The sequence below is a fragment of the Channa argus genome, chromosome 9 (genome assembly GCF_033026475.1).
Source record: "Channa argus isolate prfri chromosome 9, Channa argus male v1.0, whole genome shotgun sequence".
Lineage (NCBI taxonomy): Eukaryota > Metazoa > Chordata > Actinopteri > Anabantiformes > Channidae > Channa > Channa argus.
In genome coordinates, this window is record NC_090205.1 from 23,805,990 (window position 1) to 23,946,097 (window position 140,108).

At 38.7% G+C, this 140,108-nt stretch overlaps 2 protein-coding genes across 11 annotated transcripts; one reads left to right on the top strand and one right to left on the bottom strand.

Moving 5' to 3' along the window:
* Nucleotides 1–1,587: 1,587 nt before the first annotated feature.
* Nucleotides 1,588–80,246, top strand: gulp1a (GULP PTB domain containing engulfment adaptor 1a). 9 transcript variants are annotated; one of them, XM_067514791.1, is made up of 14 exons: nt 1,588–1,808; nt 39,104–39,189; nt 59,143–59,219; nt 59,557–59,628; nt 67,190–67,251; nt 71,946–72,017; nt 74,004–74,102; nt 74,256–74,393; nt 74,606–74,722; nt 75,534–75,620; nt 76,715–76,945; nt 77,135–77,273; nt 77,435–77,529; nt 79,986–80,246. In XM_067514791.1, the coding sequence occupies exons 5-14, from the start codon at nt 67,201–67,203 to the stop codon at nt 80,055–80,057; spliced, it is 1,101 nt and encodes a 366-aa protein (XP_067370892.1). In that variant the 5' UTR covers nt 1,588–1,808; nt 39,104–39,189; nt 59,143–59,219; nt 59,557–59,628; nt 67,190–67,200; the 3' UTR covers nt 80,058–80,246. The 9 variants fall into 9 exon arrangements, with proteins under 9 accessions (XP_067370892.1, XP_067370893.1, XP_067370889.1 ...); XM_067514788.1 differs by lacking the exon at nt 59,557–59,628 and having other exon boundaries at nt 1,589–1,808; XM_067514792.1 differs by lacking the exons at nt 59,143–59,219; nt 59,557–59,628.
* A 1,636-nt stretch (nt 80,247–81,882) lies between these two features.
* Nucleotides 81,883–118,560, bottom strand: col5a2a (collagen, type V, alpha 2a). 2 transcript variants are annotated; one of them, XM_067514781.1, is made up of 54 exons: nt 118,311–118,560; nt 101,548–101,769; nt 99,933–100,000; nt 99,806–99,838; nt 99,683–99,715; nt 99,356–99,409; nt 98,402–98,494; nt 97,801–97,869; nt 95,575–95,619; nt 95,426–95,479; nt 95,152–95,205; nt 94,492–94,545; nt 94,322–94,375; nt 94,144–94,197; nt 93,933–93,977; nt 93,598–93,651; nt 93,346–93,390; nt 92,960–93,013; nt 92,618–92,716; nt 92,390–92,434; nt 92,205–92,303; nt 92,076–92,129; nt 91,854–91,961; nt 91,294–91,347; nt 91,053–91,151; nt 90,885–90,938; nt 90,687–90,785; nt 90,547–90,600; nt 90,286–90,339; nt 90,151–90,204; nt 89,980–90,033; nt 89,804–89,848; nt 89,621–89,719; nt 89,428–89,535; nt 89,261–89,314; nt 89,086–89,139; nt 88,747–88,800; nt 88,600–88,653; nt 88,360–88,467; nt 88,080–88,133; nt 87,847–87,900; nt 87,300–87,461; nt 86,853–86,960; nt 86,630–86,737; nt 86,488–86,541; nt 86,300–86,407; nt 86,069–86,122; nt 85,758–85,865; nt 84,825–84,878; nt 84,607–84,714; nt 84,087–84,396; nt 83,719–83,900; nt 83,371–83,613; nt 81,883–82,820 (listed from the first exon to the last, which is right to left on the bottom strand). In XM_067514781.1, the coding sequence occupies exons 1-54, from the start codon at nt 118,402–118,404 to the stop codon at nt 82,674–82,676; spliced, it is 4,536 nt and encodes a 1,511-aa protein (XP_067370882.1). In that variant the 5' UTR covers nt 118,405–118,560; the 3' UTR covers nt 81,883–82,673. The 2 variants fall into 2 exon arrangements, with proteins under 2 accessions (XP_067370882.1, XP_067370883.1); XM_067514782.1 differs by having other exon boundaries at nt 99,933–99,952; nt 118,311–118,559.
* Nucleotides 118,561–140,108: the final 21,548 nt, after the last annotated feature.

Below are 140,108 nucleotides of genomic sequence, written 5' to 3' on the forward strand. Positions count from 1 at the left end.
ACTGTGAAAAGCCCATCTCTCTGTCATCATAGATACAGCAACTGGCCTATTTGGATTTTGTTTCGGGAAGCATTCCATTTTGAATTGTTACGAAACGGATTTATATTTTTATGTTAATGCTATGAGTCACTGATCCTTGTAGAGAGCTGTGTTTTTCCTTTTCCTAACCAGTCAAAAAGCCGATGCCTCAGAGTATACAAACCGTACGTCCACAAAAAAACTGTTCATTACCCATTTAAGCGCTGCGTGTTTTTTGAGACTATCACGTTCAATTGTGCAGAATAAAGATATTCTCATGTAAATCATACATTTTTTCTGCTTTCTTCTATCCCTAAGGCTGACACCTATCTTACCCACAATGCAATTCAGTTTGGTGAGAACATCAGCCTGGAGCCACTTGCCTCAAGCAGAGATGAGGATAATCCAACAGAGCTCTGTTAAGAGAGATCCAAGCAGTCTCCCCCTGTGGTAGTACTTCCCAGGACCTTGTAAAGTTTCATAAAATACACTGGAACGTGTTGGAACAGTTTCATGCTAGGGTGATTTAAAAAACAGGAGCGACTTTTTTATAAGTTTGAAATAAAACACAGCATCACAAAGGGCAGACAGGACACAATGTGGAGCCTTTTTCTGTGAGCTTCTTAAAAATGAAGCAATAGGCTGAGTCACAAAGGGTTACAGCAATATATTGCTGCATCCGTTTTTTGGGTAACTGCTAGAAACCACAACTATATAGCACAATTAACAACCAAATGAATGAATAGTGGTCTCTTGATTAATGCTGCTCATAACATTCCAATAGCAGACACTAGTTCTGTAGTAAACATACTTTATGGTTGTCAGGGCTGTGTTTAACCACTGCCTAGTGCTGTACTTCAGTGCAAAAATGGATATGATATGTATATGTCAGTTTAGTCAAAATTAATCATAAGCATGATGATGATTATGACGATGAGGATGAATATATAACTTTCTAGCTAGCACAGTGCTAGCTAACATTATTGCACCAATGATCAACTGACGGAATTGCTTTAATCCATGACAAGCCTTAAAGACTTGTTCGCTAATGGTAAAAAAACATTTAATTTGAATCAGAAACGCTCAAAACCCAAACGTCGTAGTGTGAAATTGCATTCATATATTTACTAAGTACCCCAATATCTAAAATGATCAAGCAGAAGGTTTAGCTGACAGATCTCTTTCTTCTTCCCTTTAGCAGAGAGGCTAAATGCTAAGCTAGGCCTGCTAGTCTTGGTGAATCTAGAGCAGATAACTTCCCAATACAGTGAGTTTAAATTTCCTTTTATTTCCTTTAATGTTAGTTTGAGAGTTTTTCCAAAGTACTGGCTGTTTTTTTTTTTTTTTTGAGAGCCTCACAGTTTTTTTTATGTTAGTATTCTAGGCTTTTTCACAGCTTTAAATGAGATGCATCTGATGTGTATTTACATTTTTACAGCAGAGTATAGTTCTTTTTCTTTCTTCTGTAAGAAACCATTGTTTTACAGGGCTGTATAACGCACCTCCCCGTGTCTTTCCGGTGGCGTCCCTCCTCCTTTTCCATGTATTATTCACGCAGCGACCACAGAGCTTTGCCGGTCCGCGCCGACGGCTTGGTGACGTCAGCGAGCTGATCCAGCAGCTGTAGCGGGAGCCGGGGCGCAGAGCAGAGGTAGAGAAGCTGCTGGATGTGGAGCTCGGACTGTGCAGCGCCGGGGACCGCGGGCTTTTGTTTTGTTTTTGTTTTTTTGTTGTCTTTTTTTTAAATTTTTTTAATCCACGGGATTGTATGGACTTCTCCGCGTTCCAGAGTAAGTAAAGTCGCTCTTCTGGTTGGAGTTATCTGTCGAGTTCCTCGACCACTGGGAAAAATCTGGTGTTTATTTGTGCACGCGTTCGCTTCTGTGACATGTTGTCTGCCATTAAAAGTCGAAGTTGACATTGTGCCCGTGGATAACTTTGTATTCTGCTCGTGGTTTGTTAGGAAATGTGCTACATTTGTTTTGGGGGGAATCAATTTCACTCTTGATCTAACGGTAAACTTTGTTGCGCAAGTCCGTGTAAGGTGGACTGAGCTAACATGTTGAGTTTGGCTCTTTCGAGCTCGAAAACCGTTCACCTCTTTCCAGTCGACGTTTGTATCAAAAAAAAAAAAAAAAAAAAAAAAGAAAGAAAAAAAAGACGGGGGATATCTGAGTTTCTGTTCCTCATTTTGAGCCTATTATTGACACTGGTCGCTTTTCGGGACTGTGACCGATAGTTAATGGTGGAGGAAACAGATTTTGGGTGTTTAGTAACACGTGAAATCTAAAGGAAAAAGCTGCCCTTTAACTGTGCTGTGTTCTGTGAGCAAATATGTAAAATCACGTAAGTCATTATTTCATAGTTTTGCTCATAGTCCATATGCTGAGTACAGCCTATGCATTTAGATGTTGGGAAGTTCAGAGCATGGCTTTTGCAATTTCTCCAGACAGGAGAGGCATCTTGAACTGAGTGACACTCAACCTTGAAAATGAACAAAGACCCATTTGCTGGCATTTATCTTTCATCTTATCAGATATTATTCCTGTTAGAATAGAACTTACGATGATAATAGCTGTGTAAATTTTCTGCCATTGTGTGCTGTCAGGTAATTACAGCCTAAATATTCGATACATGCAGTGCTTTTGGGGAGTGGATTAGCATATGTGTATAGTATTTTCCTGGTTCCCATTTCATTGCTGAGGAGTTGCCATTTGCCATATTTATTTTGCCATTTTTCCATACTCTCCCTTTGAACAGTCTCCTGGTATAACATCTACTACAGAAGTGCTGGAGTTTGTGTTTTTTTTTTTTTTTTTTTCAACCATTGGTGGCGGTAATGGAATAGCAGCCCTTCAAGTGGCTCAGATTGTATGCTGTGAAAATCAGCATGAATAAGCTTCGAGGATGCTAGAAATTGCAGTTCAGGAGAGCAGTTTTTGCTTTGCAAGGTGCGCCCCTTATCCCCCAGGAGTGACATGGATTTGAACCAATGATCCTGTCCTCTACCAACTGAGCTACAGCCCACCCTACTTTAATTACGAGGTCTTTATTCAGCTTAATCAACTGAGGTTGTGACATACTGGCTGCCTTGAATGAGCTTTTGCTCCGCAGAAAGTATTAAAGATTTTGGTTGAAATATATCTGCAGTATGATATTGTGTTTTGTAAGCCAGTTTGCTGTCACTTGTGTCCATATGCTAATGATTCATGTGCAAATAGTGACCAAAATCTAAAATTGCGAGATTCTGATGCTGTTGTACAGTTGCAAATGAAGAGATTAGAGGAGCAATTAAAGTGACAAAACCTACCAGTGAGTACACATAAATGAAAAAAGGACATAATTTTAGTCCATCTTTGGCCCGTCCAGTAGTCCCACTTTTCTCTTCATTTCAGGCTATGGGCAAGTTACCACATGTCTTGGCTTGGAATGTCAGATGTTGTTTTTAGACAACAGTCCCTTTTAGATACTTACACATTTCCATTAATCTGACCGCATCTGAACACATCAGCTTCATGTCTGAATAAGCATCCTGGTTGCTTTTCTGTAGCAGTTGTGATGACAGTGTTATTGAGAGTAAAATGTATGTATCACTTTCAACAAGGCACAAATCTGAACAACATGCAGTGACAATAACGTATGGGCATGCACAACATTATACTGTACTTACACTCGTTGCTGGCATTGATGATAGCTGTCAAGATATGGTAAATGGATGAACGTTTTGATGTGACATGCCATTTTATGCCCTATATTTTGTGTTAGAGCTGTATATAGGTACTGACCTCCCAATTAGTTTGATTCAGAAATCCCAGTTAATGATTTTTTTATTTCCTCCAACCCCATTTTATTTTAACTTTCTTTGGCATCATGCTTTGATGAAGAAAATGCCTGAAAATGTTATGATCTAGAGTCTGAAATTCTATTAATCATATTTGTTGTCATTTCTAATCACATTTATGTCCTCAGTGGGCATCATAGCTGGGACTAAAAAGAAAAAGGGAGTCACTAATGATTCCAGTAGAATGGGTGTGATATTTATGTGGTGACTTGTTCAGAAATATATTCAGTAAGACAGAGGGTGTAGGTTGTAGTGCAGATACAATGCAGTGGGTTCAAAGGATTAAATTGTATAATGCATTTAACACTGTAAACCGTGTAGACTGTGGCTTTTGCAGCAGAATTTCCACAAAGACAATGAGTGATGGAGTTGGTGAGCAAAGCCAGTTTCCTGCTGAGATATATCAGACATGTCTTGTTATCAATTTAGGTGCTAAATGACAGTTTTAGAGCAGCACGGTGGTGGAGTGTTTAGCGCTGCTGCCTCAAAACTAGGAGGTCCCCGGTTCAAATCTACTTGGCGCCTGTGCGGTTTGCATGTTTCTGTGTGGAGTTTGCGTGTACTCTTTGTACTTGCATTTGTTTCATCCCACAGTCCAAAGACATGCATGTTAAGTTAAACTGTCACTCAAAATTGCCTGTAGGTAGGAATAGTCTGTCTGTTGATGTCTCTCTCTCTATTGGCCCTAAGATAGACTGGCAGTGTGTCCAGGGTGTACCCCCCTCGGGATAGACTCTAGCCCCCCGCAAACCTGAACAAGACACAGCGGTCAAAGATAATAGATGGATGACAGTTTCAACTAGTTGATTGTCAAGTTTCTGCTACATAAAATAAAGAAATGCTTTTTTTGTGTTATTTGTGATTTTAACAAAATATCTTTTGGTTTTGGGCACTGCCCTTTTCAAACTTCGTTTAATATTTTACTGTCCTATTGGTTTTCCTTTTGAAGTTACAGTGTGCAACATTTTTTAACTATTTTCTTAAGAGAAATATGCTCCATATCTAATCTTAATGTGGAAAGGTGCAGTGGAACCCTCCCGTGACACAGACTCACTGAACAGAACTGGTAGTGGTGCAGAGATATTCTATTCATTTCTATAAGGTTTTTCAGGGAGTCAGCTTTCTAAACAATCTGAGAGAGCAACCATTTTTTTTTTTAATTTCTAACTTTTTTCACATTCTTATTCATTGAAATTTATAACGACTACCTGAAGGGCTGTGGAGAGTGTGGTGGAGTGTAAAGAGCGAAGCAAAGCCTTACCAGAGCAGGGAGAGGGAGAGCTGAGCAGAGCAGAGAGGAATCATGTAGAGTCCACGGTAGCAGAAGTTAAGGTTGTACAGTGTATTTTTAATTAAAAATAGAAAGAAAAAAACAACAGAAGAAACTACAATAAAATCAGTAGCTGCTTAACTAATATTGAAAGTTCTCTGCACTCTATACTTCAGGCAGGGCTGTGCCCCTCCATTATAACATGCTAAAGGAATTTCCATGTAGGTCATACACTGAGGGCAGGGGGATCTGGCCGAAAGAAAATTAGTCTTGATTATCCACCAAATTGCAAAGTGAGTGGTTTGATTCACTGCTTATCCTCTCAAATGTTTAAGTGTCCTCGAGGAAGACCATAATTTAGTGGTTCCTGGTGGATCAGACCAGCTGCAGTGCTTCCAGAACACAGGTGAACTTCCCTCTGTACTGTCCTCGAATGCCTCCAAAAACAGTAGCTGTTGCTAATAGGTGGCTAATGCTATGACTTCAATGTTGACGCAATGTTACTCTCTTAATGTAAAGCTTTCTTAGGTTTAATTTCATCGTCTTTAGCTGCTGTGGCCACCAGTACTTTAGCTTGTTGACTGGTAAAGCTCACACGTGCGGGCGTCTCCATAGAAACTTTTTCTTCTTCTTCCTTTTTACATAATTCAAAAAGAAGAACTTGAAATTGGACGAGACAAGTGTTTTTTTAATAAAAAAAAAAAGTATGACAAACTTAACAAAAAGTACCCAGCTGTTCACCCAGATATAGTTGGAATCAACTCTAGCTACCTACATACCTTTTGTTTTGCTAAAAAGTTGTTCACTACTTATTAAAAAGATTATGAAAAAGGAAAGAGAGTGGAAGGACAAGATAAGGTTTAAAGCAAAGTAAATAGACTCTACATGGGTAAATTAAATCCACGTGCCAAGCAATGCTATTTTGATAATTAACGACAATGAATTAGTTAGACCTATATGACTCGCAGCACAGGTGTGTATTAGTTGGCCTGGCTGAATACCTCCAAGTGTTTGAAAGCTTTACATCTCATGAAGCCCATTAACAGTTTTGCTGCGGCTGGAATGCAAGACCTGCACATTCACAAGCTGGGATGCTGTCAAACTGAGACCGCAGTAATCTTTGCAAAGGTAAATTGGTTCTGCTCTTAAACTAAACAAGAAACAAAAGTAAAATAATTAGAGTATCTGCAGCAAATCTCTTCAACATTTCTCATGCTTTTTAACGTAACGTTAGTCATCTCCAGGGGTCTCGCACAGGCTACCAAAACATGTGTCCTAATTCCAGTGCCTGCTGATAAACCAGCCTCCAAACTCACCTCCTCACCCTTTGACTCTATCCACTTTGTCAGAAACACTAGGATTTAACCCTTGATATAATCCACTGCAAGTTGGTTTGGCTCCTTCAAAAGCACATTTGTTACCGGTGACAGGAATTCAGCTCCAGCTTGTAATGCTTTGGTCCTTTATGCTGCACAAACACGTTGCTGTCCATCCTCAGAGTCTTGGGGACTATAAAATGTGAGTGGACCAGAAAATAGATAAAACATCTGATTAGATTGAATTCATCCAGCAAACATAAACGATCTTTAAAAACAACCCCATATTGTTTCTGAACCTGGTAATGTGTACACAAGCCCCTCTTCCATGTCAAACATTAAAAAAAAAGTTGCTGAGTTCATGTACATTTGTAAGATATAAATGTTAATTTCATAGCTGTAGCATTAGTATTAGTAGTAGCTGTAATATTAATAGTTTCAGTGAATGAGTTCGTGTAGGGAACGGCCCACTGCGCACATACAAGAACAGCGTTCGCAAACTCTTCCGAGTCCAGAATTTCCCAATTCAGCCTGCTATGCTAGTGGAGAGGACTACACTAACATCACTGACTTGAAGTAGACACGTTTCAGCACTCATCGGTAAGTATTTTGGATTTCGTGTTTGTGTGGTAGTATTTACGTTGCTGTGAAATAACCGGCATTTTCAAAATTGACACCAAGGCACGGTTATAATAAAGGTGGAGTTAGCGGGTTCATTTGGTAGTTAGTTTACGTTAGCCTCTCCTCCCGCTGTGCTTCACCATGCTGTCCGGAGGACTCGGCTTTATGCAGGAGTCTTCATACAAATTATTCCTGTACAGGTGGTCAAATAATTACTTTGCAACTACTTTTTCAAAGATTTTAAAAAATAAAGGGGAGATTGGATATTGGTCTGTTATTGGTTAAAACATCTGGGTCAAGACGTTTTTTTTATGTAGTGTGGTTTAATTACAGCTCCCTTATAGGTCTGTGGTACATAGCCTGTTTCTAAAGATAGATTGATGATATCTAATACAAATGTAACTATTAAGGGTAAAGCTTCCTTGAGCACCTTAGTTGGAATAGGGTCTAGCAGACAGGTTGTTAGTTTAGATGAGGGAATAGTTGAAGTTAGCTCGGAGAGATCTATGGGTAAAAAGCGGTCTAACAGGGATTGGGGCCTTATTGATGATTCTAGCACTGTTGCACGTGAAGATCTATCTGTAATATTTGGGGGAGGAGCTGGTGAAATTTTTACCTAATGCTTACAATTTTATTCATAAAGAAAGTCATGAAGTCATTGCTGCTTAGAGTTAAGCTCAACAGAACTATGGCTCTTAGTCTGGCTACAGTGCTGAACAGAAACTGGGGGTTGTTCTTGTTTTCTTCTATTAATGATAAATAATATGCTGTTCTGGCATCACTGAGAGCTTTTTTGTACATTTTTAAACTATTTTTCCAGGCTAAATGAGATTCCCTTCCTTTCTAACTTTCGTGTTGCCTGTTTTAAGTTGCATGTTTGTTTATACCATGGAGATCAACCTCTTCTGGTTTACTGCCTTCTTTTTCAGAGGGGCAACACTATCAAGTATTTTATGTAGTGAGGCTGCAAAATTTTCAACAAGATAATGAACTTGTGCAGGAGTAACATTAAGGTGGCTACTTTTCATTGTGTTGGCATATGGTGAAGCGAATGATGAAAGAATCATTTCTTGAGATTTGTTTATAGCTTTTTTACTTAAGCATCTGCTATAGTGGAATTTTTCCCTAACTGCTGTATACTCCGTTATTGTAAATTCAAATGTTATTAAAAAATGGTGAGACAGAACAGAGCTGTGAGGAAATATTGTTAAATCATCCGTTTCAATTCCATACGTAATTACAAGGTCTAATGTGTGACTAAAACAGTGAGTGGGTTTATTTGCAGTTTGGGAAAAAACGAATTGAATCTAATAATGAAGAAAACCCAGTGTTGAGGCTGTTACTGTCAGCATCTACATGAATGTTATAGTCACCCATTATAATGACCTTATCTGTACTAAGCACTAAATCAGATAGAAAATCAGAAAATTCGATTAAAAACTCTGAATAAAGTCCCTTATTCAGAGTTTTTAATCGACTTATAGCATATATAGCATATAGCATCAGGGATGAGATTTATCCTGATTTTTAGGACTTTTATACAACTCCTTTTTTTTTTCTTTGTACAATGAGATAGATACTTGAAGCTTTTTTGATAAATTCAGTGTGTTCTTCTCCTCAATGCCTGTCTGAACTGAATAAATACCTGAACCGTTTTCCAGTGGCTCTGTGAAAGTGCTCACAAAGGTGAGCCAGCACTCCTCTACTGACCTTTGGCAGCAGCACTAACAAACTGTGATTACGCTTTATGGCATCATGGCAGAAAGTCAGAACACAGACTCCAACTCACCAATAGAAACACGATGATGTCAACGTTCTCCACGACTTAACACTGCGTGATACCAACTTCACATTCGTTGTTGTTTTACGGTTTGTGCTGTTAAGCATTTTAATCAGTGCAAGTGTTTTGTGACTACATTTTTCTTCGGGCCTCTGCCGCTGATGCAGAGAGGGACATGACAACAGTCATGGTAATCTACACAATCTGACGAGAGTGGTGAGGAGCCAGAGGAGGAGGGAATTGTGATCGAACGCATTAAAGTCCTGAGCCGTGCAGGTGGTGTCATCGTGGAGTTCATCATGTTTGGGCTCATTTAAGCCTTTGATCTAAGCTTTCCAGAAAACCTCAAGTACACCTTTGAGTTTTTCCAGAGGGTCATAGTGAATTTGGATGGGCACAGGCTGTAGACTAAGATACGGCAGCTAAAAATCGAGTTGTTTGCATACCAGGTGAATACCCAGCGACAAAGTAAATTGTCAAGCTTCCTTATCAGATTATTTGGAGCTTTTTTTTTTTTGCTTATTTAACAACCAATAGCCATTACCGATGTCATGGAGGTTTTCCTTGTTCTGATTATTTCTAAAGAATTCACAAAGTTCACATAGGCAGGTCATGGGTGTTATTCGCTGAACTTGTACATTGTACAAGCTGTTTAGCAGTTATGATGAGCATACAACATAAAACCATGGGAAGTGGAGTGAGTGTGCTCCTCCCTGACGATCTAATGGTTGATGGGAATTTAAGTTGGGCATTCCATGGGCTTCACATCATGTTTTCCCGCTTCAACTTCCCAACTAATGTGACTCTACCCTTCAACTATTTCCAGCTGCCATAGAGCTCATGGTGGTGTCAGTCCTAGCATCCACTTTTATTTCAATCACCCTCAACTGATCGTATGACACTCAACTCAAGTTGAAATGGATCTAAACACTTTTCAAGAAAACTTAAATTCCCTTTGATTTGACGTTTAAATTGTACCTCAGTTAGTATTAACAGTTTAATCAAAGTTGTTTTGCATTATTGATGATGTTTGTTATATCAAAGCTCTCCATCTTATTTAGCATTTGTTTTTTTGTGGCTCAGGGATTTGGAATGGTTGGGAATTTATTTATCACCAGTTATAAAGCTGTTACAGAAGTACTATGGCAGGAAACTACTCCTGAATCCTCCTTTTTTGCAGTTTGGTTTCAAGAATAAATTTAATATTTTGGTGTGTGAAGTATTGAGGATTACTGCTATAAATCTTGTCAGTGATTTCAATGTGTTCTAACACTGAAAAGCTGCACTGTACACTGTAAATCCTGTTGGAGGATTTACTGGTCAACAATAAAAACATCTCAATGGATATTTGTTTGTCTTAATTAATTAATCAAATGGAGAAAATCATTCATTTCCTATTGATCGTATTAGAATGAGTTGGCCAAATAAATACTTCTTACTTGGTTATTGCAATTATTTTATTTTAACTGCATTTGATATCAATTAATTTAATGAACTCAGTTAAATTATAGTGCATGCATATACTTAATTTGAGTTGGGGCTACATATATTTATTGGATGGAAATCCTGCCTAAAATGTCATTGAGTTCATCCAATGAGGTATTTTTTTGAGTGTAACTAGTAATAATATTACCAAACAAATGAGCTAATGCTTTGGCATGGTGGTGGAGTGGTTAGAGCTGCTCCCTTACAGCTAGAATGAACATAACCTGTTACACAATATGGGGCATAAACAAAACGGCAACGACTGTTACCAGTGGCATGATGACAACTTTACATTGGTCAGTATGTGTTATACTAAACCTGGCCTGTGAAGTATTATTTTCTGTTGAATGTAATGACTCTGGTTGTGTAGTAGAGCATTATTTTCACATATAGATTTATCACGTATGAAATGATATAATTGCTGCATTTTAGGTAGTTCATTAAGAAAGTATTGACATGGTAATTTAGACCATTCACTTCCTTTCTCAAGAAGGTTCACGAGATACTTCATTTATCTGTGCAAGATCACCCAGTGACTGATAACATCATTATTATCAGCCCCGGCTCCCCATTTCTCATTGTCACCAAAAACTCTATTACGACAAGTTCATTTTTCTACCTAGGGCGGTTGGTTGTCAGATCACTGGAAAGCATGGTGTAACTTGAGCCCTTGTACACAGTCGAGACTTCAAACAGCTTTTTATACACTAGGACTATCACAGCTGTTGCCTTTGGAATCAAATTCAGCAGGATGGTTTGTCATCTCTGTGATTATTAGACATCTCAATTAATCATGGGCTTTTGAAAATGAGACAGCCGAGGGAGCCTTGTGTCATGCTACTGCCCTTTCCACACTCTTGTCCTTCTTTTGTGTCACTTTCTTTCTTGGATGAGACAGGTATTGTTTTGTTAAATAGACTCTGCTTTTCAGTATTAATGGGTCATCTTTGTTGTTTATGTCATGTGTCATTTTGGGAGCATGTTAAAACCCACAAAGAGAGAAGAAAAATCCAAAGTCCCAGGTGCCTGAAAAGGTATATTTTACATTTAGGACTTTGCTGTTTGAGCTGAAAATAACAGTTTGGGTTTTGTTTGCTACTTTTTGCACTATTAATCTTTTTAAGAGACACACATAGCTAACCAAAAATGCAGCGTAGTTATGTATGATGGTGGAAAAATGTAAAAAGAAATGCAGAGTAATTCTATATTGAACATGTAGTTTTTTAAGATATTTGTTTATTGATCGCAAATTAGGTTTGAATACTTTTAATGCATCACTAATGTAGACAGACACGAGACATACATTTTATACGCAAAACTGTTTTTTATTACGAGGGATAGATTGAGCCACCAATTGGCAGCTTGCAGCCCACCATGATTGAATGAATGTTTATGCTGAACCGTAAGTGATAGCAAAAACACATAATTGAAAAGCATAAATTATTGTCATGGAGAGACTAAAAGGTAATAATTTATAATGAAAAAGAAAAGGTTTCCAGTAACCACATGGTTTAAACAGTGCAGGTCACTACAGAACCGCTCAGTTCACTCTGGTTGTTCACAGGTGCCTCTTCGCCCTAATATACTCTCTTTGATTTACACACGAGTGTGTTGAAGACTTTTTCTTCATATTTAACTGACTTGTTTGTAAAAGTAGTTAACAAAGTTCAAATGCTTCTATAACAAAGAAGAAGATGTCTTCAGATCGCAGATCACCCTTGATTTAATATGAAGTTGTAGTTATGTATTGTGTAAATACGGCACATTCACAGATGATCAGACGCCCCTATCACCCTTAAAGGTTTTTTGCAGAAATGCATAATTCACGTGGGCGACTGATTTGGATAAAGAAACTTAAAGTTGACAAGTTCAGTTTTTAAACTCATCAGTAGTTACAGCCCTAAAAATTGTAATAACTACACAATCCACATGAAATAAACTGATGGTTAACTGGTTAGCATCATTAAGGGAGGCAGGATGGAAAAAGAGAGAAAATGTAAAGAAAAAAGTAGAGGGCCGGCTAGCAGACAAGATTTGAAGACATAAACCCACCTTGGCTGTTTTTTTTTTTCTCCCGCTTCATTACGCAGTTAAGTGTAGAAATGTGTTGATGTTAGGATAATGTAATCCACTTTCCACTTCTGGTTTTATTCTACATCTGTAGTCAGTTGTGGTTTATCAAATGCAACACTTCCTCCCTGTTGACATATCACATGTATTGTGTGAATATAACAGAAACACCTATGTGTCGATTCTCCAAATGTATACTGCATATATTATATAGAAGCCATATTCAAACATCTTATATAACATCTTCATTTACATGCTGCACACAAAAGCAGAATTTTGCTTTAAATGTCTTCTTATTCATCCAGTTTATGGTTGTCCCAAACTGTTTTTTGCTACTGGACTCATTTAAGGTAAAATGTCTTCAAGAACCTTAAACAAGACCAGTTGTCACTAACTATCAGCTTTTAGATATTGTATCTAAAAATAGTCGGGTCTAAATCCATGCCACCATCGGTTAACTCAAAAAGCAATAAGCAGAGATTGAGGTAAGAGATTAATGTCTAATAACATAAAACAGAACTACATAAACCTTACTTAAAACCAAAAACAAACTATTATTGTGGATGTCTGTACAGGGTGTTCACAGCAGTTGGACCTTTTTCCTTGAAAGCAAAATGAGTCAACAGTAAATAAATTTGACAAAAAAAGTGAAGGACACGAGGTGCTAGTCCTAATGAAAACTTTCAGTGTGATAAATGAACCAACTTATTGCTGGCTCCTCGGATGCCACATCACAGATTAGAATGGAAATGGCTTTTCTCAAAAATACTTGCTACAGTTGTGTCTAAAGGGGCCTTTGTAAGATTTAACATTCAGTGAAGTCGGACCACTTTCAATGCAATTCTCCTGTCCTCTTCCCTAGGTTGTGATATGTTTGTAGTGTTATGCTCTGATGAAGTTTGAAAAAACAAAGGATGAGTACATTGATTTCTTCACACAATCTGTTTATGCAACACAGAGCTTAAGTCTCATTGGTGTGGCTTTGAAAGGTCAGTTGCAAATATAGTCTGAGGTGAAATATGCTGGATGGTAAACTGAATTGCCAAGGGTAGAGCTGACTTTGACGAAGGCTGCAGAAATGTGCTAGGAAAAACAATAGCTCAGTCAGTCAGCCATTTACTAACTGCAAGCTTTCACCTAGATTTGTTTAACAATATTGTGTGTGTACTTAATATGTAGTGACTTATTTGTTAGCGTTGCTTTTCATAAAGCTGTTAATTATGCAAACCAATTTGCCCGAGTGCTCTTCAAATCACAGACCAACGCACAAGTTTTAGTAATTTGAGTTAAAAACACAATACATGTTTCGACCTTCCAGTACTATAGTTTTAAGTAATGCATAGATCTCTGTGAAGCTACAAACTAATTTCTTTCATAAGATGTGTAAATATGGTTTCTACATAAGCTTGGATTGTTGCCAAACCCTTGGGATTTTACTGTATTTCCCAGGGATGTAGTAGAGCTTTTATGAACTATGCACAGTGAAACAATAAATATAGATTGTTTTGTTGTTGCCTGCCAGTGGAAGAACATGGATGGTAATCGAATCCGGTCTCCCAAGAATAGCCAAAAAACAATCGTCATGTAATGTCATAAACACCATAATTTGGAACGTACATGTTACATCAATTTCATAAGGGATAAACCTCATTGAGTTCTGAGGACCGTTAGTTTGCCCTTTGTTTCAACCATAGTTTTATTTGGTATGTCAATCATGCACTTTTGCATACAGCCTGAATACCACTTATTACATGTGTGCTAATATTGTTTAGGAACTGGCCAATAAATCGCATTAAAGTGATAAAATGAATTTTTACAGATGAAAAAAGAATATTGCGATAGAATGAATCACAAAGAGTTCAATTATTTCTAATCATGCTGGTGAACTAATCAATCATTTCTAATTACAACATTATTAAGAAGGAGAGTTGAATATCATTTGCAGCAATATTTGAGTTAAATACTGGTTTATTAAAAGTACTACATGTAATCCCAAAAATAGCTCTTTAAACCTGAATTGTTAAAAGTACATACACAAGCTTTCATATTCTTAACCATCTATTGCACTTTGACATTTGGAGAAAATATCTTTGACTGTCTCCTAGATAGGTCAGATTGATCTTGTAAGTAAATCACAAATGAGATAAGTGATGCCAATGACAGAGAAAAATGAGCAGGCAAGCTGATGCGTAGAAAGCTCCCATCAGCCTCATTACGTTATTGCTTTCACACTGTGACTTAAGACTTCTTCTGACTCGAGGCAAATCACAGCCATGGGTCTATGTTTGGCTCTCTGTGCAGCTCTGCGTGCTGTCTGCTGTTTTTTTTCCCTCTCTCTGTTACACAACCCCAATTCAAAAAGTTGCGACGATGTGCAAAATGTAAAAACAAACGGAATGCAATGATTTGCAAATCTCATTAGCCCATATTTAATTCAAAATAGAGCATAACATATTACTGTGGTCCCCACTTTGTTTGAACTTGTGTCATACCTTACTGCACTTCTTGTCTGAATGTGGTGGCATTTTTAAAGTTAACTTACCTAACAGACTGGAATCAGTCAGAGGTGAAGTTGTTATCGGTTTTATTTTTTCAGTGCATTATTATAGTGTTTACTCTTAAGACTGGATACCTGTGTTAACCTTTAGTGTGTTAAACTTTGTAATGTTCAGGAATAGATAAGTTTATACATTTAGGTTTACATTTTGATCAAAAGCCTTTGTAATGTCATTTTCTGATGAATGTGTTTTTGCCTCTAAGAGATCAACTAATGGGATGAAAAAGATGGTTTCTCACAATTAGTGCTCATAGCTATCAAAATTTGATAGAGATGTTAACTATAAATAGACACAGGCGACATGTGGACTGAATGCTAAATCAGTTTTGCATCATTGCTTACACCTTTCTGCTCATAACAAGGGCATGCTCCTAGACATATTCACAGCAGATGACCTTTAATTTGCTGGAGAATTCAAAGCTGTTAGACTCTCCCTCATTCGCCTGTTGGTCAGAAATATTTCAGAAAGCCACATCCACAGGGTGATGTGCATCGTTTCTTTAGGGGTACATTTGTATTCCTACAGCGCTGTGCATGACTAAGAACCTGTGTGAGCTAATTTGACTCATGGCTTACCCATACAGACATGTTCACTTCACTTATAGATTCAATGAAAACACTTACTGGCTAACAAAAGACACTCTGCCAACCAAGTTACTGAATCCACTTGAAATCAAACAGCAACACAAAGGACATCTATGAGAAGTCCTCTGAAAGCTAAAGAGAAGCAAATGGTGTTTTTACATTTTACATGTCAGTCACTGGTACACAACTGCAGTTGGTAGTATTTAGTGTATCCTGATCAGTTGACTTGCATAAATGTATTAAGAGGGTGACAACAAGAACAGTACTAGGATAACCAACACACATAAATGTAATGTAGGATGTAGGAGTTTGGCACACATCAAAGTATAAGTCAACACTTTTTGCTCAATAAACAATGTAAAATTTGCAGTATGTCCCCATAATACAACAAAAGGATGTGATCAATTGGTTTTTTAAAGGGGAATTAGGGATATAAACCAGATGAAACCAGGTTTTGAAATTTCACCCTGCATGAATGAGGGAAGTGTAGCAACACAAACAAATATGGGGGCAGTGGATGGAATGGGCTAACGTGACTATGACCACCCAAATCCAAATGGGGATCTTTTATCTTAAGTACAGCAATTTGTTTAAACATTTTTAGGAGTGCAAATTTGGACTAGAAAACCATATTTTCCAATTTTAACAACAGACTGGTGGCTAAACCAACTCAAATCTCTCTAACCTTTTTACCACCACCTCAAAAATCATGTCGAACAGACCCCAGAGTCAGACTTTGCTTGAGACACATTTTTGGATGCTTAAAGTAAAAGTTTGCACAAAGGTTCTAAAAATAAGTAGAACAATAATCAGATAATCATTTGTTGATATTTAATCCAAAATGTAATAAAACATCTATAAGACAAATATTCTTCATATGCATTAGGCTGATTTTCTAATTACCTGATAAATCAGGAAATCAACCTAATGACATTAAATCACATAGAGGTGTATGTATTTAAGCATCATGTGAAATACATCCATAATCACACATTTGATTATTCTGCAAAGTAAGTAATAAACAAAAAAATAGACTCATCATTGATAATTCCTAAAGTCTTAGAAATTAAAAATCACATCTAAGAGGTGAGTAGTCAAATATAAACAAAGCATATACAGAGATATTGGATTTGTACCAAAATAACGAGACTCCATTGGTATCAGTTTATGGTTTTATGTCTCTGTTTTCCATCGGGGTAGGTGGTGTAGAGAGAGAGTGTTTATCATTCATGTCAGAATGTCATGGTTCAACCTGATTTGGATCCTGAAAAGGAATCACTGTGTGTTCCTTTGGTAGAGGAGTGCTGATTAATTATACTTATACAGTCAGGGGTCTTGTGTCTGTGCCATTTACATGTCACAAGAAAACAGGGAATTTGAATTAAGACATGTTTTTCGAGCGAAAGGGCTTCAGGCTCTCTCCTCTAGGAGACAATTTAAAGGTCAGTTTGTTACCTTGGGCAGGATGGTATCTCTGCAGCCATGTCTGTGCTACACGTTTTTTTTTTCTTTCTCTCCTATCTTTGCATGTTTGGGTCTTTATATAGGATTGTGGGTTATACTATTGTCACAAGATGTTAAAAAATAAAAGTAAGAAGGTATTTAGATATATCTCTAAAATGTTCAAAGCAAGCAGGAAGAGAGTTTAATAGTAATACACAATATGATATCAACTCATAAATTTAACTCCAGGTGAGTTGTAACAGTGAGCTGATGTTTACCCTAACGGTGTTTGCAGCCCATAACAAGATGCAGAACGGACATTCCAGGCTGATGGTCCTTGATTGCGAAGGGGCTCGAAGGTTCAAAGAAGGATCCGTGCTGTCCTTAAGTGGCTGTGTGCAAGATTATGTTGAGTCTCCGTGTTTGCAGATCAGTCTGAATCAAGACATTTTGCTTTGGTGTCTGAATCTGTTTTTGGCCAGCATCCCTTGGGCATTTGAGGGGAAGTGCTGTTCTGTTGATGTGAAACATGAGGGGACCCTCCCTTGTATAGTCCAGTTTTAGTGGGTGAGTGGGTCCTGTTTAAAATAAACAGGAAATGTATATACCACAAGTAACAGAGTATGTATGTAACTAATAACTGATGGATTAAATTTAAGGTAATTATTCTTCCAGTTCGTGCTGTTTTAACTCTTCATTTTTATTAGCATCTCCGGGCTTTAAAAACTTTTTTAGGCCTTTCCAGCCATCAAGCACTAGGGTTCTTTATTCTTTTAACTCCTCTAATGAATTCTAGATGACACACCTTAGTCTTGAGGGGAAGCTTCAGTGTTCTTAAGTTTTTCAAGTGGGACTTGAGAGGAATTGTAAGTCGAGTCATTAAGTTTGATCAACCGATAATTAGTAATCACGTCTATTAAAATCTTTTTTTTTTTGTCAACCTGTGTGTTTGACTTCGGCCCTTTATAAATCTTCAGAGGCTAATGTTTTGTCCCAGTTGGTTGATAAATGCCTATGTGAAGCCCTTTTACCCACTTTGCATTCTCTGCAGCAATTGATGGCCTTTGCTGTGGCTCACTGTCTCTTTTCTTGGAACTGTGCTTTTCCCTGTGGCTTAATGCAGGTGGTGCTCTCAATTATTTATTCTCCTTTAAAAAAAAGTCTATTTGTATCTACTTCTTTATGGCAATTTGGCTCATTGGCTAGGTTATCTTGTTGCCAAAATGTGAATTGGATGAGTTGTCATGGCTGAATGGCGGGCATCTGTTGTTGGATTTGTTCAGCTGTAGGCCGTAGATGGGATAGTTTCTCTGCTTTCAGTCTAATCTACCATTCGAAGCTTCTAACGTAGCAGCCGAGTTGTCATGATCCTATGCTATGCTGTGCTATGTAGTTTGCGTCCACAACAACTTGTGTTAGTCAATGCTGGGATAACATATTTTAGTCTGTGCCCTCGTCATTGCTTGTTGTAAGGATTTAAGTGTGTGTCTGAACCTGAAGCTGAGCCTGAGAAGTGGTGGCTAAACCGACCCGAGCTTATTTCAGAAGGGTTTGTGCACTGAAAACATTAGTATCCCCTTAAGTTGACATGGCATAAAGAATAAAAAGAATTATGTTTTCATCAACATAATATTTAAAATACATGCAGTACAAATTAGCCTTCATAAGACATAACAGAAATGCTAAAGGTGCATATGAAAAGAAATGTATAATATCTTGATGTAAAATCTGGTGTCTGTTACTAAAACTCATCAAGATATTAAAACCTGTTGGGCTTGCATTTTACGCTGTAGCTCAGATGGTAAAGCAGTTGTCCACGGACCACAGGGTCAGTGGTTCAATCCCCTGCTCCCGGCTACAAGTGTCCTTTGGCAAGACACTGAACTAAGTTGCTCCCTGTGGGTCATGTGAGAAACCACTGCCATCAGTGTGAACGGGTGAATGGGAATCAACATTGTAAAGTGCTTTGCATAAAAGTGCTAAAGTGGCCATTTACTTTCAGAAGCAGCTTTCAGAAGACCTCACAAGAAAATTGGCAAACCTTCATAAAGCAGTGAGTGAACATGATTATGAGTCTTGCTAATGTTTTGGAATGTACATCTGCATCAGCCACTAGAGATCTGCATAAAGAAAGGACGGTGAAATTAATGCAGCTCAGTATTGGGAAATTTGGAAGCAAAATCTCCCTCCATCAGCCAACAAGACGGTGATTCAAAGCATGAATCAAAATTAACCCAGCAATGATTCAAAATGACGAGGACAAAAAGAATAAAGTAACTGTCTTACCATGACCTTCCCACTCGTCAGACTTAAATATAATTGAAAACCTCCGTGCAGATCTGAACAAGGCAGTATGTGGCCGACAACCAAGCAATCTGGTAGATCTGGTAGACATTTATTCCATGAAGAATGTGCAAAAATTACACCTGAAAGGATACAATTGCTGCTCTGAGGGTGCTAGAGGTTGGAGAAGGTTATAAAAGCAAAGAGAGGACACACAAAGTATATGAGAACATTTCGTGCAGAGGAATACTAAGTTTGGCACTGTTATAATTTTCATTCAGCTTGTACAAAAGAACATTTGTACTAGCTTAATGTACAAATTTATTCTGTACCAGCTGAATTTGCATTAACTTGTATGTTGATTGAAAAAAAATTGTTTTTACCGATTTTGTCATTTTAGAGGGGATGCGAACCTTTTCACTTACGTGTACTGTAAAAAACAGAGGCAATACAGCCACTTTAGGCTCATGAGATTTTGTTTAATGGCACTTTAATTTAGATTAAAAGAATAAACGTTGACTTGTGTAATGGGATTTAACGTTGTATATATTTACACTTATGCCTATTTGTCCTAACCTAGGTGACCCAAACGTGATTTCTAAATTTCTGTCCAAACACAGCCCAAACCCTTGAGTATGTTCTGTTAGGGTATCTACCAGCTAATGTGTGTACTAGAAACTTCACCCTTTCTTGGAAACAGTCTCTGTCTGTATCCTGTCTCCTGAAAACTTCTAACCAAATCCCTCTGGAGCTCTCCTTCACTTTGGTGGACATAGGAGTGATTCCATAAGCTATAAATGTTGATAAATTGCTCTTTATAGCTTTCCGACCAAAATTGCATCACTCTGAGAATTTTCTTCCATTTAGGAATATTTTCCAGTTTGAGATGCTTGATAAATACAGGCCAGGATTTCTAAAAATGGTTCATTGGCACAGCATTATAAAATATTTAGGCAACCTGTGTCAGTGAAGTTGGGAAAATACAAAAAACCTCTTTTATCATTTCAAAAACTAACATTCTATGAATAACAGAAAGCCAAAGCCTGTGCTTCCAAATGACAGTACTAGCATTCAATCTTGTAAACAACTCTTCTATGGTAATTAGAGCTGCACCTAACGATTTTTTTTTCAATGAATCTATTGATTACGTTCCCATTTATTTTTAATGAAGTTATAATAATATAACATATATAACATCACAATTAATTTAAATTATTCCTCCTCCCAAAAATAGGCCTGTCTTAACTGGTAATCTGTGTTTTACAGACTAATATGAAGTCTCTCCACAATATAACTAAAGCATGAACTTGTTCCATTCAAGTATAAGGAACATGGTGGAATCTACAGTTAGAGCATTAAGTGCAGCACGTACAGCTTTTTTTGACTTGACTTCCACCTTTATGTGGATGTAAGCTGACATGTTTGTAACAGTTAGCGAAAGCTGAAATAAACGTCTGAAATTAACGTTTTCCTGCACGTTTATGATCGTTTAATGAGTATTTTGATCATTTCCTCTTATAGATCGTTAATTTACGGAGCTTTTTATACGCTGGTACTAGAATGAGCGCTGTCGTTGTCTGGTCGTGTTAAGGAGTAACCTTGGCTGAGCTTCGCCCTCGCTCAGACTAAGGGATAAGAAGCTGCTGCACAACTTTATTATCTTATTCGTTAATCTCAGTGGTGTATTTAAGAATTCTTATCCAATTTCACAACCCAAATATTTATATTTTTGTGTTCTAGATAACCTTTAACAACTAAATCCACGTGAAGTGAGGTCACTTCTTTATTGTCTAAAAATTGTCCCAGGTACAGACTGGGTACTCTTTGTGTAACATTAATTTCTAGCCCAACTTTCAATGTGTCGACGCACGTTTCAGAAATCTACATATTTTTGGACTCAATTGCGTTGACGCGTCATCCCAACCTTAGTGGTAATGTATGTTTAAACTCCAGTCATTACTTTTCTGTGACTAAAAATTTAGTTATAAGCCAGTTTTTCAGTCTTTCCAATTTGTTGACCTGTATTTTAAAAATATATACATTTTAATTTTGATGTTGGCACAAAACCGGCCATGTAATTACTGCCATCACCAGTGGGTAATAGACAACGTGTAGCATTATGTGTTTATTTGAAAGCCTTCCTGTTTCAGGCTATACAATATCCATACTTTTTCTAGTCCTTTAGTTTTGTGAATCTACTACAGCTTTCACTGAGGTTAGTGACAAACTGCTGACTACAATATTAAAATAGGTAATCTACAAAAAAAATATGTGTGCATTTTATGCTTTTGCTTTTATCAGGGGACCCTTTTTAAATATTGCATGGTATGAATGCAAATGAAGAAACAGCCTGAGGGAACTGGTTAGATGAAGAATTGCAGGTGACAAGCACATAATTCACTGGTGCTGACAATATACTGGGACATTTCTCTTTGATGGTGGAGCACTTGGGCACATGGCCTGCATCTGCCAACCATGTAAACATGTGGCACAAGAGGTCCCTCCATGTGCTGCTCAGCATTTCCTCTTTAGTAGCTTCACTGAGGCAGTGTAGTGGTTACAAAGGGCTTAGATATCTGCATTTGTGGAGCTGACAACATTTAGAGCTGATAGCTCTGAGCAAATCACAGAAGGAGAGAGAGACATATATTGGTGCCACTTGTGTTCCAATTTGACTGAAGCTTTATAATGAATATTTACTTTATTTAACACCAGCAAAGAAATCACTGGCATCTACTTGTCCAAGGTACCGTCGGTTAATTTAGGAAGTCATCCCATTGTGGGTGAAAACAGATCACTTTGTATGGCTCTTTTATTTCTTAATGAGTAATTTTCCTTTTAAGGGGAAGGCCTTAGTGCTTTGTAGCTGCCATCTTCTTTTATCCACTTGAGACAACATGACTGCATTATCATCCTCCTGGTAATGAATTGGTGGGACTTATGTGTGTTTAATTGGTATTGTTTAGAAGTATAGTTTGGAGGCTGACTTCTCTGCTCTCTCTCTGAGTAGAGTGCATATCTCATCCTCACAGGCATGGATGGCTATTTATGTGTTGGAGGTGTTTTGCCAAGACTGCAGTCTGGGGTAAATACTTAGCCTTCTCAAGTACATTATTTATTTTCTTCTACACTATCAGCCTGGAAGCTTCCTCCACAAAGATCATTCACAATAAAACTAATTAGATTTATCTGGGCTCATTACAATGCCACCTCTCTGTACAAACACAGTCAGGGTTTCGCCGTTGTTCTATTGCTACTGTTTTTTCTTCCAGTTGAGTATAGCACAAGCCTTTATCACTTTACAAATAATTCCACTGTTAAGTAAGTCAGTTTATAACATTCAGAATACTAGCAAAAGTTTAATTATTTGGCTTTTATAATAACTAAATTGTGTAAATTGTTTTCCCCTAAACACAGTGGCAAAACCAATTCTCTCAACAAAACATAATTTTATTTGTAAATTTCCAGTAAACTTTATTAAAAACAGACAAATAAAAAAATATTATATACTAGTCATTCTAACTAGTATTTTTGTGGCCAGGCCCTATATTCCGCATCTACTGTACATTGGCATTGATAAAGACAGATTATTACTTTGGATATTTCTCTGGTAAATGATACATATCATATATAAAAAGCTGCAGAAGTGAAATTGCAGAGGAACATAAACCTTCATTTGAGTTCTGTTTGGATTCATCTATTGTACTAAGTGGCAACTTATAGGGCAACTTACTTCCCTATTTTTCAAAAGGTTTCTCTTCTTCTGACTGAAAAATGCCTCCAGATGACATCACCTGGAGGAGTTTAACATCATTAGGAGTTCAGATAACCTCAACCTTCATAGTGTGAGTAACGAGATGACATCATCAGAACTAAAGGTACTCCAAGTGATGCCATCTGGAGGCATTGTTCATCCAGAAGAAGAGAGATTTTTTTAATATAGGGAAGTTATTGTATATTTACACCCTAAGCTGAAGCCACAGGGAGCAAATTGAAAATTGGTGAAGTTTCCCTTTAATGCTCAGATATCTGATTTAATATAAAATAATTTTTATATAAATACTAAAAAAGATACATTCGAAATAATGTAAATTCTACAGTTAAGTTTTCAGTTTATTATCAGTTTTCTTTGATTTGTCCAGCTCAGTAGCTTTGTTGGTGGCTTCGTGAAAAAGCTTGTCTGCAAGTGTTGCCAAAAATGAGGCCAGTAAGGAAATTCAGTGTGTAATTGCAGCATTAACAGCAGTCCACACTAACTGTTTGTCCAGGAGCTGAGATACAGACCTGAGGCTGACTCCTTAGAGACTGGTGATGCAAGCCTGGTTGGGTACTCACAGTCTCCGTGGACCACTATTACAGCAGCTAGGATGATTCTTTTAGAAGGAAATCTAAAATGAAATTGTTACTTTCCTCGCACTTGTGATTCAAGATATAATTACTTCTCCCCTTTTAGAACCTGTACCTCTCCCATCAATACTCAAATTTAAACTACTTTTCATCAGCCAAAAATATGTGCGACATTGGACACTGTCAGATCAAACCTCTAGACTTTTTAAAATTAAATGCATTATTATTATTTCTATTTATGAAATGTGTTTTTATTATTCTTATTAATTTGTTATATATTTATTAATGTATTATACTGTGTTTGACATGTCAGACAGGAAGAATGGCTGAGTTAAACATTTCAAAATCCAATCTTATCCTTTCTATGACGCAGTGTCCACAAACTGCAGGAATGGTGATTGGATCCCTATGTTTTTGTAACCTGAATGGCAGCCATCAGATCCCCATGGTATCAATAAAGTATTTAATAAATCAAAAACTGAACTGAAAACTGTTTTGTTTTTTTTGTTCCTGCTGTGTGTTCTGCTATGATTCTGAATTGTTAGTCGAGGCAGCTAAAGTACATTTTAACAAGATGCTGTGTAACATCTTATGCTGTTCGCTGTGGTTGACTTTAAAGCTGTCAGCACTTAGAGCAGCCACACAGGAGAGTTGCTCGTACATAATCATGGATTCTAGTCGCTGGTTCCATTTTGGAATTGGTTCCAAGTTATAAAAATACCTAGATTCCTTGAGCTCTGCTGCCAAACAGATCCTTATGAAATATTTCATTTGCATTTTTTTGCTTGGCTTAGTCTCTTTGGCCTCTCTATGTAGCAGAGAGTACACTGTAGAGTTAAATGCTTTGTCTTTTCATGTTGAACTGTAATTTGCCAAACACAGCTCTATCTTTTATCATGTCAAAAATACAAAAGTTTTTCTGTGTCATGAGGGAAACTAGATATATATGTAAAGTCTACAGAGGAATGTGGAGATACAATAACTTTAGCAAGCAAACTTTATGTAGCATTCTAGCTACTGTTTATAACCCTCAATGTTTCCGATTTCAGTGGGAAACATTTTTATTATATTCTCAAGAAACATAAGTATGACTGTTAGTATTTAGATCTTAAGACCTCAGCACAGCAGACTTTCAGTTTTGTCATCAGTTATTTTAAAACAGCTCTAAACCACAAACATTTTTACACCTCCGCTTACCTCCGAAGCTTAACGTAGAATCGGAGGTTTTGTAAGAACACAAGTGCAGGGTCTGGCTTGATGTCCGATACTGATATCAGCATTTCGAGATCCCTTGTCTGTAGACACACCATTCTGACCGTAGGACTGCTACTAGTGTGAGAAAAATCCCACATTCTTTCTTTTTATTCATTCTCTGTCAATTCAAGATGTGTTGTAGCCTGTGTTACCATGTGGGAATGCCCTCCAGACTGATGTAGTATAATAATAGTGTTAATATTCTACTTCTAGTGTGCAGTTCAGAGCCCATGTAGAGCCCTGTGTGCACATCTAGCTCCACTGCCAATGCAATAAGCTCAGCCCAGGCGTTACTCTTCTTATTTCTAACATTATTTTCAACATTAGTACCTGTACTAGTTATAGTTAGTCCAGAGTCCAGACAGATATGAGAGGCATTGCACTTTGTATAAAATATAATGCACAAAAAAAATATGTGAAACGAGAAATGTGTATTTGACTTTTTTGTTTTTTCTGCAACTAAAAGTACATAACAAAACCCTTACATGGAAGAAAGGTTAATCTCCACTGCCCCCTAATCTAGCCTGCCATTCATGTGGTGTAGGAAATGAAACAGTTTCCTCAGCCAGAGGCAGTCAAACATATCAAATATTGATCTTTTGGCAGCCCCAAACCATTTATTTACTTACTGTAGCTAAAAGATCAGGTGCTGGCTATAGTGAGGTCTCTGGATGAAGCTACCTCAAAATAACCACTCTGGTCTCGACAGGCCTGATGTCATTTTTGCTTCAAGAGATGGCTGTGTTATGTTTTTTCTGTGGTTTGTTATTTATGATTTCTAGTATTTCTGGGTGTTTTATTAAATTCGGTTTGCAAAAAGTGTAAGAAATGGCTCCACCCCTCCACAAACTTACTTGGAGCCAAACTTGCTTGTCTGAAACAAAAAATGTAAACCTGTTAAAAGATAAATAAAATAAATTGGGATGTTGACAATAATTATGTTTTATTACAAAAAAATCACCAAGTTGAGTCATCTGTGGCTTAGCTGATAGAAAGGGGCTTCTAATAATATTAGGGGCTGTAATAAAGTGACTGGGACCAAGGGATTTTAGTTTAGTTTATTACTGAATTTGTTTACAGATGTGAGCTTTTGTATTAAAAGTTAAAAATAACTAAATGATTCAATTTTGTATCTGTATTTTTGTTTTTTTTTTAGGTAGAAACACTACAGTGTTTCAGTGAAGCATAACTTCTGATCACAGGTCATGATAAAATTAGTAAATGAGATGAACAGCTGAAAAAACACTTTTATTAAGTATCTATCTGTCACATATGACATCAGTAGTCAGTCAAATAGAAGGTGTAAGGCCTAATTGACCAAAATACTAAAAGGCCTGATTAACAAATATTATGTTTTGCAGTTTCAAACATTGACATGACATCAATGAGAGTATAGGGCCTTTGAATAATGCATGACATACATACAAGCAGGAATGTTATTCCACCATTTTTAATACATAAATGGAGCCTACACTGTGACTTTGTGACTTTAAAGAGACAATTTTATCAGGAAAAGAAAAGACATTTGCTTAAAACTATTTTCTGATGGATTTGCAGATTGTTAGTTGTTACAGACATCAGCAGATAGCAGCAATAGTATCACTTACTTAATGCAACAACAGGTGCAGAGATACCTGCACATAGTACATTTTAAATTATTGTGTATTTTAGATGGTGTGAAAACTTTTTTACTACTCATTAACGTTGCATGGCACAGCTATTTTGCGCTTGTAGGTAGCAGAAAATAACTTATTGAAAAAGTTCAGCTTTTGCTCTTTCAGAGGGTAGAGGTTTAAATACTATATCTGTGTCTTTCAAGGCACCTTTTAGTTAATTTCTAACCAGAAATACAATCGGACAGCACTAAACTATCAGCAAATCGGGAAGCTACAATACTCCACTAATATTTTCTACACTTTGAAACAACACAGATGGTTTGCCACATTCAAACAGGTTGAATGCATCATCTGTAACACGGATCAACATTATTAATGCTTCATAAAGTTAGGATGAAGGGTAGTACAGCGTTGAATGAAAAATAAAATGACCCAGTGTCTGGTTCACCTGAATCCAGAGATTGGACACTTTAACGATCAACATGCTGTGCACACCTCTACAGTGAACACACACACACACACACACACACACACACACACACACACACACACACACACACACACACACAAATACATTTTTTGGAAATGTATTATTTTTAAGTTGCTCGACATATTTCATTTGCCCAATCAGCTCCACAATTTATGGACTAGAGTGTGTATGTGTGTGTGTGTGTGTGTGTGTGTCCGCCCCCCCCAAACACACACACACACTGCCAGTATCCAGCATCCTAGGTCACTCCCCATGTATAGAGTCTGGAAGGGGACCACTACACTATATCTGTAATCTTAAATTAAATAAGTTGCATTTCTAATACTCGTGAAATTTTCTTTACATTCTTGAGTGTTACACTCTAACCATTCTCTGTGAAACCAATGTTTAAATCAGTGTTCCACATAAGCCTTTGTCTTGGATAGCAGCATGTTGTACTGTAATAATTCTATTTTATATACTATATTAATAGCTATGCTTAAACTAAAACTGGGTATTTTACCAACTTGGAACCAAACTGAAAAGTCTTATCTTATCTCTAACTGTGTTGTGGTGGTTTGGAATTCTAAAATCCATTTTCCGTACAGAGCTCCTGACTTCCTTTATCAGGAAACATTTTCACACAATTACATATTGATGAAAATCCCTCACATGGCAGTATTTGAAGGAGAAAATCAGTGCCCTCACATTGATGACTGATTGCTACAGACGCTGAGAAACTTAGTGGAAGTATTGTGGAAAAGATGCTGTCTCTAGTGAAGTCTAGTGAAATTGGATTTGTGATCTTAGTTTTAAGTTCATTCTGTAAATTATTTTTTGACTTATGATGTAATTGATTCTGTTTTAAAAAGTTGATTAATAACTTTTTGTCCATTGACTGACCTATTAACTGACTTACAGTTTCAGTTTTTCACATGTTAACATCGTCTTTAAACAATGTCTATGTTGAGTCACTCAATGTTCCCCCGTCCTCCACTTAACCTTCAGTAGAGCATTGTTTTAGTTGACACTACCATTTTTTGTTGGGTGGGTTTTTCTTACCCTGAAAATTAAACGTCATGCAGCACTGTTAATAAGCACAGCAGTGTTTCTATAAAATGCAACGGTGAAATAAGTTTAACCGTATATTTCTTTTTGTCCTTTCGGCTTATCCTATAAGTTCAGGGTCGCCACAGCGGATCGTTTGTCCACATGTTGGTTCGGCGCAGTTTTTACGCTGAACGCCCTTCCTGACGCAACCGTTCCAAATTTCTATTGGGCTTAGGACCAGCACTGAGCGGCTGGGGATGGGGGTGTGCTGTTGGGGATTCAGACTCTTGTCCATGGACACTTTAACATGCAGTTGGGAGGAGTGGGACACGAACCTCCTGCCCTATGGTCTGTAGGCTGCCACTCTACCAACTTAGCCACTGCTGCCCTTCAAAACCTTCCATATATACACTATACTAATTAACATTAGGTCGCATTAGGTAGATGCTTACATTCGTCCAACAACTCTGAAGTTATGTGAAGTTGACTGACTGACTGGAAGTGAGACATGTTTACCCAAAGCAAAATCACAAAACATCTTTTATGTTATTATGCTAAGGGTGAATATATTTTCCATCTATTCATTTTTAAAACTGTGGCGTTATGAATTAATCTATGGTGGGCCACCACAATTTAAGTAATTGATGGGAAACACTGAGAATAACAATATTAAACTGTAATATATAATATTTTCCAAATGGATTAACAAAAAGGTGTGATATAAAAAAACTGTAACACAAGTTACAGTTTGAATAGATTCTACAGTATGGTGAAGGGAAAACCTTTCTTCTAGGTCCAGATCAAGGTCTACATACAGCATTGATATATCCATGTACTCTGTACAAAGATCTAAGGCTTGTGTGTATGAGATACAATATGTGTGCAAGCAACAACAATTTGTTAGGGCGAGCTTTAATAATTTTCACTTCATTCAGATGCTCTCGTTCAGCCCCATAGGGAGTTTAAGTTTTTTGTAAGAACTCAGGAATCCTGACCTCTGAGTTGAACCACTAAATCAAGATGAGATGGGAGAAGTCTGAAGATGTGTTTCGCTTGCTTAGTTACCCACAAGGCTATTTCCTGTCACATCTACTTTGTCTGGTGACAGAGAAGGATAGCCGCTTGGCAGATTGTTTTGGCCACTGGCCCATAGATGCAATGAACTTTAAAGCTGGCATGTGGTTTGTTATTTTTTGTTTTTTTTGTGCGAGTGGGGTCCAATCCAGTGAAGTTTTGTTCACGGAATTTGTATTTAGGGCTGGACAGAATATTCCAATGATATGAGCACTTTATATAAATACTTTAAATCATGTTTGCTAAATCCAATCTGAAAAATAATTTTATTTGCATCTTGCCTCTTTAATGCTTCTGACCATACAGCAGTGAATCTAACCCAAAGTGAAAACTGTCTCCATCAGTCAGCATGTGCCATTCAAAGTGATGTGGAGTCTCCTTTGTTCCACCTAGCAGTTTAGTGTAATTAACCACTTTCAGTCCAACTGTAATAAAGAAAATCACTTGAATGTTGGAGAAATTACAGCTGGCGGTTGAGATGAGGAATAACGAGTAGAAACACAATGGAAAATTGGTAAACATGACAGTACAGAATGAAGTGAAACGCCAAAAATTAATTGCACAAGTAATTTCCTCCATCACATGATTTACAGCAATGTCATACATTAGAAAATGACTGGGCGAAATTAAAAGCAGAAAAGTGCCTTTTTCAAGCAATGCACCATTTTGCAAGAATTGATGGGTAAAAAAGTCCAAACTTCAAATGTGACAGAGACGAAATTAGATAATTTAAGCCACACGCTACTGAAACGATTTCAAAATAATGTAGTATGCAATGCATTTGATATTTTAGCACACAGGTGTGTGTGAAGGGTTCTTAGTAAACCTGTGCAGCTAAAGGTTGCCCAGAACGAAAATCAGTGATTTTAAGTTTATTCTTCAGTATTTAGAATTAGTGCACTGTAAGGACAAAGTCATACCAAACAGCCCCATTTCTATGCAGTCGTCATTATTTTCTTCTTCTTCTTGTAAAGTATCATCATCATCTGTCTTTGTAGTGGCTTTACTACTGCACTCACTTAAAGCCTAACAAAAACAGATGATGCCCCATCACAGTGGCAGCAATAGACCTCTCATCTAACACATTCCTGTCAAATTTAAAATTAAAACTGAAGTTGGTTGTCAACACTTCACAGCTGCTGTGATCCTTACAAAGGTCAGCAGACAGAAAAGGTCATCTTTCCCAGAATAGACATAGTCAGAGTAAAAAGCACTGCTGAGTTTAACCTTGAGGAGAACCAGTAAGTGTGCATGGAAGTCTTCTGAGTGTATAATGTGTAGGTGTTAAAAATGCAGCTTACCCTCTCTGTGACACTGTGCCGATTCAACTGACTGAAGGCTATTTTTCACTTTCCTAACAAGCTTTGAGCACTGACTAGAGTCATAGGAACTCATTTTTGGTTTCTAGAAGGAAAAATAATTTCCTTCTAGAAAGAAGATGCTGTTCATTTATCATTTGCCATGCTGCACAGATCCACAGATGCTTCACAGATTCTGGTGCATGTTGATCCTTTTCTAATCCACCCATATGATCTTGTTCCACAACTCCACAGGCTTTTTCACATGCTTTTGTGAAGTCTTCTCTTGATTTTTGACTTTGACACAGATGGTCTAGAGATACTGAGCTCACCAGCGCATTATATAATACTACCATTTTTAATATCTCTCATCCTGTTTAGACTTGCTTTTAAAAGCCATTTAGAGCGATTGAATCACCGGTGTACAGCTGAAACATCTCGTGTCCATATACATGCATCTTAATTGAATAGTGTTCAGAGATGAGAGACGGAAAAACCCCGCTCAATTAGATACCCCCCCCGTATAAAATCAGGAGAATGTCAGAATTCCAGTACATGTATGAAAGGGGCTATACACTCAGATCATCAACATGCAGTGGGTGTTCACTCAGACCGTTGAACCAGCTAGGGAATCTGGCGTGCTCTCACCAAAAAAACCTCTATATTTTTTTCCCTTCTGGCTTATCCCATAAGTTCAGGGATGTCAAAGCGCATCATTGGTCCGCATGTTATTTGGCACATTTTTCCTGATGCAACCGTTGCACATTTTACCTGGGCTTGGGACCGGTGCTTGACACTGCATGTCTGGGGATGGGGATGGGCAGTTTCGGTGTCTTTCCCAAGGATGCTTCGACATGTGGTTGGGGAGAGCGGTGTGCGAGCCTCGGACCTGAAGGTCGGAGGCCTTATATTTTGAACTAAAAACAACGATGATGATGTATTTTCCTGCAACACGGACTCATCAGGACCCATTAGCATTTACACTACAAAAACTACGTTGTAAGATGCTTCCCAGATAACGTCTGCATGTGGTTTGAGGGATCGGATCACAACCTGGCTTGGTGGTTGTTTATATGTGCTGTTTAGTGCTGGTCAACTGTGATCCAATTCATGAATTAATTTTCAAAACAAAACGTGAATGGGGTCAGTGTTTTTCAGCCTGATAACATGAAGCATGTTTGACGCACAAAGATGCTTCATTTGCCCTACAGCAAACAGCAAGCACAGTAAAAATGCCCTCAGTAATTGAGTTAAATAATCGTGGTCACAGTATTGACCAAAACAATTGTCATTATGATGTTTGCCACCATCAAGCAGCCCTAGCTTTATTGGCAGCAACAGTTCTTCAGACTGTTATTAATAACATGCTGCATTCCTAATGCAAAATGCCGCCAGTTAAATACATTCAAGATCTTTAACCAATGAGAGAACATCATGCACCTGGTCATGGGACAGCTCAGTTGCCAATTGTCCAATTATCTTGAAACAGCTGACAATAGGGAGGTATATTGAAATGGCTATAAATTCTACACAGGTTCATGCATTAGCTATTTAGTTTTGATTTCTCTGTTCCTTTTTATGTTGTCTTTTTGTCTGGTTACAAAAAAAAAGTATGCTGATGAATTAAAAATGTGGGATTTACATGGTGCTAGCAGCAGAGTTAGAAAGCAGGGATGACCAGAGCAGAGCCCCTGTGGTAGTGAATTGGCAACTGGGGTCCAAAGACATGTGAGGAATATGGAGGGATTCTACTTATTGAAAGACAAACAACAAATACGTAACAGTTTATACGGAATCATGATCAAAACAGACATGAAAAAATATCACTATTTAGTGGTATAGCAAAGAACAGCTTGTGTATTTCCTCTACAAAAAAAACACCTCAACCAAAAAACAAAGTTAGTCAAACATGTCTCATTAGAAGACATCTAATGCCCACAGTGATTGTATGGATATTCTAATCTCGTCTGGCATACCGGCATACCAAAAAGTAGGATGTCGCCAATTTTGATGTTGAACCTTTTGGAAACTCACATCTTTTTGTAGGGGATTTTTAGATCTGCCTCATTTTGATTGGAGTAAACCAGACCATGTAGGGAGTTTTGGACCATACGTCCAATTTTGTAATCAAATTTTAAATTACATGATAGCCACTTCAGTGATCTTCGGCTAATTTGATGTCCACAGGTCTAAAATTTCCTTCTTGTTAAAACTCAAACTATGACATTGTGAATTATGATTGTCTGTGCATCGGAACATTGCAAAAATAATAGACTTTGAGGCTGATTGTACTGGACCCAGCTCACATAATTGATGCAAAGTTTCATTTGTGTGTGCACAGAAAACCTGTCTTAGTACCACTCAAAACTGTTGTCAACCTACATATTTTATTTTTAAATTCATATTTTCATTTTTATACAGAAATGGCCTCACAGCTAGAAGGTCCCCGATTCGATTCCCCAGCCATCTGCTGCTTTTCTGTGTGGAATGTGCATGTTCTCGCTGTGCTTGTGTGCGTTTACTCTGGGTACTTCAGTTTGAGTCCAAAGACGTGCATGCGTGGCTCTAAATTGCCCGTAGGTGTGAATGTGAGTGTTAATGGTTGTCTTTCTGTGTCGTACCTTAGATAGAGAGCTGAGGAGGGAAACCGGATTACGGATAATGGATGTATTATGTAGGATGGGTTCACTGAGAAGACTGAAAGATAGTTAGTCCATTTATTATTAAAAAAAAAAAATAGAATCACGATCAGAATAGAGTTTGCTCAAGAGGTTTATGCTAAAGCAAAGCGTATTACCCTTTACCCCCTGTGTAACCCTGCATTATCTACTCATTCAACTGAAAGGACTCGGATGAAGTAAGCAAATTCATTTACTTATGCCTAATGCATTCCTGTCCCTTGGAAGGCCCCAAACCCATTTTTGGTATCAAAATGATAACATTAGCGTCTCCTTTCTTACACGTGGGCATTCATTGCCACATTACTGTTTACTGTTACATTCATCTTAAACACATATTCAATACTAAGAGATGGAATACACTGTATTTTGCACCCAGAGACAACATCAAATGTTAAAACTTAGATATTTGCTCATTTTGAATTTTATCCCCTTTGAAAAAAGTTGGAACAGGAACTAGAAAAGTAGTTTAATGATTTAAATGTCATTCAGTGCTTTCTGTTTTTATTCAAACTTTACGCAGCGTATTATCATTTTTGCAAACAGGACATTTGCAATAATTGCAAGTGCATTTTCAATGCATTTAAAAAAATACAAATGATTTGACTTTGTTCCTCCAGTTGTCATGTGGAGCTCTATTTTAACTTGTGTCACCTTTTTGAGCCTTCAGCAGTTTGCAGCTGTGCTAAGTCTCATAGTAGCCAAGCAACAATCAGGTTTGCTGGCACACAGAAGCCATTTTTTTTACCAGTAGTGACATTCACATGTAATTCCCACCAGTTAAATCATTTACAGAATGCTGTATAATTTTAGACCGTGACTAATAACTCTGACTTGATCAAGTAGCTTCTTGAGTTAGAGTCAAATAGGGAGAAAAGTTTTTTTCAGTTTTGAGTTTAATGCTCACTTGGGGGCATTTGCTGTCTTTTGAAACCAGTAGAATTCACTTACTTTATTGTGGATGGTTAGTCTGGCTCAGCAGCAGCAGAGCTTCTATCTTTATTCTAAATGAAGGAGGTGTTCTGGTAATGTTTTATCAATAATACAAATCCGCTTGTTGTACTTGCTTGTCAGCCCACTGTCTTGCTTTGTGCACAATTGGGGAAAACCTGATTCATTCTGCTTTGCTCACATGGAATTACAGTTCACCCCAGCTTGACTGAAGTTTACACAGTATCTGTTAGTGTTTTAACTGGGTCAGGTTGCACATTAAAGCTGCTCACAGTCCCTGTTCTTCCAAAGCACTCTTAAAAACACGCAATGGGTTTCCACTTCATTCACATTCTCTGTGTGTGTTGGCGAGCCTTCTTGTCTTCTGATGTAGGCTATGACTTGGTAAAATAAATAAAATAAACATGAATAAAGATCAGGTATTTTACATATTTCTCAGCTTTTCAATACATGAACCTTAGTTTATTTATAAGATATCTGACTCCCGTTAAAGTAAGATGTGAGTAGATAAAGCGTGTCCAATTAATTAACAGTCATGTGATTCATGAAAATTTAAATTATTAATATGTACATTGAAATCTGTATTACAAGATCCATATAAGCTTCACTTGATATATATTTTTAATATTCTGTGCACAGTATTTTCACGCTTTGTAAGTGTAAGAGTGTTTAAAGGCTGGACCATACTGTGTGTAGTTTCTGTGTGTAGGTCAGCACACTGCAGGTTTTAAGATGTTTTCTCCAGATTGTTTCTTCTGTACACAAAGCCTGACGTCTGCCCACTGCACGCACAGTTCTACCCTATAGAATGTATGGTGGACTGGAGCCAGTATAGTGCTATCTGAATGTCCCCTGTCTCTTATCTCTGACTTCCAGCATGTTACATATTAGATCTGTGCTACTGCCTTATATAAAATAGTGTTTTGCCATCAGAAAACTCATAGGCAAGAAAACTCTTTAATTTTTATAACATTGTTAAAAATTAGTAAATAGTATAAATATATTTTAGCATGATGCATAATGGAGGTTGTCAGGGTTGTGGTTAAGGGAGGATCCAAGAGATGAGACAGTGCGAGTGATTGAAAATAACAAAAGGCTTTTATTGACAGAAAACTTAAGGCAAATCCCTCCTAACAGGAAGGTACAAGAAACCGGTTCAACACAAGACTAGACAAACTATCCACAGGATCAGAACACGAGGGGAGTTTACTACATAGAAAACAAAATGACAACAGAACTAATGTGGAAAACAAGAGGGGAACACAATTTACCAAAATGAATTACAACAAAGGCTCAGGGATAAATAAGGCTGGGACCTGAAAGAATAAAACCTAAATGATCACACAGGGGAAAAAGAAACAGACTACTAAACATAAACTACTAAAATCAGGTAAACACACGGGGAAGTCTAAGGAAACTAACAAACAGGAAAACACCAAATAAAAGACACGGATGAGAAGCACGAACTACTAGATCAGAATGAACACGTGGGATACGACAAAGGAAACTAATAAACGGGAACACACCAAACTAAATAGGACACAGGTACGAAACAAATTACTAAAAAACAAAATGAACAAACGCGAGGGCACTAAGAACCTAATAAACGGAAAACACAGCAAACCTCAGAAAAACTGTCAGATACACAAAGTCCCAATTGCAAGAGTCAGGTTTTCAGCAAGCATATAGACTGTGGGTTAGACAACGAGGATCAGTGAAGTGTGGGAAAGATTGGACTTAAATAGTGAGGGGAACAGGTGCAAACAATGAGGGATAACAAACGTAAAGCTAAGGAACAGAACTAGGCACAGGAAGTGGGGACAAGAGGCCACAAAATAAAAGTCCAAAGACAGGAAGTGTGTAGGATCATGACAGAGGTATGATGAAAGGCACTTGTCCCATTGCTTCTGACATAGTACGTGGTACCCCTCTCTGAGGTAGTGGGGGGGGTATTTTGGAGTAGTTTACTGCAGTACACAAAAGGCTACTGTAGAAAAGAAAGCAGGCAAAGAGAAACATAGTTTGTAACAAAAATGCATTTATGTACTGTACATTGTACAGCATGTATGCTAAGCATTACTTTGCTTTTTCTGTTGTTTTAGTCTTTATAAATACATAAGTTATTTTATTACTAATGCACAGGGGATTGAGGCGGAGAAGGAAGTGGTTGGGTTGGACTTCCCTTCAACCAATCAGCCACTCACTGAGAAGGAGGCTCACTGTAGTGTAATGCAGTTCAAATATTGAGAGGTTCCACCGGCCTCCCAATGGCAATAATGATGCAATATTCATATGGATGACTTAACCCATATGCTAGCTACCCATGTGCACTCGCAGAACCCCACCATTACGTAACGGTAGCCAGTCTATGGAGCGATCATGTGCTTCTTGAAATGTGAAACATGACAGATTTTCAGCATGACAACTACAAGCAGTTTTCTTTTGGTTGATAATTAGTAGTAGAAGATTGAACCCAATACATATATTATACAGTAATACACTGAAATGGAAAGCTTAATCCCGTCACATGTGTCCCTCGACTTTTTTCTGTCTGCTGCTCCACCACAGTGTCAGAGCGCAGCTACAATCCCTTTAGTGACAGGAGGTCATTGAATGCAGACACGTTATTGTTGAGTGTGCACACATCTGCAGAGGAGCTTGTACCCCTACTAAGCTGGAGACATTTCTTTTCTTACATTTGGGATGGGGCTTTTTGTTGTCGTGGTCTTTTGAACCTGTAAAACGTTTTGAGTCACATTAAATGGGACATTCAAAAAATCCTTCAAGAAAAACTCCAATCAAGAATTGCTTCTCTGAATTCTTTGACAATGCACTTTCCGCCTGGCTGTCAAAAGTTGCCTAAGAGGATCAATCCACTAGACCTCCCCCCTTCTTTCCATAGTAACTTACCATGTCCTCGGGACTTCAAGCTTCTCATTGCCAGTGTGTCTTAATTATGATTCTTGGGTGATTGACTTCTAATGAGGAGCAAAAGAATACATACATACAATTTCAACTGAATGGTACTGTGAGCTACCATTTTTATTTCAGACATTTTTTCACTGTGCACTCATTACAGATACAGGTAATACAGGATAAGCTAAAGCCTTTCATTGTTGATGCTTCAGTTTTTTAGGTAGTGTAGGGCTGATTGCTGACCCACTAGTTATAGACCAAACTATTCTCTTCCATAACTAATGTAATCAATTTATAATACTAAAATGACAGTTTATTTATTTACTCCATTGCTTACTGTGCTATATACTGTGAGATGCCAAAAGGCACCCACTCGAACACATCAAGCACAGAGACATGCTTAAGAAAACTCATTTTTACATTAAGCCTCAGCTTAAAATAGATCTTGATATTAGAAATAGAAACGATGTCTTGTCAGCTTTGGTTTCACTGATAAAATGGAAGTGCCAATATGGGGGAGGAATGGATTTGGTTTCGATTTAAATCTGAGGAAATTATAAAAGTATGCAAAGCGTTTAGGATTTAGAATTTAAATTCACTTCTTGTTTTCTTTTTCAGGGGCCAGATTTTGGTTGATTTTCTTGCTTTAACAGTGCTGGGGTCCTAGGATGTGCATGGCTAAGCAATCGATATGAACAGAAAGACTTAACGCTATACACTGACCATTTTTTGTGTGTGCTATCATTTGTGCTCATTGTAATATAGTACAACTGTAGTGTGCAGGGGTGATCTCCAGCAGCATTTATCAGAAAAATATTGCATACAGTAGTCACTCATCTTAGATTAATGCAAGACCTTTAACGTTTGTGCACATTGTTTGCCCTTTACATCCATCTCTGAATGTAATTTCTCAGAAATTCCTCAGGCAATTTTATGTAACTATGCATTTCTGTGCAGTAACAGGGAATATAAAACGGTTGCCTAATGTATCAAGTGGACAGATAACCCAGTTTTGTCCTAAAAAGAGTGTCTTTTTAGAAAGCATAATTTGAACAATATATTCAGATATCATTCAAATAGAGGTGAAAATACAGTGACAGTTTTCTAAAATGCTAAAATAAGAATTATGTGGGAAGAATCTTGAAGGAACTGAAGGTCTAATAAAGACCAAATAGATATGGCATTGCAATGAATGGGAGTGGGTGTCTAATGGTTTGTGATTTTAGATTTACCAAAGGACAGTTTTATTGATTTTCTTTTTTCATCAACGTTTTTGAGGGCGGGCGATGAGTATGTTTGTTTGCTTTCTTAAAAACCATTAAATAGACTGACAGCTCACAATTCTACATAGCTGACACTATGTTATAAATTGAATAGCTTACATAAATAAAAATACTTTATAGTACTGGGCAGAAGGAACAGCATGTGGTGCTTGAATAAAGCATTTCTCATGTGCTGCGTAAGCTAAATCAACATCTCAGTCATCAAGCACATACTAATGAAGTAACTATAAGCTAGAACTTAATTGTAAATTGACAGGAGCTGGTGCACATTTTACACACGTGACACAGCAGCTGTAAATTCATGGAATATCTAGATTTCCTGTGTGCAGCAAACTTATTAACCTGTATTTATTTGCACACGAGACAAATATGTCCTGATTAATTATGTGAAAGCATTACATGTAAGTCAGGTGCCCTGACAACAGCAGAGCTGCACACCCAGACATACACCCTGTGGCGTGCACGCCCCTAACATTGAATATCAGTACTTTGCATAGTTGCAGTATTAAAATCTGGTTGTTCTGTTTTGTTTTTTACAAGCCTGTTCGGTCTCCAGTTTGAGTTTTATGACCCATATACTTCTGTACTCTTTAATAGCTTTGACCGAGAATTTGTATTTGTACATTTCTTGTACGTTTAGGCCCAGCAAAGTCATTTTTGTATGACCTGGATGGTGTATACACGGGAGAGAACAACAGCTTTTCATATGTCACAGCCTTTTCATTGAAACTGAAACACACATTTTCTAAAACACATTTTCTAAATAATGCTAATAAAGGGGTTTACATTTTAGCACATTGCTTAATGTAAACATTATAACGGTTAGACCTGCAGCAGTACATGTGTGTCTGTAAAAGCTTGATTCTTAATCGTTTTTCTTGTTTCTCCCTGCTTACAGAAGATGCAGCACTAATGAGCACCCATCAGCCTTTAGATGAATGAGGCGAAACAAGAAAACCTGAACATCAAGAGCCCACAGTAACAGTAAGGCTTCACGTCTGCTATCTTCAGAACATTCTGGAAAGTTATCATTATACATCATTATCATTATATAGTTAGACCCACTATTCATCCTAATGTGCTTATTGTTCTGATCAGTGAACATCACTGGGATTCTGGGAAGAGAAGACAGCAAATGACATATGGAAGCACACACACGGCTCACATACAGCTCTGGCTCATTATTCAGCTGTGTTTATTTTCCTTGGCATTGTGCTATAACAGTGAGTGAGGTGACATTTTGATGACATCCAGTTGGTCCTCTCTGAAAATCTATGCTTTGCAGTGACATTTTGTTTTTAAGAGCAAAATTCAAGTTAAAAAAAAAATCCCAGTTAGACATTTTACACTGTTGTATCCACCACCACAATAAATCCACCCGTTGGTTTGAATATTGTGGTGGACAGGGGTCAACATGTGCACTCCGACAGGTCTGCGGTGATGCACTGATCCTTACACAGAAAGCCGCTGAAAACATGCCCAATGTTGGCTTACATATTCAATTTCAAGGTGGTGGTTGACTCTTTTTTTGTTTCTTTGTTTTGTTTTGTTTGCCAGGTAGAGGCGGCTTCTGTACCTTCACCTGTCCAGAACATGCAGTAAACCAAGTAGTCTTTACTCTCACCTCAGGTTATTCATCTGAGAATGGTTTTAGTGCTGAGGTGATGGGCAGTTTTTTTACACTGAGAAATCTTTCCATTGCTTGCATCATGACTATTTCTAGTTATTGTAAATATGTTAAATTATATATACATTTTTCTAGCTTATAATTAAAACAGTTTTAATATGGTATTTTAAAAATGAATATAAAATAATCAATGCTTGTTAGTGTAGTTTTTAATGAGTTCAAAAGTAAGTCGATGTACACAGTTAATCTACACATTAAAAAAAAAACATATAGGCTAGTGGTGTAAAGATTAAAATCGATGCATGAATCAGAGATACAGCCACATCAGTTTAAAACTACAGATTTTTTGTTCAAAAATCAATATGACTTTACTCATATCATCAGGTGTACTTAAAGTAAGCTAATAAAAGTAAAATACTCTACTATTTTTCCTGTAATAGTCCATTTCAGAATAAATGTAAATGTGGTGCTGATTTATACTACTTTATATACAAACAGTTGATTAATATATAATCACAATAAAGCTATAAAATGATTAAGCATAATCTATTCGCTGATTTGTATTTTGTATGGCAATTTGAAAAAGTAACTAAAGCTGTCAAATACTGTATAGGGAAGTAATAGAAAAATGTTTTCCTGGAAAATACTACAAGTGCTTTAAAAACTCAACTTAAATGTTGGACATGAGTGAGTGCCATAACAGTAAACCATATAATATTTAGTTTTGGTTGATTTTCTTGCTTTAACAGTGTCCACTGTAGACAGAGACTGATCACATGACCTGATTCAGTCTTTTAATGGTCCTTTACCATGGCAACGACAGCGTTGAAACTGCTGAGTCACTCACAAATGCTAAAGACAGGCTGTAAATTGCTCAGACTTTGCCTCACAAAATGTGGAAAAGTAAAGCTGAAAGTCTTGTAATTTGCTGAAAGTTTGAATGGTCTCTCTAGCCTGAAGTATGCCCGACTAGTTAAAGCTGCAGGAGGACAAAGCTGAAGACTCTCTATTCATTTGAAAGAGAACAAATTGCTGAAAAAAACTGAAAATTTTAAAAGGTATAAAACATATTAAAAAGCTGAATGTAAGAGCACATGTCCTCAATAAGCAGAACTTTTTAAAGTTTAAACGATGTTTCTAACTGAAAGTAGGCTGAAACGTACGAAAATCGGAAGAAATAAATAAAATTATAAATATTAGAATATGACACTGAAGCATTGAGATATAGATAAGCTTTAGGGATACCAACTGTAGTGTAGCTTCTAAAAGTCCTTAAAAAGACTAAAAGCCTAAAACCTTGTAGATTAGATATTCCTAATTTGTATCAAAAATCTTCAAGATAATTTTGACAGGCCTTAAAACATATTTGTTACGTTATGGTTACACATATTATTTTGAAGTTTAGTTGATGTTCCCTGTATTAACTTAATTGTGCTTTAATGTGGTTTTTTTTTTCTTGAGAAACATTTACTCTTGACAGAGTACTACCACCTATAATGATGCCTGTTGATGAAAATGTTGACCGCACATGCAAAAATGTGAAGACAAGGATCCCTGTGGGTCGGCCTGTGTTAGTGGCAATGTAGTTCAGCTTTGCCTGTGTTAATAGTTATGTTAGTGATGTTGCATCATCATCCTGTCTTTTTGATAACTTATAGACTTCATGTGTGAATGTGACAAATCGAAGGGTTTTTCTCTTGCTCAAAATAAGATGCAGGTGGTACCATCCTCATCGTGTACACAATGTATGGACGTAACAGTGTAATTTAGGAGTTTCTGGAGACTTAAAAAAAAGAAAGTTTAAATAGATTCACAATCACATTAATGTACGTTTGGTACTGTTTTACAACCTGTAGTGTGTGGAGGCCACAGCACGACCGCTTTTAACAGTAGTGCAGATCAGCTGATTACAGTTTTCAGTCCAGGTCTCATTAAACTTGCATATTGCAACATTAGTTAGATGAAAGAGACAGAAACAACCATTCATGGAAGACATGCTATGTAGATGGTTAAAAATACCAAGCAAAAAAAGTCTGTAGGTTAAGAAGAGAGTTTTAATTAGCCGCCTAATGATGTTTACAACCTGCAGCTACAAGCTGAAAATTAGATCATACTGACCTGAAATTCTGTGCGCCAGAGATCATCAGTGTAAACAGCCTACTGACTTTGGCACATCTTATTTCCAATAGCTTCTTGGTCCAAATACTGAAGATTTATTGAAATCATAACAATAACACTGGGAGATTGAGAATCCCATGTGAGATCAGCTCATGGTTTTTAGTAGTCATATTGCTCTGTTTGAGTTATCGGACAGTTGGGTCCAGATAACCACAGCTGAACGACTGAGAACCTTCACCGACATCTGCTTAAATTAGAACTACAGAACTGCTACACTCTGATTTTCCATCAGTGTTACAGAGTGAAGTCTCTTACCTTATTTATTAGGAATCATATGGTGGATTACAGACAACAGTGTTGCAATGACGTCTGTTTTAAGTGAAGCTTGTGTTAATAGTTAACACACATTTACATTTGGATCAGAAGTAGATGTTAGTTAGACATTGGTGTTTTCCATGAAGAGCTGGAGGGGGCACAAAATTTCCCAGAAGCTGTCTATGCTGGACAAACCGTGGGTGAGAGGCACAAAAAACCCTTTGTAAAATCCAAGCGTACTGTGTCTATGTGTAGTAAACATTTGATGAGTGAGACATCGTCTCTAGTAAAACCATCAGCTGATGTCACATCACTTTCAGAATTTTCCAGTTAAAACCATCTTAGTAAATCAGTGAGATCAACATTTAGTTCAGAACCGGGACATTCAGTATTTGGAGCAAATAAGATGTGACAGTGTTGATACTTTTTTAATCGAACTTTGATATCATTGCTGCTATTTCAGGCCTATAGTATTACTTATTTTTTACTGATCATTGATCCTAACAATTTGGATGAATGTGTGGGTATACACTTTATATATGCTGAGCCTCTTAGGCACAAACATTTAAAGATAAATGAAGTCTGGTCTTTCCCGGTTTTAGCTACAAAGATGAACAGATTGCAACTTAAAACATACTCAATCCTAAGGTTTTACTTATCAGTGTTTTTTTTTTTTTTTTGTTTGTGATTATTATATCCACCTTCTACTGGGACCTGGACCGAAAAAAGTTACAAGACTAATAAATGCAGTGATTGTAAACACCTTAGACTTTTACAATGTGATTTAAAACTGTTTAAAAAACCAAATCCAACATGAATTCTAACAATATTTTTCTGTATCCCTCATATCCCTCATTTCTTTTCTGTGTGAATATGACAGAGGTCTTAATTGTATTCGGAGTGCACTAGAAAGTCTTAAGCTTGACATGGAAACCTGTTTAAACCATTAATTATGCGGTAATGTCTCAATATGTAGCATAAATATTCTGACAGTATCTTCACAAACAATTAATTATGTGTCATTATAAACAAAGAAAAGAGTGGGGAAACTAAAACATTTCCATAGACCTAGACCTAGGATTTCAGAAGATGAAATGCATTTGTCTGATACAAAGTCATACAGTAACTGTATATGGATGTGTCTCTTCCTCAGTTTCATACATTTTTCAGAGGCACAGTCAATACAGTGATCGATACAGAGGCTGAGAACAGGAGAGTGACATGCTGTAAAGGTGGAGCTTTGATGTTTCCTTGCACCGAGAAGTGTTATAAAAAATATGATCAAGGTTTTTTGGCCACTTTAGGACCAACTTGCTTACCATTTAAAAGGACATGGGCAGCAGGTCTTTTATCATGCAAGTCCTATCTGAGCTTCTGTGGAGCACCAAGTCTTCTTTTGCACTTCTTGTACATTTTGAGCGTCAGTGAGAGTAAATATGACCTGGAAAACCTTTTCATACTTATTTTGAAAGTAGTGCTTCCCTGACTCAGGTGTAGTCAGAACATGTAAAACAGTTCCTGACAGTAAAATATTGCCTTGAAAAAGTGACTTTGGCCAGATTTTATGTTGAGGCTGGGGCTGTCTTATCATGCAGAAACAGGGGCGTAGATTAAAAGTAAATTATGGAGGTAGATTTGGGCCATAAATGGGCCATTGTAATCCTCCTTTAAGATTTATGAGTGTGTCACACCACTGCCATTTTTATACGCTGTGAAACATTTCACAATCCAGAGGCAGTTGCAAGTGTAATTGCTGCCTACTATCATTATATCGTATCGTATCTATCGTATTGCACAATTTTTGTTGCTGCCTTCCAGCTCCAGTACCAAGATTTTATCTTTTATTTCTTTCAAAATGACCTTGTTTACAACATGAGATCTCATTTTATACTATTTTAAAGAGGCATTGAGCATCAAAAACACTGTATTACAGGTAGATAAAAGACGCTATGATTTGGTGGTGTCTGTTTAGAGACGGCAGGGGGCACAGGCTACTTGTTGCTGTCACAGATGCAGCGTAAGCCTTCATTTATCATATTAGATGATGGCTCTTGACATATCTGTACAATCTTTACCCAAAGACTTTGGAGGATTGCTGTGCTTGGTCAGCTGTTTCCAGAGCTTGAATCAGAATTTCAATACCTTAGCAGAGCATAAAGACTATAAGCAGAGGGACACATTTAGCTTATGTGTGTCAATACATGACAGCTGATGTCATCTCATATGTACAATGCACTTTTAAAAGCACAATTTTCAAATATTACACAGAGAGGGAAGGAAGTGATAGAGAGCTGTTTGCCACAGTTTATTAAACTTCCAATGGCCTCTCGGATGGAAATAGGTTGTTATATGGATTGTATGCTATCTTGCAGAGTAAGGCATAATTTATGAAGTGCAGTATAATTTTATATCATTTCTGCTTTCCTCCCCCTGGAATTATTATATCTTCAAATGTAGCACAAACATAATTGAACCAAAAATGACAGCGCCCCCCCCACCGAGGACCAAGGAATGATAGAACACATCATATACAGCTTCTCCACACTGTTTACAGTTATAGTTTAACTCTCTTTTTGAGCTATTGATTGTACAGAAAATTCAAATATGCACGTTTGTGAGCATGTGTGAGTATGACAACATGAATACATCTCTGCATATACACTGACTGTTTAATAACAATAACACCACTGGTCTCATCTTAAAAGGGGCACCATGAGGAAATGTCATCATTTGTATGGATTGTAGCTTGTCAAATGTTTGTCTAATTTGGAGGTTTAAACAGTTGTTTTTGGCCTTCAGGATTTTACAGTAATTAGGCTTAAGTGTTAGATACATATAGAGAAAAGGTCGATGTCTTTCTTAAAAGCATCAAGGCTTCACGAAAAAATGATTAAATGGTGGAATGATCTTTACAGCACTGTAAGATTGTCAGAGCAGTCAACCTGTTGCACAGTAAATGTAGCTGCACACAAACAAATAAACTCAGCCAGCAAGCACAAACTGCAGAGGCCTTGAACCATCAGATATGCCTCCACATTTCTGTGCTGTTGACTTAGGTAAAATGTGGAAACAAAGAAGCTGCAGTTCAGGAGACCTCAATGTATCCTGTAGATAAGAACTCCAAGAAAAAAGTACACAACATTGAGGCTTTCTGTGGCAAAAACATGTTTGTATTACTTCTGCTTCAAGGAATATGTGTGATGCATTATTGACACCGACAGCTGGCATGGTCCCTAATGTTAACTGCCTACTTTATCATTAATTAGAGTTCAAAACCCAAGAGTCAAGGTACAGCACAACTTGTAACATCTACAAATGCTTTGGAAAGCAGGAGCCAGGAGGACAGTTAATGGGGGAGATATTATCACCCCATCCAAGCTTAATGCAAGAGCAACTGACCTGAGATTGAAGATCATGACTAAGATGGACACCTGGAACCACCTTGGCTGATTACCAAGACTAAGTGAAGTAACTTCTGAAAGTAAAGAATATGTGAATGCACTTGAGCACTATGATCAACCATCACTGAGTCCAACAAGCTGATGTGACCATATCCGAGGCCTTGTAGAATGCCATGGAAAGACTCACATGTCAAAGTGCCCTTGAGCAAGACACTGAACCCTAACTTAATTGCTCCTGGTGAGTGTTAGCCAGTTGCACAGCAGTTTCCCCAGTGTGAGTGTGTGTGATTGTGAGTGTGAATGGGTGAATAAGAAGCAGTGTAAAGCACTTTGAGTGCCAATAGGTAGAATAACGCTATATTAGTACAGACCATTTACTATTTACTGAGCATGGAGTGTGTACTCTCAAAATGTACTCTCAGTGGCAAGCTAATAGAATGAGAGCAGACCCACCAAGACTGGAGACTGAACAGTACTAGAAAAGCAGGAGAAGCAGGTATCACATAACAACAATGCTCAGTGGCTAGTGAACCCGAGAGCAACCTCCCTGAACAGCCACTGCAACCATTACAGTGATACACAAGGGTATTAAGTACAAAGAACTGGACAGCACCAGGCCCTGACATGATCCACTTTACTGCCCCAGACGACTACTCCCATCATGAGAGCTCCTGTCGGATATCATATTGGTTAGGATGAGCAAACACTTGGTTCAAGACATGAGCAGGGCCAAAAGGAAAATGGGAGGAACATCAGAGGACAAAGCACAAGCTACTGGTAGATAAAGCAGTCACTCAAGACTGTAAGACCAGACATAATGTATCAACCTGTGCACTTCCTAGACTGAGTACAAGGAAGCCTATGACTTGATTCCTCACACATGGATCCCTGGATTGCTTGAAACCGTGCAACATTACCAAAAACTAAGAGCTTTCATCAACAACTCAATGGGGCTGTGAAAAACAACCAACCAAGAGGCCAACATTAAGCCTGTTGCACAAATCACCTTTATAAATGTGGCATTTACCGAGAAGCTCTGTCCGCACTTCTTTTCTGCATATGGCTCAGTCCCTCTTAGTCAGTGTGGTTATGGATACCAATAGTGGTTCAAATACCCATATGTTTCTGCAACTCCAGATATATATGCTTGTACAGTCAGTGTGTGTGTAAATTGTGCTTTATTCTATGAAAATTACTTTGCAACGTTGTTCTCATGGGATCACAGTGAAACATACAACTAACATTCTGGACCAGTTAAATTAAGGTGGTTGTGCCTCTTGCACATTGGCTGTATCTATTAAATGGTCACAGCAGGCTGGAATTGCTGATCTTCTCATTATCCATTACATCTACAGTTAAAGTAGGGTCATTTCTATGGAGGCTGGTGATTAATTATGCTGGATTTACCAAGGTCATTAAGTTAGTGATGGTCATTTTTGCATATATGTCTGCTTGTAAAAACTTTAATTGATCATTTTAAGATTTTTGCGGGGACTAAACAATGGAAGCAGTAATTCCATCTAGATGCAGACAGGCTCCACTGAAAATGTTTTTGCGATCCCTAATACATCATTTCAATTGCTTGAACAAAAAAGTAATAAACTGTACGTTGTGATTATAATTACTATCTTTGGTGAACTCTTAAGACTATTTTTACATCCCATTAACCTATATGGCTCACCTAATTTGTTAATGTCTAAAGCATTGATCGGGGCAGCCTGGGTTTGATGTTCTGTTAAGAGCTTAATATCAGCGTTGATGACATCACCATTCCTTCGGAGAAGTTGGATAGCAAGAGTCTTCTAACCACAATGCCCATACAGGACATTTGTCCTTAGTCTCTCCTACAACCCACACACTGGATGGTGTCTCTTTCAAAGTTCCCCAAATTTCTGCCTGGTGTCCCAGAAGTGCTGTTCAATTGCTACTGGACTGGACCTGTAGTCCCTGAGGATGTCTTACCTCTCATCCACAAATTTCTAGTTTTGATATACTGGCTCACGGAGGCAGGCCTATAAAGTCGTTGATAATTTGAGCGTCACCTGAGGGTTGTTGTCCCACCTTTTGTGTCTGTTGCTGGGGTCACGTGCATTAGGATGTGAGTGCATTTACTCTACATTCACTTAAGTAACCAGGGTATTCAGACAAATCAGATTTCTCGGATAATCAGCAAATACATGCACTTGAGAAATCTGGTTACTGGAAATCTGTGTATACATGCATCAGAAGAGTAATCTGCTTTCTCCTCCACCTCACACTTATTTTGGAAACCTGGCACACAGATTTTAGCTGTATAGTGCTTTCTGACTTTTGTTTTCTGTGTGATGACAGCGCAGGAAAATGAAAAAGGGGAGTAACATAACTGATCTACAATGGTAAGTGTCCAAGTTTTAAAAATCCATGAGGAAAGTGGCTTATTTAGATCTCTAATAGGCACTTCGTGTTAAATTTTCTCAGACTTTAATGCTTTGTTAAAACCATTGTCCTTCCTGACCAGAATGTGGACAGTGCTGCCTTCAAAGGAGTGATCCTTGTCTTTCACATGGAGTCCTGACCTGTGGAGCATTGTGCCTTGTGAATTTGTTGTTTAGTTTTCAAATGTACAAATCTGTACAACTGGACAAATATAGTAGATTGGATAGTGTTAGGTGCAAAGAAATCCAGGTTAGGTTTAGGCACTTCATAAACATGGTGAGGTTTAGCTAAAATACCGTCAGGATTCAAGGCACCATCGAAAAATGCCTTTGAAACCCTGAGGATTGTTAAAAAAACTGCCTCCTAAAACCTAAAGGGTTTCTGAAAATCTTTACAGACTTTTACTGTTCACCAAAACCTCTGTATTATTATTTTTATAATTATTATTATTAATCTGACCCTAATTTGGCTCCTCAATAGCTGGTTTCATTTGTTTAACCTGTAATAACGGTTTCTCTGTAATACCGTGGCGTCTTAAGGCAGTAGTTCTGTCTTTACCCCTGGCTCTCTTGCTCTTTTGATGTAGTAATAATTCCCAGTTTTAAATTCATCTTTGAATCCAGCGATCTCACCAAAGTCCACCTCCTTCATGTGCATGTTTCTTATCCGCTCACTGAACCTTGGCTGGCAGCTCTCAATCCACATGGTAATGTAGTTCTGAAATAAAATCACTGTTTTCATCCTAACTATTGTAACTGTTGCACTCCTTCTCCTCACTCTGGTTGTCAGACTTTGTCACTATCCAAAACAACTTTAGAAGCTTTTCGTGGTCGACACAGAGGAAACTAAACCCTCCTCCACTGCGTTTCTCCTTTTATGGTTGTTTTTTTCTTTTGCGACCAGTACAAACAACCTACAAACTTGTATATTACAAGAAGTGAGTCCCAAAAATGAACATCCAGAATTATATAATTTTTTTTTATTTAGCAGTATGAATGCATGATAGATTCAGATCCAATACTGGTTTCAAGTCTGAAAAGTTATTTTGCCCTTATTTTTTATGTAGTTGCATCAGTAATCCTAAAAATAAATGTACCCTCATACTTATTTATTCTTTGTGCAGTGGTCACTGCTGCATCTGTAACAACTTTGCTTGGTCTCAAACGATAAGGCCAGTTCTTCTGGATATAGTTTTTACTATAAACTAATCATATACAGAGACTAGACTTTATTTACGGGAATGACTCTGAATCTAGAAACTGCTCTAGGTGACATGTTTGTTCCTCACCAAAGATGTGGCTAGTGTTTTTTAAAAGATGGTCGACAGAGCATGTGCATGCACCACTGACTCATTTGTAAATCCACTTCAGACGCTTTAGGCAGTGATGGCCATTCTTACCATTATGAGCTCTTTGAAAAAAAATAATTGGTTCTGTTATATGTTTATGAATATTATACAGTGATTAAATGCAAATATTGTGGGTTTTAGTGTCTACATTGAGTTTTTTAACTATAGACCATGCAAAATTATTGGTTTTTCATTTTAAACGATGTCTCTGTCAGTTGTTTTAATGAGTTTTTAAATGTCAATTCTTTGAAACTCAACACTGAAACATTTAAACTACCCAGTTTTATTAATGTTGTTGTGGTAAGGGGTATAAGCTTTTTGACCAATCTGTGGTTACACAGCATCATCGCCAGCATTCAAATTTACCATGCTTTTTCGCATTCACTACAATGTTTTACCAACAGGTGGTGTTAATGTTGTGATCAGTGTGTGTAAGATTATTGGAGAAATTACTTACTCTATTGATAGGCAGAGATCTGATCCTTTAGGCACAAAATGCGGGCCTAATCTTCAGGGTGGGTAACAGCATAACGTGACAAGCAGATCATAATTTTTTTAGATTTTGTGTTATTGCACCTTACGTTGGATTTTGTATTTTCCAAATTGTGCCTAAAAAGGGACTAAAGGTGAATGAAGAAACCAGTGTTAATTTTTATAACCTAAATGAATTCATGCACATAATTTATTACAGCAGCAGACATAACATGACCTTTTGGAGCTGTCTTGAGTATGTGCTTAGCTCTATAGTGACAAAAGGAACACTAGTAGACCTTCCTGCTATCACCTTGTAGCTCATGATATTGCATACCTTGTCTCTTTTAATTAGGTTCCTGGGATAGAATCAGCAAAAAAAGCCAGTTCATGACCTATTGAGTTTTGCTGTTGTTAAGTTTTGAAGTAAATAAATTTGAGCATGATGTGTTTTTTTTCAATGAACTGCTTGAAACTTTTATGCTTGAAAACATGTGGTGTACAGTTTTAGTGCAGGTCTGTAGAAAATAGTATTTTCTCTTCCAGTGCTCACATTATCTTTATAAACCTAACAGAAACAGCCAAGATGCTATCTACCACATACTATATTAGCTCACAACGTCTATGGGCATCACATATACTTTGCTTTTTATGGCAGAAAAAATTACAGCAAAACAGCATCATTACACAAAAAAAGTTTTTTAGCTTTTAAGCTCTTTAGACAGGGTATGTTACTGAATGACTTTTATATGAAATATGGTTGTGTACTATCAGTGTACTGTGTAGATTTTGAAACTTGATGACATTCTCATGATGTATGCCCCTCCTCCCACTCCAAAGACATGATTAAAATCCATCCAATCTTCCCTTTGATCAAACCCTTATTAAAGGTTGAGCTGAAATAATATCAACTTTCAAAATTTGTCACATTAAGTAAGTACCTTCCAAAGATGCAGCACTTTAGTTCAAAATTCCCTCTTTTTGTTACTTTCCATTTACTGCAACTCAACAGCAAAACACTGTTGAGGGACACACAACGATCCTCAGTATGATTGGCAATAGCTTTGTAGATCTGAGAATTTTTATCTCGCACAATCATCAGGTCAAAATTTAATTTGAGCAAATATCAGCTGAACAAATCACATTCCCATCAGCGTCTGCTGCACATTTGGGTTAGTGCTGACCACCGAATGTTAACATGCTAACAGTAGTACTTTTTGGAAATCATTGTTTATCTATGATGTACTAGCTATGATGTTACTGGCTACTGTATGCAATCAGGTATAAATAGTATAAGGTCATTAAAATGGGCTCCATTTTTTTCAGCAGCAACATTATGAAAAAGTTATAATCATGTAAATGCTTGTCATATAATATATAATATTATATCATTTAGGGAATATGCATCACTCTGCATAAGGATTGCTACTTCTGTTACCCATAAACTTGGAATCATTTTGTTTTCAAACACATTCCTCCTTTTTCCAACGGTTAATTTTGTTTTTGTTGGGGAGACATTAATCGATAAAGTTTTGAGAAGATATACACTTTATCTATGAAGACTAAATCAAATTTTAACAATGATTTCATGAGAAGAGATAAAAATATTTTATTGGGCAACAGTGTATTTTGATTATAACACATTTGTAGTGTACTAAAGTAACATTTTCATTGCAATCATTACATTGGTACTTATAGTTAAGAACGTATTCCGAGTACTTCTACTACTGTAACTTTGGCCATAGTCATCTCAGTTTTCAGTGCAGGGATGTTGACATATCATGTCACACTGCTGGAAGCAGACATTGCTTAATTTGCATTGCTGCTTAGATGGAACACAAATCATGTGGAGACTGCAGATTCAATGAAAATCCATGGAGATGTGTCTCATTGACATGAGCTTTTTCACCCACTCCCCAGTTTAAGACGAGGAATGAAGTAATTAGACTCTAAAATAGTGTAAATCTGTAATCCATAAGAACTATAAACATTAGTGCCGAAGTAGTTGGTAGCAGAATGAAGATGCATAAACTGCTGTGTGTATTTTTTATTTTGTGTAGAAACTTGTCCAGCTTGATTTTTCTCCCTGTGCGTCTTTCTAAGCATGAAATGAAGACAAATATGTTGCTTTAGCCTAGTTACTAAACAAAGTCTGAAAAGATGACTCATTGCTATTGTTTTCAACTGTTGACCTAGATCCACATGAGTTTTTTCTGTTTGCTGTGCTTCTTTGCTGCTGTTTTTTTAATTACTTATCAGAACATTGTCGAGTTAATTTTAAAATGAGCAAAAAGATAAATTGAATAAAAAATGTCAAACATTTTTAGTTAAACTTTTTTCACTTCTGTATAGTAATGTAGAGTGGATTTTATTTTTCTTTTATTCCCACAGTTTATTCCATGTGTGTACCATAAAAGGCCCCAGTTTCCCAGAAAAGGGGTCTGAGCCTTCTTCTTCCCTTACCCCCACAACAGCTGTTCATACAAGACACAAACATAAATTGATACAAGGCAGAGCAAAGAAAAGCCCTAGGAAAATAAAGTGTAATGAGAACAGCCTCAGAATCCGGAGACCCTCCCTGTTTTAAATGCTCACTTATGCAGAAACCAAAGTTCTGCCGGCCAGCAAAAACACACCACCACCCAAGGCCCTCACAGAGCTGAAAATCTAACCAGACACCATTAAAAGTACAAGAAAAACTCTTGCTTGTTTAAAGGACCTTTGTAAATTGGCTGACAAGTGTTTATGACCATTTTTTGGTCTTTTGATTTGACAGATGAAACTCATTATTTCTCATTCTCCAAAGGTGTTTTTTTCCTCTTAAGGCTTACATTGATAAATGTAACACCTAATATAAAATTCATATGAATGAAAAATAAACATGAATTAATCTTGGTCCAAAGTATTGTGCTTGGCTCATTACATTAGGATGAATCTCTTCATTGTTTTGAAACCTGCCAAACCCCAATATTTATGAATTCAGCTGTGCATCTTCATCTTGATTTGCTCTGGTGTCATGTCTCATGTCCTTTCCAGTATTTTGGATGTCTTAAACAGTTCATCTCATTGTAAGCAAAAAGGACAACCAAATGTGAGATTTTAAAGTGGTGAAACTCTCTTTCAGCTGCCAGGCAATACACCTTGAGAACCCTAAATGTTTCTGAAGTGCAGGGGAAAAGTTAGAGGGTATTATTAAGTTGATTCACAGGGAGGCTTTCATGAATTTGTGTGAGGGAGGTTCTGTGACTTATACACTGTAATGTTTTGACCATACTGCCATTTTGATTGATGTCAAGATGTTGACCTGAGGCCGTTGCCGGTACACATAGTGTGATAATGAATCACACAGTGCAGCAAAAGGGTCAGACTGCATCTGGCATGTTGGCTTTTATAGGTCATCTGTGGTATGCTACGGTACATTTCAGTGGAAGAGTTCCTGTCGAAAGGGGTCTCTTTTTTGCACATGCAAAACTCTAAAAGAATCCGTTTTAGACAAACTGTGGGCGGAGGAAGTTGGGTTTGAATGTCAAGTATCATATGTCTGGGCCAAAGCTTCTTGTTGAGTTTGCAAACCCCATCATCTCTCTTCACTGCAGTCCTTAGTGTACCACCATCTGGTCCACAGCTGAAAACTATTAAGACCCGTTGGAACTTCCTCTTCACTATTCTTCCCCACTTTGAAGGCAAGTAAGTAGCTTTTATCTCAGCTCTGTTGTTGTTTCCATGTGTCGTATAAGTTTGTCTTTTTCTAAGGAAAGGTATCCGTGTTTTTCCTTGATTAAGTATGTCAGAGTGTTGTATAGTTAAAGTTCTAGGCTGTGAGAATGCAAGTTTGGCTTTTAGATATGACACCGAGACACTATGTTGCAGTGACCGGAGGAATTCTGTGACTAAATTCATATAGAGATTTTAGTTGTCTAATGTGTTGTGCCTATCCAGAAAGATCCCAGAGCTGCGGTGAGAGCAAAGTGAAGAAAACAAAGGGTCTTTGTTGATTTTCTTTTCTGAGGCATTATGTTGGAACCGCAGTGCATGCACTGCTTCCATCTCATGTGGAAAGCCTGCTGCGTTTTTAGTGCATATGGGTCGAATTAGTGAGTGGCTGAGAGGCATTTGGAAATTGGACCTTAACTTTGTCTTCTTACTTTAGTTGGTGTTGTTTTTTCTTTTTTAGACAAACTTTTGTCAAAATTTAAAACTTGGGTTCTTTTTCATTTTTAGATTATTTTGGCTCTACACTGACTTCACAGTGGCAAAAGAGGTTGTGCTCACTTCCAGAAAGAATCTTTCCTAAACTAAATTCCACATGTTTGAGTCACTGAAGGTAAATTGTGTGACTCTGGATGGAGTTTTTGCCGTGCAGTTTAGAAACACAATTCAGAATATGTATTATTTGCGAACTTAGATCTTTTCAAGATTTTAGATTTTGTTTTTATGGCCAATTCAGATATGTGTGTTTCAATACTTTATAGGTGTTAGTACTGTATAATGTAACTGCATTTTGTGGTTCAAGTCACCATTTATCTGCAGCTGTAGCTAATGATGTTGGAGTATTCAACTGAGTAGACTATGAGCCCAGTATGGACTTGTTGAACTCATTGTTGAGAGACGTAACCGCATTTCATGTGTGCAGTATGTGCATGTGTACGCACATACGTGCTCATACAAACACATTCTTCTTGTGAGGAAATGAGCAGACCTAACCCTGGTGCTCTCATTGCAGCTGGTAGATATCGTAGGGAGACTGAGGAAGTTTGCAGCTCTGTGTTAAATCTTTGTGTGTGTGTGTGTGTATTTGTGTGTCTTGGGGTCGACACTTCTCCCAACGGGGTGCTGTTGAATCACCAGACAGGATGCTATTAAAACAGGCTGAACACTGCAGCTGTCAATCCATGTGCCATTGCACTCAGATGTCAGGTGAGGCATTACATTCAACCACAGTGTGCCACAGACAAAAACATAAGCTAGCCACGCTTCATCTGCTACTAGACTTTTCCACGGTGGCTGCCAAAAATGGAACCCATCATCAAACTTTGCATTGAGAACTCCAAGTTCTTACGGTGACTTTTAGGGTTGTCAGCAAAACTGATGCCTTTTTTTTTTTTAAATATGAAGTCTGGTTAACTTCTTTTGTTAAATGTCTATTACCTGTTTTAATGACTTTTAATGACTTAAACGTAACTCTTGTAATTAAGTATGTTTTAACTGTATTTGTGAAGTATCACGCCACACAATTGAGTGCTGCTGTTGGTTCCAAATACATTTTGGCTGTCCAAATTTCCTTCTGTACTTCCTGCAACAAAAGATCCAAACGCATGCTCTTTTCTCCCTACATTTGATAAAAACACAACATTATGACTACATAAAATACTGGAAACCATTAAAGGGAAGCTAAATTTTGCTAATGCAGTGCTGTTTTTTTTAGCATCCTACCTTCTCTGAGGATAAAGGCAAGGGTGCACTTAAATTCATTTCTAAAATTTAACAACTAAGTAACAAGGCCACTACTGCCAAGGTTTTTACTTTGGCAGTCCAGATAAGTAGTTGGTCCTAAGATGTGCAGTATATACTCTCTCTGTCTTTGGTGACATGTAAACAATAGTGATGTCCTTGTTCATCTGACCTTGCACTGCTTTCAACAGCACAATGTTAGACCTGTAAATAAGAAACACAAGTTGTCTTTTTTTTTTTTTTTTTTTCAGCAGCACAGATATTTTGTTTTGGCAGACTTAGGAATGTCTCAGTCCCCACCCCGAAGCTTGTTCCATTTACAAATTTCTCCAGCCCTTTCCAGTGCCTGTGTAGCAGTAAATATCCCCTTAGAGTGAGAACCCACATATAATGTAGTTGTATCTGCCACTATATTTCTCTCAATTATATGCCGTTCAGCATCGAATGTCTTTATATTATACAGCCCACAGATAAGCAATTTTTGTTTTTTTTCAGATTAAGGAGAAAGTTGCTTATCATTGCTGAATGTTTTAATGCAATTTTGGAAATAATTGGAGCTCTGTCATACATTGTGTGACTTTGAGTGATTTAAAAAAAATTTTTTTATGATAGTTTGTTTGTCCCCAGCCCCTCCCAGTAGTAATAAAGATATTTAACTCAGTAGCATGGCTTTGTCATTTTGTAGCAGCACCTCACTGCTATTTATTCAAAACTAATGACCCATTAACCTTCTGTGTTACAGTGACAGATTTGTTTTCACACTTCAGCTTTTATCTAAATCCTCAGCCTATTTTATTCCTAAGAGTATTGGTTGATGATGCCTTGCACATAAAAGCCCGTTTTTTCTGAATAGCATCCTTTATGTTTGGTTGATAATAGGTGTTCACCCATCATACACGACACAACACAGCATAAACTTCCCCAGCATTTGTTACATTGGCAAGTGATGAGACACAGCAAATTTAATATTTTGAGAAAAAGCATTAACAGAGTGAGAGGAATGCAAAGAGCCTCTTTAGTTATTTAGATCCTTTTATTGCGACTTACAAGTGAAAAGAGCCCCCCCCAGAATAAACTTGGGGTTCAGTGTTTTGCGCAGGGATACATACTGTGAGGATCAGAGGCGGCAGGAATTGAATCCAGACCTTGGAGTTAGTCAATGACTTGATTATTCTCTTGATGCACAGCCTCCACACACATATGGGCTGTTTCTTTGGTTTTTCCCAGTTATGGTTGGTTACCAGTTATATTTTTATTAGCTACCTAAGAACTAAGGTGATGTAAACTATACATAAAGGTAATCCATAGAAGAACCAGGATTCTGACCAAGTACCTGAGATGTGCTAGACCTGACAAGGTCCTTTGCTCTATTATTGTGTTCCCCTATTGTCCTATTGTATCAAGCTTTTTTCACACATGCACTGGAATCCTGAAATTCTCCTGGCTTTGTCCAGAGGACCTGTATGTAAGAAAAATGTCTGAGTGAGAAGCTGCTGTTGTCATCAGTTTATTTTACCAGCTTGTATTCTACCAGTTTACCACTTCAAAGAAGAGTAAAGGTTTGTATTTCAGTATTTTGTCTTTATGTACTCCTGATGTTTTTGTGCCTAACTCAAACCACATAGATTTGGTGCCTAAAGCTTAGAATATTGTAACCTGTGTTCATTTGGAAACACTATGACAAAAATGGTGGGGCGCACTTAAGAACCTGCTGAACCTACTTAGTTGATTAGACGGTTAGGCTTCAGATATACCTGATTTTACGATGTAAATGTCTACTTAAAATGGCCCCCTCAAATAGCTTGAGTTGTCTTGGATTGTCAGTTGTCCACAGTTGTAAAAATGATGCTGTTTGTATGTGAAATGCAATCCCAAAGCAGCTTTATATTACAGCAGGGGAAAACTAAGCTTGTCCGCAGCTATCTGCATCCACATACATGTAATTTCGGACATTGTTGTCATTTTCTCTGGAGTGATTTTGACATAGCGTCATCCAGGGTCATGTATGGCTTCTGTTTGTGTTGTGGAAAAAGGTCATGAGGAAAAAAAATGCTGTTGTCAGTGAGGAATGATTAGGCTTGAGCCTGCCCCCTCGTGGGTAACCTTTTAAATCCTCACACACACACAAATTACACAAGGAAGTCTGTCGGCAATGCTGCAAAGAGCACTGCTGTTGTCCACGCACATGCATCAGTAACCAACTACACCTGGGCCTTTAATTATGTGTTTATTTCTTATTTTTATTTTCTATGGCATTATAACAACCTGCGCAACCTACCAGGAGGTAGAAGGTTGTCTAGTGAGCCATAATTATGAGCTGGTAAGGGCCATTTACAGAATTTGATTCTGGCAGTTGAATTTACTTCTCTATCCTTAATTTTTTATTACGATTGTTGCATTTGAACCCATGAAGACCTCTAGCTGTCATGATAATCCTAGTTTGACTTTGAACCTATAAGTATTTTAACAACTTAACAAACACATTATTTATGTTATGATATATACATTCTTGAGAAAGACTGGCTTTACACAGTCATTTGCCATAAAAAATGTTTTACCAATTATACTGACTACCAAGATTCAGTGGATCTTAAGGAATAAAGAGTTAACAGTTTTCATGATGTTTATAGAATTGTCGGAGTTTGGAGGATACAGCATGTTGGCAGGTTGGTTCTTAGGCATGAGGAGGATCTTTTTTCATTCAGCCAAAATGTAGAAAAGCTCTGGCTTCTCTTGATAAATGGAATACGCCAGAGATGGAAAATTCAATTCATTTGCTGAATTGCCTGAGAACAATTTGTTTGCAAAAGCAAGGATTAAAACTGCCGTAATGCAGTAGGCCTTAGCATATTTTCCTCACAGTAAAAGACCAAAAGAATATTGATTGTGGAGCACGCTGACAGCTACCTAGTACTGGACACTTTGTCCTTGCAGTCCACTAGATTGCTGAGCTCTCATGGGGAATTGATGCGAAAGGCCTGAAAGTAAGGTGACACAAAGTAAAGTGTCATATTTTAGAGATGCTGTGGAGGTAGCTGATTTGCATTTGTAAAAGAAATTGCTCCTTTTTCTGAATTGTAGCACAGTCTCAAGCTACTACTAACTGTTCTGTTTAAGGGCACATCCAGGCTACACTGCTACTTGTAGAATTTGTTACAAAGAAAAAGAAAAATCAGACTTGACTACAACCTTCAACTCCTCTCTCTTTTTTTACCCAGACCATAACTGTACATTTGGAAGAAGTTACAACCAAAGTTGTTGTTGTTGTTGTTTTTTTCAAATAAATTCCTGTCATTGGCTGAATGGATTTAGATTTAGTACCATGTGTGTTATGTTTGTGTGTAGCTAATGTGTGTTGGTATAGTAATTGAGTTGAACACATAGCTTTGCCCTAGTTCTGTTGAGAAGATTAGAACATAATGCCACTGACTGCAAAAGCAGATCATGGTAAACAAATGTTTCATTATACTGCTCAATGTAAGTATTTCTGTTCACAAAATCACAAGTCTCATGCAGTAAAACATGAGGGGCAATGATGACTTTATGAATAGGTTAAAGCTACAGACTCAGACAGTGAGTATGATGTGGCCCCATTGTAAACAAATGAATATAATGCAGAAGTGCTTTGGACTTGAACACATTTAACTATGCATTGCGTCTCTCTCTCTCTCAGAGGGTGGGGATTATTTTTAAGCAAAAGAAAACTTGTTTGTTTGTAGACTTTTTGCTTTTTATTTGAGGCTTAAAGGTCAGATCCATTTTTAAATCTCTATTCCCTGTTGCCTTTCCAGGTGGAATATTGGCAGATACTCTGGAGGAAGCTCAAAGACATTTTCCACTATGAACCGTGCTTTCAACAGGAAAAAAGGTGAGCAGATATGGCCAATGGCCATTTATCTCCTCAATTTAGCTAAGTATATTTTATATACAATAATGACAACATCTTTTAGAGGTCTGAAAAAGAAAACACTGTTGGTTTAATTGTGCCTTTTGTCAGCACTATCAGAGTTTCAGTGGGCATTAGGGCTGCAGCTATACATTTTTAGTACAGGTCTCCTAAGATGAAAAACTAATTTGCTGCCCTGCATTATTTTACTCCAGTAATGTAAGTTCCATGTTTGTAGTAAAGCTGTAATTATTTTCTTGCAGCAAAACTTATTTTGTTTTACTGTTTGTGTGCAACAATTGATATGTTTTCTCTGCAGTAACGCATTTATGCTCACAAGGCAACAATAAGGGCACAGTGTCACAGCAGAAGATTTAAATATTTGATAAAGGTACCTCTCTTTATTCGAACACACACGTATTGTTTTTGTTGTAGTTTGACAGTTTGAGCATCTTAATAAAAGCATAAAATGAGCCATCATCTGTATTTGCTTGGGCGAAGCGAGACGGTGTGAAAATTGCAACTGGTGAAGTACATGGGTTTGAACTCTGGTGAGCTCCAGCCTAATTAATTGTAATAATAACAAAAACAAACATTGCATTGCATGACAGTAATAACGATCCATTCAAAACACAATAAATGTATCTAGTCACATTTGAAAGCTCAAATTTGAAAGCTTTAAATGAAAAAACAGTAATTTTTGTGTTTATAATGCCAAATGTTAATACACACAAAACATGGAACAGACAAAAATTTTAAATAGACAGCAATGATAAAAACATTTGTAGGACATCCTGCCATGACTTTAGTGGTTTCACAGTTAAGGTACACAGATTCTTAAGCTGACCCTGCCTGAATGCAGAGGAGGGAATGTTTGAGACTGCAGTTTGCCAAATAGCTTGATGTGTTTACCACCATCTGTCCCACTCCCTCTGCTGTGAATTAGCAGACCTGGAGAAGGCTTGGACAGTAGTAGGGGATGAATCCGGGACTTAAGTGGTGCACCAGGCTTTAATGATATACGAATGTTAAAATTCCCATTTTCTCATGTGGTCTTCTCTTTTAGGAAGTAAAGATGGTAATCAGGGAGGGCAGGTATTCCCCTTACCTCACATTAAATTGTGTGCAGTGGGTATACAGCTGCATACAATTGGGATTTCTGTGAATTGAAGCTGACATTTAGCCTTTACATTTGAACACGCCTGTATTGGAAGGGCATTTGGAAAACAGAAATTAGAGTTGGATGAGGAACAATCTGAAATAGGCTTTGGCAGAAAACACATCGTGGGAGAGAAATGACAGTGTTTTCTTAAGAAATGCTCACAGATACTATGTGCTAGCACAAATTGTCCACATCTTTGCAGCTGTACAGGGCAGGAATTGTTGCATCCACTCGCCCATCTTCAGTAACAGTGTGTTAAAGCCTTTTCACTTAGAAAAGGAAGGCAGCTTCCTGACCTGCAACATGCACTGTTAATTATAAACACTAACAGATGCGTGACCCATAGGCTTCTATGATTTCTTTTCTGTAATCTGCATGTTACACTTTGTAGAAAATGGTGCCAAAAGGTCCCCCTGAGATAGTTCAATAAAAGCTTTTCCCGTCCAGAAACATGGGACAGTTTTAGACCATGAACCATATTATACAGAAAAATATCTGTAACTGTTCACTCTACTTGCTCGCACTCACTGTACCTTGATATTTCTGTTGCAAAACAACATGGCTCTTGATAATTATATATCCAAAGATTTTTATCAAACATAATGCAGGAATTGATAGAGGGCTAGCTTAACTTTTCCTGTTACTGCATATTTGGGGAACGATAAGAGCTGTGCTCAGTAAGTGTTACATTTTAAAACCTGTGCACAAGGGGAAAATGATAGTTCTACTTATAACACGAAGAGAGGAACTATCCACCCAAACCACAACAGCTCATAGATTGTTGTTGTTCTTGCTGAAAGCCCACTGAAAAAGCCCCTGTGTGACGGCCCTGGCCGTATGAAGGTATTGCCTTGGCCTGTTGCTGTTTTTCAGGTTCACTTTGATCCTTGTCTCCTTCTACCTTAATGAGGATTGCGGTAACCCGCTGGAAGTCTGCTAAGCTGGTCTGAGTTCAGGATGTCGGTGGCTCTCTCCCTTGGAAGGCTGGTGCCTTGTTGGCACCCAGCGTAGTTCTACTTGGTTTAGTAGTTTGCTTTGTTAAAGGACATATAGGTTTCAATTCGCTACTGATTTGCTTATTTGTTACCACATGTTCTTTGAGTTTTTGTTAAATGATTAGGTTATTTAGTGGTTGCTGTGTTGAGCTCCCTTCTTTGTTATGCCTTACTCATAGAACACCTGTCCTTTCAATGGTAGGGAAATACTGTAAATATGTAGTATGTGTTTCTTACACTTGCTTTCACTCATGACTAGTTTCAATAGTTTTAGAAATATCATCTCATATATACAACATTTTATTTCCAGCTGCCATCCTCCCACATGAGTTAAACAAAGATTTCAGTCTCTTCTTAACACATCTAAAAGAGGATAATTGCCATGTGTTGTTGCTGTAATGTTGCTCTCTTCCATTCTGACCTTTTTTTAGGTTTTGTTTGTTTTGTTCAATTTGCACACAAGGCTGATTTGGATACAGTGTGTTTATAGCTCGTCTCTCAATTGTTCTCATTCACTTCGTAGCACAAGTTATGCTTAATGTCCAAAGATTTCATTCACTTATTATTTTTTTGTACCTTGCCTATGCCGCTTTTGGCTGTGAGAATGAAAGCTGGCACCGACAGCCGGTCCACTCCACTGATTTACCTTCCCCTCTATCTCTGTGTCTGGCTCTGTGTTTTTGACTTGAACACGTCAAGCAGGTAATGCCAGTAGGGGACTTTATCATTTTTATCTCCGGAGTTTATTGCCCCATGCTCTTGGACGTGACTTGCACCACACAGTTTGGCTCAACACAATTCATGTGCACCTTTGGGTGATCCAGAGAGCAGCATTGTAGTAGAAATTACTCAACATAATATTATTTACAAGCAGTTTAAACTACTTAACTAAATCCTGCCTTCATGAAAGCTATTTTTTAAATACTTTAGCTAAGTTTTGATTGGAATTTATGAGCAGTTTGGGCACCAACATTTGTGAAGCTGAGAGATGTTCATGATATTTAATCGCCTTCCCTGATAACTGCCAGGAAGTTACGACTATTGCATGTTTTACTCTGGTGTAGTGTAATCTAAGTTTCTCAACTTTTCTAAATCTAATAAATAAGCTTGGTTCTAAGTTTATTTCATACTCTTGATCTTGCAGTTACACTAAAAGTATATGTTTATTATGTTAACAGTTCTATCCACAATTTTACAACGATTGATCGGATGTTGGTTTGAATATATGTACAGTATGAAATTGTTTTTCGCAGTGATTGGGGGAAAAAAAAAGATCTTCAGAATACTTCAGAAATGTAGGTTAATTTAAATGCACATCACTGTTGTTATGCATATTAGCTGAACTGATGGATACATTACAAATGGGTCATCCCAGCAGATGTCGGCATAAAATTAGTCATGTCACTACAGAAGAATAGCCTAAATATGAGGCTTCATTGTCCTGTGATTATGTAGTAGTGAAAGACAAAGCATCGCTTGCCCTAGATTGTCTTACAGTAGTGGGACTCGGAGCTTCTGAGGTATTTGGGTGACACACATTGTCTTATGTTTACATATGATTATACATCCAGTCACAGGAAATCTCCAGTCTTGATTCTGTGTTTCAATTGCTGAAACACAATAAAAGACAAATTCTCCATATCTATTTTCACACAGTTTATCTTAAACATTGTCTTATTTTGTTAATGTTGTAAATAGTAACAATGAGAGAGCAGCAGCCACCAGAGTTGGTGAAACTAAACTGTTTGGTTGGAATATTCTGATATATTCACAGTTATGCAGAAGACACTTTATCCCTTTATGTGTTTTTAAATAATTTTTAAGGTCATATGTCTCGTATGTACAAAGTACATAGGCTTTAATGTTCTCATGGCTGTATTAACTAAAATGCTGGGAAATAGACGTCCCAATCTGCTCCAATCAGAACTTTATCCTGAAACTACTAAATTGGCCACCATTAATAATTAGTAATATGCCCATGACCAGGACTTCTTCCTAAATGTATTTTATGCATGTCTGATACATGATCTGACATATGCGACTACCCCTAGACATGTATTAGCTAAATGGGATCTGGATTTCTTCCTAGCAGCAATATAATATAATAGAATAGAATAGAAATGTGTTTGGTCAATAAATTAAGTACAAGAGCAGAGGGATTTGACATATAATCTACAGGGACTTGACTCACAGGAAAAAAGCATAAAAACTTGCATAATATTTCATCCAACACAATAGTTCTGCATGAGCACCTACCCTTATGAATGTTATAATTTTTAAGAGAGTAAGAGTTAGAATAAGAGTTGTACCAGTTGATTGCAGTGTTGCTTTATCTAATTGCATGAAATTATAGGGAATGGAAAAAAAGCTCAAGTTGGTTTCTCTCAAGGGAGATTTTCTTTTTCTCCTTTCTCTTTTTAAATTTCATTTTATTTTGGTTATATATTTGATGAAACATTTGTTATTCTGAAAGGTAAAAATGTTTTATAGTAGCCTAGCACTGTCCCACTAACCCACAGAAGAAACCTGCTTCTCGTTGTTTCTGCTCTGGGCTCATTTGAAGTTGTCTTCTGCATGATGGAAAACTGTGCATACCCAGCACTTTAATGTGTGTCATTGATTGAGCGCTTCAGTGAATTAAGATATTGCCTGCCCAATTCTTGTGGCCCTATATAAAATTGTGCATTTATTCCACAGCACTCAAGCTCTAAATGGTAAGAGCAAAGCTCAGAGAATGTTAAAGAGGGGTGACCACAGCACTCTGCAATACAAGTTAAAATGTAAATGTATTATTTTCATCATCAATAGTAGTAGGAGAAATAGTATCATTACTACTAATGTAGTACAAACACATTTTCCTAGACAAATTGTAGCTGCTTTCAGAGCAGGAGTCCCTTGTTGCCCTGCATTGTCTCTGGATTTTAACCCTATTTTGTGGGGCCAATTTATATTAATGCCAATATTTGGTACTGTACATATTTAAATTTTTTCCTTCCATGTCCGTACATACAGCATTTTAAAGGCAACTATATAGATATATATATAGTTTTTAAGTAGAGGACTTTGGAAACAGTATGAAGACCCCCATCACAACAATGCCTGGATACACAGTGGATGTTGAGATAATGAGATGTGGTATATAGGGAAATACAGTACTGCGCTTTGTTTGTAGTTAGAGATATTGTTTGTGATAATGGTCAGTAAATCCATAAATTATCTGTGCACTGGCGTTTTTCTGTGAAAGGAATTGGCCTTGTGTCCCCCACTGTAGTGCTCAAGAGGCAGCAAAGCTTAACCTCTCCTGACACCTGGCATGGCTACGCAAAATTTAGCTTCATGTACATTGCTTAAGAATGAGCTTTTATTGTTACTGTAGCTAATAGGAGATTTGTTTCTTCATCCTCCGATCTGTTTACAGCAGATATCTATGGTCGCAGACGTCAATAGTGATAAAATAAAAAAGGCAAATGCATGATTACCATTGCTGGTTAAAAAATGTGTCATAGTAGTACTGGAAATGTCTCGAATAATATGTCATGACCTGCTGTGCAGGAAACACGAAAACAAGACGGAGAGAGAAGGAATGGGTCCTTGTCTCTAGACCAAGTATCTTGCATTATGACAGTGTGTCAGCTCATGAACACCTGACAGCTCAACCATGCAGAGTGACCTTCAGACATTGCATCTCATCCCAATGCTTAAATCTATACAGTTCCTTCCAGCAATTCAGGCACGACTTGTAACTTTTTGTTGTGCTCACGAAGTTGCCATTTTATGCAGCAAAGAGTGAAATGAAGTGTACCCGTCACATACTTTTCCTCTTTTAATCAGAACAGTGTGTGCTGATGCATTGAAAGAAAATGTCAGCCCTACCTGCCACGCCACTGTGTCAGCTCTCACCAGTCCCCTTCTTCCTTTCTCTTTAGACTTTAGACTTTAGCTGTTGGAGTGTAAGCGCAATGAAATTCTCAACACACATCTGTTAAGTAAAGGGACTGTAAAAAGAGGACATCATGCAGTTTCTTAAAAGTGAAACTTAAAAAGTGATCCAACTTCGTGTTAGTTGTTGTGCATCGGTGTCTGTGAGTATTGCCTGTTGTCAAAATGATTGGCAGTAAAATAAGATACGATTGACTTTGTACATCAAGAGTTGGGTTCCTGGTTTGCTGTTAAGTAATATTAGCAAAGTAATTAGCTAACATCAGGAATTACAGTTAAGCTAATGTGGGGCACCAAATTAACAATAATCAAAACAGACTTTGAATGTATCAAGCCACTAAGCCAACAACATCAATGTAAATAAATTCATTAGCATACATCTGCAGAGCACATGCCGAAATTGATTCACATCCTTTGCACCTTACTAAGTCGTGATGAACGCAATCAACCTACAGGAGTCTGTGTGCCCCAAGGTCGCAGTCATGCATCTTTTGTCACAAGATTCATTAACAGAGCAATAAGCCGTTTATGAATGGGAAATGAAGAGAGGAACAGATCTTTAATCAGTGGGCGATTAAGAAATGCTGAAAACAGCATAATCGGATGCTTTGGATTGTCCCATCAGTGACCTGTAATGATCTCTGAACCTTTGCTCATTTTGACTTAGTGTCATCTTCTGAGACTGTCTCCAGTGCAAGGTTTAAATAAAGCCTTAACATTATACATTGTGTGATATTGGGTCAACCTCATACAAATCTTTACAGTGTTCCTAAGCAATTATTTATTTTTGTGTGTGCGTGTGTTCTTAAAATCTATAAAGTCTTAGGCTATTATTTGATTTGAATATTTATGTTTGTGTGACAGTGCAACCAATCTCAGAACATATTCTCCATAAGGACATTCTCTGTATCGACTGTGGTAAGCAGGCCCATTTCTCTGATCACAAAACATCCTAAGCTTGCAAGGACCCCTCTGCCCCTTCATTTGCCCCACCTAGAACCCAGTTTGTTTGCATGCACGTCTTTCTGTGTACTTTGAATGGCTACTTCTTAAATTAGCTTTGTGTTCACTCTACGCACACTTTTAGAGAAATAGCCTTGTGACCAGCAGGTCAGCGGGTTCGATTACCTGTCCTAAAGGAGAGATTGGGGAGGGAAAACAGCAGTTGCCCCTCACCACTGGTCTGCCCTTGAGCAGGCCCATTAACACTCAACTGTTTCAGTGGAGTTACTAAAGCTCTTTTCTCACATTCACTGCCATCCTGAATTTCCGTGCACCCAGGGGAACTGCATATATCCGAGTCAGACGGCCCGGTCGTTACCTGGTCTTTATCCTGCGAGCTCCGACTGCAACATTTTTTTTTTCTTTACTGGGTGGAGTTATATGTGCTGTAAATAAAACACGCAGTTTCACGCAGCTTACTTTCTCTATCATGTTTTGCCTCCTTCATGCAGTGAAAAGGTACCACCCATCACTGAAATCGAGTTTCTCCCCATGAGAGAATGCTTCTGACCCAGACAATCTCCCGCTGTGTGAAATGTCAACGTTGGGCAATGTCTGGACCAGATTCTCTGCACATTGTGATCGAGTTCATATGTGAAAAGGCTTTAAGTGACCAACAGTTGTTAGGTTGTGAACTTCCAATTTTCAATGTATGGTATATAACTGTGACAAAGAAAAGCAATTATGGAAATAGAAAAGATTTGTGCTCAGTGAAACATCCCTAATTGAAAAGTATATCTGTGATTTTTCTCACTGTTCACTTGTGTAATATTTATACAATTGTGTGGCTAGTTGTCCTTCTGCCATACTGTGCTAAATGAGACCATTGATTCTAGCTGCTTGTATCATTTCAGATAAATCTTGGATGCATACCCCAGATGCGTTGGCCAAGCATTACATACCGTACAATGCCAAGGTAGGTATCAATTTTTTCATTGTAGTGAGTATCAGGAAGTGAAGTCATGTCAACTGGACTTTTTTCCTCTTAGTTGGCGAAGTTTCATCACTCATCCGTGTAGCTTCTTCAGTCTGAGGAAAGTCTGCTAGGTGACCCAGTTATATCCTCTAGAGTCGGCCATTGTTTCTCCCCTGGCCTGAATAAACTCGTTAGGTGGATAATAAGGGAGGTGAGAATAGGGCGGAGTTATATGAATGTAATGATCATGACTCCTGACACCATTCATCCGCCTAGAGGCGGATCGTTAGGTGGATGTGTGAAGTGGTCTTAATCTTCCTGGGGATGGATGAAAGGGCAGCATGGAAAATGGGAGCCTGATTATGTCTTCTATAGGCCATTCTGTTAAGCATTGGGATGAGACAGAAGGATTCTCCCTGTGAGCATATTTGGCTTCACATACTCCTCTTTGTCCTTAAACAAGTGTCCTTTGTCCTTCAAGTGTATGTACAATGCTGTATCAGGTCCTGAGGTGTAGCTTCGATTGTGAGGGGCCGTCCTCCTGTGCGGAGGCTGTTTGGTTCCCCCCATGTAATGGAGAAAATGAACACTCTTCACTGCATTGGACTGCATACATTATGCTGCTCTTATTGTCTTTGGTGTTTTCGGTGGATGAGTCTCTTTGAAGTAAACCGTTTCGTGGTGTTTTCTGAAACATCTTTTCAGCTTCTTAGAAACTCAAGCCATGTTTTCCCTTTGAGTCTGACCATCTTCTATCTGCTGGATTTAGACACTGTCTTGTTTTAGGCCCACTTAGGATAACTACAGGCCTTGAGAGCATTCCTCAGATGTATGTCTTCCTTTCTTTTGCCTTCCATGAAGGTAGAAGCCAACTTTTAGACTGAAAAAGCGACTTGGATGAGTAGCGAAACTACAAAGAAATAAGTCCATGTGACATGACTCAACTTACTGGTAACCACATCTGATGACTGAGAACCTTCAGCAACCCTGCAGTAGAGTGCAGTAAATATATTGTAATTAAACTTCAAAAGCCCTTGTTCTGCAGCTGAACGGTGTTGGGAGGCTGTCATAGTGAATCCAAAAAACAGGAGGAAAACTGACTTTTTCCTTCTCTGCCCTCCCACATTATTTGTTTGTTCTCTACTTTGTTCCTGTAAAATCCACATCCTCCAGCCCAGGTGTTCCATGATGTATTTCTCCCGAGACAAAAACGCGTTTCGTTGAGGACAGTAGGTCACAGTTTGTGGCAAAGTCCGACAAATAAACGTCTGTTTCTGGGTTTTGTATTAAGCCGCACTGAGTTCTCTCAATAGGCACCTTTATGAACCCACCAGCTCTCAAAGATGTTTCCTTTCTAATAAGGATTTTTAATGACACTAGATATGATTTTCATTCCAGTAAACCTTGAGTATGAAGTGTCAAAACATTGATTTTGCCCTATTTATCTTCCACGGCAGCTGTTCTTACTCAGTGCTTTGATGAAGGGAAAATCCTTCTTGTCAAAGTTTAATTTGAAAGAGTTTCTCTGTGTTTTAGGCTTCATCTTTAATGAGAAGTGTGAGCAGGGATGTTTATGTAAAAGTGACTCATGCTTCTGTCAAAACCAGCCACAACTCCTGATCCCGATGAAAGAAATGAAATGGCACACTTGGTCTTGCAGGAAACATGGCCTGTTTCAAAACACAAAAAATAGGTAGTTTTCATATAATATCCAACAAACACATCTTGAAGGAGGACTGAGAGTTTCTCTCCCATGATGCATCAAATCTGTCAGTCCACATTACATGCTTCAGAAATGTTATGAATTCTAATACTACCACATCCACCCAAACTGATGACGCCCCCTCCCACCTTTACAGCTGTCAGCATGAGGGGGAACGTCAGAAGATAGATCTCTAAAATCAAAGTGTATTGTCAGTTACCATATTGTCTGCTTTCACTGATATGTGGCCTGTCTAGCTAAATTTGCTGAGATCTGAGAACCCACGCATCACTGAAGGAAGTGGAAGGAAAGAAGGAAACAGACAGCCAAAGTGCTGAGACACTGCTCGGCCTGTTCTATCTGGTTAAGGAACTTAGAATTGTTGCAAATAAGTCAGGTTAGCAATTTACTGTAGAATCTCAAAGCTGTAGTTAAAATGGAGAAGGCTGTAAAAAAATCATGCCGATATCAACACGTTCTGCTGTGGCGACCCCGCCAGTGACAAGCTGAAAGCCATTGAATCACTAATCCTAAACTGAAAAGAGAATGTAGTTCCTTAATCAGTTCTTTAAACCTTTTATATTCCTTTGTGCAGCACACTTTAATATCAATGAATCAGTCTGTCCATTGGCATAGCATAAACATGTCATAAAGCCTTAGCTCAAATCGAACATTTTCAAATTAACAGTTTGTGTCTTAAACCGAAAGATTTAAAATAAGCCTAAACAGAAAGAAGAAAAGCAACAATGTTTATACTTTTTTTTCTATTCTTTCATTTTGGGTTTGTTGTAATTTTCTTGAAAGAACTATGTAAGTGCAAAGCATTTACCATTTAACTACTGTGTGTAATGGTAATTATAGGAAATGACAGAGAAAAAGGTTTTTAATGAACTTTTTGGGGGAAAAAAATGGTTCTTTTAGTCTAATCCTGTGGAAATGGTTAATGTAATCGATCCGCTAACACTCTAGAATTCATTTAAGAGTTCTGTCAGGCTTGGGGTTTGTGGGAAATTAATTCCACCCGAGTATTTTTAAAATCCTGGCAACAAATCCATCTGTTTCAGACGAAATAGCTTCTCCAGGTGTACTGCTGTGTTACAGCAATGCTACATTGCTAATAAAACAGCACTGGCTAATGAAGTGATTACCTAATCAGCAGAGAAAGTAAATGCACTATTTTGATAAATGTTCAATCATTTGTCATATTTCAAGCATAAATGCCAAATGTTTTCTTTTTAGTGTGTTTAATTTGAATGTATTTGCCTGGGAAAATTATATGTTTTACTATTTTCTGTCATTTTATACACAAAATAATACATAATCAAAAATATCAACAGATGAATAAGCACAAAAAAAAAAAAATTAGCTGCAGCTCCAAAAGGAGCTATTTGGCTCACACCGTGTCTCCACTAGCTGCTATAGTCCCATACAAAACAAAACAGATCTACAGTTTAATTTGTTCAACACTGTTACCCTGTCATCAGTAAATCACACCACCAAATAGGATGTGTCAGTCCAGGTGGCAGTTTCCTGCTTAGAATTTAATTAGTTTTATGTTCTTGTATTGTGACAGTAGAGACTGTCATCAATTTCTACAGCCCATCTGTTTGATTGCTCTGCCACTTTTTTATTCTGAGATGTTTTTATGCAGATGCATGTTAGGAAAACCTGCTATTGCTGCTTTTTGGGAGCAGCCTTAGTGAGTTTCTGCTGACCTCTCAAATCCACAAGTGTTATTGACCTCGGGATGACAGGAACAAAGAAAATGATCAGATGAATTCCTGAGTTGGAGGAATCACTGCGTCTGACATCGAAGCTCATGCCACGTTTTACATTTAACTTAAATTGCACAGATCCACACATCGAAAATGCACAGCTTAAGGCAGAATCACCATGGGGAACAAGGGGCAGCTTGGTTAATTTTTTTTAGCTTCATGCACAAATTGATGGATGAGACTTTGAGCTTGGTTAGCCTTGTGAAACCACTCCAGTCCTAGCCCAGAATGCACCAGTCAGGAACAAGTGCCATTCTGGCTATCTGTCAGCAGTGCTCTCGGACATATCTTTAGGTGTGTGGAGTACATTTGTCAAATCGGTGCAGAGTGCTGACACTTTCATACAAAGCTTCAGTCTGTGTCCTCACTCTCTTGATAAATAGCATCTTTGTGCTGATTCTCCTGTCTCATTGTATTTAGAAATGTGGAAAGATGTTGAAGGTTGTGCCTTTTTATTGCTGTCACAAGCATGAACCAACTGTCAAAGTAATATTACTAATTGCTGAGTTTAGTAAATGCCTTAAGCGTTAGTGTCAATGTGTTACAGAAGACAAATGGGTTTCTTTTGTAGAGTCAGTACAAGTAAAAAAAAAATCAGTTTGACATGGAGGCAGAGTTGTTTTAAAGTCTTAAGTCCCAAGTTAAATTGACATTAACAAAGCCAAGTCGTTAAAAACTTCATTCAGATTTTATGGTGTTGTTTTGACAATCTATTGCAGTTTGCACCTTTTCCTGTGTTCCTGTGGGAGACATTGTTATTTAGTTTTTCCCAACCTTTGAGGGACTGACACCAGTGTTTATGAAGTCTGATATTGGAACAGGCTCCACACATTAGGCTCAGGAGGCACTGAAGCAGAGCGTGTGGCTTGAACAATTACTGCTGCTCCTGCCAGATGGAGAGCAACATGTTCAAGCACAAAGGTTAATGGCTCCATCTGTTGGAGAATAGCAGAAGTGCTGCTCATGTGTGTATATGTGTGTGTGTGTATGACAGAGCATTTATGTACATGCATTCCTCACAAGAACAAGACATATGAATTTGCAATGTAATCCCCGATGATACCTGTGTACCTAACAATGTTATTAATGTGATTTTTGTTTAGGAAATATTTGTAGATCATGGGCATCAACTTTCTGAATAATAATGTATTATATATAGAATACTGTATGTCTTTCTTGTAATTTGTTGCAATAGCAATCTTTTGTTGTCTTTCCAGTTTCTTGGAAACACAGAGGTTGAAGCCCCAAAAGGAACCGAAGTTGTAAAGGATGCGGTGAGAAAGCTAAAGGTAAAGCCACACCTGTGTTTATGCCTAGAGGAGAGGAGAGCGTTTTTGAGTGACCAGATTGGAATGGAGCCTCTGAGCAAAAAGGGTGGGAGTGAGTGACAAATGCTCCCCTCCCTCATCAGTTACCAGCAAGGTGCCCTTGGAGTTTTTCAGCTCCCAAGTGTGGCTGCCTTTAACTGCTGCATAAGCACAGTAGCATTCAGTCAACCTTTCTTGGGGCTGATGTAAAATTCAATTAAATGGGATATTTATCTGCAATGAAACCTGTTGTTTCAGATCGTTTAACCTTGACAGCATGTATCATTTATCATTTATCATTTTACTTTATATGCCAACACGAAACTTTTACTTAATAAAAACAGACTCTTTATATTCTCCACCACTGGTTCCTTAGCCTGAGTTAATTAGATTATTCAGTCTAAAAGTGCATATTAATGAAGGGAAAGTCCAATACAATCTCTTAATGTTCTGTGACACTGTTAATTGCATTCATGTAAAAACACATGTATTATAGAAATTTGTGAATTAATGTTTAATTAAATCTGCACTGACAGCAATTGATTGAATGACTAAATGTAATTTCAAAGGTGTCAGTAGTGGTGACTACTTCTAACTCTAATGCATTATTGACTCTTCAGTTTCTCTCAGCAACAATTATATTGTCTTTTTCGTCATTAGTTGTTGTATTTATTATTATTATTATTAGTAGTATTTAATACCTTCCATTTATTAATTTTTTTTCACAACAGAATATGCAGCAATGAGTGAGGTAGTTGAATTCAGTGCAGCAGCAAGTGGATAGTGTAGCAGAAATTATGGCACCGTATTTTAATTTTCTTCCTGGCCTTTCTTTCTTTAATGGATCTAAATGGAACATTCTGCATGTCTGAGATAATGACGCAGACTTTCAATAATTTAATGAAGTTATTAGGATTTCTGGTGAAATCAGACAAAACACAGCTCTACAAAATTCTGCGTTTAAAGAAACTCAGATTATAGCTCTTTGTTGTCCTCTGCCTAAAACCTGACTAGTAACCTGAGAACCTTGTTTTCTCAAACCCATACCTCCATTGTTAAGTTTGATCTTGAAAGCATGTTAGAGATCAAGACAGCACGGTTACTCTCCCAGGTACAGTTTTAATTATGTTTCCAAAAACAGGTGCATTAAAAGAAAAGGTGTCACTGGACACTTCATAAAAATGCATCTTCATACATATCAAGATTTAGTGTATCATCATCTTCCACCAAGTGTCATTTCACTCAGATGTATGGTGTCTCCCCAAATGGACTGTATATTCCCCTTTTTAAAGATATGTTTGCCTGTTTTTGGCCTAAACTCAGTGCCAAGTCCTGTTAGCATTTATGCCACTTGACAAGACTTAAGTTGTTTTTTGGCAGTGCTTGAAAGAGTGACGCATTGAATCAATTACAGATTTAATTTCTTCTTGCATCTCCTATAAAACACTTCACTTTAATGATTACATTTTCCCAAACAAATCTCATTGTCTTTTAAGCGTGACATGTGCTCCAGATGTTTTCTTGTTTTAGTGGTTTCTATTAGAGCAACTTTGTCTTTATTATGTGCAAAATGTTACTGTTAAAGTTGCACATATCCTATTTTTACATCACAATTAAATAGAATTTAATCACTCTCAGGTTTGTATTCTGATGTGATGTGAATGACAATTGTCAGCCAACTCAGTTCCCCTCAGCTCTGCAGAGCATTTGAGCTTTTTTAGCTCAATGCTTTGGTTTAATGGTCTGCACCTTTACTGACTTCGTTCAGTTTCAGTGACCTCATTAGCAACAAATATTAGTCAGCATAATTAGTATTGAAATAACAAGTTGCCTGCAAAAAATAAAAAACAAAAAAACTTTTTTCTTTGAAGAATTTTAGCAGGCTGTAGTTATTATTATGTGTGTTATTAGCATGTTTTTGTTATCATAGCATTTATATGTCCTGTTTGCCATTTCTCTCATTGGCAGTTTCAAAGGCACATCAAGAAGTCAGAAGGGCAGAAGATCCCCAAGGTGGAATTGCAGATTTCCATTTATGGTGTGAAAATACTAGATCCTAAAACAAAAGTGAGTAAAATTATTTGAATTGCATTGTGTGGCAGGTGCAATAATATTGTATAAGACACCTGAAATTATAGTGACAACAGCATGTAGAGGAAGACGTGATCCATAGTCAGCATTTATGAAGTCAACAATAAATGGATTGCTTTTGTTTTCCAGGAGGTGCAGCATAACTGTCAGTTACACAGGATATCTTTCTGTGCAGATGACAAAACCGATAAAAGGATATTCACCTTTATTTGCAAAGACTCCGAATCCAACAAACACCTCTGCTATGTGTTTGACAGTGAGAAGTGTGTAAGTGGTCTCTGTTGGCGTATTGTCTTTTTTTATATCTTGTCTTTTATTACATACTGTATGATTCATATTTCAGTGTTTGAAATGCCATCTGTATGAATTGATATTTTACACCCTTTAGTTAACTGTCATTGATCAGTTCAAGTGTAAATAAGATGTAGTGACATTTAGGAAAATATCCGGAGTAAGTCTTTGTTTCTTTCACACGGCAGGCAGAAGAAATAACTCTAACTATCGGCCAGGCCTTTGACTTGGCCTATAAGAAGTTCCTGGAGTCAGGGGGCAAAGACGTGGAAACCAGGAAACAGATTGGAAGCCTACAGAAAAGAGTATCCCTCACTTCTGTTCCATTCAGCTTGTTTAAAGTCCCAGAAAGTTGGACTGACTTTGAAAATGTGTACTGCTGTGCTGACACATTGATATTTTTCTTAATTAATGCAGAGCTTGTTTCTATTGATTGTTTAAAATCGTTCAGTGTGGACAATTAAGCTGTGTTAATAAAACATGTCAGTAATGAATATTAATGCTTAAAAGCTCTGTTGTAGGAGCCTCAGTGTATGATTAAATTAATGTGCCCCAAACTGAAAAAGTGGAGCCATTTCTCTGGTTTTGTTTAAGTTGAGATTTATTAAGATCTTTGTTTGAATCTTATACAGTCACAATTAGGTACAACACCAATTATATGATATTTAAGCACCAGTGTGAGGTCCTTTGAATTTTAAAGTTCCTTTTGCACTAATTTATAAAATTAACATACACTAGATAAACATTATGACATTTACTAAACATTACATAGATGGAATTACATATTTGCACTTAACTTGAAAGATTCAAATAACAAAAAAAAAAAAAAAAAAAAAAAACCTCCAGTTTCAGCTGGATAAGACAGTGTTTAACATGTGGGCCAAAAAAACTGTAACAGGGCAATGAATGTTTTGTCCATAGCACTAACATGATTTCAAACATGTGAAAGAATTCCTACCCTTGGGGTACAGTTTAATCAATAATCAAAAAAATGAAAGGGGGGGGGGGGGGTGGTTCATAGTTGAGGTTTTGATGGCACGCTCACTCGTTCTGGAGTTTATTTGGCATCTACATTACCGTGGCAACTAAAACTGCACTTGATTTGTTTTCATGCAGATTCAAGAACTGGAAGCAGAAAACTCTGAATTAAAGAAACAGCTGCAAGATCTTGAAGAGCAGCTGATGATAGCTCATGTGCCACCAGTAAGGACAACTCGCACAAAAACACAGTACACGCTGTATACATTCAGGTTAGAGCCAAAAAACCGATTCGACATAATAAAGCAAGGCTTTGCAGACGTGACCTTACTCGTGGTCCAACAATAACCCACACCAGAGATCATTGTATGACGACCACTGAACATTTATTGAATTCCAAGTTTCTCAACTTAACTGATAACAGAGTAATTCTACAGTACACGTTTACGTAAAATTTAGTAATTTCACAAATCAATTCCACCGAACAAGGTAAGAAACCGTGTGCCGCCACGGCTACACACTCGACCTTTCACCTCTACCTTGTTGCACTTCCCACTACCTTGTAGTCTGTTCCTTCCATCAGCTCCGATAGCTGAACTGAAATTTCTAATAGCTGTGTCTGTTCTTTCCAAAAGCTGAGCTGAACTACTTCTCATGTAACAAACTTTCTTTATACATTGTTTCTACGGCAACTAGTTAAACAAACTTAAAAGGTAAACTTCAAATGCCGTTATATGACGTCTAGAATGACACAATATCAACAAAAAAGGGAGGAAACCCTGGTTGGGACATAAAACCTTTTCAGAATAGTTGCTTTCTATTCAGCAAATGGTTAATATCTTGTGCAGTATGACTTTCTGATCTTAACCACACCACTTAATACTAGAGCAGCAAAGCCACATCTGTTTATTGCTTTATTGCATGTGAATTATTCTTTAGTCTCAGTTCAAGAACAGTCCCATTTTTCAAATTATACAAATATTTTGTATAATGTAAATAATGTGAGATTCAATGGTTCCACATCAGCTGAAAATACACAACCAAGACCTGAGTTTAGTTATAAAAGTTGCAAAATGTGTTATTGTAATTTTAGGGAAACCTGGGTCTGCTGCTTCTGTGGTTAAATGCACGTCCTCAGACTCAGGTTTGGAGTGACGAAACGTACCTGGAGGCAGTCAGTGGGGGTCTGAGCTGTGTCTAAAGCAAAGCAATTACACATCTGAGTGGTCTGATGAGGAACTTTTAACAGCCTTGTCTGTACTTCACCTACTCTACAATGCTGAATAATACCTTTCCTCTCTGGATGCTTTCTGTCTCAGCCGCTGCACATAAACGCAGCTAATGAAGCATACATGCTGCAGAGGCCCTCCTCTCTCTTCTGGTGTCACAGCATCAAGTCGCTGTCCTGTCTGGAAATCTCCTCCGTCACGCTCACTCCTATGAGCTCACCTGAGTCCAACTTGTCCACCGGGCTACTAACTCCTCCACCTTCCAAACCTGCTCTCCTTCCTCCTAAGCCTACAGAGGGATGCAGCATCCCACGGCCTCGCGTAAACACCCTATGCTTTCTCTTTGTCTCTGCTCTGTGCTTTGCCTGCGTCCCTGTTGTCTCCTGCCTTTATTTTTCCCCCTTCTCTGCAGCTTCTCTTTCAGTTGTTTAAAATAAAAAAGGCTGTGTAGTTAAAAAGTGTAATCTCACTAATCCAAAACTGTTTCCATTTCCGTGACCTTCTGTACAGGCAGGGAGTATTTCCATGAAACCACAGTCCACAGACATTTTCGACATGGTTCCCTTTTCTCCTGGGACACCACTGGTGCCCACACGGGCCAGCAATGGCTGCCCGCCGCCACCACCAACCACATTGCCACCAGATATAAGTGAGTAATACCTTTAACACTTTCTTAGCATAAGATCTAGATGTTTTAAGGAAGTTCTCGACGTTAAGAAGAGTTTATTTGCAAAACGAAGGCGATGAAGCTGTCCAGCCTACACAGTGGTTATCTGGTCTGTGTGTGTGTGTGTGTCTGTGTGTGTGTAGGGAAGGACTTGTTTGGTGCCGAGCCGTTTGATCCATTCACCTGCGGGGCAGCTGACTTTCCCCCAGATATTCAGTCAAAGCTAGATGAGATGCAGGTGAGCTCTGTGTGTCCGATTCCTCCACGTTGTGTATATGTTTTTTACGCATTTTGTTTCTTGCAGAACTGCATGGAAGCTGAGTGCACTGTGAATCCCAGCCATCCTGTCTGTCTTATTATCTGTATCAGCACTTTGAAGATTAAAATAAATTCTTGTTTATGGGAACAAAGGCTTTGTGCATCATAGGCGATGACTCAGCTGAGCTTGACTATAAACTCGCTACGTTCTCTTCATTGGTGGAGACAACTGCCGAGACATTTCTGGACAGTTTGCTCTTAATTGGTCTGTTGTGCAGTGCAAGCAAACTGCACTTTATTCAGATTATTAAAGGTAAAACATACAGTATCACGTTTATTACATTGTGGCACACGAAGCCATAAAACAATTGGATGTCAAACATGATCTTTTTTTATATCCTGGTTTTTATCAGGTTGAGCAAAGTAAGATATGAATGAAGTATCAGTTGTCTTAGAGTATAAATATGATTATGAATATGACAGATATAACGAGCACATATAAAGTGACAGCAAAGGAAAACACAGTTATAATAATATCATATAAGTCTCCATGACTTGAATTGTAATTGCAGACAAATGAGGTTCTCCGTGTTCTTGGGAAAGTTATTGAGTGAAATAAAGAATAAAGGAAAATGTGAGTTAACTGAAACTTAAAACAGTTATGTGCAGTGTAAGCAGTACTTGAATGTTGCAAACAGTTTGACATTCTCCACAAAGTATCAAATTATCAGGGTTTGACTTTTCACTTTAGTAGAAAATATTGACTTCTGAAGCTGAAAACCAGCTGCGATTAGTGTGACCCTGTTTGCAAACTAACTGCTGAGTGGGGCGACTGTGGCGCAGGAGGTAGAGCGGTCGTGTTTGGATCCCCGGCTCTAGTGTCCTGGAACAAGACACTGAACCCCAACGTAGTTGCCCCATTTGTGTGTGTGATTGTGAGTGCGAATGTCTGACATAGAAGCAGTGCAAAGCGCTATACAAGTGCAGACCATTTACCATTTTCACAGTGTGTTACCAGTAGGAGGTGATGTTGCTCAAATCCTTTTTAAAACCAATTTCCTTCAGTTTCTTCCTCCACTTAACGACGATTACCAACTGAATTCTCATCTTGTTCTTCCCACTTGTAGCGTCAGAGATGGTTTGTACTGTTCCCTCTCTCTCTCTGTGCTGTAATTGTGGTTGTGTTTTGGTTGTGCATGCTTTGAAAACTGCTGCATGCTCTCACATTTAACTGTGACAGTGTCATCTGTTATTTCATCTCTCTTCTTCTGCAGCTGATGAGCTGCTCTGGTATATTTAACGAACAACAACAACAGGCTCTGTGTATGAATGGAACTGAACACATTTATTAGATGTAGTTATGTTTATTTTGCTCATAAAAATGTTAGGTGCATCATAAATCACTTAGTACTAACACGTACGCTATCACAGCTCTATCGATGGAGCTGCTACTCCTGGTTGTTTTTTACCTCACTGAAAATCCTTCCTTGACTCTTTGAAGTCATTTTAAGCCCCTTTCACTTCACAGACCTTAGTGATCTATTTGTTATTTTCATGCACTTTTTGTGTCGATGCTTTACATCCTAGCTCCAGTTCGAACAGTGATTTGATGTCTCTAACTGCCATGAATGTGCAACAGTGTCATTTATGCGACAGTCAACAAAGACAATTTGTGAGGAGATAAAACTGACCGATGACCACATATTCACATGCACACATAAGTAAGACCTAAAGGGAAAGTCAGAGTCAGATAAAGTGCTTAAAGTTTTTAAACACGTTTCACCTCTTATCTGAAAGGCTTCATCAGTTCTGACAAAGAGCATGTGTTTGGCATCAGAACTAATGAAGTTTAAACTTAATCTGTTTGTTTTCTCACACTTCAGTGAAAAATTAGATCTCAGTCACATAGGGGCAAGAAGATTAGATTTGTGTGTGTGAACATAGCCTTAGCTGGGCACTAACCTAAATCAATTTGTGTACTAATGAATATTGAAATTCTAAAATAAATTTGTAACCATTTTTATCATTATGCAACTCAACAATTCTAAGATCTTCGTAGATTTGTGAGGCTCTGTTCACATCAGCAGGTGCTTATGGTGAACAGTGAACTCAGTAAGCCCACACCTCCAGTCTGGTTTGACTTGATGTAGCTTGTGTGTACTTTTTCTAACTTAATCAATGTTTGAGTGTTGTGTTCAACACGGACTAATTAGTTGAAATTTAGTTTGGTCAAACTTCGATAAAGACTAGATTCTTTTTCTTGTATAAAGATCCATGCCATGTTGTTTCTGCGGCTTTATGAGCTCATGTAAAGCGCATGACCGAGCATGACCGAGCAGCAGTGCTGTAACCCTCTGTTTAGCATCTCACAGATCATGTCGGTGTGTGTGTGTAGGGTCACTAAATGTCACATCTGTTGCATGGCTTGTCTTCCAGGAGGGGTTCAAAATGGGACTAACCTTAGAGGGCACTGTCTTCTCTCTGGACCCGATAGACAGCCGCTGCTGATGCCAAGAGATGCTCTTTGTGGCTCACTTTCAACTTGTTTGTATGAAGAAGTGCCAAAATTCAAGTCAAGTCAAGATGTCACAGGTTTCATCTTGAGGTTTATATGCATTTGCATTTAGATTGGGTTTTCAGTATTTCAAAGTAAGGTCAGATCCATTATAAAAAAAGAACTATTTTTGTAAAACAAAATAATGTATGGAAGGAGTAGTTTTGAGTACTATTGCTTGCACAGGCAATGAGAGATGTAAATAGTCAAATATGTACACTGTGGCCGAATTTTCCTATCAGACAGTTTGTGTGTAAGCACCATTTAAATTCTGTATTGTTGACACATTCCTGTTTGTATGCCAAACACAAGCTAACATCAAAAATAAATGGAGTCTGTATCATTAACACCTTTTTTCCAGCTTCCCATTAACATCACCTAGCTTATTTTACTCATTATGTAGTTAATTAATACAGCTTGATAGTTTTTGGCTTACTGATTTTCACTTAATGTTCTTAACGTTAGCATTGTTTTTTTACTTTTTTAAAATTTAGTTTGACTTGGAATTCCGGTATTTACTTGTCATTTATTTGCTTTATAGTTTTACTATCATTATTTTCACCTAGTTTTCTTGCACCAGAAGGAAATTTTTTTGGACAGCTTTTGTCCATTCACAGTACCATTAACCATTATTTTACCTTTGGTTGCTTTAACTTTACTGTTACGGTTATTAAAGAAAATCTTACTGCAAAAAAATGCTATTTGATGATTTGGGTTCTGTCTTTTATTATTATTTGTTCATTAATTTTGTTATTGAAATGTTGTCACCTTAGTTCAGATTTTTTAAAATTTTTATTCTAGAACCGTGGCTTTTAGGCATGGCGGTGTTTGATCCTGGATCCACCACTTTTTCCCAAGCTAAAATGTGTCAAACATTTTTATATTTTTATTAATATGTGCAGAAAAAGTGAATGTTGGTGAACCAGGAAAATATTACAACATACTTTGTCAGTGAATATGTTTGCATGCCCATATTAGCATTTAGTTTATATCATTGATGAAGTTTCAGGTTCACTCTGCCATTGTCCAATTTCATCAACTATGTCTAAAGTCATTTTGTGGTCAGGCATCAGATTTTCTTAAATCCATTATAGATGTTTGGTCTTTTGGCTTTAAGATCTCACATTCACTTCAGACTGAATTATTCTACTAGAAGTTACCAAAGGACCAAATGAACTCTTCTCAAAGAAGAACAGGCAGAGAAGTATTTTCAATATTTATTTTCAAAGGATAAATCTGCTTCCAATGTGGAAAGCCTCCTCTTCCTCCTTATTTCTGCCTCGGGGCTGTTAGCAGGCAGTCAGCTTTGCACAATTTTTACAAATCTGTAATAAATATGCTCAAATAAGAACCAAATGGTCACAATATTATTACTTAAATGCACATTCATAAAACTTAAAACAAACAGCTTACATTAGAAACAACTGCGTAACTATATGTCAAGTACATTTGTTTTTAAACTACAAAAATATTGTCTAAAATGAGTCTGTGTGCAAAATAATAAACTTCTAAGACCTGACTCCACCTGAATCAATATGACAAGAGCTTGGGGGGGATTAACAAGCTTTTCGTTTAATTGTTGCATAGCAAGAAATACAAAGCAAACAGGCATTCACAGCCATCTTTTTTCTGTGAAACTGATTTCAAGAGCATATAAATCCAAGATACTGCAAAGGGGGAACTGACATGCATAAAAATATTCTGTGCTACCTTTTACTGTACAATACTGAAATTGAATAAAAGAAAAACTGTTACAAATCACCACACATCACTCACATGACACGTCAGTCATCTCTCCATCATTGACAGAAAGATCTTTATTGGCATATCCAAACCCTGCACTGTACCACCTTGCCGGGACAAGGATCGCACTACTTACAAAACAGCACCTGTGAGAAAAGATTTACACGTAGCGTCATCGTTTTCTCACTTTTCGGTGACGAGGTAGCTAACACCGAGGAATTGACAGCCTTTACGTGTCCTAATGTTTTACGGTCTTAAATAATCGGACACAGACACTGGTTCATTAAAACTGTCTTGAGAAATTAGCTGTGCTGGTGAAACGTCACCAGCTGTATCATTTTCCTCAATAGCACCACAATGTTGTTTGATATTTAAACATTTAAAATAAAACCGACAAATCTAGAAAGATTAGTAGTAATGGGTAGTTTGATGTAGGTTCAGTGGGTTTTTTCTGGGCCTATAAACAGCAGTTATAATTCCCATTGTTATATTCATAAATCATTGGCAGTGTTCTGTGAAATAAAATTAAAGGGAGGATCTTTGGAACAAACTCCACCGGAATAAGCATTGAAATGCATGAAGCTTTAAGTCAAACAATACACAAGAAGACAGAAATGATTCCGATTTTCTACCAAATTTTATGTCAATTTCAAACCTTTGTCTAACTTACAAATCGTCGATGTCTTTAACTGGGTCGAAAGGCACAATAAATATCTTGCCACAGGGCCAGAATAGTTCTCAGTACTCGTATGTACAACGTGGCTGATCGTATCAGCTGTCAGTTCAACAGTCTCAGGGTTCTCCTCCACTCATCCCTGCTGACGATTCTACAAGAAGCACACAGGCCCGATATCGATGCCAAACTCTTGACCTGGACCACCAATGTCCACAGGGGCAATATCCACAATAGGAAGTCTTGCTGTTTTCTGTGTCCTGTACTCAAAGACTGTCTTGCCCCAGTTGCCATTTGCTTGCTGTGAAGAAAAGACAAACACTAAAATTAGTTTCCTTAATGCAGAATACTGCTTCTCAAAAACTACTTTTTTAAACTAGTTCCATGTTTCTGCAGTTGACCATCAGCAGTGATGGTGGCAGACAAAAAATTCAATTCTGACTGATTTCTTTGCACTGTAACCTGAAACACTAACTTTTAATATTTTCATAATAGGTAAGAGATGAATTAGTCCTATTCCTTTTGTTCAAAGACTTCGTGGCTATCCATGAACTGCTCGATGTGTTTCTTAACATCAAAATACACACGCCCCAAACAAATGTTACAATAATCCATTACCAGCTCTAAGAATGTATACTACAGTCCCCTGTAATGCCTTTATCTATCTTTATATTTTTTTAAATAACTTCTTTTTTTTTAATTATAACATTCCAAATAATGACCTTTTGTAAATAATTCAGTCTTTAGTCGAGTATCAGTTAATGGACTACCTCATGGTTGGTTCTGTTGCCTCACAATCAGCGATTCATGCATATGTAAATATGACCCACAAGAGAAAAATCTAAACTCACTGAGCAGGAGTCCTCCACCACTGTGTATCTGAAGCGGTTGTTTCCTTCGGCTTTGAGCTCCAGGTCATTGGTGCCTTTGAGGATTACAGCCTTCTTAAAGTTGCCTGTCTTTTCGTCCTTATAGCCCACAGAGTTCTTGCAGTGGTAGGTGATGGTCTGGGAGGCCTCTTTGGAGAGGAGGCGGATGAAGGTCATCTGGACTGTCACAGAGTTTGCCGTCTGGTCTTTGTTGCCATAAGTGAACTAGAAATACAAATAAAGCAGGTTATTACAGAGTTAACTCACTGTCTCAAAAGATCAAGAAACACCTTTCTCACTACGGTGTTCTTGACACCAGATGCTGCTCACATGTGTTCCGCTGTTGATGTCGGCTCCAAACCACACAGGTTTGTTTGTGGAAGAGCTCCACCACGCTTTACGAGGTATGCTGGATGGGTTGGCAGAGATGCACGTCTCTCCTGTGTCCATGTTGCAGAGCACTTTGATGGCATCCTCTGCACTGCCTTGGTTTGGATCCACCCAGTACTCACCTACACAACAAAATGATCCGGACATGGTGGAACTATTAAACACGTAGCAAGTGACTTTTTTTGAAATCTGCTGTGACAACAAAAGTCACGGTAATCAACATTCTTTAAACCGTTTCTCCACACATACAGGCCTCTCACTGCGGTGCTAAATCTTCACATATAATACTGACTCCCACCAACACTCACCACTCTTCTTCAGAGGGTAGCACCTCTTCAGGTCATCACAGGTCCTGGCTGGATGCTTCCTGCTGCCATCTGGGCTCTTCATGCTGTCGATCTGGCTGCTGAGGGCCTTCAGCGTGGCGTGGATGCCGGGGTCAACAGGAACTATGGTTGATGAGTTGCTGTTGGGTAGAGCCTCGTCTTCGCTGAACTCAGGAGGGGGAGGAGGACCAGAGTCATAATCCTGAGGCCCTCCAAAAAGGTCATCCATAGCAGCCATAGGAGGTCCTGGGGGACCTGGAAGGCCTGGAGGTCCAGGCTCTCCTGGAGGGCCCTGTGGATTTAAGGAATAGCAGGGTTCAGAGTATTTATCTATATCTGTATTTTGTGTGTTTTCATTCTCTGGTTGAACTTGTCTCCATTGTAAAACACAGACTCACAATTTTTGATTTTGCTTTATTCAATTTGCTGCAGTCTTTCATTAGTTCCACATATAGAACAGACAGACAGAACCCCCTTTTTGTTCTGTATAATGAGACAATACCTCTGGTCCAATTTCGCCACTGATTCCACGAGTTCCAGGGGGTCCCATTGGCCCCGGCTGTCCAACGTATCCTTCCTTTCCAGGAGGTCCAATAGGTCCAGGAGGGCCCTGAATAATAATTAAGTAAAGGGTTGTTAGCCTTTTGCGTCAAAATTGGCAGCTTGATTTCAAAATTAAGCCACATTTTTCTCCTAAATAGATGGAACTGTAACATTTACCCTGGTTCCGCTTGGTCCAACAATTCCTGGGGCTCCTTGCTCACCTGTTGTACCCTAAGGAGAAATTAATCTTCGTTAGTTTCTTAGGTTTACCTAGGTTTAGATGGCTAATACCAAGTGGAGCTACACTTCTTCTTAAACAGTTTTTTTTTCACTATTGGTCATTTTTAAAATTAAAGGGACTATGTTACACAAAAGTCAGAAACTTTCCAGTTTGAGAGAACTTACTAAGTTTAAAATGTATTTTTAAAAACTCTTCAAGCAAAAATCTTAATGTTATCAAAAAGGAGGAGAAAGTCTTTAGTTAGTTTTTCCCCTTTCTTATGCTGAAGTAGATCAGCTGAGAATTGATTAATTAAAATAATTATTGCCTGGTTATTTAAAAAGTCTTAATGAATATTAGAGGTTTTTCCAACAGCATCAATAGAACACTTGCTGATATTTTTGGTGATAAATGAAAAACGCAAAACTTTGCTCTGTGTACTGCTCCTTCTGGTTACTTTAACAGTCTACACGAAAAGATGTCCAAAAAAAACACAAAAAAACTTAGACATATCCAGTTGTGGCATGTGATTTATATTTCTACACATGATCTTTCCATTCATGTGCACAAATTTAAAAAGTGCAATTATATGGAGGAAAGTTGTTGTTAATCTGCAGACTAAAGATGAGCTAAAGCAAGTGACTGACCCACTTTCCTTTTGCATGATTGCTATGTAGTGTATGTTCCTACTCCAATGAGCAGATACACATTTCTGTCTTTTAGTAACAAAACTGAAAAGGGAATGTTTATGAGCTTCCTGTTTTTGCATGTTCGTTGGCAAAAGTGAATGTATCCAGTGACACATCCAGTGACACCTCCTGACCCAGCACACTGGTGATGTCAGGAAGTGTCCTGGGATGCTGCGGTTACTGGACATCGCTCTAACTTACTGGAGGTCCAGGAAGACCCTGCAAACCAGTGAAGCCTCGATGTCCCTTCTGCCCTCTCTCTCCATGATCCCCCAGATCACCTTTATCACCTCTTGGTCCTTGAGGTCCCTGAATTAAAAAAAAGATGAGTTTTGTTTTGTTCTGTATAGTTGGAGTTTTCACTGTGGTTCCTGGCTGGTATCAGCTCTAATCTTTATTTACAATAATCAGAAAAGCCAAAATCCATACTGTAGCATTCAAACTCTTTCATACATACATATTTCAACATAATAGTCCATACAACCATAAGATTTTCTGAGGTGGACACTCACCACTAATCCTCTCTTTCCAGCTGAGCCAGGTGGACCAACAGGTCCTCTTGAACCCTGTAAATCAAATAAAGGAGATGTCTTCATTCTGTCCACACATGCCTTTCCTGTCACTTCATGTTAGGCTAATTCACGTTCCAACAGAGCCTCAGGGCTTAAATCAGGAACATGTGTAAATCTGTTGTTAAGGTGTGTCTCTGCTGATGGACAGAAGACAAACTGTACTCTACTTACAGCTTCTCCTCTCCTGCCAACATCACCCGATGCACCAACAGGACCTGGGGTACCAGGAAGTCCTTGTGGTCCAACCAAGCCCTCTGGACCAGGATCTCCTCGATCTCCCTAGAAAATCAACACCTGTCAGTCACTTCAATTGTCAAAAACAACACACACTTCACATCTCACTTTGTTGAGTTCCTTACTCTTTGTCCAAGAACACCATCCTTTCCTGGGGGGCCATCAGAACCTGCAGGTCCCTGAGTAGCACACAAACCCACATTACAACAATAAAATTACCCGTGAGGTGTTGGTGGATCTACTGCCAATTTAAAAATTTGTACTTACATCAGGGCCAGGATCACCACGAGGTCCATTAGCACCAGGAGCACCAACTGGACCCGGGGGACCTTTATCTCCAGGTGTTCCTGTGGCTCCCTGCTTTCCTGGTGGACCCTAAGAAGAAGAAACAGTTAAGTACTTGCGTCCACCTGCCACAGATAAACTGCATTGTTAAATGATGAAGGCAGAAGCTCATGTGCAGCAGATTAAAAAGGCGAATCATACAGACCCCTGGTCCTGGAAGACCGGGCATCCCACGCTCTCCTCTCTGACCAGGAAGACCCACAATGCCTCTCTGTCCTGTAGTTCCGGCTGGGCCTGGTGGACCGTCAGGACCCTAGTGCCAAGATCAGCACACAGGCATTTACTGATAGAATCCACCTTGTAATGGCTTCAAGATTGAGACTAATGTTTCATAATTTTACACAACATCTCTGTTTGCCTGTAACTCAACCATGCTGGCCAACCCTGTAGTTATGATCAGGCACTTAAAAAGAGCTCTGTCATAAATAGCAAGGTCATTTAAATTTCAACTTTAATTAGAACTAGACATATTTTTCCTAAAATAGCTTATGTTTTTGATCAATTCAAATATAATATTGCAATATTCCACTTTAGAATTTTCATTTGTGGCATCAGGTTATGTCAAAATATCATAAGTACAGCATCAGGTTACCGTGGGTCCATCTTCTCCAGAGTCTCCTTTGTCTCCTGGGCTGCCAGGGGGTCCTGGTGGTCCTTTTTCACCTTGTCTTCCAGGGGATCCATGGTCTCCGCGGAGACCCGGAGGGCCCTCTTTTCCAGGAGGTCCCAGAGGTCCAGGTTCTCCCACTGGTCCCTGGCAGTCATATGATGTAAACCATGGGGTCATATCAAAGTATAAAGTTATACTTCCTATCTGTTCTTTCTTACACTTCCTCTGATAGAACTTTTCTTTGATGTTTTCTTCCTGCCTTGTATTTTTGCATGCCTTGTATCTCACTAGTAAGTCACTTTAGATAAGTGTCTGCCAAATGACTGAATGTAAATGCACTGTTTCTATGCCTCACGGTACCTACAGGAACAACTAAAACTGTTTCTCATGAAGTCAGCTGAGTAATGACAGTAAACATTTCAGATTCTCGGAATGGAAGAATTTTATCAGACAGTAATTTGAGGTTAGACTGTGGTGTCATCATTTTGATGACTTTCCTAAGTGTGTTCAGACAGAGAACCAAACTTACAGGTGGGCCGGGTGGTCCAACTCTTCCTGCAGATCCAGGGAATCCAGTGGGGCCCTGGTGGGAGCAGAAAAATAACCGAAGGTGTTCACACTCTGCTTTACAAATTTATAACAGAATGCAATTATTATTCTTAGAAACAAAGTCCTGAATGTTCAGTGCATATGATGCACTAGATAATCAGGAGTGACTCTCTTCTTGTGCTCCTTTTACCTTAAAACAACAAAGTAACTTACTGGTGCACCCTGTGTTCCTCTTCCACCTTTCAGTCCGGCAACACCACCTGGGCCCTACAAAACCAACACTCTATTTAAAAGCATGAAAATGCTTTATTATTTTTACAAGAAATAATAAAAAAAAACGGAACTTCCAAACTCGACCAAGTAAAATTACAGTTAAGACTAATGCCACAGATGAGAATGCCAAGTAGGGGGTTAGTACAAAACTGAATGACTACTCATGAACAAGTTACTCTGAAAAAACTACATTAAAAAATTTCTAAAGTTTTCAACTCACAGGAGGTCCGTGAGCACCAGCCAAGCCCTGAGGTCCTGGTGATCCAGCATCTCCTTTCTGGCCTGGCTCGCCAGGCTCTCCCTTGACTCCAGGTTGGCCATCAGGACCCTGCAAAGTGTAAAATGTTAAAATAAAATAAAATAGATCCACAGCTGCTACACCTGTCATAAGTTTTACATCAACTCAAAGAGAATCCTTAGTCAACCTAAGCTAAGCCAAGAAGAGGGTTTAACTACTTACTGGGGGTCCAGAAAATCCAACAGCACCTATTGGACCAGGGTCACCTCTTGCTCCCTGTGGAAATAGACACATTGCTGTTACAATCCACTGAGAAATACTTTACTTTAAATTCACAGTAGCATACATTTACTTGTCATGTCTACTCACAGGCATTCCTCTTGATCCTGGAGGACCATGTGGTCCTTTGGGTCCAGGTTCGCCCTATAAAGATTTGACAAATTTAGTGAAAAACCACTGATTTATCATTTATCGAACCTGTGCTTCTCAAAACATTCAGTAGTTTTTGTGTTTGCAAGCCAAAGTCTGTTTGTTCTTCAGTCTGGCTGTATGTGATACCATCACATACAGCCAAGACTACATAAAACTGAAGGATTAATGGCACAGTGGGCATCCTGGGAAGTGATTCTTTCCTAATAAAAACCTTCAATCTCTGTGATGTGAATTACAGCTTTTTAAAAAGTGTGTAAAAAAAATCAAAAACTCTACCTTCTCGCCACTGGGTCCAGCAGGTCCTAGAGGGCCAACAGGACCTGGGGCCCCCTGTGGACAGTAAAGACATTTGATTAGGAAAATCTGTTACCAGTTACGTCTTTGTTCATGGCTGAGCTAAGACCATCAGAGATACAGTATGTTAGCAGTCAGTCAAAGATGTTTTACTTACTCTGGCACCATCATTTCCAGGTGTACCTTCTGATCCTTTCTCACCAACTGCTCCCTATAAAAAAGAAAAAGGTGGAAGGCCTCTTTATTTATTGGTATTGGCAGAGTTCAGCTCTTATGTTGGAAAGTTCAAACTCTGACAACTCACACTGGTGGATCATAACTTACTCTGTCACCTTTAGGCCCAGGAGGACCAGAGATGCCCCTCTCTCCCGGCATTCCCTGAAGACCTGGAGGACCCGCATCACCAAGTGCACCAGTGGGACCAGGGCTACCCTTTAGAAACAAACACAGAGGTTAGTATGTTTGTTGGTCCTACTCTTAATAGTAATAACCCTTATTTAATTGCACTGTTTAGTACCTTTGGCCCATCTGGACCAGGTGCACCAGGGATTCCTTTGGGTCCCTGCAGACCAGTTGGACCCAGTTCTCCTCTCTCCCCAGGAATTCCACGCTCACCCTATAGACAAAATATGTTCAGTTTTAGGTTCCTCTATGTGGATTAGAACAACTGAAACAATGAATTGTGGGGTAATTCACATACCCTTGGTCCAATCTGACCCACAGCACCAAGCTCTCCAGGAATACCCTGCAAATCAACAGTGTTGATATTTAGAGAGTCCACAAACTAATCATTTTCACGCTCCAAAAGAGATATTATACATTATTTAAAGCATAACTGCATGTCAAAGCAGAATTACATTTTTTTGTCACACTTACTTGATCACCTGGTTTTCCAGATTCTCCAGGTGGGCCTTGATTTCCAGGCAGACCCTATGAACCCAAAAATTGGTTAAACATGGCCACCACATCCACAGTTTTATCACCATGTTTGGTTTTAGGATCTGCTTAACAACTTTCTCACATTTTACTACCAAAACAATCACATACCTGAAATCCATTTACACCTGGAGGTCCTTGCTCTCCTCTGTCTCCTGCAACACCCTTTGAGAGGGGACAATATTGTCTTAGTCATTTGTGATACCAATATTAAATACAGTTACTGTAGAAGAAACCAACACTTACTGGTGGACCAGGGGGACCAGCAGGACCAACTTCTCCATCTTTTCCCGGAGGACCCTGAAGACAAAGTGACTGTTAAAACCCTTTCCACTCACCTAAAAAAGACCAGCCTGTGTGATCTCCTAAATGTGTGTTTGGGTTTTAGGTAAAGTTACACTATGATCTCTGCGCTCCTTGTGCTAAATATACTGTAGTTGTGCTATAATTTATTGATCCATGAATAAAACGTATTAGCAAAAAGACTTATTCATAAATAATACTCACTCTTTGACCTGGTACTCCTGCAGATCCTTGTTCACCTGTCTTCCCTGGGTCACCCTGTGACAGTAAAATGCATTCAGACTTAGAGACAGGCTGACCACACTGACTGTGGATTTAACATTTGAGGTATTCTGCAGACTTACACTAAAGCCCTTGGGCCCTGGTACTCCCATGGTTCCTGCAGGCCCTCTGTTTCCAATGGACCCTGCAGGACCTGGACGACCATCTTCACCTGGTGCGCCCTTAATAAGAAGCAAACCACATGTGACTTCATCTCAAACCCAAATTCTAATTAAAGCACATGTTGAGCATCTGATTTTTAATTAACTACTATGACCTACCAGTGGTCCTGGCTTTCCCTCTGCCCCTTGAACTCCAGGGGTACCAGTAAGACCCTTCAGAAAAAGAGATCAAAAATAAAATGAAAAACTAAACACAGTAAATGTAATGTACAAATCAGCAGGTACTGAAGCAAAAAAAAAGTAAAATGCCAAGGTCTTCATTGTTACCCTTGCACCTGGTAGACCAGGTTCTCCTGTACGGCCCGGGTCTCCTAGAGAACCTTTGGGGCCTGGAGGGCCAGATATTCCTCGATCTCCTTGAGCACCCTTCAAAAATTATATAGATCATAGTTAATCTTCCGATTGAATCGTGAGTGTAAAACTAAATAATGATTACAATTACTGCTGTATACAGTATATATGTGCGTAGACCAATTTTTAGAAACAGTTCGTGTGAAATCAACTTTACCTTAGGTCCTGGCAGCCCATCAGCACCAGGAAATCCTCGGTTACCAGGAACTCCCTAACAAACACACCAATGAGTTAGATTCTACTCATGTTTGTACTTCTCACACAAAAGACAATCTGTAGCTGGATCATTAGAGTGAAGATCCCATCCCAAGTTTCTTGATTCTACAAAATCAATTTCGTAAAACAGGGAAAACTATCATCCATCCATTACCTACATAATCTTTATTTTGTATAGGGTCATTGTAGGGCCAGTTTTCAAACTTTTGGCAAATTTGAATCTCCAATTCACTAAACACTAAACACAGGACTGTGGCAGGAAACCAGAGCAAGAGGAGATTGTGCAGACCTCACACAGCTACCTGGTATTCAAAGTCAGGACCTTCTTGCTGTGATATTTATCATTATTCATAAATAAGTACATTTCCTGCACAATTTCACTTGCTAATTTACCTAAAGTTTATTTTGTTATTAGACTAAATTTGTTTCTGAGATGACCACTATTCCCAAGCAGCAGCTCTATGACAGTATGTTACACTAGGAGGCAGGGTGTTGACTCACTCTCTCACCAACTGGACCAGGAGGACCAACAGAGCCAGGATCGCCACGTGTTCCTCGCTTTCCTTCCTCACCTTGAGGTCCAATCACTCCCTGGGAGCCTGGAGGACCCTAGAAGGTTGATAAAACACAGTAGATGCTTGAAACCAAACAAGTCTAACTTCTTGCCTTCCTCTAACTAATTAAAACTACTTAGTTATTTCTGCAGATATTTCTGGAACTTACAGGTTCTCCTTTGGGTCCTGCCTCTCCTTTAAATCCTGGTACACCAACATCTCCCTATAACATAAACATGTTATTAAAAGATCCCAGTGTACAAAGAATGAAGATTATCTAAAATTAAAGCTAGTTTACCAGTTGTCCTTTAATGCCAGGTTGCCCGGTGCTTCCCTGAGGTCCTGGTGGGCCAGGAGGTCCAAGATGACCACCTGGACCTTGTGGACCAAGATTACCCTGTGAACAGTCACGCATGTTTTACGTTACAGTATCTCTGTGCAACTGTATAATAATGTTGTTTCCATCAGAAACAGTATACTTACCACTGGTCCTTTAGTACCGGGGCCTCCATCTGTACCCATAGGGCCCTATGAAGACAACATTCATGAGTTGGATGATCAGAGCGGTGCACTGAGCACTAAGTTGATCTGTTATTATTGTGATAAACCAGGCAAACATCACTATATATACACTATACATACGTGTCTTCATTAACATAACTGGGTTGAGCTGCGTATGATCTGTAAGCAGAAGTAAAACAAGAGATTTACCCTGAGGCCAACTGGTCCAGCTCTGCCTTGATGACCCGTCTCTCCTCTCTGTCCCTGTGGGCCCTCAGGACCTCGGACTCCAGTGGGACCAGGTTGTCCCTGTTAAAGACAACCACAAAGCACAGTGAATTTACAAAATGTGTCACTAATACAAAAGCTGAATGTATCCTCTGTATACATATAGTGGATCTCAAATCAAAGCAGATAACAGCAATAGAAATAGGGAACAAAACAGGGAAGAGTGAATAATTATTTTTTTGTAACGTCATAAAAAGGAGCCTTTAGCATAATTATTTGCTTAGGGAAGTGTTCTTGCTTCTTTATGTGCTGTACTGTACTTGCCTTCATTCCTGGGGTTCCTGGATATCCAGGTGGACCACTGAGACCCAAGGGACCCTGGTAAGAACCACAGTGACAAACAACCTTTAGTAATAATTATCTCTGGAACAATATGCAAATGTACTAGTAGTCCAGTGGTAGGGCTGCATATAGCTATGTGTTATGTGGTTTTGCAGAGTTTTGAAGCTTATAACTCAGTGACAGTCACATGTCAAAAACATTTGTTTGTTGACGTTTGTTTCTTAACTTTTAAAGTTAAATTCAGTAAATGGGCTAAAACAGATGAGGTGTGACCTGAACTTTTACATGTGTGCAGCTGTTAAAATTGCCATAATGCCATGTTGCTTACTGAAGAGTACCGCAAATCAACACTGTGAATGCTGACTTACCATCGGACCAGGTTTCCCAATGTTACCAGGTGAGCCGCGCTTTCCCTAAAAGACAAAAATATATTACTTACTTACTTATATTAATTATAAATCACAGCTTAGCACTGATGTTAAGCTCGGTCTCCGTTTCAGACATAGCTGACACCAAAGCTACACGTCAGTAACATAAAACTGGCCATAACATTTAGAATCAGTCATTAGAGAGAACAAATTTATATTATGATACTAAAAGTTGTATAGTGATGTCCTTACCGCTATTCCACCAGGTCCAGAGCGTCCTCTCTCCCCTGGCATCCCAGCAGGGCCCTGGTTTACACAAGCAGTGATAAATTACAGCTGCCCTCTATCCAGTACAAAGGTTTACATTTAGCAACTTCAGAGTTATTTACAGCACATTGGACACAGGCTTGTTTGATGTGAGACAAGAGCAGACGGGAAGATGAGAAAAGTCTGTGTACTGTACTCTGTACTCTATATACACTCCCAACCATAAAAAACTGCGTCATCTGTTTGCGCTACGACTCCCTGGAGCGTCTACTACCTCTATGAGAGAATTAGAAGGTTCAGATTTAAAAAGGTCAACTTACCATGGGTCCAGGTGCTCCCATTGGGCCAGGAGGCCCTGTAGCACCCTAGAAAAACAGAGAAAACCGCTGTGTTTTATTCCAATAAGATAGATGGAAATACTGGATGGCAACATGCTTAGCAGTCTTTTTAGAAAAGACAGTAGGTAATTCGGTTATATAGGTACAAGTAAGCCAAGTAGAAATTCCCCAAACAAATGTTTGTCACTTTTACCTTGGATCCAACAGCTCCAGTTTCACCTTTTTGGCCAAGTATTCCAGCATGACCCTGTTAATAGAAACAGAAAAAAAAAAACCCACTGCTTACATACGCTGCTGTCCTTCTACTGTAGCAGATACAGTACAGCTTTACTGTACCATATACTGCATGATTTCATAGAATGTATACTCACTCTGTGACCCTTCAGTCCAGGAGGTCCAGGTGTACCAGGAAATCCTCTAGCTCCCTAAAATATGTGGCACAGATTAGCACAGTCCCATATTGTAAATCTTCATTAAGACTCATTAACAAAAAAGAAAATGTGCAGTTGATTGATGGAGGCATAGAGGTGGAGAAGCTTACTGCTGATCCAGGGAAGCCAACTTCTCCAGTATTTCCTGCTTTGCCTGGTTCTCCCTGTGCAAGGACATTAACACATTCTAAATTAATCTAGATGCAAACAAATTAACTGAAAGTTAAAAAACAAATGCCACTACATTACATATCCTATTTCGTTTCACTAGTTTTTGTGGTACACAGGGAGTTTCAGACCATTCAGACCTTGAGTTTCAGACAAGGAGAAGATTAGTGAGCTGGAATATTGTTTGTTTTGAAAACCCATATCTAGACTGTCTTTCCGAGATCCTTAGAATCTTCCAAGTTTGTTAATGTCTATTGTTTATTATATTTTGTTTTGTTTCAAGATGTTTAGGACACTTTTGTTGGCTTCTTTTAGGGACTAAACTACTTAACATGATTCTGTCATCATGTCTCTAAGTCTTCAAGTTTGTCTTACTAAATGCACGAAAGGAAAGAAAATAAGAAAGAAAAAAACATTATCATTTAATTATCAAGCATGTGCAGGATCTAATTATAACTATTAAATCCATCCCTGCCTGTTCAGCTGTGGGGAATATTTTGATATTTTACACGTGACTGCTCTAGGCTGGATCCTCTCCTTGTACATTGCAGTTTATGAAGTAAGACAGTTCATGACAGTAAAGCAGACCAGAGCTGACTTACATCTTCACCTGGTTTGCCTGGAGGACCCTCAGGTCCCCTTTGGCCAGATGGACCCTGAAACAACCAGTCAGATTATAAATGTCCAATAATGTACCCATAATTTTAAATTGCTCATAATAGCATAATAATATATATTCAGGATTGTCTCTCTCTATATACATCACATATGCAGCAGACCACAAACACCAAAGTCATGTATTTTGATGCCAAACCACACTAAGGTTGTTGATGAATTGACTGTACATTCAGAATATATGGAGGAATGAAGTTTCACCATTTGTCCTGGATCACCAACTTCTCCAGGAGGTCCTTGTGTTCCAGCTTGACCCTTACAAAAGAGAGGGAAACAACTAAGCAGTGCTGTCGGTGTTTATTACACAGTGCCTGCCTACAATACATTTATTGAAGAGGTTTTGGACTTACGGGTGAACCATTTGGTCCAGGTGGTCCTCTTGGTCCAGCCTCTCCCTAAAACACACATGTTATAAAATTAGAGCATACAAACAATTCAACCTAGCCAAACCTTTCCAATGGAGACATTTTATGAAGCCCAAGCACAGACCATAGTATTTGATTTATAGGCAGATGTGCTGTTATGTTGCTGAAGCTTGAATAACATGCAAACAAAGACTGAGAAAATAGGCATAATTAATGTAACTTAACTGTGCATCATAACAGCAACATATTTCCATGTCAGAGTAGTTTATTAAAAAATGAAATCACTGTTGTGAGTCTAAAGAAGGGCTTGCTGTCAGACGTCTGCCAGCGTGGTGTGGCTAATTCATGTGTAGAATGTGTTTTCTAACTAAAACAGAGTACATTTATTTTAATCTGGTCCAATTTCAAACTTGTCAGAAGCGTAAACATGATTCAGTGACATCCCTTCACGGGCTTTGTTATAAATTTGAAATACATTTTCCTCCAAACCTATTGCATAACAACATTTGAAGACAATGTTACTGGAACATTCACACATCTTAAATTTCAAACAAGCTTTTTTGAATCCGCTTCTGAAAGAACAACGTTTGATCCATTCCTTGTTCTTAAACTGATTACTCTGTTAAAGGTTATGGTGGCGCTGGAGCAGACCCCAGCCGTCATTGGGCCACTAGCAGGATACACCCTTGACAGGTCACCTATCTACCTTCGCACCAACACAGAGAGACACACAGGCAATTTAGAGTCACCAATTAAGCTGACTGCCTGTTTTTGGACTACGGAAGGAAAGCAGAAGTCCCAGGGAAAAGCAAATCAAGCTTTGGGTGCTGGTCCAAAAGACAGAAAAGCTTCCATCAGCTAAGCTGGACTCAGGGGACATTCAAGATTTACGTTGGCAGTACTAACCACTCTGCCACCATGCACACAAATCACAATACTGCAGCATATTTACATTTAAACTGTGACTTCAAAATGTTCTTCCCATTGTCCCCATTTGTAATGCAATATGTTACCCTTTAAATATAAATCACAAATGATATCAAACTTCTCTGCTCCTCTCCACATGACCTTGTGTGGAACAGTTTTGCATTTCTGATGAAGTCATTTGGAGGAGGACTGAAGGAGTGGGTTGGACGGGACAACAGTTTAGTATGAATAAACAGATGACATCATTTGTAGTAAAAAACACATCCAGATGCCATTTAAATCTTAATTTTGGTCATTTTACACACTGTGATTCAGCATGTGCGACATCGAGGGCGAATTATCAGTTTGGACAATATTTAGAGAATAATTAAATACTGTATGTCTCCCAGTGGAGAGGTGTGTCTGGCTGTTTTTAATTGGTTTTGGACAAAAACGAAAGGACTACATCACAGACAAAACAGCCCAATCCAGGCTGATGGCTGACAACAATAAAATTAGAAAATGGCCAAAATGATCTATTAATGCATAATTAGTTAGGTGTTTATTCACCATGCTCCACACTATCTCTTCTGTCAAACATGTTTTCTTAAAACGGCGTTTCAAAGGAATCTGTAACCAGATTAGGTTTTCTTGTGACATCATGAGGATACCAAACATGTCAAATACAATAGATATACTAGATGTTTTTCTTTTCTGCTATCAGATATTCCTGTCTCCAGGCATTCTGACTAAAGCTTTATTAAAATTTTTATGTTTTTGTTTAGGCATTCACAGCACTTAGTTGTCGTCTGGCATTGGAAACAAAAAGAGCAATAATAATAATAACAATAATAGTGTCTTTTGAACCAACGTGTTTACTCTTAAAGAAAACCTCAATCTTATCTAACCTAAACTAAAGCAACATACATAAAGCTAACCACAGACAGGGCTCTGGAATCAAACTTGGCATTGGGTTTTGACATTTTTGCATATTTTACAGCCACTATTCACCCCAACCACCCTTGTAGTATTTTGCTTCTGGAAATAAATTGAATGTGTTAGTCATCCAAACATACATTGCACTGAGACATAATTCATCCAAAAATGATGTTGTAGTTGTAGTGTCTGAAGTCCGACAATGTCATCAGACTATTGGGGGCCAATAATTGGAGTTCATAACTGCCAGTTTATTACTATTCTCTGCTAAAGCTACAAACAGAAAAATACTTTTTTTTCCAATGCATAACCAAAAAGCTTTAGTCAGCTTTAGTCAGGCTAGTTCAAATTCTTCTGAAATCCTCTTACCCTTGAGCCAGTTAACATGCCTTGGGGTCCATTTTTCCCATCCACCCCAGCAATCTGGGATCCCAGACCCTGCAGGTAAAGGAGACACCTTTGAAATTAGGGTTAGGGTTGGGGGGTTGCAATAGGCATGTGCAAATGACATGGATGACTGAGGCCAAATGGAAGTTTATATACAAATTAAAAGAAAAAGTGAAAATTGATCAACGCAAGTGCATGCAGTGGGTGGAAGTGTGAGATTACATTTTTCAAGGTAACAGTTTGTTATTGTTCCTGTTAGGAATGATTGAATCTAATTAACTGTCTGCATTTTGTCACAAAGATAGAGAACTCTAAAGTCTTGGTAAAGAGTGTTTATTTTTTTTTTTTTTTCAGTTCTACTACTTATCATGTATGTGATGTCATATGGATGGCTCTGTAAAGAATTGCAATACTTTTTAAAGTTTTTTTTGCTGGTTCCATTTCGAAAGCGTGTGAGCAATACATTTTCCCTGACATGATTTGCCTTTGTGTTTGCTCCTCCTGTGCATGCTAAAACTTGCATTTACAGAGGGTGTTGAAATGTGTTTTTGCAGCGTGTGACAGCACTTGCTGCTTGACTCACTCCTGGGTGGGCAGGATGTCCCGGAGGTCCTGGTTCACCAGGTTGACCTGGCACACCAGGCTCTCCATCGTAACCCGGTTGGCCTCGCAGTCCCTAGAAAGCAGAGAGAGAAACGTATTCAGTTAATGAGTAGAAATCATTTATGTTCAGTCTGACATTGATGTATTGGTTTGAGGCTATGAAAACACCTCTGTGCATTTTTATTGTAATTTTTTTGTAAAATAAAATACAGATGGAGCAGTTAGTCAGATATCATGGTCGATATGAGCAGTAGAGCCTGTTACTCCAGTTTGATACAAATGATGCAGCTTAATTTGTGTTTGTTTAGGAACTACAAGCCATAAAGTGGGTGGGAAAGAAGTGGTTATGTACTAATAAATCACCTTCAAAGTGCTGTCCTTAACTGGATGGCAACTCCACCAAAACAGGCACATTCATTCATCAACCTGCTACATTTTAGCTTAGTAAGCTCATTACCCATCAGCTTTCTACATGACATTATGATGGTTAGTGTCTTGCCTTTGAAGTGAAAACATGTCTTTTTTTTGCAAGTATTTTTTTTGGCCAGTTTGACAGAGTAGAAGAGGGACAAAGTCATTCTTATATGCTCTCTATTCAAAGAGCTCAAAGTCATGGGAAATGCTAATGTATGCTAAGAATATGCAGGAGGCTTCAAATTGATTCTTTTGAAGGAACAAGTTCACGATTACACAAAAACTGGGGTAATTAAATATCTAATTCTATAACATGTTGCTTCAGATTACTGTTAACTAGTAGGTACTTTTATAGTAATCATGTTGTAGACTGATATATAATCCTCTAAAACTGCCAAAATAAAAATGTAAATGTATAATTTCTTATGAGCTAGAAAGGTGAGGTCATGATTTGGAGATGACCTTGCTGTGCTGTGGCAATGTGAAGTGGAGATTTAATTTAACTGTGGATGTGACATACAGGCCTTCCTTTGTTTCCATATGGTCCTCTTGCTCCCGGGGAGCCAGGTGGTCCCTGTTGTAATAAACAAAAAAGACCCAATGAAAATCGGAGTGATGATATTATTATTAGATCACAACATGTTGTGTTTCGTAAGTTCATAATCTCAAAGTTGCTCAGATGATTGGACGATTCTTCCGTGATGCAGACGTCCTGCTCAGGTTCAGTTATGCTTGAGGTAACTGTCCTCTTATGCCATCTAGTGTCAATTCATGTAGCTGAACATTACACACACGCACGCACGCACACACGCACACACAGACAGACAAAGACAACAAAGACTCTCACCATGGGTCCAGGGCGGCCTCTAATACCAGTCACCTGCAGGGAAATAATAAGAGCACAATTGTAGGCTGTATTTTGATTTAAAAAAAGGCTTATTTAAAAGATTTATATTTGGCAAACACTCACAAGTGGGACATCCCCGGGTTCACCCTTCTGACCCTAAATAAACGGGGAAAAAAAGCCTTTCAAATCTGTGCTGCCTGCTGTTGACAGTAGCATCAAAAAACGACAAATGTGAAACTCTGCGACCTACCTTATAGATTCTACCTCCATCTATATAAGAAGCACAGAAGATCACGTTAGGTCTTAATTCTGCTATATCTGCACATGGAACAAATCTAAAGTGACTTTCATGGCCATAATATAATTATTATCTTTTCATCGAAGACATTTCCTCATTTCTGTTATGGGACATGTCCATTTGTTCTTATTCAAGGCTTTAAATATATGTAAAAATGATTTTAAACATGGATATGTAAAGCTTTTGTAATTGTCCACCGGATGAACGCAAATAAAATCAGAAAGCAATGATTTAAAAATCTCATCAACACATATTTTATTCACAATAGAATATAAACAAAGTATCAGATGTTGAGACTGAGACATTTTATCATTTCATGGAAAATATTAGCTCATTTTGAAATTGATGGCAGCAACACATCTCAAAAAAGTTGGATGTTTGGGTGATGTTTACCATTGTGTAGCATCCCCCTCTTCTTTTAACAACTATTTGCTGGAGTTTTAGGAGAGGAATGTTGTCCCATTCTTGTCTGATGCAGGATTCTAGCTGCTTAACAGTCCTGGGCCTTTGTTATCAGACTTTTTGTTTTATGATGCACCAAATGTTTTCTATTGGTGAAAGGTCTGGACTGCAGACAGGCCAGTTAAGCACCCAGACTCTTCTCCTGTGAAGCCGTGCTGTTCTGATGGATGCAGTATGTGGTTTAGCATTGTCTAGCTGAAATATGGAAGGACTTCCCTGAAATAGACGTTGTATGGATGGGAGCATGTGTTGTTCTAAAACCTCTATGTACTTTTCAGCATTGATGGAGCCTTTCCAGATGTGTACTAATGCCCCCCCCAAACCATTAGAGATGCAGGCTTCCAAACTGTTCGCTGATAACAACCTAGATGTTCCGTCTCCTCTTTAGTTCTCAGGACATGGTGTCCATGGTTTCCACAAACAATTTTGATTCATCTGACCACAGAATAGTTTTCCATTTTGCCTCAGACCATTTTAAATGAGTTTCGGCCCAGCTTCTTTGGATGATACAGCTTTAACTTACATTTGTGGATTGTACAGTGAACTGTGTTCACAGACAGTGATTTCTGGAAGTGTCTCTGAGCCCATGTCCAGTAGATAATCCTGCCTGTTTTTAATGCAGTGCTGAAGATCACATGCATCCAGTTTTGAGTCTTGGCCTTGTCCCTTGTCCACAGAGATTCCTCCTGATTCTCTGAATCTTTTGGTGATTTTATATACTGTAAATGGCTGGATGTTCAAAGTCTTTGCAATTGCAAAGAACTTCTTCCACAAGATTGGAGTCGCAGCTTGGTGACCCTCTGCCCATCTTTACATTCATGAGCCTTTTGTTGCCCCCGTTCCAACTTTTTTGACATGTGTTGCTGCCATCAATTTCAAAATGAGCTAATATTTTCCATGAAACGGTAAAATGTCTCAGTTTCAACATCTAATATGTTGTTTATGTTGTATTATGAATAAAATATAAATTGATGAGATTGGCATTTAGACATCGTCCTAACTTCTTTGGAATTGGGGTTGTACAACGTAACTTTAATTAAGAGTATAAGCATCTATTTCACTTCTACATCTGACCAATGAGTGCGGATTGCAACTGCTCACTTACAGTCTGTGCCTGTATTGGTGGTGTGGGATGAATCAGTCTGACAAACGGGGCAGCACTCGCCATCAGGTATGACCACATTCTCACAGTTAGTCACTTCATCGCACTGGATTTCATCACAGAGGACCTGACCGTTGTCACACACACAGATCCGACATGGTTCTGGCTTCCAGATGTCCCTGTTTGTGTACACCTGGCCATCTGCTGTGCAGCTCAGGTCATCTCCTGCATGACACAGAGGAGGAAAAGTCCCTTTATCAGCAAAAGCAACAAGTAGAGTCTCTTTTATCTATTCATTTTTTACTTTTGATGACAAAAGCTTTACAGGGACACAAAATGGTTAATACCAATAAATCTATTAAAAACGCAAACAGGAAGTAAACCTTATTATTTTTTAAAGTCACAGCCACTGAAACTTGTCCCAAGCTGCACTTTAAGAAAGGTGGCTGACACCTTCACCCTAATACATTTGGAAAAACCTCAACATGAGCTCAGAAAACTGTTAAATGGTGTCACACACACTCACTCTGCATCATTATGCCTCCTGGAACTAAGCAATTTATTCCTCCTTGGAGCAGGGAATCAGTTTAAAAATTAATATATAACCCACAGTATTTTCTAGCTGTGTGCTACATTTTAAATGTTAGACCATAACCTTAGGTTTATGTTAAGTGCTGCTTTTAAATATAGAAATTGGATAAAATGCTGTGTAACGTTCATATTCTATTCTAGTCATTTTGTGCACTTTATGCGTCTTTCCACCACACGTTTCCACCACATTCTTCACAAACCGTCCAGAGCAACCAGGTTTGGATAAAATGACCCTCGCTGTAAAACACATGAGATCATTTCCTCCAGGACAGTGTCTCGAAGTCTTGAGTCATCATTTCAGTAGAGAAAACCTGGAGCCTCACACAGGGTCTTCCAGATGTCTCGCTAACACATTTGGCTTGAAAGTTGACTTTAAGGTGTGCTTCACAAATAATCTGATTCAGGGCACCTTGCACTTGCAGCAGATTGCCAGCAGCTACAAAAATATTTACAATCCAAGCCTAAAAATATTTAAAAAATCTCATAGTTGGTCTTTTATTTTCTTTCCAGCATATATAGTTATGAAATCAGAGAAGTGAATGTAAAGGGAAGCTGCCATTCTTTTGCAGGATGTGTCTTTCAGAGGTCCCTCGTGATGGATTCTGTAATCTCAACCTACTTCTTTCTGCAGAGATGAGCCTCTGAGGCCTTTACCTGTTCCTGATATAAACAGCAGGTGGCAGCTCTGAGCTTTAGACTGCAGGTAAAGTCAGGTTAGCCAGCTACAAGAAAGGTGCAGAGAGGATCCTCACCTGCTGAATACAGTTGATGTTATTGTATATTAACCTAAGACCACCTACATTAAAACTTAAAATAATTGACTTTATTCTATCTCATTCTATGTTAAAAGACCAGCAAAAAAGTGTTAAAACTTTAATTCAGCTGATACTGAGATCTTGTGACAGGGCTTGGTTCCAGATTTATATTATGTTGTATATGCCTGGGACAAAGTGGCAAGTGGAGTATAATATAAAAGGAGGTTACTGCAGGGCATTTCTGAGGGTTCTGTAAAGCTTAACACACTAGGACCATGGAATTAATATTACCACCCAACATGGAATTTGTCACGACAGAATCGTTTAAGGGTTAAAAAACAACAACAACAAAAAAAAAGCCTGCTAATATATTACAAATAAACCCACAACACAACAAAAAATATTAGCATTTTCTTATTAAAACACATCAAGAGCATATGGAAAACATAATTTGTATATATCTTAGCTAATTAAACCATTTTCAACTTAAGGCCAGAAGACATCAGAACTATTAATTTTAATACTATTCATAGGTCCAATGGGCAGTGATGCAGTGAAGGTGACTCTTGGTGTAAGATCAAACACAGTTAATGTATACTGCAGACTGGAGACAGATGGAGGATGTGAGCGATACATTATATTTAAACTTGCCATGACACAACATCATCAGAACTTCTAAAATTCCTCTAATTAAAGAAAAGCTAAGGCCTGGATTCGATACAGCTGCACCGTGTAATCAGAAACTCTTACAGTAAGCTCATTATATTTGATCTCAAAAGTGTGGGTAGCTGTGGTTTGGGTACTTACTCAAGCTTGTTTGACTCTCATTAACATGCATATGAAGTCACACACACACACACACACACCTGTACATGACCCCTTGATGTAAAACAGCCTGCCTTAAACACTCTTCACTGATGCAGCTGCGTTGGCTGAGGACTACAGCTTTTATCTTTGTATATATAAGAAGATCAACACTACGACTGGCAAATACAACCCTGAGCTACATTTTCTCAGTCATGCTTGTCTGGTCAACCGCAAAGTATTTGACGGCACTAAAAACACCAAATAGTTCTGCAACAGAATTTCCAGCCTTTAACAGCCAGTAACATCACACAGTCAGTGACCACGTTTTTGGCATTTCAAAATAAAATCAAATAAAAAGAAAGAAAAGAAAAGACACACAAGAATGTAACTGTGTAACTGTCTTCTTTTTTGAGGACATGAATCTTATTTTTTCATATCATTTTTTGCTCTAATGGTCTGGAATTCTTTTTCACAAGAGCAAGTTTTTATTTTCTCTGGAAATGCTCGAAGTACTTATGACTGTCAGGGATTGAATTCTTGTCTTTTATTAACCTCAGACTAATTGTGGTTCGTTGTAAGTTCATTCAGGTGAGTGTTATGACTTCAATAAATTATGTGTGATTTCAATCCAAAGCTCAGACTTAAAAACGTGACGGATGTCTGAGAGAGAGAGACATAGCAAATTTTTCCTGTTGGGTTTTCAGACATTTCAAACACTGTATGTTTGAAGTTTACTGGAAGAGAAGTGTGGTTTTCAGAGAAGCCTTTAAAAAAAACCCACAAGCCTTGAGAAATACGGGTAGGACGTTCACTTTTTCCCCTCCTCTCAGCTAATTCATCGCAGTTTCCACACTTTTCCACAGACACTGTAAAAGCACAGTTTCACCGTGACAATGGTGTAAAAACACGCTCCTATCTGTCGGTGAGCGCTTGATCTAGATTTTCCACTAGTCAGCTAAGTGGGCAGACAGTTTCCTCTCTTGGTCTAGAACATGGAGTCTGGAGCTCTTCTACATGACTCATGTGTCTGATCTATCATCTATCATTCTGTGCAGTTTCACAGACATCGGCCAGATAAGAAAGAACATCCTCTCTGAAGCACACACTAAGAACTCAACCACGAGGAAACTCTGCTGTTGCCTTGCCACAAATGTGATGTAGTTGGCAGATGTGAGGAGGCAACAAAAAAAAAAAAGATAGTTTATGGATTTTCCTGAGCTAATATGGAAATACTCATAGGGAACTGTGTTTGGGGAGAATTTACTGCAGCCAGACATCGAGGGGTTAGAAAATGACCTTATGGAAACAATGAGTCAGTTTAATCTTTCATTTCCTTTAGGGGAAAGAAAAGTGCACGTCCAAAACTGAACTGGTCTTAGTTAGTGTCCATTAGTTTCGTGGAACCAAGTGAAGATTGTTCTGAACAACATTCCAAGGAGAGTAACTTGACGTGTTTAAAACGTGAAGAGGACAGCCGGAGTCCATGTCCAGATGCAGATGAGTTACAGCTGCTGAGGGGTGGCTCAGCAGCAGCTGTGCTCTCCTGCTCCAAAACCCTCGGTGTCATGGCCGGATGTAAATCTTCCCTGTGTAAAAGACCTTTAGCTCAGTGTGTGTTTGGTCCACTGGCAAAAGTGTCCATAAAAGCAACCTTTTCACAAACACTAGTCAAGGCCCTTAGCATATTAGCCAAAAGCTGGGCTGGAATGGGTCAAAAATAAGGACATTTTGTGTTTTGCAGTGAATCAACACACAGAGATTATCTCTCAGTCTATCTGCCTTTCGCCACTGCTACAACAATTCTAATATGTACAAAAAAAAAAAAAGCTTCTCGTCTGTTTAATATTCTGAAGCAGGAAGGATTTGCTGTATGATGATGACAGGGCTTGAAACGTGAAAGGACGCTCTAGTTTGAACATGCTCCTCACTTTGGCTTCCATAAACAAAACTCGGTATCTCCAGGGAGGGGTAGAAAGCTCAGGCCAGGAAAAGTTGAAATGAATAAGTAGCTTGCTGATTACATGTCTAGGCTTTTCCATCAACAGGCCCCCGTCTCCAGTGGGTCTTCCTTTAAAGAGGCAGCCACAGTTATGAGCTGTTCCCATCCCATGTTCGGCCCTGGGAGGACTGTGGGCCTGCTAAATAACCCCCCCCCCCCCCCCCCCCCCCCTCCCACCCTCCTTCTGTTCCTTCGCTCTTCTGCTGACTAACAATTTCTGTTGCCTTGGATTGAATTTGTCTCATTTCAGACTGTCCGGACTTTGCATTTTGATCCTGTTTAAATTAGCAGGTGTGAAAGGTGACCTGGACCACAGTCTAGACCAAAGAACCAGCATTTGGTCCAGCCAAAAGAGGTGGTCTAGGTCCACATCAAACTGACATTGTTTGATTTGTTTGGATGGTCTGAACCTTCAGACCTCAGACAGAATCCAAGTCCAGCTGGGGACCTTAGTGGCACGTCATTGCTTAGCTCTGCCCTCGGGTTCCCAGGCTGCTATTCACTTGTATTAATCTAATCTAATAAAGGCAATTATGGCCCCAAATGATCAAAAAGAAAGAAACTACAGCAGCAGAACATTAAAGTGTCATGAAAGTAGCTATGACATACACAATTATTTGTGTGAAACCAAAGCTAAGCAGATCAACTCTTTGCAATTTACTTTCATTCCCTAAAATAGAAAAGATTAGTGGCACCAATCACACAGGTTGTGTGTTTCCAAGGGAAATTTACAGCATGCAAAATCCTAATTATGAACTAAATATGGTTCATCACAGACAGCATGAGGTGAATAATTTGCTAGAATCAGGGAATTAGAAAACACATGCTGTTGAAATTAAAATGCAAGCTATTAAACGGTGAATGTTTTTTTCAAATGCCTGAGGCTTTCGTCAAGTTCAAAGTCAAAATCTGTTTCCTGGTCGGCCACACAAAGTTATCAGGACAAACTCTATGTTAAACACTTTGATGGCCACTTATAATAAGTTTTGCCACATTGTTTTGTTTTCGCTTATCTGCATTAAATACAGTGCAGATGACTGCGAAGGTTTAGTAATAACATATAATTTACTGTATTTTATAACTAACCTAGAATGTAAACAGTGATGTGAAACTGCATAATTCATGTTTATATTTCCCCCTTTAACCTTCAACACCGACAGCTCCCTTAATGGTGCAGATTATTCAATCTCATATTACATTTTAGCAGGAAAGAAACAAAGCAACCTGATGAATGGACTCAAACTTTTACTAAACAGACCCATAACTATTACTTTACCAGGTGGATCTGTTTGATTTAGACATCCAATCTTACACAGTCTGAAGTTCTGGTAAACTTTAAACAGGTGGTTCTTATATCCTCTCAGGGTGATTGATCAGGCTAAATACAACACACTGACACACTATACTGAATGTGAACAATGTGGTTGCCACCTGTATAACATTTACTTTATGAAATGCACCTTGAATCACTTAAAGGACTAAAGCTTGTGTAGTAATACTAAAATTACAGTGAATTAGTCATTAAAACTGCAAAAAAAGAACTTTTATTGATTTTATTTATGATGCACTTTACGTTTGAAACAAATCTCAAAGTGCTACAGGGAAAATAAACATTAAATGATCACAAACACAGAGAACAACGATAAAACAGACAACAAAAATGCAAAAATGCCTAAAGACAAATGTAAAATTATTACAAACAGACTCGAGAGTCTCTGTCCGTGACTGCCGTGCATAGATCATCATTATATAATTGCAATAAACATTTTTCAGTAAACATCTTATTATTAATTAACAATCTTGGTTTTGGCTGGTCTATGTAACGCTGCAGTATGTAGCAAAGGAAAATAGATGATATCAAATATTCCAGTTTACCAGAGCAGAGACCTGACATATAAAAACAGCACTGTGTTTTTCATCAGCTCAACACACAGCCAGATGTGAGAGAACAAACTGTCTGCACATCTGAGAATCTGCTCACCTGCAGCATGTAACTGAGTGAACTGATCCACACATTTCATGGAGGGTTTAAGGTTGTAAAAACTGCATGCTGTGTTTTAAATGGAGACTGTGTTTCTGCAAGAAGTCATTGCCATTAAGGTGCTAATGATCACCTGAATGTGTGATGCTCTGCTGCCTGCAGCTCCCATCAGGGGCCAACGCATCTATTTATCTTGTTGCGTGCAGACTGAGGTGTTGGCACAAAACGTCCCTGTCTACGTAATCAGATGGCCAATGAGTGCAGTCGCCGCATTAGCATCTTCTCAACCATTGTCCCTTTCTGCACGATCAGAGTCATCACATCATCAAACAATCAGGATTACATTTCTAACCACAGAAATCCAACTAATGCAGCATTATGTGCTGTGCATAGAGTAACACACACGCTAAGTGCCTGATCACGGCATGAAGGTTATATGGCAATTTTCATTTTGAAACACCATCATCAAGACGCCACATGATGAGACACAAATGTTCAACCTTAAGGTGGGGAAGGACTTTAAGTTGTTTTATAATGCAGCCATATTAGTGGTGAGCAGCAACCCCAAAAGGCAAGAGATTTATTGCCTCCACATTTTGTCTGACCTCATCTCTACAGCAGTTTAGGGATGCTGCATCCTGTCCTCAAACCAAATGGCTGCCAGAGGCTCTCTTTTAAATCCCAGCCTTTCTTTCTATTTAGCCTGTATTTTCTCATATCCTCAGCAACTCCTCAGTTTTCCTACACATCTCTTTTCATCTCCACACATCTACACTTCTCTTTTTTCTTTTTCTGCTCATTCGTGTTCCTACACTACCTCCTCTTGCGACCCCCCTTACTCCTTTTGTCACTGTCTCCATTTTGTTATTCTACAAGCTCCGAGAAATCGTCCAGCTGCTCGGAGAAGGACGCCAGCAGACTCTGCATGCGCAGCCCCTCAAGCAGAGGATATTTTCATAAACATTTACATTTTCATTTGGACCGCAGAGCTCACAGCCTGGACGTCAGCTCTTAAAGTCTGGAAACAGCAGGAAAAGAGCTTTTTTTTTTTGCTGTTTTAAAAAGATGGTGGTATAAAGAAGAAAATCAGATATAAGGTATAAAACTAAAGACTTTATGTCACAACATACTGCGTGCAGAATTAGCAATTATATAAATGAGAAACAGCCCCGAGACTCAGACACAAAGTCCATGTTATCCAGAGGCTTTTAGGTGCAGAGATTAAATCTGCAAAGAAAACTGTGCCTGAGCAGATGCTTAGACCAAAAATCCTCAAAGCATTTTGAGGCTTGATTTGGTGTTAGTCCAGTATCATCTCTGAAATGGAAACCATGACCTCACTGCAGGTGAAGTACACGATGTGTTCCAGTGTTTTTCGGAGTTATTTCTTAGCATAACTGAAAACACAGAGGGATCAGAGCTTGGGTGGTTTCCAGTGAGTGTATCTGCAGGTACAAGCCACCTGGGACTAACGTGACCAAAGAGTCATTTTCAGTAAAAGCCAAACAGTGCAGTGGCTCAGCTGGCCGGTGGCCAGTATTTAGCTGTGGCTTATACAGTTGAGATAACTGGGAGGAGCCTGAAGGAGAGCTGAGCGTGCGGTGCCTCTTTCCTGTGGTGACATCAGTCAGGCTGAAGCCCCCCAGGGGACACACTGACTGTATCACTTATTTCTTTAAGGCTAAATAAAGCACTTGAAGTTCAACACAATCTGCAGTTCCATACAGTAAATACTGGAAAGGTCAGAGGGCACCGTTAGGATGCAGTTTAGCTTCCTGAGGTCAGTCGGCAAAGAGCTGCCCACAGGGAGCTCTTTTAAAAGCGTTTCATCAGTGATGCCGAGCAGAGTCCCACCCATAAATCAGCAAGGCTGATGCAATATGAGCTTATAGAAAATACATTGTGTTGCTGCTTGTGTTAGAAATAGATAATAGTTGCTGTTAGAAATAGATTCAACTAAAAGATCTAAAGTCAGTGTTTTCTAATTTCAGCAACCACAATGATAAATAAAATATTATCATAACCAATGACAATAAAGTCTAAAAAAAGCCCTAAGATCCAAGTTTTAGGACAAGAGTAAGACTTTCTTAATCTTTCCTAAAGTTACTGAAGAGGAAAGTGCTACAGCTCAAGCAGTTGTTTAGCTTGGTTTGAATGTTTGAACACTTCTCCTGAGCTCAATCCTGCTGCAGTAGTTGTATTTATTTAAAGGGTGGGATGCAGCTGCGTGTACTTTAGTTGTGCCTGCACATACATGTCCTCTCAAAAGCAACTTTCATATACTTGAATACATGTGTATAACCAACAAATCAGACAGAGAATCATGTGCACATGTGTTGGTCGTATGAGTCAAACAAAGAAATATCACCGGAAAACTTTGTGTTTTAAAGGAAATCAAATCCAGATTTATTCACAGTTACATCTATTTATAACTTCACGGTATCTCACACACACTCTCACACAGTGACCTGTAATACTCAGTATTCCCATTGTGTGACATTATGGCCATAACCCCAAACTTTGTTAGTAGCACGTTGAGAGCATTCTTGCAGTGTCAACAGTGCCAAGTAAGTGGATTATTTCTTGGCCTATCTGCTGCAGTTTGTTTGCTGGAACTCCTCCCTTGTGTTAGTAACAGCTGCATACTTTCTCCAACATGTCATCAACAACTGTGTGAGTCTCAGAGATGTCTTCCCAAAAGAGGACTGCAAACAGAAAAAAGCTCCCGTCCTCGTTGCGTTTAGTTCTAAACAGCCGACCTAATTTAAGAAAATTCTTTCCCCAGTTTCTTTTACTTTTTGTCCATTACATTATTTTAATTGTTTATAGCAATTTATTACTTATAGTGATTAGAAACTTTAATGTCCAAAATAATAAAATCATTCTTTTGATCCTATGTCTTTTGTTATCCTTTGCTTGTGTCATCAGCGACGACAACCAGAGGCTAAACACATGTTCCTTCAGAGGAAATTCCAATTCGACATGATTTCCTGTGCTGCAGCTGGACCAGCATGTTGGGATGGACATGGGGACATTTGCCTTAAATGACCTGTATCGAACAACCCTCGATTCCAGTTTGAGTCCTCTGTCCTTTGTCCTACTGTACATCTCTCTGTTGTCTCCACTCTGATCAGCTTCCACTTTTCTTCTACTTCCAAATGATATAAAATCATGGTGCGATAAAGTTTCTTCTTTTCTTATCCTGGGTTTAAGATGTATCCCCCTAAATACCAGGCCACATCAGGGAAACACAATCAAAAAAAAAACCAAAGCTTGGAGCCTGTACCTCCAGCTCTAATTTAAGTAAATAAAGACTGGCATGATGCAGAACACAGTGCTGATGCACATGGCTGATAACTGTGTACACAGCACACCAATTACAAGGTTATTCTTTAGGATACAGTTTCCTCTGGCAAACCTATGCAGTTTAGCTTTAATTCTGAAGTATATTTACAAAGATGTAAGCTCCTAGTATTCAGTGCCATTCAGATGGATGTAATTCTCGGGCTAGTGGACGGTACCGTGCCATTTGGATTCGTTGTTCTTCTGGTTGAAAGCAGAAACAGTTTGCAGTACATTCCCACATGTACTGTAAACAGCTAGTGCAGTTGATGTGTGATGGCTGTGAGCTGATAAACTAAGTTCAAATTAAATCTTCTCATATTCGATGCGTTAAGTTTTAGCATTTTAACACATTCTTACAAATTCAGCCACTTCTCTTCAGCAGCATTTGACCCATTTGGTCAAATAAGTTAAATGGTAGCAATGAGTCACCGGCTACAAGCAGACATTTCCACATCTCACTGGTCTGGTTCAGTGTGAGAAGAGTGTGTTAGGACTACGGCACTGAGTGGACGCTGGGTAAGGGGCAGCACAGACTCACATTGTATTAAAACAATGTAGCCTTCTTTTTACTGAATTACTTACTTCCTTACTGGACATGTTTTGCATCTGTCCCATAGTATCGTGACTAAGCAATGCAATTTTTAGGCCTCAGAAGAAGATTCAGTGAGAAAAGCTTTAGAAATACCTAAATCTGCTCAGCTTCACTCTTTTGCCTCATTGATCAGGGCGAATTCTGCTTTTTCTCACATCGGATTTACTTTGTGCTTCACAGAACCTCGGTGCTGATCTCAGTCTACCAGTTAATACACACATTTGACTAGTTCACTACATCAGTTTGATTGTAGCTGACATATCGAGAAAGATCACAACCACTGCTGAAATCTGTCAGTTTTGCATAATAAGGGATCCATCTTGTACTATGGACCACCACATTCATTATAGTCATATACTTTGTCTGTTTCTGCTTTATAACTTCTTTGCATTGATCTGATGCAGAAATATTAACAGTGGGTCTTGAAAGGTATTAACACACCATCAACATAAGTTAAAAAACAACAACATACTGTTGCTTTTCACAGACTGTAGTAAAGCAGTTCCTCCTGCTCTTCTTGTGGAGGGCCACCTAGATTCAAACGTAAGCTAAAGGCATGTTACTGTTGGAGCAATCACCTGTCCAACAAGCTGTTAAGTGCCTAAACATATACTGGCCACATTGCTAACCCCTGTCACCCATCAACACCCATGTGGCTCCACTTGTTCGCCCTCAGACGATGTAATATACACAACATAGCTACAACTCAGAATTTAGGTCGGACCACAACTTGCAATTATGGCTGTCAGTTACCATTTAGTGGTATTTAAACAAGTAGGCACAGTGTTGACAATCTGACAGACATTTTTTTCAACGATTTAGAGTCTTAAAAAAAAAAAAAGGTTTTTAATCCCTAACCTTGATATTGCAATTTAACAGAATGCAATTTTCAAACACCAAGCTTGTTTCAAAGAGAGTTTTTTTTTTTTTTAAATTCTGCATCCCCACATGCGTCACATGCAGACTCTGTTATCCCCCACAAGCTAAACATGAAACCTGTGGAGGACGTGAGTGGATACGCGAAAAGTCCAAGAAACACACAAATTTAGCATGAGTGCTGCTGGACATGCTGAGAATGTCCAATCGAGACACAAAAGAAACTAAACAGATTAAGAACAGAAGGTGGAGATTATCTACATGAGCTAAGAAACATCACTTTACATCACTAGCTCTGAACAACCAGAGTGGACTGAAGTTTTCTGTAATATAAAAACCAGAGTGAGAAGTAAAAGTTGAGTGTGAGCTGATCTCTCACATCTCTTAGTTAAAATGTTCATATGTCTATAACTAAAGACCACGGTGTTCTGGAGGAGGACCCTTAAAAGCAAGTCTGCAAACTCTATTGATGTAATTCATAAATACTACATTATTAAGGAATGTTCTTCTGACACATACAGTTCTCTAATATTTACAGTAGATCTATAACTTTTGCTGAGCATCTTTGGCACAACAAAATCAGTCAACTCACTTTTTAGGACTTGAAGCCTGGCACCATGTTCACCATGCTGCCTTGTGTGGTCTTTCCTGAGGGTCATAGCTTCTGACCCACCCACCAACACCGCACCTCCCCCACCATGTGGACGGCCCCAACTTAAGTCTAAATCAACTCTGTGGGAAACACATCTTGGTGATGTTTACTAGTCTGAGGGTTTCAGAGCAATTTATTTGTAGATACTTTTAAACAAATTGTATTTGAAATCACAATATTGCAATGTTCTTGCTTATAAAAATTGCAATTCAGTTATTTTCCTATCTTACTCAGCCTCAATGCCTCATTTTAAATACTCACCGTGAGACTCTTTTTAATTTGAAAATTCACTCAGCAACAGTAATCGAATTTGCTGAATCATTACCTGGCCAAAGGCACTTCGCCCCACACACACACACACACACACACACACACACACACACACACACACACACACACGCACGCACACACACACACACACACACACAGCTCCCAGATGGAACATTACATCTCATGAAATTAGAAGATTTAAAGCAATTACAGCAGCGTTTTAAATAGGCACCAGGGGGGAGACAGAGAACATGTTTGAGGTCTATATTACTCTAAGACCTGCCAACCTACAGAGGATCAGCTCCAGAGGGTTAAAGCCCTCCAGAACCCCTGGAAAAACTACAACCAGCTGTATCAACAGTCACTGTAGAAGCCCAGTGAACCTACAACAACAGATTACCTCTCAAAAGCAGTAACATCACAGTAGTGTTTGTTTTTCTGATTTTCAAAAATGGACAATATCACTTTTTATATTGTAACTAACATTGTAACTAACATCTTCTCCCTTACTATATTATAGTATCTCTCTGCTTCTGGTTAAAAACTCCTCCATATGACATTATCTGGAAGACTTTGAAGTTCTCTGGTTGCTCTGACTACAGAGGTTGAGCTGAAAACTATTCCAGATGATGTCATCTAAAAGTTACTCCCCAAACTATAACCAAAGCCTGTTGTAAATTGATGAAGTCACCATTAAATGGAGAGATTCAGCATTTCACTTCCATAACTCTGAATGATTGGAAAGAGATTAAATAGAGCTGAGATGCGGCAGAGCCTAAGATGTCACCCTCCTTATTGGTTAAATTATAAAAACACCAGATCCCACATTCCCCATAATGTCTCAGTGGCATCTTTCTTCATACAAACCTGCTACATGCTGACTTCTTTCAAACACTAAACAATAAAATAAACACGTTCAAACTGATGACCCTGATGACAAACAGACATTTTAGAGACCTAATTCTGGATACTTAGCTTCCCAAAGTGCCAACAAATAAGGTTCAAGGCGGGGAAATTGTTAGCGGACAGTGTGACACTCCGTATCCATGGCAACATGATCCATCCTGTTGTTTGTAGAAGTTTGTTAGACATTTTAAATAACATCTTAAAAACATCTTAATAACCTTATTATTCTACAGCAGGTTCTGAAGCATTCTCATATTCATGAGAGCAGTATCTCGTAATTACAAAATGAGGTTGCAAATGTTTCTCTCTTTGGTGAATGCAATGTGCCGCAGTAAAGAAAAGCTATTCCCGACAAAAAACTGGAATCTGGTGTTAGGTGCTCTGAACGGTTTCCTTTAGATTGGTGGCATACAGCACAGCACTTCTGTACCTGTGAAAAGCTTTTCACGTGTAATTTTGCTTGCTCTTGTTCTGTCACTACTATGAGGAGCAGTGCTGGAACAGTCCAAACTGGAACGTTCCCTGTTTGCATTCTGCCCTGTCCTCCTACATGGCCAAGCTGAGAGGATCACAGGGAAGACTGGGAGGTGAGTGCCAATCAAGCAGCAGGAAACCCGACAGGAGGAAGTGTAATTGCATGGCTTTTAAACACATAGTTCCTTTACCTTTATTCTGTGGAGGTGTTCAGCGTGAAGATAGAGGAGGAAATGACATGTTCTTAAGCTGTTTGGACAAAGCCCGAGCTAATAACCTGCACATCTATCACATCACTTTAAAGCAATACTGACACATCATGTCTGACATCAGCCACCGCTCATAGGCTAAGGCTTGTTTTAATATTTTCCAAATACTGCCAGAGTGACTATTTTAACATCTGGAAGTCATCCCCCCTTCCCTCACCCCAAGCCTCCATTTGCTGACTGCAATAATTTGGTTTATAAGCAGTTCCCATGGAGCCGTCCACACAGGCACAAGCTGCAGCATTAAAAACCCATCAGCTCCATCGTCTGTGCCACCATGACACCCCAGGTTCAGACACGTCACATCAGGCATCTGATAAGACACTGTCTTCCCTGAATGTGTAACACAACACTGTGTACAATGTGTTGAGCCCAACCCCCTTAACTCTGGAAGAAAAGAGGCGTGTAATCAAGTCATAGCTCAAAAATGCAGCATGTGTTTCTAATCAAAGCCGTCTGTGGACCTGGTTGAATTCACATGTTTGGACTTTTCAGCTTTGGTAGAAAACAGCCCATTTGTTGCGATGTCAGTGATGTGGCAACAACAACTGGAACCAATTTAACAGACAGAGTGACCTCATGTAGGTTTGTTGATTTGTTAGAATACCACATTTTTGCTTTCTGCTTGTGTGTTTCTATCAGAGAGGAAAAATGGTTTCAAGCTGATTTGCGTTTTTTGTTTTTTCCCTTTTTTTTCTGTGATGACTATCAGAAAGCCGGTGGTGTTGAGACAAATGTCTCTGTGTTAACAAACTAAATCAAACCGTCTCACAAACACTGAACGTTTAGTGTCTTTGATGTAAGGCGCTAAGTGGCATCCTTAAAGATGTTTTACAGCTATGTCAGAGCTGGGAGGAGTCTCACACACACACACACACACACACACACACACACACACACACACACACACACACACACACACATGCAGAAGCAAGATCTCACTCTAAAACTCTGGGCACAGACTGCTCTTTTTTGTTTTTGGAGTCAGGGATCAATTGCTGTTTTTTTTCTCCTTTTTCCATGTTCACATCCCTAAACTTTGTTCCAAATATTATTTAAGCCCCTGTGCTTCTTCTAAAACATGCTATAGACTTTTGCATGATATGTGTAACATATATATTTATCCTTATAATATGTGTTGTCGTCACCATTTCCGATGGTGAGCTTAAGGTCTGCTCCTTGATCTCATCCGCCAACTTATGTTCTTCTGCAAACAAACTTTCTGCACGTGTGCAGACACGTGACTTCCATCTAGAGCTGTATTGGTAAAAAAATTCCACATTTGCTTCAAACATGTTTTCAGCCTTCAAAGCAAATATTAGATTTGTAAATTCCACCAAAGCCTGGTCTCACAGAAATCGCTCCAACAACCTCAATGTTGTTAGCATGGCTGCCGTCTTTGTCTTAACTGTGTCTAAAACTTTCTGAATGTATGAGTCTCTTTACAATTTCCTAAAAAAATGTTCCAATTAAATCAAACCAAACTGGTAATAATAGCTCTGTACACAATGTAACCTCAGAGAAAACCTTCATCATGTTGCAAGTGATATATTTTAGATTTAAGGGGAATATTCTGGATATGTACAGAGTGATACAAGATTTTCAAAAAAGCCTGACGTTGCTTGTAATGTTCCACATTGTTGGTTTGCATCTTCTCCAGCCACACAACGAAACAAAATCTGCCAAAAACATCAGCCCATAAAAACCGTTCTACAGAGAATTTACTGGTCATTGTGTGAAACAAGCTTTCATCTCCCCCTCTCTCTCTCTCTCTCTCTCTCTCTCTCACACACACACACACACACAAAGTATCCCACCACCACATTTTCCCTTAGTCTACAAAAACACTTTCCACTGTTTTATTTGGTCGGAATACAATCCACCCTCCCATGGAAAGAAGCCTGAATGAATACCATGCTGTTTGTCTGGACTTAGACAGCTCCTGAAAAAAAAACTGCACTACTTAAAACAAACAAAAATTCATTTATTTAAATTCCTTTGCCAGCGGAACAGCTGACCACTGCAGAAGTTAGTAAAGTTGTATTTTAAGTCACGGTTAAGTCCCTCTTTTAGATCTTGATCAGTGGCTATATAATTCAGTGAAATTTAAAGTGAGCAGGAACAGTGTGCTATAGGCTCTGTGCGGCTGTCACCACAAGGTGGTGTTCTTTGGGGCCACAGAGTCTCAGTTTCCTTGAAACTCTCCTTAAATGTAAAGCCAACGGATTTCAGTTCATGATATAATGAAAGAATTTTGAAATGAAAGAATTTTTAATTATCTGGAGGAGGTGACAGCTTAAATCAATAAACATCACTGTCTACGCTGTGGTCTCCATCCATATGAACTTTCCAGTGCTCAGTGTTGCCCATGACATCACATGTAAAAACATCACAGTTCCTGTGACGACACAAGACATCAAACACAAGTTTAAAAAAGTGGGGGAAGCACAGTTCAAGTAAAACAGGAAAACAGGAACTCAGGTGTTCCACCTCTCCGTGTTGCCAAGCTGAGGACCTCAGCAGCCCCACAGTGTCAGTGACTCAGAGAATCCAGCAGCATCTCTGCTTCTCACGTCTCCTCACATCTGTCCTGAATTAACATGCAGCCTGTGTTTCCTCTGAGGCGCGTGAGTTCTGCTGCTCAAATTCTTTTCGCAGATGTACAATGTAGTCCGAAGGAGGGGGGAGGGATGATTGTGGTAACACCTAATGAATGTTCCAAAGTGGTGGAATGGTGCTGCATTAATGCAAAACCGCAAAGGTGCTCATTTCCCCCCTGTGCAGATTTTCATTGCCTGGGGGTGACATCACTTGCAATCACTGACAGATGTCCACATGACTGTTTCCTTACATACGGCATACAGCTTGTTTTCCACTGCCTAATAATCCACACTAGAGCCACTCTTACTCTTTTCTATTGTCTCTGAGCTGGACAGATTTTTCAGTCACCACTGTTAATTTACAAGCTCCATGCTTTTAATGCATTTCCAGCTGCTATCCCAGAGAAAACAAGAGGGCATCGCGTACAAGGAGATTCCACTTTGAAAATCAACCTATCTTATGTAAAACAACTTGTTTAACAACTTGGAACATTTGAAGTCGTTTCTGTAAACCACAGGAAATTAAGAACAGCTAAAACAAAACCCAACTTCGCTTCACAGTTTGCACAAGAACAAACAATGGCAGCCGACTTCACACATTTTAACCAACAGCAATTAGGTGTTAAAATAAACAGCAGTGGGGTTCACTTACCACTGTTGCCATCTTGACATGTAACAATCAAAACCTGAGCTATGGAGACCACCAGAAAAAGGAAAGTCCTTAAATGCACAAAAAAGCTCATCATGTCTACAAGAAAGACATGAGCCTTCTTTGTGTGCAAACCAAAGGGAAAAGGGATAAGAAGAAAAAAAAAAATGCTCAGGTTATCACTGCTCCACCATGAATACAAGAGTGGCTCTCCTTGTAAGCAGCAAGCAGACCCAGCCCAGACTGCGTGAGTGCTTTTTTTTTGTGTAGTTACAGCTTTAAATGAGAAGAATGCTGGTGAGCCTAATTTTCCTCCCCCTTTTGTCAGCCCTCTCCCATAGCCATCCTCTCACAGGCTTTTGTGACTGTGGGAGAACTACACCCATGTTCACAAGTTCTCAGTGATTCTGTCCGTGAAGCTATCTCAAAATCCAATCACCATGGGCAGTTAAAGATGTCAGCGATAACGACATAAAAGTAAAAATGACTTTGCCCGTTTGAAGATGTCACTGAATTTTGCCTCGTCGCAAGCGGTTGCTGCAGGATCATAAAAGTGCAGTTTTATTGCTGTCTCTAGGGCACCAGACAAGTCACAAATTGTAAGCCAAGAATCTGTCTTTACTAGACAATTAAAAGTAAGAATAGAGTTTTATTACTCTATTGTTTTCTAATGGGAAATGTAGTTAAGAACCAGTAGCATACATGATGGCTTGTTGACCTGAGTGTGTATGTAAAATCAGTGGCATTTCTTAAGTTGTAGTAGTCCAGAGAAAAAATGAAAGATAGGGATGTATAAGCCAGCTGAAGCTTGGGTGGTCATGAATGTAGGTGTTCATCATAGGGAATGTAGCGTGTGCATTTGGAGAGAAATCTAAACTTTACTGTACATGTAGTTAAAATGCAAAATTGATAAATGATAAAAATCCCTTTTTTGTATGCATATAATTTCAATATGTAGCATAATAAGTGTACATTTTTCTTTCAAATCTGCAGTTCTTGACATGTTACATGTCATTCAAAACCACAACACATCCAAAACCACATTTTTAGAGTACATGTTACACTGCAACTCATTCAATTTTAAACTAGCTCAGGCTCAGAGAAGGTGGATCTTGTTTATATATGGTTATTTCTTTCAACTTACAGTACATTTGTGCAGCAACTAACTGTGTTTACTGACTGTGGGTTTTTAGAGGTGTTTCTGAGCTCATGCAGCAATTTTAACAGCGGAATTGTGTCGTGATGTCAATGCAGCGCTGGCCGACAATTTTTAGATCACAATCAATAAATGCTGGGTTTTTGGTTATCATGTACATAAACATCTCCAGTTTCTAAGAATGTTGGATATTAGGATATCATGCAGTGTATGGATGATGTAATTATACTGTATGGTGGGAAATGGTATTCTCCAGGAGCTGAGCCTTTTTCACAGAGTGATGAACCAGTGCTCGTTTTAAACCCAAACTTTATATTAACCTGTTGTCAGTTAACCTCAACAATTGTTAGGTGTTTTTTAGTCTTACACATTTTCCCAGTCTTTTGTAGCCTCAGGCACAGCTTCTTTTGACATGTGCTCCTGGCACCAAATTCAAAATTAACATTGCATTCTCTTTTTAATCTACACAACCTCCCACCTTTTCTGGGAATGGGTTTCGTAACTGTGCAAAATTAAGCATTAAACACATGTGACCCGATATGTCACATATGCCTATACTTGGGATTGATGAGCCATTCCTTTTCCCTCTGAGGAGATGAATGAAACTGTTGTAAATCATGCAAATATCTCCCAAAAAAACAATTGATTCATATATGGGAAAATCACGGAAAGGGGAGGAAAAAACTACAGAAAGATTCTCTGTGGAGTTATTTTTCATTGGTTCATCCAGTTATGTGAAAGCAACAATAGATTCTGGAGATAATTCTATGTCATATACACAGTATTTTGAAAAGCTCTAAAATCAACGCTAAAAAAACTTATTTTTAGCCGTAAATTGTGGCTTATAAACTCACAAAATCAGTATTAAGTTTATGAATTATTATTTATTATTTATTTCAGTGATTCCTCACCCAGTTGCAGACAAAAACGAGACAAACCCTAAAACATTTGACGGGAAACAGCTGTGTGCCATGTTTACAGGGTGCTAAAAGAATCAAGGTGATTGGCTTTCCTTTAGACAGAGTGTGTGTGCATGTGTGTGTGTGTGTGTGTGTGTGTGTGTGTGCGTGTGTGTGTGTGAGTGAAAAGAGAGAGGGGGTTTTAGAGGAAGCTAAAGCAGAGCTAATGAGAAAGACAGCTGTTTTTTTGTTGGCCCTGCCCACAAACCACATCAGCCAGCTTGGAGTCCCTCTGCCACAGGACTCACAAGAAGAAGAAGAAGAATTTTTTTTTTTTTTCTCAGAAAATTAGAGAATAAAATGAAAATGGGGAACTGCATACAGTGCTGACTGTTTGCCAAAGACTGCGAATCGGGGAGACTCCAGGCAAAGGAAGAGTCTATATGTTTTGGGAATCAGTTTGTATAAATCATGGTTTATGCCTTGCAGGTTTAGCTAAAGTAGCTCTGCATCTCATTGTTGCAGCCACAGCATATGTTATAACTTGTCATATTTACATTTATTCATAGTTATACAGTATAACTACCTGTCAGGACATAAAGTGGTTAAAATCAGCTCCACCTTTACCAACAGAGAGTTGTTTTTGTTAATTACTCTACATGTTTTGCCACGTTTACCATAATCAATCCATCGTCCAGCCATTATCTGTAACCGCTTATCACCAGTCTATCTCACGACACAGACAGACAACCATTCACACTCACAATCACACCTACAGGCAATTTAGAGCCACCAATTATCCTGGCATGTCCTAGCATTTAAAAAGAATTGGGTGACTCTTCAAAACTTCAAGCTCCGTTAATATGCACTATGTTGTTTTCATGAAAGTAAAGTTACTGTACCAAAGACTTTTATCAATAAAACACTTTATTCTGTGATTTATCTTTTAGAAAAGACACTTCCCAATCATCTGAAATGAGTGCAGTTTGCACACACAGTGAAAATCCCCTAATGTATCAGGTAGCAGATCAATCTACAGCTCCTGCTTTATTAATCACCAAGTCATGAACAAACGTTACAAACATTATGCTGGCATCACTAAGAATAATACTAAATTATCAGGCATTTACAGTAAATTCAGTTTTCAGGGGTTTTAGAGATAATTATCAAATTTGGGTTCCTGCCTTAGTACACAACAGTTTTCTTTACCTTTACCTTAACTGACTGGTGTGAAAGGTGAAAATCCCCTTTTCTAAGCTCTTACTGATTGAAATAGCACAGGTTATATATGCTGCAAATGTTCAAGCGAAGGTTATACGCTATAAATATGTATTATACAGTACTGAGCAAAAGTCTTAGGCCGGATTTGTCTTGAACTATCTTGGGCCACAATTAGAAAGTAGAACAAAAACACCAAGAAAACTGTTAAACTATGATGAGAAGTTTCTCAGAATTTCTTCGAGAGAGACCAGGAGAAATCCAGCAGGGACCTGGCTCAGCATCTGGCAGCTTCAGCTGGATGCCAAGTTGATTCTTCCACAGTCTGAAGGATCTTCATCAGGAATAGCTTTTTGTGAAGGGGTAGTAGCCAAGAAAGCACCGTTTTTTGAAAGGGGAACAGGGCAAAAAGGCTGAGCTATGCAAAAGCTCACAAAGTGAGAAAGCACAGGACAACTGACATCATTTCACTCCACCGTCTCCTCCTCCTTTCAAATACTTAACTCCTCCTATTAAGATTTTTTTGTGTGTGATCATTATAATGAGGAAGACTGCCTGCAGAGTGAGATGGTTCTTCATGACTTCCTGCTTGGGTTTTAACATGTTTACATTGCATCAAAGCATGTGTCACATTGTCTCCTCTCATATGATGTTGAAATGTCTCTTTAGTGAAAGTCTATGACTGCAGCCACTCAGTTTAAAATACTGTTATTATATATTACATTTATTTTACTTTGACCAAAAACACGTTTAATATGTTGGAGAACAATCAGACCAAGCTTTTGTTTTGCTGGCTATCTGTCTGTGATGTTTGTCTGTGAGATAAATGCTTTTGTTTTATGAAAAAGATCTGGTGGCACTAAGGGACTTACTGTACAGTACTGTAAGGGTCTTTTTAATATGATTCCAAATAACCTTAGCTGAATGTATCCAGGCTTTATGTTCCTGAGAGTGTGACTGCCCAACTAATGTAATAAACAGAGCTTGAATACCACAAGTTCAAAGTGGTTGCCTAAACCCAAGAACGTGCATGATTTCCACATATGCAATTCAAAGATCACATTTCAGTCCACTAGGTGGAATTATTTTATGCCTGTAGATCTCTTCTAAAATTAGCTGTTGGATTGGACTCATGGTGCATATTTTAAAATGCAGACGGCTGTGTTGTACATCAAAACCATGATGTTGTCAAATGATCATAAGATCATAAGCCCCAAAATCTGAATGGCCAGCTCAGGTGCCACCCCCTCCCAAAATGAAAAGGTCATACTGTAGAACTTTCAGGATCAGGAGATCTGACCAAATCTGATGCTGAAATAAATCACTCTCATTCTAAATAAATACAAATAAATATCACATTTTTGTGACCCTCATGATTATATTCCAGTGCAACATGTTGTTGTAGTGACTTATCAACATAAACAGAGCATGAATGTCAAATCACAGACCCGAGTCTGGTGTGTGATTAAGTCAGACAAGGAAAGCACTTTGTTAATGTTAGGGAAAGATTGTGTTTTATTTAAATTACTCCAACCTTAGCAAATGAATGTGTGGATCTAAAGAAAACCTTGCAAACTTTATTAAAACGACATGTTGCACTACAAAATGTTACTGATCAGATATAATGTTATTCAACATTCATGTTAACTGTCATATCTCAACAAATGTTATTAGAAATTATACTTCTGTTGCCATTGCATTACTTAAAAACCTATTTGTATTTGCAGATCAAACTGTATTTTTTGGGAAATAGCATAGGAATCGCTTGTCAGATGGGGGAGTAGCTTCACTAACCCCTTTCCTCATCCCTTTCTGACATCAGAACTGGGGCTCAGGTTATATCAGACCATCCCTGTAACTTTATGAAACTGTCAGTCTGACACTCGCAGCCACTTGATGTCATGACTGGCCAGCTGGGTGGAGGTGAGAAAAGGTTCTAGCTGGTCTTTTTTTCCGACCGTTCATCACAACTTTTCACATGAAAAAGCAAATGGAACTCTGTGAATGTGTTGCAGAAAAAGTGCCTGAAAATATGTAATGCTATCCTCATATTTACAGTACAAATAATTGTAAATATACCCCAGTTGGCTAATAAAGGCATAAAATGTTTTGCAATAATCATATAATTGAAGGACAACACAGAATTAGTCTGTGTTCCAATGTCTCTAACCACAAATGCATGATTACCCTTTGAATTTTTGGAAAGTTCAAGGTAACTCTTATTGGCAGACCTCAGGGTACATTCCACAGTACAATGAGTCCAAAATGTAGGTTGGAGCTGAGCCATTATCCTCTAGATCTTATTACTAAAATCTAATCAAATCAATTCAGAATTCAGCTGGAAGCCCATCTGTCTTTGGCATTGAGTAAGAGTCAGTTATGTTTTGAGCCAACTCTAAATATGGTGTTTTTCAACTAAATAAATTCACTGGAGCAGTGAATTACCTTTTCTAAATTTTAAACACAATTACAGATTTTATTTAGTGTATATAACCATGGACGTGCGCAATTTGACCATGGCATTGGTCGGATTTACATAAAACACAAAAAGACACACAAAACATTCGCTTTGTAAGATTCAAAGTAAAACTGATTGGATGGGCAGAAAGCCTTGACAAATTCTCTCAGGCGATGTAAGCCATGAGCAGACTTCCTACAGCGGAAAAATCCCCCCTGCGCTATCTCCTGCCTGTACTCCAACAATCCTGTCCTCCCTCCACACAAAACTGAGCCTGAACCTCTTGACTGCCAAGGCTGAGATAACTTCCCTCTCTTTTCCTAACATGCAGTTTCACAGTCCTGGCTCATCTGCTCAAGTCATCTCGCCCCAACCTTTTCTAACCCATAAGAGATTTTAGGCCAATAAAAGAGATAACAGGAGACTACTTGACACAACATAATTTAATTTCCTTAACAGAACGAACTGGGTTTCCAAGGTGCAGATTATTTTTGAATCTGTTTGGTGAAAATACAACAAGATTTGTTGATTAAACTAGATTAGGACACGTGTCCTGTCAAGCATTAATGTAGAACGCTTTGTAACCTACACCATGGGCCCTTCTCGGTGGATGCTCCATGCTGCAGTAAAACCAGGCTTGAATTACTTTACACCAAAGGGAAATGAATGATTTCCTCAGTCTTCCTGCAAAACTATTGATGGAATGGGAAAAGTGAAAACAGTGCAAAGGAATCCATGGCAGCGACTGAATCATCAATTTCTGTGTCTGCAAATCGAGCCTTTTTTTTCTTCAAACAATTGTCATGACTTCGCTATAGTTTAGAAATGTTTTTCTTAATAAAATCATGGCAGTATTATAGGATGAATGTACCTGAGAATAAACTTAAGGCACCATTATTGGATTTTTTTGGGCCACTTCAGCAGAAATGTTTAAATTCATATAGTAAATGCCATTAGCATTCATCCAGAGCTCGGTTTGTGACCAAATGTCAAATGTATCACTCCTCCTTTATCTTTTAAGAATTTAGCTGCTACAGTAAAGGTTCATGTTCTCACCAGCAAGCAGCTAATTTTCTGTCTATAGTTTGTTTCTGGGCAGACAAACAGCAGAGTGGTATCTTGTGAGGGTTTTTGTATAAGGACCCAAGAGTAAGGAGATGGCGAGTGGAGGTATGATGGCAATGATGTGGTAACGTACAGAAACAGAAAGCAACTCACTACAGAGAACTGACAGAGTACTTCAAAACAATTAAGGACATAAGACTAGGGCCAAGAAAGCAGATAAGTGGTTGGGAAACCCAGAGAATTCCAAATGCAGGAGGGAAGGGAGAAAGAAAAACTAATACAAGAAACGAAGGCGGCTATGTGAATAAGAAAATCTGACAAAACAGGGAAGCAGAACACAAATACACACACACACACACAAACACACAAACACACGGAGAGATCAGGGAAAACACAGGAAACTGCCTGGCAAATAATAAGAAAACTGAAGAGGGTGGGCAAAACCACCAATCTGGAGCAGTGATAATAAACCAAACAAGTAATAATAAACCAAAAAGGCACATGAACTACCAGGGTCAGATTACAATGATGGAATAACCGGTGCACACATACAAGGGCCAAATCAGAAATGACAACAAATAGTAAACCAAAGACGTGCAAGAGTAGACATGAATCAGAAGCAGGAACAACAAAGAACCAAACGGTGTGAACATACAGACACCAGTAGGCAGGAGTAATATAATAAACAGATATTTACAAATATATAAACAGAGCTAAACATCTAACCCAAACTAGCATAACACAGGGGCCGAAAGATAAGGATGAACAGATAACCAAACCTCAAATAAACCAATGCTCAACACAGACCAAAAGACAAAGATAAACAAAACCTCCGACCAAAAAGTAACAGTCCACAAAGGAAAGTCAGGTACAGGGTGAAAGGGGGAAAAGAGTGGAGGTAGAGATTGATGGGAATAAAGGAAGAGACAGAGAAGGAGGAGCAGAGAGGGGCAATCCACAGATAAAGTACTTACAAGTATATACTATATAGTACTATATACTATATTATTATTTACAACTTTCACTGCACAAGCTTACTGACCCATAACCTTTGTCTCGGTTATTGCTTTTCATTTGTTGCTTTTGCAAAGTGAAGTGACAAAAGAATTTGACTTCATGTTAACGGTGACTGACACAGAAGGGCAATAACTAGAAGCAAGTACCTTTACCCAACATATTCAAGATAAGAGAGGTTCCTAGTTAAAGAGTCCTGTAGTGGTATAGACGTTTTAAAAAATTATAATTACAGCAACTTAATATAAAATGTAGAAAATAAGTATTTGTGTGTGTGTCGCTGAAGTAAAGCTGTTTTGAAGTGATTTCGATGCCGTACGCAGTGGAAACATTTTCTACTGTTGCTGACTGAATACCAGCTGTCAGTAAACACTCAAAAGTATTCAGTTCTGATGTTTTTTGTTGCAGACTTTTTACAGTGGACTGTGAAACAGGATTAAGGACTTTTGATGCCCTAAGAGTCACCACTGGGTTCTTGGACCAATCCACTACCAAGGCCCTTTTCGCTCACTCTGGGTGGATGGTGAACATTACTAAGTGTACTGGAAGTTCCAGATGTATTTTGTAGCATGATTTGTGAGTCCGCTGTGCTCCTGGAAATTTAGAAATGATTTTAAATGCTTTACCTCGCAGTGTTGAGAATTGTGTTGACTTTATGACATGGTTTTTATATTGATATACAGTGACAATTATGAAACCTAAGAGCTAAAATCTAAAACAACACTCATTTAATACTTTTTTCAGATTTCTAATTCTAATGCAACCACCACTCACAGTTCTATTTCTGACCACCTGATTATTCCATACATTTAGTCCGTTTTGGTCTCCTCCAACTCCCAATATGACTTCTTGGAAGTGTAATTTAAGGTTCATAAGAGCTGAAGGTGGGAAGTGAAAACAGTGACACTAGAACGTTTGGTAGAACAGTTTATGTTTAGAGCAGCTTTGAGGGGGGACACATTACTGGTCGACTAAGCCAACGTATGCTTTAAACAGTTTTTACTGCCCATTTTCCACTTCTCCTGACAATAGCAGTGCTGACTTGGTAATGGTGATAAATGCTCTTAAAGAATCGCCCATGAGCTATCAGAACAAGTCACAACAAACTTCTGAGACAGAGCAACCAATAGAAATGTCAGTTGACAAATGAGGGATAGAAGCCATAACAAACTCAGCAGTCACACAGGAGCTGATATAAGCTCCTCCAGACACAAAGCAGGCAAACTGGGGAAGGGATTTCTTCAGTAATGTGGGAAGACTAAAGGTCAGCAAGAAATACTCCCCCTTCAGAGGAGAGTAAGTGGGTTGATTGAGTATCACAGATAAATAAATAAATTCCTCAGTTTGTCACTATGTGCTGTTGATCAGAAATGCAACCAAATATTTACAATGATGCACTGAAACATAAATGGAAAGTAACTGCCTCCTTTCTGCAAAAATGTTTAAGATTTTTAATCTTGGCCTAATTGTAAAAAGAAGGTAGGTCTTAGGACACAGATCCGGATTAGGGCACAGCAGTTACTCGGACTTCATTCACGATCAAAGCTTTTTTTGGACAGGAGGTTTCACTACTGCTTGGGAGCTTCTGCCATTCATTGCTTCTCTTCTTTTAAATAGCTGGAAGAATCAGAGAACTACAACAAGCAAGGCAAATAGGGGCATGTAAACGCTTTCCGAGTGTCCTGATGTTTAACCACATGTACATTTAGTTTTACATAGCTGTGGGGAAATGATCGGCACCTTTAGGAAAATGTGAGGAGGACTGAGGCCGCTGAGCATGAGTCATTGGCCAGATATCTTTGAGGGGGATGGAAGTCCTGCCTTTCAGTGCTGGACTCAGACATTTGTTTACTTTTCAGGCAGAGGAGTTGAGAGGCCCAAGCAGGGGAAAATGGTGGGCAGAAGCGTAACTTAATACATTTCACTGTTACATGTTATGGTGCTGATACAAAAATGCTTACTCATTGTAAGGGTTCTTTCAAATTATCACAGTGCTTCAATAGTTTGGGCTGTCTGTTCATGATCATCTACAGCACTGCTCTGCACTGGCTTCAGTCACAGATGTTTTTCTAATAGTGGATATTAACTGACAGACGATACCAGCTTTGATTGTGCAGTCTTTCGGTTTTCACTTATAACAAAACTATAATGTGGGACAGCTCTCAATGAAGAGTTGATATATGTATTTTTTCAAACCGTGGTTTCTCTCTGTGGACGGATGAGATCATGGCTAGTCAGAGGATGTTTGGATAAGAAGCAAGATGCAGCAGACTGGAAAACTATGACTACCCCTCAGGATCTCATCCAAACCTTAGTTGAGATGTGTGGACTGCTCAAGATGAACAAAATGACTTACTTCTAATTAAGCACTAGAGCATCAAATATTTTAAATGTTCAAGTATTTGTGACCAAAAACCCGGTGGCCTTAGCCGCATTGATGGATTACTGAATGGACCTACTGAGCACAACCCCAGGAACTGCTTTGGTCTGGGCAGTCCTGGAAATGGACAGAAATGGACACGCACAGTGACTGATTAAAATAAATACCTAAATAATAATCCAAAATAATACTAAGAGATGCAGAAATATTATAACAATGGGGACAGCAAATTACTAGAAGAAACTATTACACAGTTTCCTTCAGTCTGGGGTCTTGAGTCTCTGATAAGGAGCCTTTAACATGTCTTTGCCCAGGGGCCTAACTGTCTAGGCTCAATAAAGAGATGCAGAACTAAACACAGTAGTGCTGCTTTTAGAAAAACTTGTTGTATGCCAACATGTGAAACTACAAGAATCTTCTCGTTGACTTGTATGAAAGAAGTCAGATTCAGTGTGGAAGTCAGCATTCGCATGTTTAAGTTGGCATGTGTTTTTCATCGGATGCCCTTCCTGACACATTGTGAAACTACAAGAATAAAGTATATCAATATCACTACTAGCATTTACTTCACAGTATAAAGCTTTTTCCCAAGAGCTGCTGTAGACTCTTGTCAACAGGAACAATACTTAATGCAAACAAATTACCAGATCTTCAGTGCGGCTTTGATTGCACTTGATTAACATCTGACTTGATTAACATCTGACCTTCCATTCAGGATTCATGTTCCTAATCCTCAGACATTTACTCATTTTCTTCTCTATTTTTCTTTTTTGTCCTTTCGGCTTATCCCGTGAGTTCAGGGTCACCACAGCGGATCATTGTCCTAATGTTGATTTGGCACAGTTTTTACGCTGGATGCCCTTCCTGACCCAATCTTTCACCAATTTCTACCGGGCTTGGACCAAGGCTAGGGATCGAACCACTGACCCTGTGATCCGTGGACACACATACTCACTTTCTTCTCTATGATAGTTTAAATTTATCTCATTAAAATATTAGTTAAATAAAAAACGGCAAAGCCCTAACATTTGCAGTCGAGGTATCATACTAAAATTCTTTCATATGGAACAGGACTGAGCTTGACTATTTTGTGATTTCAGCTGAGGCCTTATATAGGCTTAAAGTACTTTGCATGGACATCAAACTGTTTAGAAACTGGCAGGCAACAGGCTGTTGGCTGTATGTGTGGTGATGTTTGATGGAGGCTTGACTTGAAGGGATGAAGAAATACTTGAGTGTATGCTTTTCAGCTTAACCTGACACATTATGTCCCAGGGGCATTGAGACTTTGGTTTAGGGAAAGTCAACAACTTCACTATTTTAGATCCCTGTTTTCAGGGAGGCATGCACATGATCACATGAGACAGTTTCCTTGTCGTTTCAGGAGAGCTGATCAACCTATCCATAAGCCAAAATAGAAATAGCCCTGCACGTCTTCTTCAACGGAGTAACAATGAAAACAATGCATTTTGGAGAAGCAACACTGTAACACAATTTTATGAAACCAATATTGTAATGTATTGTTTTATGTATCAGCCAGCACAGTGGTAGAGTGGTTGGTGCTGCTACCTCACAGCCAAGAAGGTCCCCAGTTTGAATCCATGGCGGGCTGCAGCCTTTTGGTGTGGAGTTTGCATGTTTTCATCTAACAATAAATGAGAATTCTGCAAATCACAAATGCAAATGAAAAAAAAACTATATCTGATTAGTTAATTCTAATTAATGTGATAGATTCCAGTGCTGAGTTATAATTACCAAAAAATATATATGGAAACATACATAGTAAAAGATTTATGTGTGTTAACTATGAGCGAGTACTTTATAGCTCCGCCGCTGTGGGAGAGCTTTGAAGTTAAAAGTAAGTAATAGTGGCTAAATGTACATAATCATAATATTACTTACTTTTAACTCCAAAGCTCTGCCAGATGTAGTATATTTAGTCATTTATTGGGAAAAACAGAGTTATACTAACCAGAGAAGATTGTTTGGTCTGTGGGCTCATTTGCTTCTTCGATGCCTCTTTTATGACTGCGTGTAACATCCAGTGTAACTGCTGTGAAACTAAGTCGATTAGAACATACATCTCCCTCATGCAGAAACAAGCCTACTACATGCAATGAGAATTTGAACTTTTTCATGCAATGTCATCAGGTGAAATAACACATCAATGTCAGCCATGCTGGATGTGTCCGACATTCTGTTTTTCATGTTTGGCATATTTTATACAAAGGCAAGACAAAGACATTCTTGCGTACTGATATTCAGGAAATGTTTGAACTACTGAGAGACTGGGTTTTGCTTCACCCTGGAAATGTGCCCCTTCTCTGGTGAGGCAACAAGATGCCTTCTGATGCAGAAATAAAGAGCGATGATCCACCCTCTTAACCACAGCAACTGGTTTTACATAATCATCCATTCTATTTTATCTCAGCAATATGAGCTAGTTGAACCTTTCTCCATTTATTACGCACAGTACACTGGTCCAATTAGGAGCATTTGGTAAAATAGCAGTATTTTTCCTCCAAGCCAATGTAACCACAAACTGGGAGCAGTTCTGCGCACAGAGGCAAAAATGTCCAGGCCTCATGGAGACTGGGTAATAAAGCCATCTCTCCTTACAGTAAACTGAAAATGGTTTCCAATAAACTCCGTAGTCCCTGAGATAGTGAATATGGGAAATTCTCTAATACTAAGATAAAAGACGTAACACATGTAGGGCTACAGTTTTCCTTTTAACCCAAACACTTCTCCATCACTTTTAGCAGTTGCATTCAGCAAAGAGATTTTTGAATATATATACCGTGTCTATAAATACAATCTAATAGCACATATATTATAACAAAAAGGAGTGTCTGCACTATGATGGAGATTTTCGAGACCAAGACAAAAAGATAAACTCAAAGTAAAGAAACTGGACCCTATTTTGTCGCGCAAAAGTTATAGTTTAGAGGTTCTATTACCACCCCACCAGGTGTGGCCCCACCCAGCCACCACGGGCGACCACTGTGCACGGATAAAATGGGAGACTTGCTGCAGGTAGGGCATCCGGTGAAAAAATGCCAAATCAAACGTTACGCTGTGGTGACCCCTGAAGGGACAAACCGAGAGCCGTGGATTTGACAGGGATAATCACTAGGTATAAAACAAATGCGTGTTCTCTGATGATGTCACCCTTTTATTAGGATGGTGTGTGCGTTTTCTTTCCACAGCCAAAGCGGGGAAAACCATGGAACTGATATTCCAGTTGCTTAGATGGGTTAACCACCCTGTGTGTCTGCAACATTCCATTTTGGGCTGGAGGAGACCCCCACTCACTGGAGTAATTTATCACTTTGAGGTCTGTGAGTCAAGAGGAAAAAATATGTATAGCCCCCCAAGGAAAAGGGAACCAGGGGTTAGCAGATCTATGTAAAGCATTTCACAATAAAACTTTACAAAGCTGTATGTGTTTGTACAGCAAAGAAGGCAACAAATGGGATTTTTTTGTTATCAACACGAGAAAATTAAATGGAAACATAACGTTACTTCTTAGCAGAGGCTGTGCAAAAGATATCACCTCAGACTCCCTTGACTCCTATAACAACAGTTTCTGTTTGCCTTGAAATGTTCCTTGCAGCATGCCTGCTGCATGCCTGCACAGACACCCCCTATAACTGACTGTATACAGAAGGTTTAAAGAGAAATCAAAAAGGAAAGCTGACCTCAGGCAGCTAAGATTACAAATAGCTGACGGGTGAGTAATGACAGCTCTTCAAAAAGTTATGTATTCAAACATGTCGGCCTGTAGCTGCCACAGGTAGAGAGCCATCGCAGCACTGCTCAAGCCCCAAGCCTGCAGTCATCAGCGTGTCTCTTGTCATCATCTGTTTTCTCAACTGTGAAGCAATAATTATGTGTTTACTTTCCTGACCAATAATTCATGGAATACACCTTCCTCATCCTACACTGACTTGTAAAACTATAAAAAGAGAGACAAGCTGAGGTAGTTGTTTTATCTTATATGCCGAAAAACTTTGACGTACAAGTTTAAATGTAGGTCTTTTCTACTCATATCTGCTGTTCTATGCTTTTTATGGTGGACATGTTTTTAAGAAGGTTTGAACATTTTAGTCAGTAGTCAGTCACCCACCGCTGATGTTCAACGAAGAGCTACAACAAGATGATAGGTTTTCTTTCAGTAAGGCTACAAATAAATAAAACATTAACTGAATGATAAATGGGTACATATTGTGTTACATGTGTTACTTTTCTCAACACAATGAAATTTAAAAGAAGCACATGGAAATAGACAAAAAACAAGCAAATTAAGACAACGACTTCACCAATTTTCCAAGGCAGGCTGCATTTATAGACCAATTGTGTCACCCCTTCCCACTAAGGCTGCCCCATTCCAAAGTCTCCTTCAAATGTGGCCAACAATGCGGCCTGCTTTCCATGGCAACGAAGGCTCCAACAGGTGGACCATGATTATCAGGAGCATGATTTTGGTGGCTAGGTAGCCAGCTCGCCATCGTGCTAACAAAACGATGGGGGAGGTTTTAATAAAACATGTTACGTTATGATGTCACATTAGCTCTGCCGCTCAATTGTCTGCATCCAACTAGGAACAGCTTGTGATGATAAGGACAATGCTGAAGTATCACAGCAACCTAAAAAATCTCCTGTATGGTTGCTTCTATATTCAGGTGTGTTTTCCATATTGTCTGTTGGAAATAATTTCCACCGTGTTTTGTGTTATCAGCACATTTCTCTGTCTGGATGTGTTTTATCCATTTTCGTGTGTTTTCTTAAAGTACCCTGAGCTCCCGGGACCACAGTAAGACTGTTTTTCATTTTTTGGATATGTTCACCTCAATGTTTTCCTTTCACATGTACACTGTTCATCTAATCCCATCAGACAGAAATATGAGGACATAGTTTTTCCCATCTTATTTCATGCAAATTGTCTTTAAAGGCACAGCAGACTTTCACTATCAGACACAAACTACGGGAGCTGGGTTTTGTTACAGCCACCTTCTAGCCTGCCAACGATAATACTGTGTCTCCAAACTGATGATGTCCGTTGTTTGTCTTACTAAGTTGCTTGATATGGTTGGCACTGTTTGTCTTCTCTCTCTGTCATCAGAATCAATTTTTTTAAACTAAATATATGCTGCTGCTGCTTTATAACCCAACGACATACCGTTGTGTGTGTTTTTTGTTAGACCATTGAGAATCCTTTGTGAGGGATGAATGCAGTGAGAGAGAAGAAGGAAGACCTAACAGTGATTTCAATGCTCAGATCTGTTTGCCAGATCAGACATGAGCTAATTTTATTTGTTTCCTGGAGATGCAGGGGTCTGGGCTGGACCCTCCCAGTCTGGTGAAGGTTGAATCACTTTAACCCTTATGAAGGGGTGTGTACCTGCTGAGTCACATTCCCAGGAGTGGGGGTTGGTACAATGGTGGGCATAGTGGGAACAAATGTAGCAGTACTACAACATGTGCTGCTGGAGTGTGTGAGATTAGCGTGGGATGTGTGCTGCATGTGTCAGATGAACCATAAAGTAGAGCAGTTGGAAGCATTTCATAGCTTTACTTCCTGGATTTGAAAGTGTGGCTTCTAGTCCACCCCGCTCATATTTTTAGTAGCTCACTGCCCAAACTGTTCTAATAAATCCACAATGCCAAGAAAATATTCTTTAAACCAGACTGTATATGAGCACTTCCTTGACATGACAACATAAGATACTCTGAGACTTTCAAACATTCCTTCTTTTAGTCAGAGCAGATATATGAGGCTATGTTCCGGCAGCAAGCCATGTTTTTCTCTGTTTAGATGTGCCTGGGTTGCATTTCTGCAGGAGTTAGCATTTATACTGCCATCCCTATAAAATCTGTCTCAGTCCAGGAGATGGCTTGATGTATGGTTCACATGTGGTGGATAAGTTGCACTTTAAAGTGGCATTCAGCATTTGTCAGCAATGTCCCTTGCAATTTGGGTTCACTCATAAAATTCAATGAAATCAACAAATGTTTATTGTTAGCGCTGGACTGACTTAAGCAGAGGCTGTAAAGATACAACATGCCATTTAAAGGACCATATTTAATCACAGCTGGTTGAACGTTATTTTAAAAAGGCAAATTCAGCATTTAAATTACTGCCGGGATGTTTGATGCTGTGTTTCTTTGCTAGTAAATATTGGGTATGGATCAGTTTTCCAGTATTGCACCTTTAATGCCACAGAGTTCAGCATCCAATTAAAGTCATCAAATATGCCGCACTTTTCTACCAAATGTATGAAGTTCTCAGCTAAATATAGATGACAAATTATGAAAGCCATAATTTACAGAAAATTAACAAACTTTAGCAGCTCCTATGTTTTGACATGACAATTAAAGGAATGCAACATCACCTGAAGACAAGAAATGTATTTGAGAAAAAATGCAAAACACTTATTACACCAACAAGCAGCAAAAAATGTGTAAAATAATGCTACAGTTTTTGACAAATTTATAATTGTATGTATAATTGTTTAATGCATTTTTTAGAAGTGTGGCTAGCAGGAGCATAAGACCTACAATCAGTCCACGCCACCAAAAACTCACGGTTTCCCTGCTTCACCATGCTCTGCGAAGGTTGTAAGAAATTAGCCTCAATAACTAAAAATGCTGCAACCATCCAGCACAAATCAGCAATTGTCTCTGATTGGTTAGAAGTGCAAGCCTGATGTTTGTGGAGTCTGTAGAAACCTGGTCCAAAAATTATACACTTCAAGAACTAACCTTTTAGGACACAGCAACCACAAAAAAACAGAAAAGAACAAACACAGCAAAAAAAAAACATTTGGCCCATACAATAATATCTAATAAAGCAATTACTAATATTATTAGTAATATTATTAGTAAATATTACTAAGGTAATATTAGAAACAAATACTAAGTTACTCATGCACAAAAAATGCATTATGCAATGCTGCCTATGGTCTTTTCTCTTCTTTCTTCTGGTGTCAGAGGTTACCAGCACTTGATTGTAGAAGATCAGTCTTTACCACGGTCTCATTCTGAGACTTGGAGAAGTTATGGGTCTGTCAAACTCGTTGGTCTTTATAACAACTGGCGGACAAGACCATGTTCATTTTTATTGTGTGGATCATTCTGCCTATCGCCCCTGAGTTTCGGGATGCTGACTCATTAACAATCAATACAATGTCCCCAGGAAAAAAAATCAGATTTCCAGGCGTCCATTTTTGGAGCTCGGGTAGATATTCCTTAGTTGTTTCAAAAGAGGTCTGACATATATTGGCCTTGGCCTTTAATATTTCCGGAGGCATAGAGAGTTGGGTTTTAAGAGTAAAAGGTCATTTGGCGTCAATGCCTCCAAGTCATTTGGATCAGTGGTAGATGTAGTTATCGGCCGACTGTTTATAATGGCTTCCGCTTCACAGAGTAACGTTCCATTCTTCTAGAGTCCTTATAAGCTCTTGCTCAGCGCCAGCAAAGTTTGTTCCATTGTCTGAACGTATTTCCAAAACCTGACCTCTTCCTACAATGAAGCCTTTAAGAGCATTAATAAACGATTCCGTGTCCAATGATGCTGCCACCTCAGCTCGGGTAGCCATACATGTAAATATGAGACCATATCTTTTTGCAGTTGTTCTTCCTCACTTGGGAACACTCATTGCTTCATGTAATATGGACAGATTCTACACTTAGATAGATTCTTTCTGATTGCTGAGATTTGCATTTGGAATCTAGTACCTGTGTTAGAGCTGGGCTCTACGTTCACATCCTTTTGAATATTTGCTTAGTTTGCAGTGGTGGTGAAGCTCTTTTTATTTCCACCTGCCCTCCCTGGCTTGATGTCCCTTATGTCCCCTAGGAAAGGGTGCAGTGCGACCTTGGCTTGTTTTACAAACTCCACTAGGTCTTTAACCGTAGCCTTATGCTCACTTTTCTCATAAGCCACATTCCTCCACTTCTCTCTTGGTAACAGCAGTGATAAGTACACTATCCCTTGTACTTGTTGTCTGTATCTGATTTGATTTTAAATTGTTCCTGCTGCCCTTTGAGTACCCAACACTGCAGAGCCTTTATATTTCTGCAAGATCTTAAGTCGAGCATTACTAGCAGCAAGAGCATCATTTACCTCCAATTGATCTTTCTCTGCTCTTCTTTTTAATTCCAATTCTTCCTTTTCTGCCGCAAGCTTAAGTTCTTGTTCCTTTAGAGCGTGTTTTTGCTTTAATGCCTCAGCCTTAGTTAATAAAGCTGCCCTTTGTAGTTAGACCTTAAGGCATACTTCTGAAGCTGGGATGCTACAGAGCATACAGAACTTGTTTTGGATTTGGACCACAGACACACTGTCTTCAGGACTTACATGCTCACTTTGTTACTTATTTGCTTTTCTATGCGCCAATGTGCCTCTTTAATCCAACGAGCAACATCGTCACAAACTTTTTGGAATGAATTTGCCCTCCACTCAAACCAGCATTGCTGATCACTATTAATTTCCTTTTCTGATTTGAGCTTGCGAAGTACTTCTTTAGCATTTATATCACAAAACTCACCAAACAAGTGGTTGACCTCTGTCACTGCCTCCAGTAATCACAGACATTTTTTACACCTCCCTGGAAATCTGCCATGTGCCAGTCTGCTTAAGACATCAGCCATCGTACCAGCCACTAAAAAGGCAAGGATCATGGGGCCTAATGATTACAGACCCATTGCCCTGACTTCTATGGTCATGAAGTCCTTTGAGCGCCTTGTCTTGTCGCACCTCAAGGACAAGACCACCTTCTGGACACCCTGCAGTTCACCTACAGGGCCAAAAGATCTGTAGACGACACTGTAAACGTAGCCCTCCACTTCATACTCCAAGCATCTGGACTCCCCAGAATCCTATGCCAGGATACTGTTTGTTAACTTCAGCTCTGGTTTCAATACAGTCGTTCCAGCTCTGCTCTGAGACAAGCTCTCCCAGCTAAATGTGCCTGACACCATGTGCCGGTGAATTACAGACTTCCTGACAGACAAATGGCACATGGTACACGAGGCTGGGGAAGTACATCTCTGACTCAATGATCATCAGCAGTGGATCCTCCCAAGGCTGCGCCTCATCTCCTCTGTTATTCTACCTACACTATATTACCAAAAGTATTCGCTCACCTGCCTTTAGACCCATATGAACTTTAGTGACATCCCATTCTTAATCCATAGGGTTTAATATGACGTCGGCCCAAACTTTGCAGCTATAACAGCTTCAAGTCTTCTGGGAAGGCTTTCCACCAGGTTTAGGAGTGTGTTTATGAAATACATAATACACAGTGCTCACAGTCTTCTAACTCATCCCAAAGGTCAAGTTCTTCCACACCAAACTCACTCGTCCATGTCTTTATGGACCTTGCTTTGTGCTCCTGAATTCATTTATTTGGATGGGTGAGCGAATACTTTTGGCAATATAGTGTATATACCAACAGCTGCGCATCTGGACACCAGTCGGTCAAACTCCTGAAGTTCGCAGATGACACCACCCTCATCGGCCTAAATGAGTGAGATTGGCCATCCGGTGTCGTGGTGCAGTATGAACAAAATTGCTCTCAAGACAGTGGAGATGATAGTGGATTTCAGGAAAGAACCAGACCCCCTCCCCCTGTCACCCTCTGCAACACTCTAGTGACCTCTGTCAAGTCCTTCCGCTTCCTGGGAACCATAATCACCCAAGAGCTCAAGTGAGAGCAAAATATTAACTCCCTCACCAAGAAGGCTCAGCAGAGGCTTTACTTTTTACCTCCTTGTAAAGATGTTGGTGAACTTCTACACTGGCATCATTAAATCGATTCTTACATCGTCCATCACAGTTCTCTGCAGCCACAGGCCAAGCTGCCAAGGCCAAGCTGCCAAGGCCAAGCTGCAGCGCATCATCCACTCAGAGAAGGTTATTGGCTGCAGCCTCCCATCTCTCCAGAAGCTGTACATCTCCAGGACCTAAGAGAAAGGCAGGCAGAATTGCAACTGACCCCTCTCATCCCAGGCACAAACCTTTTCAGCCCCTTTCCTATGGCAAGAGGCTCCAGTCCATCAAGACCAGGACCTCACGTGTCAAGAACAGTTTCTTTGCCACTGCAGTCAATCTGCTGCACAGCACCCAAACCCCCCACAGATAACCCCCCCTACTCACAGACAGTCAGTCTCATTTTTTCAAGTTGTACAACCTCCCATTGCACACTGACTTTCTGTACATGGCTTGTTATTTTATTTGTATTGTATTTTATTCCATCTCTGTGTACATAATTTATAATTGTTGTGTGCCACAACTTTGTATGTGTATGCACCTGACACCAAGGCAGTTCTTAACTTAGCCTGGCAATAAACAGTTTTCTGATTCTAATTCTAATTATCAGTTTGGGTTCCACCCCGCTGCAGCAATCATCATCCATTAAACAAAGTATCTTGTTTTGTTTTTTTCTCAGGTTTATCATGAAGCATTTCCACTGCTGGTGAACAACTTTACACTGTGCGGTAATGTTAGAGGTCTGAAACGTTGACTTCAGAGGAACTATAATGTTGAAACTTCCAGCTCTGAAACATGTTCTTGACATTGTCACGTGCACTGGCATGGTCAGCTAGTCATAGCCAGGTACGACTGCTTCGGGTTGCTCACCAATGCACAAGGATTTGACTGGCAGATTCCTGCATTCCTGCGCAGCAAAAGCAACAGAAATAATGTTATATTCTACACATATGCTTATCAGAAAATATATATATTTTCAAATGTATTTATTTTTATTCTTACCGTAACTAATTACGGTCACTGCCCAACACTGGTGTTGTTGATCTGGGCCATTTTTGACACTAACAACACTATTTGTTCAACATGGGGGAATGTTATTATGGTGACAAACAAGAAAGAGATGAAATTACAATTCATATTTTTTAGAGTCATTGCTTGGAGAAAAACCTCCAGAGGGAAATGTGGGCTTTCACATTGTCTTATTTTCCTTTCACTAATCTTTTAGGTACAATTTACCAGGCCACTCAGTTTCGGTTGTTACACTTTTCAAACCCTTTGCGTCTTTCTGGGAGCTGAGGCAACACAGATGTTTTATGTGGTATTGGCTTTTCTACTGGTCTACTCCTTGTATTGTGTGGCCCACAAGATCATTGCTGTTTACTTCTTAGTGGGAGTTGTCACTGTCCCAATCCTTTTTGTTTAAATACTTTGTTCAGTGGTTAGTTATGATTTAATATAATATTAATATTATTTTTACCTACATTGACACTGTCTGTTTTCTATTAGCCCAACCTGAGAGTCTAATATACTCGTGATAATTTTTCTACATGATCCTGTGGACTACATGGATGCAAAGTCTGTTGTACTGTTCCTTTAAGATGTTCAGCTCTGTTGAACCATTCTCCCAAGGGACATGTTTTTCATCATCTGCACCGTTGCTGTCCCAGTCCTGCCAACTTCCTTTCAAAATGTCTGCTTTGGCTTCACTGAACGCAATTTTCCAGCACAGGCATGTCCTGGCAAAAGTCCAGACAAATCATCATCAACTTTATGTAAATGGCTGTGCATTGCGCTCTTAAAGGGAAAATACAGCACTTCATTTTATCCTTTTAGAGTTAA

Bases quoted from the DNA above. Each gene is read 5' to 3' on its own strand.
- gulp1a (XM_067514785.1), top strand. From the start codon at position 66,836: ATGCTTCTGACCCAGACAATCTCCCGCTGTGTGAAATGTCAACGTTGG. The intron at 77,274-77,434 runs GTGAGTAATACC...GTGTGTGTGTAG, and splicing joins CACATTGCCACCAGATATAA to GGAAGGACTTGTTTGGTGCC. The intron at 77,530-79,985 runs GTGAGCTCTGTG...CTTGTCTTCCAG, and splicing joins CAAAGCTAGATGAGATGCAG to GAGGGGTTCAAAATGGGACT.
- col5a2a (XM_067514781.1), bottom strand. From the start codon at position 118,404: ATGATGAGCTTTTTTGTGCATTTAAGGACTTTCCTTTTTCTGGTGGTC. The intron at 88,801-89,085 runs GTAGAGTTTTTG...AAATCTTTATAG, and splicing joins CTGGACCCAGTGGCGAGAAG to GGCGAACCTGGACCCAAAGG. The intron at 83,901-84,086 runs GTGAGTGTTGGT...TTTGTTGTGTAG, and splicing joins CTACCCTCTGAAGAAGAGTG to GTGAGTACTGGGTGGATCCA.